The sequence below is a fragment of the Sapajus apella genome, unplaced genomic scaffold (genome assembly GCF_009761245.1).
Source record: "Sapajus apella isolate SASKATOON/1434 unplaced genomic scaffold, GSC_monkey_1.0 scaffold15, whole genome shotgun sequence".
Lineage (NCBI taxonomy): Eukaryota > Metazoa > Chordata > Mammalia > Primates > Cebidae > Sapajus > Sapajus apella.
In genome coordinates, this window is record NW_022436955.1 from 1489996 (window position 1) to 1596306 (window position 106311).

The following is a 106311-nucleotide window of genomic DNA, read 5'->3' on the forward strand; positions in this document are numbered from 1 at the left end:
AACAGAGCAAGACTCCATCTCCAAAAGGAAAAAAAGAAAAAAAAAAATTAAGTGCTTGGCAGGGTGCTGACAGTAGGAGCTACAGAGATGACCACCTCCATTTGGCAGAAGAGGAACTGGGGCCACTGTGAGACTGTGAGACTCTGGGGAGGGAGGGAGCCATTCTCTCCCTAGCTGTTGACGACCCTGGCCATCTTGGTCACTTGCTCCTCCTGGGGGTTCTCTTGGTATCTGCCCAACCAGACTACCCTGAGGCCTTTCCCCAGGACTGACTTTTGGGCCCTGAAGCAGCCTCAGCCAGACCTAAGGACCTGGCACCAGGAAATGCCAATGGCTTTTTGCTTTCTAGGCTCAGCTAAAGGAAGTCTGGCACTTCCTCTCCTCAATTATGCAGTTTCTAAGGTGGGTAGGGTGCTGAGCGTGCTCCTGCCTGACCTCTTTGCTGCCCAGTCAAGGATTACTTCCCCAAGACACCCCCAAATATATTTTGTTTTCTAGATGAAGGGGAAGAAGGAAGTGGGGGAGAGGTCACTGTGCCCAGGGGGCCTGCAGGCCTGCTTCCTGGACTTGTCTGGCTTCCTGGAGCCAGGTGCTTTTAATACACCTCTCCGAGCCTGTTTCCTCATCTGTAAAATAGGAATGAGCCTGGTAGCCGCCTTGTGGGATGGGCGTGAGGTTTAAACGTGGGCAAAATGCCAAGCACAGCCATGGCGCGTAGCCAGGGCCTCTGTCAGCTCTGAGCTGTGGGCTTGGTGGTGACCCAGTCACACACGGCTTCAGGAATTCAAGATTTGGAGGGCACTCGGGCTCCCAATGAGGCTGCCATATATTTGGCTCTACCCCTACTGTCCATGAACACACATCAGGAGGGGAGGAGGGTCCGGAGCACAGCCTGTAGCCATGAAACCGAAGGAGAGGAGCAACAGCACTCACGAGTCTCATAAGGCCTGTTCCAGAGCAAGGAGGCCCCATATAGAGCTCACCTGCACACACCTGACATCAGCTAACACCTGCGAAGTCCCTTCCCCAGCAGGAGACCCAAAGCCCAGAGCCCCCTGCCTCCATGGTAACAAAACCGGCCACCTTGTTATTGTTTTCAGCTGTTACCGATCTACTCTGAGCCAGGTGCGTCACATAATTTACCTTTTTTTACAGTAACACAGAAGTAGGGTAATCAACTCGTCCCTGTTTGCCTGGGACTTTCCAAGTTTTAAAATGGAAAGTCCCTCATCCTGAGCACCCCCTCCATCCCAATTTTTCTGGGATAGCTGGTCACCCTACAGAGGGGAGGCTTTCCTATCTCCATTTCTTAGGTGACAACTGGGGAGCTCAGGAGGGTGGGCTGCCCCAGGTGGTCAGTTGCCTCACAGCCGCTAAGTGGGAGAGCGGGGTTTCCAGCTGGGTCTGTTCGTCCGCAGAGCATTGGTGCTGTGCCCCCACACCATGCTGGCCCGGTTTCTGGTATCTGGGCATCACTGGATTCCTGTCTTCCTCCCTTGTAGCTTGGAGACGAGAAAGAACAAGCTGTTCTGTGCCGACCCAAAGGAGAAATGGGTCCAGGAAGCCAAGCAGCATCTAGACCGCCAAGCTGCTGCTCGGACTCCAAACCACAGCACCTTCGAGAAGCTGATCGGCGAGACGACGCCCTGGACCACCCCTGCCGCCAGGGTAATGGACGAGTCTGTGGTCCCAGAGCCAGAAGCCACCGGCGAAAGCAGTAGCCTGGAGCCGACCCCTTCTTCCCAGGAGGAACAGAGTGCCCTGGGGACCTCCCCAGAGCTGCCGACGGGAGCGGCTGGTTCCTCAGGGACCAGGTTTCCCCCGACACCAAAGGCTCAGGATGGAGGGCCTGCGGGCACGGAGCTTTTCCGCCTGACTCCTGTCTCTACTGCTGCCTCATGGCAGAGTTCTGCTCCCCACCAACCTGGGCCCACCTCTGATGACCCGTCCACCCAGGCCCCCTCCACCCAGGCCCCCTCCACCCAGGCCCCCTCCACCCAAGCCCCCACTACTTCCTCCCCAGCCCCAGAGGAGAACACTGGGTCTGAAGGCCAGCCAGTGTGGAGTCAGGGACAGAGCCCCAGGCCAGAGCCCTCTCTGGAGCCGGAGATGGGTTCTGTGCTAAAGCACACGGATGCCCTCCAGGACTGGAGGCCTGACAGCATGGCCCACATCTCTGTGGTCCCTGTCTTCTCGGAAGGGACGCCCAGCAGGGAGCCAGTGACTTCAGGCAGCAGGACCCCTAAGTCTGAGGAAACCATCCATCCCACCATGGATTCCCAGAGGCTGAGCGTCCTTATCACTCCTACCCCTGACACCCAGGAAGCCACCAGGAGGCAGGCGGTGGGGCTGCTGGCCTTCCTTGGCCTCCTCTTCTGCCTGGGGGTGGCCATGTTCACCTACCAGAACCTCCAGGGCTGCCCTCGGAAGATGGCGGGAGAGATGGTGGAAGGCCTTCGCTACGTCCCCCGGAGCTGTGGCAGTAACTCATATGTCCTGGTGCCTGTGTGAACTCCCCCGGCCTGGGTCTAGTTGTTTGATTCAGACAGCTGCCTGGGGTCCCTCATCCTCATACCCACCCCCACCTAAGGGCCTGGCCTGAGCTGGGATGATTGGAGCAGGGAGGTGGGACCCTCCAGGTGCACAGGCTCCAAGCTCCCAGGCACACCCCAGGAGGCCAGCCTTGACCACTCTCCACCTACCAGGGACAGACAGGGTGGCCTCCCAACTCACCCCAGCCCCAAAACTCTCCTCTGCTGCTGGCTGGTTAGAGGTTCCCTTTGACGCCATCCCAGCCCCAATGAACAATTATTTATTAAATGCCCAGCCCCGCTGACCCACGCAGCCCTGTGAGTACCGCAGGCCTCCCAGCTCACACATGAGCCTCAGGCCAGGCCCCTCTGCCCACTCCCCCAGGCCTCATCGTGTCTCCTGGTCCTGCTGCGGTTGCCAGTCACCCCGGCCACCTGCGGTGCTATCTCCCCCAGCCCCGTCCCTCTGTACAGAGCCCACACCCCCACTGGTGACGTGTCTTTTCTTGCATGAGGCTAGTGTGGTGTTTCCTGACACTGCTCCCAGTGAGGCTCTGCCTTCGGTAAGGCATTGTGGGAAGGGGAGATGAGGCCATCTGGTGGCTTTGACAACTGGTGGCTTTCCTCCTTGGCTTACCCTGTGCTGAGTCTGAAGGCTGGGTTCTGATCCTAGTTCCACTGTCAGCCCACAGAGTTACTCCCACCTGTGAAAGGAAAGAGGGGGGCAAGGAATACCCGTCCCCCTGACATCGCTCATTGACCTGAAGCCCTTCTCTCCAATCCCGGATGCAGCCTCCCAGTCCTTATCAGCAGAGCACTTGAGTTCCTCCCGATGGACTAATTTGTCTTTGGACCCTGAGACCCGGAGGGCCTTTAAGGGAGTGAGTTGATAGCACAGATCCTGCTCTGTGGGTCCCCAGATGGAGGTGGGCAGAGCAGAGACCATCCCTGAAGGCCCCGCCCAGGTTCAGCTACTGAGACAGACCGAGCTCTGCCTCCCCTCACCCCCTAAGAGGGAGAAGGGAGGGCTCCAGGCACGTATCTAAGAAGCCCAGGAAAGGCTCCGGGAACAGCCACACTCCTGACGCTCCTTCAGGGACTCCCACAGGCAGCCAGGCCTTGAGACCCTTGTGGTCCCACCCCACACATGTCAGATTCCTTCCTGAAGCCTGGGTTCCCCTCCCACCTCTCTCACTCCTTGAAAACACTGTTCTCTGCCCTCCAAGACCTTCTCCTTCATCTTTGTCCCCACCGCAGACAGGACCAGGGATTTCCATGATGTTTCCACAAGTCCTCTGTTTCTGAAAGGGACTCTACCCGGGAAGGACGGTGGGACACGGGAAAGGGGAAGTTGTAGGCATAAAGTCAGGGCTTCCCTTTTTGGGCTACTGAAGGCTCAAGCATGCCTGGATGGGGTCGCACCTGCCAGCCTGGCCCCTCAGGGTCCCTCGTGGCAGCTCACCTCTCCCTTGGATTGTCCCCAAATGTGACCCTTGCCCTCTACCTAAGGGGCCTCTCGTGGGCTGGATTCTACCCAGGTGCCAGGAACACTCCTTCACAGAAGATGGGTGGTTGGAGGAAGGAAACGCAGCTCTGGTCCACAGAGAGCAGGCAGCTGTGCGGCCCTGCCCACCGGCCTCTGCACTCCCTTGCTGGGCATGGCGCAATATATTCAGGAAGCTCAGGGAATGGCTCAAGTGGGCTCACTCTGGCAGCTCAGAGAGGGTGACAGTGGATCCGATGCACTTTGTTCTAGCTCTTCCAGGCTGGGAGAGCCTTCCAGGGGTGGGGCACCTGCTGATGGGGCCCCGCCTCCTTTGTGAGGAAGCTGCTGGGGACAGCTGGTCCCCCTTCCATGGACATTGTTAGTTTCTCCAAGCGGAACATGGATGAGGATGATGTAGGAAGACTTTGGAAAGGATGGATTGATCCTTTGACTTTTCCAACCCTCATCACCAATGTCTGTGCCGTTTTGTATTTTACTAATAAAATTTAAAAGTCTTGTGAATCAATGCAGATTATTTCTCTGGGGACAAGTCCAGCAACCAGGGCCTCAGGGGGTAAGGAGCTGGGGAGGGCCAAGACCACTTTCAGCCCTGGAGACCCCTGCCTCCAGTTCACGTGGGGAAGAAGGACAGAGATTTTTTTTTCTTTTTTGAGATGGAGTCTCGCACTGTCACCCAGGCTGGAGTCCAATGGCGCCATCTCGGCTCACTGCAACCTCTGCCTCCTGGGTTCCAGCGATTCTCCAGGCAGAGATTTTTACAGTCATCAAGAGGAGAAGCACCAGGATTGGAGTGAGGAGGGCCAGGCCCTTGGCTCGGCTCTGTTCCACTCAGCTGTCTGATGTTGGGCCAGGGCCCTCACCTCTCTGGGCCTGTGTACATGTGAGTGTGAGGCCTCTCTTATCTGACAGGATCAGAATCCCTCTGAAGCCCTACCCCACGCCTGCTGAACCACCGTGCCCGGGGCCCTGGGACCACCACCGTCAGTGAACTAGGCCCCACTGGAGGAAGGAAACTGGCCCATACTTTCCTCTTTGCAGCCTTCCTGGTTCAGATGAAGACCAAAGACGGATTACTTCTTAAGGGACTTGGGAGTTCACAGATGTGACCCAAGTGTGAGCCTCCTGGTGGCCCCTAAGCCCTTCAGAGTCCTGGGGGGCTTCATAAGAGCTGCTGTGTACAGTTGTGCAGGTTGGAGACTGCAGAAGGCTGCCACAGACCAAGTCCAGCCTATTAATATCCAACATTTCATGGATGTTAAGGTGCAACCTTTTCACACTGTGACATGTTTGCAATTGAGATTCATTTTGTAATCCATAGCTTGTTGTTGCTAAATTGGCAGGCTTTTTTTTTTATTAGTAGTTTATTAAATATCAGAACATCTTACCATCAATAGATTGGTATGTCTACATGACCAATGGTATGTCTTAGACTCAATATCTACGTGAATCTAAGATGCTATTTTTTTTTAAGATGGAGTGTTTAGTCACTCTGTCACCCAGGTTGGAGTGTAGTGGCACCATGTCGTCTCACTGCAACCTCCATCTCCCGGGTTCAAGCGATTCTCCTGCCTCAGCCTCCAGAGTAGCTGGGATTATAGGCGTGCGCCACCATGCCTGGCTAATTTTTGTATTTTTTAGTAGAAATGGGGTTTCACCACATTGGACAGGCTGGTCTCGAACTCCTGACCACCTTGTAATCTGCCTGCCTCAGACTCCCAAAGTGCTAGGATTACAAGTGTGAGCCACTATGACAGGTTAAGATGCTAATTTTTTAAAAATTAGAGGCAACATTGAAAAATCAGGAAATTGCACACATAAACTCACTTTCCTATGCTCCGTCAGGTGATTCAGAAGATTCAGATTCACCACTGGCCCATGCACCTCCAGGGTGACAGTGGGCTGGTCCAGGCAGCAGCTGCCATTTGAGATAGAGCAGGCTTGGGTCAGCCCTCCCGTTTCCTACCATCCTCTCCACCTCCTGGATCCCCTAGACCTTATGTCCACATCAGTTACCATTTCTTGTTTTTCTTATAGTGAGGATATTTTTATCTGAGCCCAAGTTTCCATCAAAAGTAGGTCAAGGGCTGGGTGTGGTGGCTCACGCCTATAATCCCAGCGCTTTGGGAGGCTGAGGTGGTCGGAGCACTTGAAGTCAGCGTTCGAGGCCAGTCTGACCAACATGGTGAAACCACATCTCTATTAAAAATACAAAAATCAGCCACATGTCGTGGCAGACCCCCGTAATCCCACCTCCTTGGGAGACTGAGGCAGGAGAATGACTTGAACCTGTGAGGCAGAAGCTGCAGCGAGCCAAGATCGTGCCACTGCACTCCAGCCCAGGCGACAGTGAGACTCCGTCTCAAAAAAAAAGTAGGTCAAGGAAAGCCACACCATGATGGGCACATGCTTTCTCTCCTACCCTGCTGGCCCTCGCTTCACTACCTGCTAAACCTCACAGAGATTCGGGCCTGCAGAAATCAATCTGCCTCTGTGCAATTGAGAGCCAGTGCCTACTGGCTGTCCTCTCTGCAGTGAGCTTCCCCTGCTCTGCCCCAAACTCAGGCGTGTGTAGTTTTCGCCCCTTCCCACCCCCAGGAAGGAGCTCCACCTACCGCAGGCCTGGTTCCGGCTCCCAAACTCTCCCTGCATACCACCCACCAGCAACACAAGACACCAGCAGAAGCTTTAAAATGAAAAAATGTGTCTCTTATCTTTTCATCACATTCTTAGGTACGATTGCAACCTTCTCAGCAGGCTGAGGATGAGAAGTGGGAGTGGGAGAGGCTTGCATTCCGGCTCAGTCCAGAGTGGTTCCCCAGGGACCCCGGAGTGTTTGTGTAGTTTTATTTCCTCTTTCAGTTTCAGAGCTAAATGTTAGTTGAAGCCTTCTCACAATTAATGCAGAGTTTGGAGGGGGCCATTTTGATATAACATTAGCTATATAATAACAGTAGACATTGTTCATGTAATGTTTACCATGTACCAGGCCATGTGTGAAATTATGTACAGGGATTCCCATCTTACTGACAATGAAAGCAAGGGCCTCACATTGGGCGTGGTGGCTCACGCCTGTAATCCCAGCACTTTGGGAGACTGAGACAGGCAGATCACTTGCACCCAGGAATTAGAGACCAGCTTGGGCAACATGGTGAAACCCCATCTCTATAAAAATACAAAATTAGCCGGGTGTGGTGTCGTGCACCTGTAGTCCCTGTTACTTGGGAGGCTGAGGTGGGAGGATCACCTGAGCCCAGGGAGGTTGAGGCTGCAGTGAGCCATGATCATGCCTGTGCATTCCAGCCTGGACAAGAGAGCAAGACCCTGCCTCAAAAAAAAGCAAATGGAAAAGAAAAGAAACAGAAGAGAGAGAGAAAGAGAGAGAGAGGGAGAGAGAGAAAGGCTGTGGGGACATGTGACTTGCTCAGGGTGACACAGCTTGTAAGCAGCAGAGCAGGGATAGAACTCAAGGTCTTTCCCCAGAACTCAGCCTTAGCATTACAGAGAAAAGTGTGAGATACAGTCTCAAAAGTACAGGCTCCTGAGCCCCACTTCTGACCTGCTGAGCTCAGGCTCCAGGTGTGGGAGTCGCCCCTTCCAGCTGCACCACCCTCCCACCCCCACCCCAGCCTCCTTCCCTCTCCTCTTCCTCAGTCCACCCTGCACTGCCTCCAAATTAGGGGATTTGATGCCTGGCCAAAGTTTTGGAGCCCACTATACCGGATCACAGGCCCCCACCCCGCAACGTTCTCAGGCCCTCTCGGGAGTTAGCTTCCCTGAACTTCTCACCCTCTGATCTTTGCCATTGAGTCCCCTCTCCCTCCCTAGTGTCCTCTGTACATTCCCCAAAAGGGTGAGGCCAGACAGAAAAACACAGAAATGAATGGCTGGGAATTTCCAGCTTGAGGCTGAATAACAGGCTCCAGGAAGGCATGGTGTATGTGTGTGTATTGTGTGTATGTATTCATGTAGTGTGTATGTGCATTTTGTGTATGGGTGTAGTGTGTGTGGTGTATGTATGCGTGTGTAATATTTGTATGTGTGTAATATGTGTATGTGTGTGCTGTGCATATGTGCATTGTACGTATGTGTAGTATGTATATGTGTGTCATGTGTGTATGTGTGTGTTTATGTGTATGTGTGTATGCATGTGTATGTGTGTACTGTGCATGTGTGTGTATTGTATGTGTAGTGTGTAGTGTATGTATGTGTGTATATGTGTATGTGTGTGTACTGTACATGTGTATGCATTATATGTGTAGTGTATATGTGTGTATGGTGTAGTGTATGTATGCATGTGTTGTGTATTCATGTGTATGTGTGTACTGTGCATGTGTGTGCATTGTGTGTATGTGTAGTGTATATATGTGTGTATGCATGTAGTGTATGTATGCATGCATTATGTGTGTATGCATGTGTATGTGTGTATGCATGTGTATGTGTGTACTGCACATGTGTGTGCATTGTGTAGTGTATATGTATGTATGTGTGTAGTGTATGTATGCATGTGTTATGTGTGTGTACTGTGCATGTGTGTGCACTGTGTATATGTAGTGTATATGTGAGTATGTGTGCAGTGCATGTGTGCATGTGTTATGTGTATGTGTATATGTGTGTATTGTGTTCTGTGCATGTGTGTGCATTGTGTGTGTGTAGTGTGTGCATGTGTTTGTATGAGTGTGTATAGTTTATTTATCTGTGTATTTTGCATACGTGTGTATATGTGTATATGTGCATTCTGTGTGTGTGTGTGTATGTGCTCTGCATGTGTGTATCTGTGTATGTGTCTGCATGCCCAGCTCCTCCCAGATGTACGTAAGTGCTCAGGAGACCACCCATGCCCTGTTCACTTCTGGTCAGTCATGTGCTTTCCTGGATAATGATTAAGCTGCAAAGACTTAAGATCCAGTGCCAAGCTGGCTTTCCTGAACTGGCCGGCAGCAAAGTTCAGCGGCTGGAACCCATGCAGGATTGAATTGTGCCAAGTTGGGGTGGGGATTGTGCCTCTGAACCCAGGAGAATTCCAGAGCAGCACATGTTTGGAGGAGATGCCCCTCTCTTAACTTCAGGGGATCCCGTTGTCCCCAGAGGACAGAATAGGATTATTTGCAATGAGTGGTTTCTAGCAATGCAGGAGCAAAGCGTAACATGGGACTCTCAGACTGTGTGACTTTGGGCAGGTTACTTAATGTCTCCGGGTCTTGGTTTTCCCTGTTGTAAAATGGGAATAATAACAATTCATCTCAGGGGTGAATATATCATGAAATAATCCTTAAAGATGTAGAAAAATGACATTCTCATAGTGAGCTCTTAGTAAACTGAACCTATGATCGTGCAATAGATATTTCCAAAGGGTTTGAAGTAACCTATTTCTATTTGATTTTGTTATTGGGTACCCAAACAAGACTATAGAATTATATGATATCTATAAAGAAATGCCGTCTTCTTGGTTTTCAGTAAAGTAGGGTGAAGAAATATAATGGCATCATTAAGCAGATTAGAATAATTTGTGGCTGAGTACAGTGGCTCACACCTGTAATCCTAGCACTTTGGGAGGCCCAGGCAGGAGGATTGCTTCAGGCTGGAAGTTTAGGATTGGCCTTGGCAGCATAGCAAGACCTTATATATACAAAAAATAAAAAATAAGCAAGGCATGGTAGCACACATCTGTATTCCCAACTATTCAGGGTGCTGAGGCAGGAGGATTGCTTGAGCCAGGAGTTGGAGGTTACAGTGAGCTGTGATTGCACCACTGCACTTCAGCCTGGGTGGCAGAGCGAGACCCCATTTCTAAAAATAAATAAATAAATAAATAATCATCCGTAATTTGCATAATATTTCCCTAAGCCCATAGATGATGTTCAAGTTGATGTAACTCTTCTAAATTACTTTTGAACTTGGTGCTATGGTTTAAATATGACTCTTGAAAGTTTGTGTGTTGGAAACTTATTCTCCAATGGCAGCAGTGTTCAGAGGTGGGATCTTCTGAGTGTGATTGGGTCATGAGGACTCTGCCCTCATGAATGAATTAATCCATTCATGGATTAATGGGTTATAGAGGGAGTGGGTTAGTTATCACAAGAGTGTGTCTCTTACAAAAACCAGTTTGGCTGTCTCTTGTGAGGAGCCTCACCATGTGATACCCAGCCCCACCTTGGGACTCTCTGCAAGATAGTTCTCACAGATGCAGCCCCTCAACCTTGTGCCCCCTAGCCTCCAGAACTGAAAGAAACAAATTTCCTTTCTCCATACATTGCCCAGTCTGTGGTATTCAGTTAAGCAACAGAAAATAGGCTGAGATACTTGGCAAGGTCAAAATGGACAAATCTCAACTAATTAATTATCAACTAGCAAGCTGACTTGGAACAGAAAGGAAAGTCTTTGCTTTCAAGACCTTGGCGACTGGAGTACTCAGTTTCCTACATATTTCTGGCTTGCTGCCTCCTGAGCACTCGACGGGGCTGCTCTTCCTGAGCCCTTTGGGGTTTTGGTGGAGGTCAAATGACCAGTTCTGGCCAGTGAGTTGGGAGTAAGTGGTGTGTGTCACGCAAGCTTCAAGCATTTAATTGCTGGTGGAAGACCCGCCAGAGCTTTCAGTGCCTCCAGCATAGCATCTGGCAACACTCCAGAAAATGGCTGGGTCCCAGACTGAGGGTGACTCAGAGCCTCCAGCCATGGAAAGAGCCCCAGATAAGCTATGTCACACAGTGTGAGGAAGAAATAAACGTTTATGGTCTAAGCCACAGAGAGTTTGAGGATATTTGTTACTGCAGCATATCCTAGCCCATCCTGATGGATATAGCAACCAGGAAGAAAAAAAAAATGTGATGGGTTGGCCTAAATCGGCATGGCTTGTTAGTAGTATGCATGATGCTATTAAAAAGCTTGGAACTGCCAGGTGCGGTAGCTCACACATGTAATCCCAGCGCTTCGAGAGGCTGAGATGGGTGGATTGCTGGATCCCAAGAATTCAAAACCAGCCTGGGTAACATGGGAGACCCCATCTCTACTACAAACACAAAAATTAGCTGGGTGTGGTGGTGTGCACCTATATCCTGTCCCAGCTACAGGGATCCCCCTCAAAAAGAAGGAGGAAACAGAAAAGCTGGAAAACAAGCTGGGAGCAGCGGCTCACACCCAGTGCTTTGGGAGGCTGAGCGGGGAGGATCACTTGATTCCAGGAGTTGGACAGCAGCCTGGGCAGCATAGGGAGAGCCGTCTCTACAAAACAGAACAAAACCAACAAAAGCCGAGTGTGGGGGCATGCACCTGTAGTTCTAGCTACTGAGGTGGGAGGATCAGTTGAGCTTGGGAGGTTGAGGCTGCGATGAGCCAGGATTGTGCCTCTGCACTCCAACCTGGGCAACAGAGCAATTCCTTGTCTCAACAAAAAGCTGGAAAACATGCTCTTAGCTGGCTCTCAATTCATCTCTCCATTCATCCTTTTTGCAGATGGGGGGAGGTCACTCTCACTGTGGCCTGCTGTCTGTGGTGTTTGTGGATTTATTTGGAATTCTCACTGAGTGGAGTTGGAAAGAGGAAAGGCTTTACAGTTTCTCTGAAGTACGTTGGTGCTTGAGAGCGTTTCAATGGCTCAGATGTTGTGATGGTTAATGTTGAGTGTCAACTTGATTGGACTGAAGGATGCAAAGTACTGATCCTGGGTGTGTCTGAGAGGGTGTCGCCAAAAGAGATTAACATTTGAGTCAGTGGATTGGGAAAGGCAGACTCACCCTCAATCTGGGTGGGCACCATCTAATCAGCTGCCAGCACAGCTAGAATGAAAGCAGGCAGAAGAACATGGAAAGACTAGACTGGCTTAGCCTCCCAGCCTACATCCTTCTCCCGTGCTGGAAACTTCCTGCCCTTGAACATCATACTCCAAGTTCTTCAGCTTTGGGACTCAGGCTGGCTTCCTTGTTCCTCAGCTTGCAGATGGCCGATTGTGGGATATCACCTTAGTGATCGTTGTGAGTCAATACTCCTTAATAACCCCCCCTTTATATATACCGCTACCTTATTAGTTCTGTCCCTCTAGAGAACCCTAACACAGATACGCTTCAGCAGACAAGGAAGTAAACAGGGAAAAGAATAGTAACATTACGTAGCCCCAGCGCGTTGCCAGGTGATCTGGGTTTGCCAGTTTTGCAAGCGCCTCCTAAGACCAGAAGACAAACCAGGGTAACCTGGGCCTGTGGGCATAGGAATCAGGTGTTTGGGCACAGCTCTAGGAACTAGCAAGGACACTTCCTCTGTCTTGGTTTTTCTGGAGGGTTTTCACCGGTCAGCTGGCTCCAACCTCATCCTCCTGCTGCCAGTTCCCATCTGCACCCTCTCTCAGCACCTTTGTCCACAGATTTTTTTTTTTTTTTGAGACTCAGTCTTGCTCAGATTCAGAGGTGGAAGTTTTCTCCAATTTCACCCGGCCGAGCTACGTAACATGCAGTTTTGGCTCTGCGCCATCCATAACAAGTTAAGCGATGGTTAATTGGTTTGAGATGGTCCCGTGGTTACACAATCACCAGCACGTCCTAGCCAAGACATTGTTCCCAGGCCTGGCCAGAATCCCCAGAAAGCCTGGATTGGGTCATGGACATGCTTGTTGCCCAATCTCCCCAGAGAAGTGAGGAGGCGAGGGGAATCAAGAAGCTCCGGAGTCTCAGGACTCTCCGAGCGCCAGAGCTTCTGCCATCTGGATGTTTTCCTGGTTCTCCCCACCCCTGGTTCTCACCTGGACCTGTGTGACCTGTTTCTAGGTGCTTACACATTACCACGACCACCATCAGATCGACGAAGTAAGAATCCCATCCACATGGCCAGAGCCTTCTTTCCAGGGTGTCAGGCACAGGTACCCACCAGGGTGACAGCAGAGGTGGCTGGGGGGTAGGCTGAGGAAAGGAGTTAATTCATTTATTGCCAGAGACACTGATCAATAAGACATCAACTTTTTTTTTTCTTTTTTTTTTTAGAAGGAGTCTCACTCTGTCCCCCAGGCTGGAGTGCAAAGGTGTGATCTTGGCTCACTGCAACCTCTACCTCCCTGGTTCAGGCGATTTTTCTGCTTCAGCCTCCCAAGTAGCTGGGTGGGACTACAGATGTGCACCACCACACCCAGATAATTTTTGTATTTTTAGTAGGGACAAGGTTTCTCCATGTTGGCCAGGCTGGTCTCGAACTCCTGACCTCAGGTGATCCTCCCACCTCGGCCTCCCAAAATGTTGGGATTACAGGCATGAACCACTGCACCTGGCCCAACATGGGCCTTCTTCTCATGAGGTTAACTGTCCCCATGACATCCCTGTGATCCTTTGGATGCATTTTCTCATTGTCATCCCTGTCACAGCACAAAGATGAGCTCATGCTCATAGTGTTACCGAAACACCAGGGGTGCAGTCTAGGGCCTGCTGCCCCCCGCACAGAAAGCCAATCACTGAGACACAAGTATTGCCAGGGAAGAAAACTTTAATCGAGTGCTGAAACCGAGCAGATGGGAGCTCAGTCTCAAATCTATCTCCCAGATGGACTAAAACCAGGGGTTTATATAGCAGAGAAGAAATGTAACCATGTGTAAGAAAACAGGAACTACACAGGGGCAAGGAAGCGATCCTGGTAAATGAGGGGTCTGGTATCTGGAAGGGTGTTCTTGGGTTTCAGTTCTTTGATACTTTTTTTTTTTTTTGAGATGACCAAAGATCATTTCTTGAGGAAGGAACTCAGATGAAATGAATAACTTTCAAGTTTTAAGACCAGAAGTGTCGCCCGGGAAAGGTAGCTCACACTTATAATCCCAGCATTTTGGGAGGCCAAGGCAGGCAGGTCACCTGAGGTCAAGAGTTTGAGACCATCCTGGCCAAGATGGTGAAACCCCATCTTTACTAAAAATACAAAAATTAGCCAGGCATGGTGGTAGGCGCCTTTAATCCCAGCTACTTGGGAAGCTGAGGAAGGAGGATCACTTGAACCTGGGAGGCGGAAGTTGCTGTGAGTCGAGACAGCACCATTGCACTCCAGCCTGGGCGACAAGAGTGAGACTCAGTCTCAAAAAAAAAAAAAAAATGAAACTTACCCAAAGTCCCAGACTTAATAACTAAGCCAGCAGGCAGCCTGACTCCAGACACCCTTCTTGTGTTTGTGTGTGTAAATTGTGGCACAGTTGGTATATAGAATGGCATACAGTGATGAAAAGAAAGAAATACACATTTGGCATATATCAACACAAATGACACTTCAGGTGTAATGCCGCAACATGTGGAAGTATAGATACAAGATGACGGTGTTGATATAAAGCTTAGAAATGAGCATGAACTGGCCCGGCATGGTGGATCACGCCTGTAATCCCAGCACTTTGGGAAGCCAAGGTGGGCAGGTCACCTGAGTTCAGAAGTTTGAGATCAGCCTGGCCAACCTGGTGAAACCCTATCTGTACTAAAAATACAAAAATTAGACGGGCGTGGCAGTGCGCACCGGTAATCCCAGCTACTCAGGAGGCTGAGGTAGGACAGTTGCTTGAACCCTGGAGGCAGAGGTTGCAGTGAGCCAAGATCATGCCACTGCAGTCCAGCCTAGACAGAGCAAGACTCGGAAAAAAAAAAAAAAAAAAAAGAAAGAAACGTGCATGAACAGTGCTATGTATTGCTTAAGGACACTCACATGCGTTAGTGAGATGTGAAGAAATGTGTGGGACTAATGGCTGCCAATTCTGTTCCTCTAGTGCATAGAGGCTGTGATTAGGAAGGAAAGCTGGGCTCGGTGACGTGGTGATACATCTGCTCACCTGGTGGTGGGTACAGGGGTGTGGTTAGCAACGCTGGTGCCCTACCCAGACCCCACTCCTTTTGGTTGATTTTACTTCTAATCACTCTCCAGGGCCCCTCCAAGGAATCTGGCTGAAGCTGCCCGCCAAGGACGTCACCTGAGGTCACACCCTTGCTGAGCTTCTGCCCTTCTCTGTCTTCACTCCCCCACTCCTTCGCCACCTCCCCAGGGAGCACATTCTTAGTGAACCCAACCTGAGACAGTGGAGACAGCCCAGTCACCCATAAGCAGAGAGAGCAGAGCCCAGGCAAGGCAGAAAGGAAGGGGGACCCTATCGCTAGTGAAGTGTGGTTGAGGGGAAAGCCCCACTGTGCGGAGGGACAGCCACAGCCCAGAGGGGAGCTGAGGTGCCAGTTGCTCTCTGCAAAGGGCTCTCTAGAGAATCCTGCTTCCCAGGTCTGGGGCCTGCTCACAAGTGGCCACATCCCTTCCCGATACCCTCTGCCCCCTCTGGGGAGAGCCAGGACCCACGTGGCACAGTGCCACGTGTCAAATCCCCAAATGCTGTTAAGACGTGACTCTGTTCCCTGCTGGCTTTTGCAGTGGCTGAGATTCCCAAGGCCTTTCAGAGGCCAGATCCAACAGGCTCCTTGGAAAGGGTGCAAGGCTTCTTCCCAAGATGCTGGGTGCTTGTCGCTGACCCTGGTGCTAAACAGATCTTCCTGGGGTGCCCAGAGGGTCCAGTTTGGCAGGACCATATACCCCCAACCCCACTACAGGCAAGCTGCCAGGCTAGGAGCAGAGGACTTCTGAGTTCTGTGATTCCTGTCATCTCAGCCTCAGGAGTGAACCTCTGATTTTCCCAAGGTCCTCAGGAAACCAAAGACCTGACTTTGAAGTAGCTTGGAAATACGGACAGATGCTCCTTGGGAAGAGAGTCAGACTCTAGCAATGAATAAAAGGCATTCATTTACGAGGCTTGAGTGGAATTCCGGAAGCCCCGAGGCTCAGGCATCAGACAGACATTGAGACGAGTCCATTGGTGAGAGTGAGAGGAATAAGAAGGGATTCTGCATTCTGCTTCAGGAACAACACCAGTGACTTATCCCTTCACTCACTTAATCCAACAACTGTATATCAAGGGCCTAGCACGTGCTGAGGTACATTCCATTGAAGAAAAGAAACAGAGACCTCTGTCCCGTGCAACTTACATCTCAGTAGGGTGGGGGTTGCGGGTACAGGACCGACAGCAAACAGCGACATAAGTAAGTGAACGGCATAGCATGTCAGAAGATACAAGCATTACAGCAAAAAAGAAGAAAAAAGAGTAGAGGAAGAGATGGAGGTGGCGTGCAATTTGAAATAGGGTAGACTTCACTGAAAGATGTCATTTAAACAAATTTATATATATTTTTTGAGACGGAGTCTCTCTCTGTTGCCCAGGCTGGAGTGCAGTGGCTCACTTTTGGCTCACTGCAGCCTCTGCCTCCTGGGCTCAAGCGACTCTCCTGCCCCAGCCTCCCAAGTAGTTGGAACTACAGGCACCTGCCACCATGGCTGGCTAATTTTTGTATTTTTAGTAGAGACAGCGTTCCACCATGTAGGCCACGCTGGTTTTGAACTTCAAGTGATCTGCCTGTTTTGGCATCCCAAAGTGCTGGGATTATAGGTGTGAGCCACCATGCCCAGCCTAAATAAAGATTTGAAAGAGGTGAAGGAGTGAGTCCTGCAGGTATCTGGGGACAGAACATTCCAGGCTGAAAGAATAGTCCATGCAAACCTGCTCAGGAGGGAGCATGTCTGCCTGGCTAGACTGAGGCATAGCAAGGAGGCCAGTGTGGCTACAGCAGAGTGAACCAGGGAGGCAGGAGACACAGGTGGGCAGAGGGCAGGGCACAGAGCTCATGGGGCCTCATGGCTGCCGGAGGAGCTTCTTGGACTTGTCCTCTGGGTGAGGTGGAGAGCCACAGGGACGTTCTGAACACAAGAGATTCATGGTCCCTCTGCTGCTGTGCTGAGAATACACTGAAGGGACAATGACGGAGACAGAGAGAGCACTCAGAAGGCAGTTGTAGGAAGCTGGGGAGAGATGCTGGTTTCTGGGTGCACTTGGAAAGCAGAGACATGAGCTCACCCAACAGATGGGAAGTTGGGGGCGAGAGGAAGAGGCGTCAGGGATAGCGCCCAGGGTTCTGGACCTAGTAACCGGAAGGAAGGGGCTGGCAGAGAAAGAGGAGAGAGCAGGTGTAGGGGTGGGTGGGAATCAGGAATTCAGTTTCGGACTTGGGGGGTTGGAGCTGCCTATTTGGCATGGCAAGTAGGCAGCTGGACGTAGAAGGCTGGGGTTTGCGAGAGAAACTTGGGAGTGGTTGGCATATAGATGATATTTAAAGTCAGAAACGTGTACTATTTGCCAGATACATGCAGTAAGGCAGTTGATGCAAACCGAAGTGTTCTAATGCAGTTACTGTTATTATTTTCATTGTGCAGCTGTAGAAACTGACAGAGAGAAGTGACTTGGAGCTCACAGTGTCACCACCCACTGATGGGGGAGCTGAATTCAACCTTACCTACAGTCTTTTCTCCTAAGCCCTCCACTGCAAGGTGACCCCCTCGCTGGATCTTTCAGGGCATGTCTTAGATGAGAGATGGATGGACTTTGGATCAAGGGAAGATAATCCATGCAAGAAGGGGACAGGAGTTTGGAAGCAGCAAACCAAGTCCCATAGTGAGGGGATGCACTGGCTTTCGAGGAAGCTGAATGCTGGGGAGCAGTGAGATGAGGCTGAACAGGAAGGAGGGGCTAGACGGAGGGTGCAGCTTCAAGACTGGCCTGAAAAGCTTTGACTGGATGGGGAAGGAAGCAGGGAGCCACTGATGGTTTTGGAGGAGGGGGCATTACATGATCAGTGCAGCCCTTGTGAGAGACCCATCAGATGTGGGCATTCAGGCTGATGAGGGAGGTGTCAGGAGAGACCAGAGAGGAGAAAACAGGCCCAGAAGTTGTTGAGACTGTCTGGGTGTGAAGGATGAGGGCTGAGCCAGTGGAGATGAGGAGGAAGCGAGGAAGCCAAGCTCCCACTGAAGACAGCACTGAGCAGAGTCTCTGCCTGATGCAATGTTGGGGATAGAGGTGAGGAATCTGTCAAGGGCAAAGTTTCAGACTGGTGGGGGCAGATGGGGAGGTGGGAAACAATGCCGGCTTGAACAGTAAAAAGGGAACTGGTGTGAGAGGGAACTCAGTTTTGCATGTTGTACTTGGGGCTAAGTGAACCATGGCGGGAGGCTGGTGTGGTGGACAGAACTGCACAGGGCTGGCCAGGCTGCAAGGCAGAGACAGCTGAGCGGTGCCACAGAAAGATGGGCAGGAAGGGGCAGCGTCTGGTGAGTGTGTCTGATTGGTTACTGGTCAGGGCTAGGGACAGAGAAGTGTTTATCCAGAGGCGACAGATCTGGGGTAGACGACGCCAGGGAGGAAGAGAAGGTTGCTTGAGGGAAAAAAACAAAGTCTAGGACAGGCGCAGGCTTGCTCCTGCCACCAGCTAGCTCTGTGCCCATGAAGTAGATTTTTTTTTAGTTTTTTTTTTTAGTTTTTTTGAAATGGAGTCTTGCTCTTTTGCCCGGGCTGGAGTGCAGTGGCACAGTCATGGCTCAGGTGTGCACCACCATGATGGGCTAATTTTCATTTTATTTATTTTTGTAAAGACAGAGTGTCACTATGTTGCCCAGGCTGGTCTCAAACTCCTGGGCTCAAGCGGTCCTCCCGCCTCAGCCTCCGAAGTGCTGGGAGTACAGTGAACCCGTTGTTTCAACTTCTCTGGTTAGTTCCTAATTTTCTCATCTGTAGAAAATAATAGTTCTTACCCCCCTGAAGCTGCTGTGAAGACAAAGTAAACTAATAGACTTAACTGCTGAGACCCCCAACCCCCACCCCAGCCTATAGTGAGGGCTCAGGGACATTTCTGAGAAGAGGAGCTCACAAAAAGCCCAGGGATGAACCAGGTCCCAGATCCCAGTGGGAGGAGCATCAAGAAGGGAGGTAGGTTCCCAGGGTTGATAAGGAGATTCCCTGAGCCAGCTGAAGACCAGGAACTTTACAGACTTTATCTCAGTCAGTTCTCCAGGTCATACCATGAGGGAGGGTTTATCATCACACCCATTTCACAGATGGGAAAAATGAGGTTCATAAAATTGCTCTTGGTCAAACAACCAGGAACAAGTAGAATAGGGACTGGGACCCAGGGCTATAAGTAATGATTCCAGAAACTCTGTTGGTAACCACTACCCCACACTACCCAATGTAAGGCAATGGGAGGTTCAGGGAGTGGATGGAGGGGATTGAGAGGCTCAGAGAGAGGACCTTTCCTAGAGCGTCAGAGCTGGAAGCCACATTGCTGAGGATTAATTGAATCACAAGTGGACAGAGAGGAAATGGTAGAGGGAAGTACAGACCACACATCGGAGCAGTTTGGTCATGAATGAAAGGCGAAATAAGAGGGTAGCATTTGAGGGTGTTGAGGTCAAGGAGAGGTCTTTATGGAAGTGGAGAAACAGCATCATGTTGTCAGCAGAGGGAAAGGGCTCACGGGATGGGAGACAGTGAAGAGCTAGAAGATGGGGGTGCAACTGAGTGAAGGAGGCCCCTCCGGGCTGAATAAAGGTTGATATCCAAGCCACAGTTGAAGCAATTTAGGTTTGGCAGAAAATGGCCATAACCACAAGTAAGTTGTAAACTGGACAGAGGAGGAGTCAGGGTGCCCTCGGATAGGTTCCTCTGCTTCATCCATGGCAGAAGGATTCAGTGTGTCTCATAAACTGATGGGACACACTGGTTTAAAAACAATTTGCTCTGGGGTGAAGGAGGCCCTGAGATAGAATGTCAGCTGGACCCATGTTGTGGTTCAGAAATCTGTAAGTGATCATCCATCTATCCATGCATCCATGCATGTATATATGCATTCATCATCTATCAAGCCATGCGCCCATCCTTCTATTCATCCATCCCACCACACATCCATCTATCTATCCATACATCTACAACATACACCCACCCATCCATCAGTCCATCTGTTCCCCCATCGACAGTTTCATCCATCCATCCATCATCCATTAACCCATTCATCCATCCTTCCATCTGTCCATCCATCCATCCACCCATCCGCCCATCCATCCATCCATCTATCCATCCACCCACCCATTCATTCATCCACCCATCTATCCATCCATTCATCTACCTATCCATCCATCTACCCATCCATCCATCTATTCTTTTGCCATCCATCCACACATCCATCTACCATCCATCCATCTACTCATCCATCCATCTACCCATCCATCTATCTATTTATTCTTTTACAATTCAACCACACATCCATCTACCATACATATGTCTACCATCCATCCATCTACCCATCCATCCATATACCCATCCATCTATCTATTTATTCTTTTACAATTCATCCACACATCCATCTACCATCCGTCTACCATCCATCCATCTACCCATCCATCCATATACCTATCCATTCATCTACCCATCCATCCATATACCCATCCATCTATTTATTCTTTTACAATTCATCCACACATCCATCTACCATCCATCCGTCTACCATCCATCCATCTACCCATCCATCCATCTACCCATCCATCTATCTATTTATTCTTTTACAATTCATCCACACATCCATTTACCATCCATCTGTCTACCATCTATCCATCTACCCATCCATCCATATACCCATCCATTCGTCTACCCATCCATCCATCTACTCAACCATCTATCTATTTTTTTTACAATTCATCCACACATCCATCTACCATCCATCCGTCTACCATCCATCCATCTACCCATCCATCCATATACCCTTCCATTCATCTACCCATCCATCTATTTATTCTTTTGCCATTCATCCACACATCCATCTACCATCCATTCATCTATCCATCCATCTATCCATCATCCATCCACACATCCACCCATCCATTTTTCTACCATCCATCTATCTATTCTTTCATCCACCTTCCAGCCACTCATCCATCCATCACCCATCCACACATCCATCCATCATCCATCCACCATTTATCCATTCACTCATTTACTCATCCATATCCATTCACCCATTCATTCATTCACCCATCCATACAACCACTCACCTAGTTATACATTCAGTAAACATACATATATATTGAGACGGGGTTTCACTCTGTTGTCCAAGCTGGAGTGCAGTGGTGCAATCACAGCTCACTGCAGCCTCAACCTTCCTGGTGTAGGTGATCCTCCCCACTCAGCCTCCAGAGCAGCTGGGACTACAGATGCACACTCTAACACCTGGCTATTTTTTTTTTTTTTGCAATTTTTGTAGAGGCAGGGTTTCACCGTGTTGCCCAGGCTTGTTTTGAACTCCTGGGCTCAAGTGATCCATCTGCCTCTGCCTCTGCCTCCCACAGTATTGAGATTGCAGGTATGAGCCACCACACTGGCCCAATAAACATATTTTATTGAGCACCCACTAAGGTTCTAAGCCCTGAAGGGATAAGTTGGAACACAAAAGAGATCCTTCAAGGATTGTACAGTCTTGTGTGTGAGTCCCAACAAATAAACTAGCAATCACAACACTGTATGAAGACAGCCATGAAGAGGGAAGTCAATGAACTCTGGGGACACAGAGGAAGGTAGGAGTTGAAGGAAGGAAGTGAGGGCTCAAGCTGTGCTCTGAGAAGAGGGTAGGAGAGAAAGGAAGTGAGACAGGGGAGCAGGAGAGAGTGTTTAAGACAGGAGGAACAGGCTGTACAAAGGCTTGGGAGTCAGTCAGAGTCCAGCATTTTCAAGGAACTGAAAGAAGGTCCATGTGGCTGGGACAAAGTGATGTGGTGGGTGGTGGAGCTGGAGGAAAAAGTTGAGGCTGGAGAAGTAAGCAGAAATTTGGGCTTCATCCTGCAAGGGTAATGGGGAGGCATTGGAGGATTTTGAGATTACAGGTGTGAGCCATCCATCCATCATCCAACCATCCATCCATCCATCCATCCATCCATTCATCATCCATCCATCCATCCATCCATCATCCATCCATCCATCCATCCATCCACCCACCTATCCACCCATTCATCTATCCACCTATCCACCCATTCATCCATCCATGAATGGGTGCACTCCAGCCTGGGCGACACAGTGAGACCCTGTCTCAGAAGTAAAATTGAGAGGGGAGAATCTTGCTCAGGCTTGTGTTTTGGAGATCACTGGCATTTTGAGAGGAAGATGGACTGGACCAGGAAGGCCAGGAGGCTGGGGCATGAATTCAGGGCTGTGGTCCAGCAGAGAGATGGAGGAGGAGAAGGAGATGGATTCAGGATACATCCAGCTAGCCATTTTGCTGATGGACTGGATGTGGGCAGTGAGGGGGAGCCCAGGGACAGAGATGACCCTTGGGTTTCTGACCTGAGGAACCAAGAGGACACCCTGTCAGGAACAACAGACACATCAATGGTCATGTCAACTCTTTGTAACAGGGGAGTGGGGCCTATTTTGGGGTCAGGAGTGGAAATACCATTTGGGACCCTCACGTCTCAGCTGGGCTGGCCCTGATCCCAGATCCCTGGCCCCCTGGGCAGGGCAGGACAAATCCGGCTTCAGCTGTTGGCGATGGAGATGAGTGAACAAATGAGCCTCAGGTGACACTGGTATGACCGGGATGACCCTTCTGCCTAGCCGCTCCCTCCTGCATCCACAGCTGTCAAATGCAATTGAAGATGATGAAGAGCTGCCGCCCTGCCGCCTGGCCCCTGCTCTGTGACTGAGAGCATCCTGGTTCCACCCATGCTAGGGGCCAGGCTTCTCCAGGAGCCTGGGCAGAGCCTGGGGTCGGGACAGGAAACCTCCTTCCTGTCTTTCAGCTAGAAGGACCCCGAGTCAGCCTGGCCCGGTGCCCTCTGGCCAAAGTGGAGTGGGAGGGTTGCAGCAAGTGCTGGGGCAAGGGCGGCAGGTGCCTGGGTGGTGTGCCTGGCCCGCTTTCGTCAGCGGCATTGAGACAGGGAGTTACCTCGGCTGCTCCTCCCACTCAGATCCAATCCCCCTTTCACACTCTCCTAACAGGCCTAATGGTGTCTGGCCTGCTTCCCTGCTGTGGCCCTTTCCCTTCCTCTGGCCACAGCACCCTCTCCCCTGCTGCCCCTCCACAAAGCTCTGCCTCACTGCCACCTCCTCCGGGGAGCATTCCTGATTGCCCTGACAGGCCTCGAGGTCTTAGAGTCCTCACAGCATCAAAAAGATCTCTCGATACTTCTCGCAGGCCCAGACTTCAGCACATTGTGTCTGGAACGTCCCTTGGCATCCATCTCACTGCCTGGGAGAACTGAGGAGGAATAAGCCCAGTTAATCCCTGGTGAGAAAACCACCTCAAAAATGTCCCTGGTCCCCACCGCCGCCTCCCAAAGAAGGCTGAGGCACACTGGGCCCTTCGCGCCCGTCTCGCCTGCCCTTCCAGTCCTCGGTGGACTCGGTCGGGTGACACTGAAAGTTCACTGCATGCCAGACACAGTGCTTGGCGCTGGGGATGCCCACGGCACGGGGCAAGGCAGACACAGCCTGTCCTTGTGTGACTGGTTCTCAGCCTGGCATTAAGGCTGTGCCCCATGCTGGGGTTTCATGCTATTGTCCTAATTTACCTCTGCACCTTCCCCTCTCTGCACCTTTGCCTAAACAGTGCCCCCTGTGACATGTCCTTTCTTCCAATCTCAGGATGAATTTTATTGACAAGACCCAGCCCCACAGCCACCTCCTCCAGGCACCCTTCCATGAATTCTGGCCAGAAGCAACCTCTCCCCACGCTGTGCCCCAAGGCCCTTTAATCTCATCTCCATGTCACCATGAGGAGTCAGGCCCTGTTCCCCCACCCCTACCCACTGTGAACTCCCGAAACAGCAGGCTGTGCCCTCTGCCCACCCTGCAGCGCTGGGCATAGCCCCTAGAGGCTCAACTGCCTCTGCCAGCCAGGCAGTCTGCACCAGCCTTGAGCTGAACCAGAACCTTCTGCTGCTGCTTTCATGATCTGTTCCCCAGAACAAACAGGGGAATTTGGGTCCTTCTAGAGAAAGCTCTGAGTCTGCGAGAAAGCAAGGAAGGAGGATTCAGAATTCACCCGGGGAGTTTCCCCAGTGGCAGGACTGCAGCCGCTTCATCATTATCAGGCTGCCCACTGAATCACAGCTGTCCTTTGCAGGCAGGTGGAGCCCCCACAAGAGGGTGGGCAGAAGCCACCAGGCTGAGTGCGTGAGGGTGGGGCAGGCGGGAGGGGTGGTCGCAGAGGTGCTCCCTCCTGCCTCCTCCTGGGCCCCAGGCCCGGCCTGGCACCTCTGGTCCCAGGCTTTGTCTCCAGGTCAGGGCCACCGGTGCCTGCACCCTTCCCTCGCCCAGCCGGCCTCCTTTGCAGGGAGACTCTGCAGGGAGCCATCCTGAGGCTGCCCCTCCCTTTTTCTGGGATGTTGGCACCCAGGAGGGGCCCAGGCAGGAAGAGCAGACTCCCCTTGCCCTCCTCTGCACGTGCAAATGGAAGCCAGCCCTGGGCACAGGACGGGTGGCTGGGGGCAAAGAACCCATCTGGGCTGTGGCTTGAGGAGGGGGCAGGGTCAGGGTCTCTGGCAGCTGATGTGACCCCAAGAGAAGCAGAGAAATGCTGGTGCGAGGCCCACCAAGGCAGACCCCATTTTCCCGAGATCAACGTCCTCGCAGGTCTCTGTGGGACAGACCAAACTTCCCTCTACAGGTGATGAGATTGAGGTCCAGAGGGGGTCTGTGAGCTGCCCGAGATCACACAGAGGATCCTGCCCACAGGAGGATTCCACATGGGCAGGGGAAGCCCTGCTCCCAGGCATGGAAGCAGCCCCAGCCTCCCAGGCTGCCCTTGTGAGGGGTGGGGAGAAGCGCCTGGGGCTCCTCCTGAGGACGAGGGTCCTTGTCTGGTTTTCTTTCATCGGAACCCCCCCACCCCACCTGAAGACTAATGAGGTTAGCTCTGAGCGATGCTCTGGGAGAGTGGGGTTTTCACAGGTATCCCCAGAATGTAAAAACAAGAAACGAAAATCTCATGACACAGAGCGGCTGTTGCTGTTATCAGAACTGGTAATGAAAACGTAGTAATGATTTGGCGATCAACACAGGGCGGGCTGTGAGACGGCAGAAGGCACCTGTGCCGTGTTGTCAAGGGGGCGCTGCTGTCATTTTGGGCTGGCCCTGGTCATGCAGGGACAGGGTAAAGCCAGGCCTAGGTCCCCCATGTCACAATCAGAGTCCAGGTGCTGCCCTGCCTAGAGCCGCCCTGCTATGGCGCTGCCCACCTGGAGGGCATGGGACCCTCATTCTACTGAAGGGATGCCCATGCTCTGGCTCCCGGGAGCCCTGACAGGGTGACTGGCAATTTCCTCCGGTGGCCAGGGGCCTGACCTGCATGCAGTGATGCTGTGGCCTGGGGCTAAGACCCTAGAGTCACAGAGAAGCCAGTTCACCAACTTTATCCACCGCCTTATTCTTGTAGTTCTCGTTTCAGTCCTGCCCCTACTGGAAAGCGGACTTGCGTTCTGTCATCTGCCCTGCAATGAGCTGGGGTGCTGGGAAAGTCAGCTCAGGGCCTGGCTCGGGCTGGATCCTGACCAGGCGTCCAGTACAGACTCCGGGACACAGCTCTGGTAGAAACGAGAAGCGGCATCTCCCACAGGCCCCTTTGTTCTGTTCTGCATTTCTTTTTTTTTTTTTTTTAAGACTCAGTCTTGCTCTTGTCCACCAGGCTGGAGTGCAATGGCGCGATCTCAGCTCACTGCAACCTCTGCCTCCCGGGTTCAAGCAATCCTCCTGCCTCAGCCTCCCAAGTAGCTGGGACTACATGTGCCCACCACCACGCCCTGCTATTTTTTGTATTTTTAGTGGAGACGGGGTTTCACCATGTTGGCCAGGATGGTCTCGAACTCCCGACTTCAGGTGATCCACCTGCCTAGGCCTCCCAAAGTGCTGGGATTACAGGCGTGAGCCACTGCACCCAGCCCTGTTCTGCATCTTAGTGTAAGGCAACCCATTTAGGGGAACGTGGTTTCCCAAGCTATCTGGATTGAATGGTGATCGAAGCACCACTGGGCTCTGGCCTCCTGCGGTCAGGGCCTAGCCTGGGATGGGACAGGCAACCAAATCTGCTCTGTGCCCTGGCTGAGCCTCAGCCTCTCTCAGAGGCAGATAAAGCATGGACCTCCCTGCAGAGCGATGCCCCTGTGCCCATGGCCCACAGCCAGGGTGGCCCCCAGCACCCTGAAGCTTGCCCATGGTCCAGGAGAAGAGCCCTGCTTGGTTTCTGCTGGTTGACTCCCAAAACCCCCATCTCCTCCCACTCCGGCCGCCATGCATGAAGGACACTCTCTAGCCACAGAGAGATGAACTCAGTTGCGGATGGAGGCTTTTCAATTCTAATAGAGGAACTAAGAAATGTCCCCTTTGAAAGGAGAAGTGTGTCACTGCATGGGCTCCAGACACATGTACCCCACCTCTGTCTCCAGTTGAGTGCCCATTCTCTGGAAATCCACAAACATTCCAAGAGCTGGACTTCTGAATCATCTCAAATTCTTCAAGCTTCACTGGTCTAGCAAAGGATGTGGGGAGGTGACAGAAGGCGGGGCAAGACCCCCAAGGAGTTCAAATAGGTCACCGCCACCCTCGACTCCAGCAGGGTGTCTCCCTGAGCAGAGGGACCTGCACGCACAGACTCCCTCCTGGACTTCTGGCACCATGGCCCCACTGAAGATGCTGGCCCTGGTCACCCTCCTCCTGGGGGCTTCTCTGCAGCACATCCATGCAGGTGAGAGCAGGGAAAGGTGGCCAGGGGCAGGCACTGGGAGGATAGGAGTTGGGGGCATGAAAACCACCGAAGCAACATACACACACACATTTGTGTATTATTGACACCCCACCTACTCCCATCCCACAAAAGACATGAGAGGCCCACAGCACTAGGATTTTGAGGGAAATGAGCAGAGAAAAATGTTGATGATGATGATGTCACAGCTCTCGCAGGTGGGCTTGGTAAGGACCAACATGAGCACATCTCGAGCTGCAATAGCTGTGAGGTTGGGATTCACAACTGTAGTTGTGCAATGGAAAATGAACAATTCTCAAAATTATTTATTAGCATTTATTTTGTTAACAAGTTTTATGCACAATGAGATAATCAGCATAAAGATTTCAAGAGCATGTAAAAAAGAGTTTTGGTTTTTTTTTTTTTGAGATGGAGTCTCACTCTGTCACCCAGGCTAGTGTGCAATGTGGGATCTTGGTTCACTGCCACCTCTGCCTCCCAGGTACAAGTGATTCTCCTATCTTGGCCTCCCGAGTAGCTGGGATTGCAGGCACCTGCCACAACACTGGGCTAATTTTTGTATTTTTTGTAGAGATGGGGTTTTAACATGTTGGTCAGGCTGGTCTCGAACTCCTGTCCTCAAGCAACCCACCCACCTGGGCCTCCCAACGTGCTGGGATTACAGGCATGAGCCACTGCACCTGGCCTACAAAACAGATTCTTATATTAGGTTAGGAAAGGAAAGATGAAATAAGGTTGCCAGGCATAGACACACAGGACTGCACACATACACACACACACGTGGGCACTCACAGGACACACAGGATCCCCCACAGACACATGCAGACATGCATAGCCACAAACACACAGGACCCCCACAACATACACAGAGGCCTCACACACATACCTGTGCACATTCACACACACACATACACATAGGCAGTGACACATGCAGTCACCACACACAGATGCACACATGTGGATACGCACATGCCAACCTTCCACAGACACCCCCAGGGCTCCCGCAACACACACGCAGACACTCACAGACACCCCACCCCGCTTCCTCTCCCTGCAGCTCGAGGGACCAATGTTGGCCGGGAATGCTGCCTGGAGTACTTCAAAGGAGCAATTCCCCTTAGAAAGCTGTCTGGTTGGTACAGGACCTCCCAGGACTGTAACCGGAAAGCCGTCGTGTAAGTCCCCCTGGCCCCACCCCTGATTCTCTGGGCCAAACATGGCGACAAGTGGACCCTGGAGCTCCCAGAACAGCCACTGGGAAACAGGGATGAGACAGTGGGGACCTTCCTCCCCGACCCCTGCAGGCTCCTTGGGGCAGTTCATGTACCCATGCTGTGGGACCCAAAAGGCCTACAGAGCATCAAGTCCAACCTGTTCCTTGACTGCAGTGAAATCGAGGCCCTGGGAGGGATGAACACTCAAGGTCACACAGCTGGTCAGGGGCAATGCGGTCACCTCCCCTGGCCTGGGCCTGACCCCTCCCCACAGTCTCCACATGGTAGGCTCTAGGCCATCTTGGGGCAGTGTGAGGGGTGGCACAAGGTCCTGCAGCCCTGGCTCCCTGTGAGGGTCCAGATCACTCAGGACAGAGCCTGATGTCCCAGACCCGCCACCAACGCCCTGGGTGACTACAGCAACCTCCTGTCCCTCTTGGAGTCTTGGAATCCTGCTCAGCACAAGGCGGGGTCATCCTGGGGACTCTGGGGCCCTTCTTGCTCTGACATCCCTGGGAACGTCCTCCCTCTGTGTAGGCTTGTGACCGTCCAGGGCAGGGCCATCTGTTCGGACCCCGAGGACCAGAGTGTGAAGAAGGCGCTTAAATACCTGCGAAGCCTGAAGAGGTCTCGCAGCCTCCTCACCCAGGACTCCTGACTGTCTCTGGGGACCACCCGGTACCTCCAGCATCTGTGTTTGCCACCCCAGCCCCGAGCACCTGGGTCCAAGGGAGGCCTTCCAAGGACAAAGAAGAGCCACAGGGAGGAAGATCCCAACCCCTTGTCTGAACTGGAGCCTTGGGCACAGAAGGGCCCAGATTAAAGTCTTTCTGCTCAGTCTGTGTCAGTGTGTCTGTCCCCACAGCGCAAGACGCGGTTCCACTCCTACCTGTCACACTGGGAGGGTCCTCAGAGAACATCTGGTCCTGCCCTGTGCAGGTCGGAAAGGGAAACTGAGGCTGAGAGGGGCACGTGGCTTCCGCAGACCACGCACCAGTAAGGGGAGGCCCTGGTGAGAGGCCCGGGCAGGGGCGGGGCTGGCGGGGTCCTGGGAGGCGGCAGCTGGATTCTCGCCGCCTGAGGTCTCCCGGTTTCTCCCCAGCCCAGTTCCTGCTCTTGCCCCACGTGGAGCTGGGGACAAGCTTCCTTGAGGTGCTGGAATCAATTCCATAGACTGACCAGGACCCTCCCGCAGGCCGCAGCTCCGCCCAGTGCTGGGGAGCCCCCTGGCGGAGGGTGGGGGATCCTGCAGCCCTGTCCCTGCCTCCCCTGCACTCACTGCAGGCCCGCTGGCCCGGCTCCTCCTGGCCCCGGCTCCCTCTCCCCGCTCAAACTGCAGACCAGCTCCAGGGCGCGCCGGCTTTGTGGGTCCTGGGTCCTTACGAGGGCCCTGGGTCCTCAGCCTGCAGCTACCTTCCCAGCCCCCTCCAACCGCAGGTAGGAGGGTGCCACGCGGCCGCCGTTCCTCCTGACTGAAGTGTGATCCCCGCCTCCCGGGCTGACCCGCCACCCAGTTCAGCCGCACCCAGCCTGCAGGAAGCCGGCCCAGCACAGCCGCCCACCGACTCGCTCCTCCAGCTTGTGGGGACTGCCCTGCAGCCGACCCCTGCTCCGCCTGGTTCTCCCATTGGTTCGTGTGTGTGTGTGTGTGTGTGTGCGCGCGCGCGTGTGTGTGGCAGTCGCAGCTCCTCCATTAGGTTGGGAGCTCCGTGAGCCACTCCGGGCACCTCGCACCCCTGTGCTCAAAAATACGGGGATTGCAGGCTCAGGACACCCCACCGCCAGGCCCCTCTGCCCAGGCCCAGCTGAGGGCTGAGCACAGTGTGCGGCGGCGGAGGAATCGGGCCTTCGTGTCCTAGTTCTCTCACTCTCCCAGCTAGCGATGCGGCCGTGGCTTCTCTCTGAACACAGTTGGGCGGCAGGGGCATGGGTCCTTCTCTTCCGAGGACCCTGTGGCCGGCGTTGCTTAGCGGGGCTGCGGTTAGAAGGGCAATTTCCCGGCCTGGCTGGTGCCTCCTTCTGCCCCCTTGTGGCCAGTCAGCTCATTGCAGGGAAGATGACAACGCAAGTTCACTTTCCAACACGGGCAGGAATAAAACAAGAACAGCAGCAAAATGAGGTTGATAAAGCCAGTAAACTGGCTTCTCTGTGACTCTAGGGTCTCTTCGGCTGCAAATGGGCTCTTCTCCTGTCCTAATGCCGAGGAATATCCCTTGAACAACTGCCTCAGACTCAGAGCGCTAGGGGTGGCCCAGTCTGAGTTCTTCATAGAAAATCGTTCTCTGAATCCACCGGGTGGAGGAAGGATGATCTAAAAAGGCCTTAAGACAGCAAAGGCCAGCGACGGCCGGGGCCTGGACCCCTGCATCGTGCAGGCCAGAGCTGGAAGGACGCTCCGGGTGCAATGGTGCAATCTCTGCTCCCTGCAACCTCCCCCTCCCAGGTTCAAGCAATTCCCCTGCCTCACCCTCCCAAGTAGCTGGGATTACAGGCGCCTGCCACCACATCTGGCTATTTTTTTTGTATTTTTAGTAGAGACAGGATTTGACCATGTTGGTCAGGCTGGTCTTGAACCCTTGACCTCATGTGATCCACCTGCCTCAGCCTCCCAAAGTTCTGGGATTACAGGCATGAGCCACCGTGCCTGGCCTCCAGCAAACTTTGTTTAAAAAAGCAAGACCCTTGTTTTCCCCTGCTGAAATCCTACTCAGAAGCCCATATTGTAAGCTTAGATAAATAGAGGGGCTGTGGAGGCCTGTGAGGAGGTGGGGAGTTGCCAGAGGGTCCCTAAAGGTGAGCTAGGTGGGGGCATGGCATAAAGGCAGGAAGAGGTGGATCCAGGACTGGCAACAAAATGAGGGATTCGGAATCCAAGTATTCACGAGCAGCATCCGGTGCAAGGTGGGAGATGGTGAGATGCAAGAGGCAGGACAGCTGCCATGTTCCCCTGGGGTATTTTAAGGAAGTGTGACTTAGAGACTATGGTGATTGGCGAGCAGGGAGGGAGGGAAAAGAGGAATGGGCAGGTTGGGGTGAAAAGTCAGGAGGGGCGCCAGTCTTACCTTGCTTCTTCCACCTGGTAGGTGCCTCCCCTCTTCCCTCACCTCCCCCACCCCCTTTTTTTTTTTTTTTCAGATGGAGTCTGGCTCTGTCGCCCAGGCTGGAATGCAGTGGGGCGATCTTGGCTCCCTGCAACCTCTGTCTCCTGGGTTCAAGATATTCTCATGCTTCAGCCTCCTGAGTAGCTGGGATTATAGGTGCACACCACCACACCTGGCTACTTTTTGTACTTTTAGAAGAGACGGGGTTTTACCATATTGGCCAGGCTGGTCTAGAACTCCTGAGCTCAAGTGATCTGCCCGCCTGGGTCTCCCAAAGTGCCGGGATTACAGGCGTGAGCCACCTTTCTGAAATCCAGTTTGTCTTCAACGCTCAAGTCAGTGCTGCCTCTGCCGCAGCCAGCAGACTGGCCCTGGTCTCTCTGGTTGCATCTGATCCTCGGCTATGTGTCCTCAACCTGCTCCCAGCGCTCACCTCCATCTAATGCTGACCACACGCTGCCCCTTGTAATTGGAGCTGCTTGCGTGATTTACCCAATAAACTCATGGGGCAGGTATTTGGGTCAGGACAGTACTGGACTCATTTATGAGGAGGGGAAAAAAGCTTTATGCATAGTGTATATTTGATTTATACATTTTCATCAATGCTGCTTGGGTGAATTCCACAAGGGGCACTTGTGGGGAGAGAGAAATTTCCCGGGGAGCTCTAACACCTGGGCTTGAAACATCACATCTTGAAGCGTGGAAATTAGAATTGGATTTTTCTGCAAGGGCACACTAGAGGGCACTCTGCTCTTAGGAGGAGGTTCCAAGACTGATGGGCCAGAGGCCCTGATGCTGCTAGCAGGACTCTGGCCCCATCGCTGTACCCAGGGGCTGGGATCAGCCACATCGGTGGTAGCTGCACTAGGCCTTGGGGCAGGGGTGTCTGTAGCTGGCCAGCACTCCTTTTGGGGGTACAGAAGCATAGAAACCACCCATTACACTGCCTGGGGTTTGCTGGATGAAGAGGAAGAAGGAAGAAACGCTGTGGGAACTAGCAGGACCACTAACTCCAGACACAGCCTGGGCGCATCAAGAGCCCTGGACCAGGGTGTTATTGTGTTTTCTTGGAGACTGTATTTGGGATCCATTTATCACAGGACCAAATCACAGAGCCAAAGGCATTTATACCTCCCCTGCAAGCCAGTTTTTGCAAGTGTTTGAAAGTAATGACAGTTACAAACCCTCCAACCAATCCCGCTCACAGTTCAACCAACCATCTCTATGTAACTCTCACACCAAGCCAGTATTTCCCCTGCCCTAAATCACCCAGATCCGGGTAGGGACAGCCAGGGACAGCCCCTATGCCCAAGGCCCTCTGGAATTATTTCAACTAGCCAGACCTGGGCTGCATCCCTGCCCTGCCTTGCTCTTCAGGTGGAAACCCCGCAAAAGGCTATGGTCTGTGCTGTTCTGATCCTTCCTTTCAGCCTCCTGACCAAACTTGGTGCTTCCCCTGTGGCCCCAGTGTGTGGTCCTGTATGTATAGCCCTGCGTGTGTGGTCCTGTGTGTGTGGTCCTGTGTGTGTGGCCCTGCATGTGTGGTCCTGTATGTGTGGCCCTGTGTGTGTGGTCCTGTGTGTGTGGCCTGCGTGTGTGGTCCTGTGTGTGTGGCCCGCGTGTGTGGTCCTGTGTGTGTGGCCCTGTATGTGTGGTCCTGTATGTGTGGCCCTGTGTGTGTGGTCCTGTGTGTGCGGCCTGCGTGTGTGGTCCTGTGTGTGTGGCCCGCGTGTGTGGTCCTGTGTGTGTGGCCCTGTGTGTGTGGTCCTGTGTGTGTGGCCTGTGTGTGTGGTCCTGTGTGTGTGGCATGCCCTGTTCTCTTGGGAGCTGCAAGTAATAAAATCTTCTTTCAGTGACCTCAGTTGCTCTGTGTTGTCACTCAGTCACCTCCATCAATTCAAATCCTGTAGGTATGTTAAAAATTTTTTAAACTGATACATAATAATTGTACATGTTTCTGGGGCAAATGTGATACTTGACATAGGCATACAATACGTACTGATAAGATCGAGGTAATCAGGATATCCATCACCTCGAATATTTACCATTTCACTATGTTGGGAACATTTCAAATCTTCTCTTCTAGCTATTTTGAAATATACAATAGGCCAGGCATAGTGGCTGACACCTGTCATCCCAGCACTCTGGAAGGCTGAGGTGGGAGGTCCCTTGAGCCCAGGAGTTTGAGACCAGCCTGGGCAACATAGTGAGACTCAGTCTTCACGAAATACAAAGAACAGCCAGCTGTGGTAATGCGTGCCTGGGCTCCCAGCCACCCAGGAGCTGAGGTGGGAGGATCACTTGAGCACAGCAGGCCGCGGCTGCAGTGAGCCATTATGGTGCCACTGCACTCCAGCGAGGGTGACAGAGGGAGACCCTGTCTCAAAAAGAAGAAAAAAAGCCTGGGTGCGGTGGCTCACACCTGTCATCCCAGCACTTTGGGAGGCCAAGGCGAGTGGATCAACTGAGGTCAGGAGTTTGAGACCAGCCTGGCCAACATGGTGAAACTCTGTCAGTAGTAAAAATACAAAAATTAGCTGGACAGAGTGGCACACGCCTATAATCCCAGCTACCTGGGAGACCGAGGCAGGAGGATTGCTTGAACCTGGGAGGCAGTGGTTGCAGTGAGCCGAGATCAGTCCACTGCACTCCAGGCTGGGCAACAGAGTGAGACTCTGTCTCAAAAACGAACAAAAAAATCTGACCAGTACTCCTCTAAATGATCAAGCTCATCCCAAACAAGGAATGTCTGAGAAACTGTCACAGCCAACAAGTCAGCCTTCAAAGGACTTGTTTAGCCTTTGCTCATATATGTTCACGGTGGAGTATTTACTATGGCACAAAGCTGGAAACAGCCCAGCTGTTCATCAGCAGAGGAACAGATAAACCAAAGTGGTCTAACCATACAAGGAAGATTATTCTGCCATAAACAGGAGGGAGCATGGATACACCCTATGAGATGGGTGAACCTCAGAAACACTGTGCTAAGCTAAAGAATCCCCGCAGAAGGTCACACGGTGTCTAATTTCATTCATTCATATGAAATGTCAGAAGTAACTCCATGGAGTCAGAACTCCCACTGGTGGTGCCCGGAGATGGTGAGAGAGGAAGCCGGGGACCGACTGCTTTCTGGGGATGGGGTTTCCTTTTAGGGTAATGAAAACGTTTTGGAGCCAGCTAGAGACAGTGGTTGCACCACACTGTGAATGTGCCAAATGCTGCTGCATTGTTTATTTTAAACGGTTAGTTTTATGTTACGTGAATTTCATTTAAAAAGACATATTCAATATTCACTTTTCTGTAGAGTAGCAGGCTTGGATGGGACATACATCAGCTCAGGACAAAGGAGTCCTCTGGGAGGGCAGCGAAGTGCTGGAACACCTGTGTGTGTAAACGTGAGTGATAGGAACAAACACAGCAAAGCTGATTGTCCACTGGCAATTCTCTGTGTTTGAAATGTTTCATGATTTAAGAGAAAAACTGTTTAAGTAATTATAGAAAATCTAAAAGGAAGGAAGGGAGTGAGGGAGGGAAGGGAGGAAGGGAGGGAATACAGAGAATTGTCTACTGGCTATTCCTTGTATTTGAAATCTTTCAAGATTTAAGAGAAAAAATGTTTAATTATAGAAAATCAAAAAGGAAAGAAGGAAGGAGGGAAGGGAGGGAGGGAGGGAGGGAAGAGAGAGAGAGGAGAAGAAAGGAAAGAAGGAAAGAAGAAAGGAAGGGAGGGAGGGAGGGAGGGAGGGAGGAAGGGAGGAAAGGAGGGAGCATTTCAACCTAGCTGAGTCTAAATGCAGTTTCCAGATCATCACAGAACTTTGCAGAGGTGAAAGTCTCATGCTGGAGAGTGGGCCATGGGTAATCTATGACCAGACTACCAGCTTGACCACCAGCAGTGATCACTGAAGTCGAGACCTGAAGTCACTAAGGGCTGAGTGGGGGCTTCCGTCCCCGCTTTCCCTGAGAGGGGTGAAGTAAGAGCCACCCGAGAGCTGCCCTGTCCTCACCTCCACTTAGCCCCCCACCAGGTCCCACCTGTTGCTGTGACCAGATAGCAATGAACGCAGAGAAAGACCGAGGGGTCACAGAGGAGAAGACAAACAAGCAGAAGCCAGACTTTTCTAGACTCACACAACTTTCGTTTCACTCATTATTTTTTTTCTTTTTCTTTTTTTTAGACTGAGTCTCACTCTGTCACCCAGGCTGGAGTACAATGGTGCAATCTTGGCTCAGTGTAAACTCTGTCCCTGGGTTCAAGCGATTCTCCTGCCTCAGCCTCCCAAGTAGCTGGGATTACAGGCGCCCACCATGGCACCAGGCTAATTTTTGTATTTTTAGTAGGGACAGGGTTTCGCCATGTTGGTCAGGCTGGTTTTGAACTCCTGGTCTTAGGTGATCCGCCTGCCTCGGCCTCCCAAAGTGCTGGGATTACAGGCATGCGCCACTGCACCTGGCCTCATTTCACTCATTTATGGTTGGCATCCCATTGTTTTAGGGTAAAGGAACTTTAGGATTAGCAATGCCTCCTTGATAATGCACAGCCTTCTGCAGTTGTATGGTTCTCAGGAGCTAGAAATGATTCAGAAGAAAATCTTTATTTATGAGACAGAAGCTCATTCTGTTGCCCAGGCTGGAATGTAGTGGTCTGATCTTGGCTCATTGCAACCTTTGCCTCCCTGGTTCAAGCAGTTCTCCTGCCTCAGCCTCTAGAGTAGCTGGGACTGCAGTGGCACACTACCACACCTGGCTACTTTTTGTATTTTTAGTAGAGATGAGGTTTTGCCATGTTGGCCAGGTTGGTCTCGAACTCCTGAGCTCAAGTGGTCTGCCCGCCTCAGCCTCCCATAGTGCTGGGATTACAGGCGTTGAGTCACTGTGCCTGGCCTCACTTTTGACTTCTTGACTCAGCTCTGCCATTTCATGTGTTCATCACAGATCTCTCTCTCTCTCAACCCGTTGCTGGGGTGGGTGGATCATGAGGTCAGGAGATCAAAACCATCCTGGTTAATATGGTGAAATCCCGTCTCTAATAAATAAATAAATAAAATAAAAAATTAGCCAGGCGCGGTTGTGGGCACCTGTAGTTCCAGCCATTTAGGAGGCTGAAGTAGGAGAATTGCTTCCAGGAGGCAGAGGTTGCAGCGAGCCGAGACTGCGCCATTGCACTCCAGCCTGGGCAACAGAGTGAGACTCCATCTCAAATAATAATTGATTGAGCTCTTTTTGTCTCTTCATTATATTTTATACATTTGTGTAATTTGTAGCAGAAATTTTGGTCATAGACAGTATTCCTCTGCTCTATAGCAACCTTCTTCCTCTGTTATTATTCCGAGGCAGCTTTATATAGATGCTGTGCTACTATGATTCATGGAGGTCCACGTTGTGGAGATGCAGAATTTTGTCTTGTGCTAGCAGTATTTTCCTTAAGACCCAGGTTTTTATGTGAGGAGTTTTTAGATTTTTTCAATGAAGTTTCTTAGAAATACAAATCCATCGGCTGGGTGCGGTGGCTCATGCCTGTTAATCATAGCACTTTGGGAGGCCGAGGTGGGTGGATGAATTGAGTCCAGGAGTTTGAGACCAGCCTGGACAACATGGTGAAACCCTGTCGCTATAAAAAATACAAAAATTAGCTGGGCATGGTGGCGCATGCCTGTAATCCCAGCTACTTGGGAGGTTAGGCAGGAAAATCACTTGAACCTGGGAGGCAGAGGTTGCAGTGAGCCGAGATCACACCACTGCACTCCATCCTGTGTGACAGAGCAAGAATCCAACTCAACAAAAAGAAAAAAGAAATACAAATCTATCATGTATATGGCAGGTATGCAAACCAATAATAAAGTAAACACTTGTGTACCCACCTTCCAGCCTAAGAAATAGAACATTCCTGCTACTGTGAAGTCCTGCCTCTTCCTCCCATCTCCCTTAGGAGCCAACTGTGGTCCTGAATTTTATCATTTCCCTTGAGCTTCTTTTTTAGTTTTGTCACACACACACACGTGTGTATACATCATATATATGCACGTATGTGTATATCCCTAATGACAGGCTGATGCATCTTGCATGTTTATGTAAATGAAATCATTTCTCACACACACACACACACACACACACACACTTCTGTGACTTGCTTTTGTGGCTTTTGTTGCTTCGTGATTCTTCCAGGTTGGCGTGCACAGCTGTAGCTCATCACTTTTGTGCAGTGTTCCCTGCTTGGACGCGAACTCATTCATTCATTCACATCTTGTCAGTGGCCACTTGGATTGTCTTAGAAGTATTGCTGCTTTGAATTCTTTTTTAAATTGTCTTCTGGTGGATGGGCCAAAGAATTTCTCTAGGGCAGTGGTTCTCAATCCTGGCTGCACTCTACAATGACCTGGGAGAGATTTGCAAAAATGCTGATGCCCTGGGCCCTACTCCAAGAGATTCTGACTGAACTGGGTTTTGGAAAGAAAACTCAGGAATAGTTTTATTTTTATTTTTTGGTTTATTTTTGGAAGCTATCCAGGTGATTCTAATATGCAGCCAGTGTTCAAAGTGACATGAAGGTGACATTGCTCAAAGTATCCCCACCAAAAGTGAGTTCCCACCTGGCCACATTTTCACCAATATTTGGTAAGGTTTCTGTTTAGCCTTCTCCCTGCCACGAGGACAGCCCACTGGGCTATTCAGTCTCTCTTCTCCAGCGTAGAGACCAGGGTGCTTCCTGCATGCTAGGCTCCGCTGTGGGGTTCTCCCTTCCGCCCCACTGCCTGCCCTGCACTCGGAACCCACTGTTACAAACGGGCCCATTCTGCAGCTCAGGGGCATCTTCACCTGGAGCAGGTTTGCAGCCTCACCTGCTCTCCCTTCTCTCCTGTCCACACTCTGGCTCCAAAGCCTCTGCTCTCACCTCCTTCCAGGTATTTTGTGGTTCTCTTTTGGCTGCCTCCTAACCCCAAGGAAGTTGTGGTTTGTCTCTGCTGTCCTCTTCACTTTCTGCTTTTGAATGATTTCAGAAGGGGGAAGTCTCAAGTGTACACTGCCAAGTTCTGAGCTAAAGACCTTAGAAATCTAAAAGAGAAGAAAGATGATGCCCCAAGTCCCAGCTTGGTCCACCTTGGGCTGACTCAGAACGTCCAAGGACATCAGGCCTGAGTACTTGCTTTTTCTTTGTTTTTTTGAGACAGTTTCACTCTTGTCAACCAGGCTGGAGTGCAATGGCACGACCTCGGCTCACTGCAACCTCTGCCTCTTGGGTTCAAGCGATTATCCTGCCTCAGCCTCCTGAGTAGCTGGGATTACAGGCGCATGCCACCATGTCTCACTAATTTTTGTAGAGACAGGGTTTCACCATGTTGGCCAGACTGGTCTCAAACTCCTGACCTCAGGTGATCCATCTGCCTCAGCCTTTCAAAAAGTGCTGGGATTACAGGCGTGAGCCACCATGCCCAGCCAGGCCTCAGTACTTTTAAGAGGTGCTCAGGTGAATGATGGCAGGTCACCCTCCTGGTCTATTTCCTGAGATGTAAGATGAGGTTGCATTCAGTGATTATCAGAGCCCGTGTTGGCTCCAACACTTGAGCCTGCTGAAGGCTAAAACCTCTACCTGTCTGGCTGTTGCCTCACTGGGTGCAGGTGCAAGTGCCGCCGAGCCCCCGGTCCAGGTGTGCACTGCTGCTTGGCAAGGACTTTTCCCTCACTCTGGGCCCCAGACTCTGAGCTGGCTGGCTTGCCTCGGACCCTGTGGAATGCCAGCATAAAATCAACTATGCCAAGTGCAGCTGACAAGAGGTGGCAGCGTCCATTTTGCCAGCAGCAGCTGGGACTCAGAACAAGAATCGGCAAGGGCTTGAGGCATTTGCTAGACCAATGCAGGTTCTGGCTCAGCATCTCTTGCCCTCAACTTGGAAGTTGAGAGTTTTGTCCTTCATCTGGGCAAGTGCAGCGGAAGCAACTAACAGTGGCCCTGCAGCTTAATAATTGTTACTGTCAAACCATTCTGGGGCTGAATTAGTTTCCTATTGCTGTGTAACCAATGACCTCACATTTAGCTGCTTAAAACACCCATTTCCTACCAGAGGTTCTCTGGGCCAGGAGTCCTGGCACAGCAGACTGGAGCCTCTACTCAGGACCTTACAAGATGCCGGCTAGGCTGCATTCTCATCTGGAACTTAGCGTCCTCTTCCAAGCTAGTCTGGTTGCTGGCAGAATTCGGTTCCTTGCAGTTCCTTGCCCATGGCCCTCTCACAGCTTGGCAACTGATACAGTTAGGCTTTGTGTCCCCACCCAAATCTCATCTCGAATTGTAATCCCCACAATCCCCATGTGTCAAAGGAGACAGCAGGTGGAGGTAACTGAATCATGGGGGCAGTTTCCCCATGCTGGTCTCGTGATGGTGAGTGAGTTCTCAGGAGATCTGACAGTTTCATAAGGGGCTCTTCCCCCTTTGCTTGGCATGTCTCCTTCCTGCTGCCTTGTGAAGAAGGTGTCAAACTTCCCCTTCACATTCTACCATGATTTTAAGTTTCCTGAGGCCTCTCCAGCCTGGCTGAACTGTGAGTCAATTAAACCCCTTTCCTTTGTAAATTACCCAGCCTCAGGCAGTTCTTTATAGCAGTACGAAAACAGACTAATAAACCAACTTCCTTCTTGAAGGCTAGCAAGAGACTCTTCTCTAGTTCTTTTAAAGTATCAACTGATTGGGTCAGGCCCACTCAGGATAATCTCCCTTTTAATTAACTTAAAGTCCATTAAGGATTTTAATTACATCTGCAAAATCCCTTCACTTTTGCCACAGAATGTAACCTAATCGCAGTAGGGATGATCCCATCACATTGACAGGTCCTGCTGAAACTCCAGGGGAGGCTATCATACAAGGGCATGAGTCACTAGGGGTCATCTTAGACCTGCATATAAAAGGGGCTTTGGAGCCAAACTTCAATTAGCCACAGCGACTAAAATCCACCAGCAGGGACTAGGATAAGCAAAAGCAAACTTGGAGAATCAAATCAAGTTTCAAGGACAGATACCAATTGAACACTTTTATTTACTAGTAAAATATAAAAATTTAGGTCTCTTAAATCCACATAATTTCTCCAAATATTTGGCAAGATTGATCCCAAGTCCATACGGGTGGGTACCAAGAACAAAGGGGTCTCTGCTCAGAGAGACTTACTGTTGGTTCAGAGTTCTGCCCTGCTTCCCTCTAAATGCTCACCAATCTGGGCTCTTCTAAAGTGGGCAGACAGGCCCTATTCTAAGCACAGGACTAGCCCCATTTGTGTGTGACACTAAGTTCTTCCAATGGTCCAAACTGAGTGTGGATGACTATCCAACATCACACACAATGCACGTCCCCTCTCTTTATAAGACATGCAGAATCTCAAGATATCTCAAGATATGCAGCAAGTTTAATACCTGAAGGTTAACAGAAATGACAATAAAACACAGATGCAACGCTATAGTAAAATGGGGTTGGGGGTGGAAGGGGGCAGAGGGACACTGAATATCATCACAGCAACCAGTGAGTGACTCCTCTGGTGCCCTGAGGAGGTTGTGAGACGCTTGACTTGTGTCACAAAGAATGGAATAAACAACTCTGAAAGACAGGCAGGTGGCGGCATTGCTGAGATGAGACTCCAGGCAGGGGCCTGGAGTTCTGTCACAGAGTGTTAATGCTCAAGGATATCTGGGCTCAAGAGTGTTCTGGTCAGCATTTTAACAGAAGGACTTCTTCAGGACACACTCCCTTCTCTTAACATGAGGTGAAGAAACCCATCCCATTCTGGGTAACCAGGCCCCATAATACCTTGGTGTTTTGATACACAGCAGCACTACACCCCACTGTGCCCACAAGCCAGCTTCACTCTGTATGCTAAGCACCCACTCTGCAAATGGATCTCAGAGTGAACAAATCCAGAGGAGGCGGGAGGAGCCACAGTGGTGGGATGTGAGAGACAGGAGTTGGCTGGAGGAGTAGATGTGTCCCATGTTCGGTCCCTCCTAGGCATCATGAAGATTGCTATCGCTCAGAAGCACCTTTTCCCCAGGTTTGAAGGCTGGCATCCCAAGGTAGGGGCAGCTGGCACAGCGGAAGGCATCACCCAGGTAGCACTGGAGAGAAAGAATGGGGAAGCCAAGGGTCAGCTTATCCCAGGCTGAAGAACGAAATTCCTAATTTCATAATGAAGCCACAGTGGCCTGAAGGAAATAACTGAGTATGTTTGCAGGTCCAACTGAGACTCAAATACTAACAGTCTTCAAGATTTCTGGTTTTGTGAAAAACTATAGTCAAGAATAAGTCCCTTAGGAGGCCATAGTTCTATATATACATACATACATACATATACATATACATATACATATACATATACATATACATATATATATATATATATATTTGTGTGTGTGTGTGTGAGAGAGAGAGAGAGACAGAGTCTCCCTCTGTCATCCAGGCTGGAGTGCAGTGATGTGATCTCAGCTCACAAGACCTCCACCTCCCAGGTTCAAGTGATTCTCCTGCCTCAGATTCCCAAGTAGCTGGGATTACAGGCATGCGCCACCATGCCCAGCTAATATTTTTGTATTTTCACTAGAGACGGATTTTCACCATGTTGGCCAGGCTGGTGTGGAACTCCTGACCTCAAGTGATCTGCCTGCCTTGGCCTCCCAAAGTGCTGGAATTACAGGCATGTGTCACTGTGCCCAGCCATAGTTCTATATTTCATGCAGTTCCAAACACAACGAACCTCGGTTAAATGCCTAACTCTGAAGTAGAAAGAAATGGGCCACAAATAAAAAACAAGACCCTCCCCAATGGGCACATGCACGCTAACCCACTCTCACCCTCAGGAGACGGCCTTTCTCCCCCTTACTGCCTATGTTCATGTGCTCATGCATTTGTCCGTTCCTAAAATATTTGAGGTGGGGCTTGTCTGTGTTTAGTCGAGAAGGATGCCTAATCCCCCTGGGGTTTTTGTGAATGCTGAGGAATGATCCTGCTATTTACGTTTCCACAAGCCGACTTGGATTGGGAGCTCATCTGTTCCCTTGACTTCTCTCTTTCCAGTTCTTCAGCAAGGCCACAGGTGCTGTGGGAAAATCAGTAACTAATGAATGAGAATTACCACCACCCAGAAATCCCAAATCCTAACAGTGCCAAAATGTGCTGTAAGCCTTCTCTTCACACCGGGTGTCATAACTCCGAAGCCTATGGGCCAGGCAGATAGCAGCTATGTGAGAGGCTGCTGAGGGAGACAGGAGGGAGAGGAAGATGGGGAGAAGTAGAGGGTGTATGCTCTGTCTACAGAGGGTGGCCACTACTCAGCTTCTGCTGGTTATCATGTTGGGTAAGGTGGACCCAGTTTGCCGTATTTTCCAAATTCAAGGACAGAAGGGAAAAAAATCTGTGTTTTGACTTAAAATCTCCTGATTTGTAAATGCTGGCAGCTTTTACATTTTAAAAACACTGATGATTAAACAAACCTGAACACCACTGATTAACTTTCTACCATCCTTCCCAACCATTTATAAAAACAAATGTGGAAACACCAAGGTCTCGCTCTGATGCCCAGGCTGGACCAGGGCAGTGGCACAATCATGGCTCATTGGCAGGCTTTTGAGGGAGAATGAGATTAGGCACAATTATGGCTCACTGTAGCCTCGACCTCCTGGGCTCATGATCCTCCTGCCTTTGCCTCCCAAGTAGCTGGGACCACAGGCACATATCACCATGCCTGGCTAATTTTAAAAGAAATTATTTGTAGAGATGGCCTCCCTATGTTGCCCAGATTGGAAAATGTATGTTTTAAAAATAGTAAAGCATTGCGATTACTTGAGCATGAGGCCACTGGAGGCAGCATCACAGGCTCCAGTTACCCGGGACTTACCAGTTCTTGCAGGCCTTCCTCTTTTTGCCTTCCCCACAAGCAGCAGCCCGCAGGGAAGCTGGATCTGGCTTCTTCAAATCTTCTGGATCCAGCAGCTCATCTGAGTCAATGAGATCCTGGAGAGTGTTAAAGCAATGAGTGACACAGTTGTGGTTTCTGGTAATGAAAAGCTAAAGTGACCACAGGCTTCGAGAGGAAACTTGGAGTCCAGGGTTCAGGTGTCCGCCCTGTCCTTCTTTTGGTCGATCATCATGTTCAACCTGACCACACGCTCAAGAGGCCAACAGTGAGTTAAACTACATCTACGGAAGGCCGGGCGCGGTGGCTCAAGCCTGTAATCCCAGCACTTTGGGAGGCCGAGGCGGGTGGATCACAAGGTCAAGAGATCGAGACCATCCTGGTCAACATAGTGAAACCCCGTCTCTACTAAAACTACAAAAAATTAGCTGGGCATGGTGGCGCGTGTCTGTAGTCCCAGCTACTCAGGAGGCTGAGGCAGGAGAATTGCCTGAACCCAGGAGGCAGAGGTTGCGGTGAGCTGAGATTGTGCCATTGCACTCCAGCCTGGGCAACAAGAGCGAAACTCCGCCTCAAAAAATAAAAAAATTAAAAAAAATCAATAAACTACATCCACGGACTATGCACTAGGATGTGAAGGAATTAGGAACCAATTTACATGAGAAAACTCTGTTAAGACTGGCCAGCAAATTGTAGAGAATGTTGGGGGTGGGGGGCAGGAGTAGGGAGAAGGGAGAGAGCAGGCAGAACAAAGAGAGAAGTGTCTATGAAGAGTCATGTGAAAAATGGAATATCTTCCATATAATCTCAGAGAAAAATCAAATAATTATATATACTTTTATGTAATTCTTTGTAAATGTGTAGACACTTAAGTGTGTAAACTCTATGAGAGCATGAACCTGACTTATTTTGCTCACTACTCTAACTTCAATAGTGGAGGTGTAGAAATGAAGAACTTTATTATAGACATGGCCAAGCAAAGATGGAAAATACTGCTTTTTAAAGCATGGAACATTCAGCAATTTGCCCAAACCAAGAGGCCAATAAAACTATTTAAGCTGACAAAATCTTTTCAGGTTTATACATGCCCACAAGAGTTTTTAACATATCACTTGAAGTGAGAACAAGAAATTATGTGGGGAAAAAGAGATGCTAAAAAATTTAAAATGCCACCAACATGGCCAGGCACAGTGGCTCACACATGTAATCCCAGTACTTTGGGAGGCTGAGGCGGGCAGATCACTTGAGGTCAGGGGTTGAGGCCAGCCTGGCCAACATGGCGAAACCCTGTCTCTACTAAAAATACAACAGTTAGCTAGGTGTGGTGGCACGTGCCTGTAATCACAGCTATTTGGGAGGCTGAAGCAAAAGAATCGCTTAAACTCGGGAGGCAGAGATTGTAGTGGGCCAAGATCACGCCACTGTACTCCAGCCAGGGTGGAGGAGCAAGACTCCATCTCAAAACAAAAAAAGAAAAAGCTACCAACATGGAGTTTCCTTCTAAACCAAAGATGTAAGTGACAGGCATAGACACAAATCTGGGCTTTAAATACGTTCACACCTACAAGTCCAGAAAGGTCACTAGAGCTGTTCACACCCAAACTGAGGCTTGACAGAAAGCAATCAAGTGATCATGGTGCCAGCTCACCATGCTGTCGTCCTCCATATCATTGGCTGAGAGCGTCCACAGCTTGGCAGCAGCAGGGTCCACGGCAGGCTTCACTGAGTCCAAGCAATAAAAGAAAAACAGCTCCATAAAAACAGAAACTATTAACTACAACATAGCTAAGTGCTTTCTACTGTGTAGAAGAGAACACACCAGACTGGGAGGCAGAAGAGGTGGGTTCAAATTCCAGCTCTACCCCTCAGAGATGTCTGACCTTGGGCCAACCACTTTCTGATAGTTATAGAAGTCACCATTTGCTAAACACTTGCTTTGTACCAGACACCATATTAAGCACTTTATATACATTATCTAACTTAGTTCTGCTGACAACCTTATGAGGTAAGTGTTTGTCATCCTAATTTTGCCGCTGAGGAAACAGGTTTAGACACTTAGGCTGGTTCTACAGGCTGCAAAGTCTGTCCGACGCTTTTTCTTTCTTTTTTTTTGAGACGGAGTCTTGCTCTGCTGCCCAGGCTGGAGTGCAATGGCATGATCTCTGCTCACTGCAACCTCCGCCTCCCAGGTTTAAGCGATTCTCCTGCCTCAGCTTACAGGCACCTGCTACCATGCCCAGCTAATTTTTGTATTTTTAGTAGAGACGGAGTTTCACCATGCTGGCCAGGCTGGTCTTGAATTCCTGACCTTAGCGATCCGCCCACCTTGGCTTCCCAAAGTGCTGGGATTACAGGCGTGAGCCACCACGCCTGGCCTTGTCTGATGCTTTTAACCTCCATTCCATATTGCTTCCTCCTCAATACCTTACTTTCCATCCTATAACATAAAGCTAAATTGTACTCCCTATGTTACTGCAGGTGTTTTGAGGATTATATGAGAAATGTGTCAAAAACTTCAAAAATAGCAGAGCTTTAGCCTCATGTAAACCTGCTACATACAAGAAAATAGGCTCTAGAGCTGCTGGTAGGAACGTAACACGATCAGTGGCAGACAAACTCACACTTCCTGATTCTCTGTCTAGTCAGAAGAATGCAAGAGAGCCTGAGAGCTAAGACTCGGATGCAGTGTGGGCAAATTCTCATGGGCCCTTGGGGTAAGAGTAGACCTCTAGTGATCATTGTCACTGTTCTTCTAAGCTGTCCCTACCCATTCTGGAACCATGAATTGAAAGGTTAGATGCCAAAGGATTTCTTGAAAATTTAGGTTAGACAGTCAAAACCGTACAAGTGGGGATGTACCAGTAAATATCTGTAAATGTGTGCATACCTCACAGCTGGGACAATTAGGCATTAAAAAACAGTGATAGAAAGGATGAGAGTGGGGCAGCGTGTGTGTGTGCGTGCATGCATGTGTTTGTATGCAATTTTCTAGGCAGAAGAAATACAGTTTTTTAAGTGTCTTAGGATCCTCAAAGCAAGAACAGCTGATTTTCCTGGCATAGGGGAAAAAAGGACATGAGAACAGGAACAGGGCACTCTCATCTACCATTACCACTATACTGTAAAGTCTTCTGAGGATAAATGTTAATTCTGGGACCTGGAAGAACTTCATTAATTAAACTGTGTGACTCAGTCCTGTAGAATTAGGAGGCCTCAGTATTTTCTGGTGCAGAAGGAAGAGCTGAACTAGATAATACCTATGTATTATTTCAGTTTTGGATCCTAATACACCCATGATAATAGTAAATTAAGTATTCTTCTATGTGGAAATGGCAGAAATCAAAGAATTAATTCTCTAAAAATATCACCATCTCATTTATTGCTGGCTCAGTTCCTAATTCTGTCCCTCTAAGCCCATGCAAATGGAATGTCCCTGTGCCAGCTTTACCTGAAGGAGATGACTTCTTGGCGATGGAAAGCTTAAGCTGACTAGAAGAGCCCACTTCAAAGTTCGGTTTTTTGCCCGTGATCTGAACAAACAGTAGGCTGTCACTTTCATGACCCAGGTGTTCTCGAACAGACTGTACTTCCTCGGGGCTTAAGGGCTCCTGCTGCAGCTAGAATTCAAGACATCAAAAGGATTAGTCCACCCTCCTCTATAAAATGGTTTACTATGTCCACCTACACATAGTTAAAGACTCATTTCTGTGCATTAAGTATATAACAGTGGAAGGTAACAGATATCACTTTATGTCTCACATTCAGTTTCTCACTGATCAGAACACTAGAGTATAACTTTTGTCTACATGTCTACTTGGAGCCTACCCCTTGGAAAATTTAAAAGTACTTATGAAATATTAGGGATGAGGTATACGCTAGTTATTGTAGGGGCTATAATTATGGAAGTAAACCAGATGTGGTCCTATTGTGTAACAGGAAAGAATGCCCACAATGAAGGCAGCAGAAATTTATATCTCAAAAGAGAAAGGAGGAAAATCCATCCTATGTTTCTGGGGATGAAGTAGCAGAGTAAAGTAGAAAAAAAGGATCAGAAAAAAAGGACACCTCTATGTCCGATAATTATAGAATGGTTACCTAAATCATAGTCCATCTATTGCGTGGAATACTGTTACATCATTAATATGAATGAAGGGAAACACACTGAAGTGGCTATGTGTCGATGATATCTAAGGGTGGGAAAAAAGCCGGTGATTGAACAATGTATACATATGATCTTATTTACATTAAAAAAGAAGTATATGCATGCAGATGCTTGTAAATACATGGGAAAAGGTCTGAATGGACATACAAAAATACATTGGTGGCTTCCTCTGGGGAGGGAAGTGTGAGCAAGGAGTGGGACGTCACTTTATATTCTGTATGCTTCAGTATAAAGTGAATTTTTATGAGGAGTCTGATATAGTTTGGATATGTGTCCCCTCTAAAGCTCATGTGGAATTGTAATCCTCAGTGTTGGAGGTGGAGCCTGGTGGGAGGTGACTGGATAATGGGGGCAGATTTCTCATGAATGGTTTAGCACCACCCGAATTCTCATGAGATGTGGTTGTTGTAAAGTGTGGCACCTTCCCTACTCCTGACTCTTCTTCTCTTTCTTGATCCTGCCTTTGCCATGTGATGTGCTGCTCTTGCTTCACCTTCTGCCATGAGTAAAAGTTCCTTGAGGCCTCCCCAGAAGCCAAGCAGATGCAGGCCCATGCTTCCCGTACAGTCTGCAGAACTGTGAGCCAGTTAAACCCCATGTCTTCATAAATTATTCAGTCTTAGGTATTTCTTCATAGGAACACAAGAATGGCCTAATACACATTCCTTATTCTAGAATCAAGCACAGAAAACCTTAAGCTAAAAGGAAAAATAAGAAAGGGTTGGCATAAAGAATCTAAGGCCTGGCACGGTGCAGTGGCTCATGCCTGTAATCCGAGCACTTTGAAAGGCCGAGGCAGATGCATGACCTGAGGTCAGGAGTTTGAGACCAGCCTGGCCAACGTAGTGAAACCCCATCTCTCCTAAAAATCCAAAAAATTAGCTGGGTGTGGTGGTACATGCCTGTAATCCCAGCTACTCAGGAGGCTAAGGCAGGAGAATTGCTTGAACTCAGGAGGAAGATGTTGCAGTGAGCCGAGATCATGCCAGTGCACTCCAGCCTGGGCAACAGAGCGAGACTCTGTCTCCAAAAAGAATTTAAAAAATAAAAATAATTAAAAAATAAAGAATCTACGGCCCTACATCATGTAACAAATAAAAGGCACAACAGCTATATGCTGTAACATTTACCTCTCCCACATCCAAGAAAATTTTAACATCAAAGAATATAGAAATAAAAACACTTCTGCTTAAATATCTCCACTGAATTGTCAGAAAAGGAACTTTCCCCCTAACCTATTCCAGCCTCCTACCAAAAATGTGAGGCTGAACTAGGTGACAGTGTTCACCCAGGCCTAGGATTCAGGTCTACTGAGAGGTAGGTGTTGGAAGCAGCATAGCTGCTGCTCACGCCCCTCAGCTGTCACCACCACTAAACTAGTACCAAGGAGACCAGAACAAGCCCCAGCCCACATTGGCCAAGCTGAGTCTCTTCAAAGTTGGTTATTCTCACAAGTTTTGTCCTTTGAAGCATCATGTATCTTACATGCATAGCATTTCTTGTTTCTTAGTTCTAAGCCATACTGATTATCTTACCTGCAGGGCAGCAAAGAAAGTTGTCTACAAACATACCTCTTTGACTTCCACAAGACCAGAAAGAGTCAGGGCTGAACACAGCTTAGATGCTGTCTTCACTTTGCTATTGTTATCTGCCAAAAGGAAAATCCAAATTAATAGCATTATAGGTAAAAGTAGAAAAAATAATAAATGCTCAATCCTATGTGGGTTAGCAGGTATTCAAACAATAATAACCAGGCGGGTGTGGTGGCGCACGCCTGTAATCTCAGCACTTTGGGAGGCTGAGGTGGGCAGATCACTTGAGGCCAGGAGTTCAAGACCAATTTGGCCAACATAGCAAAATCCCATCTCTACTAAAAATATACACAAAAAAAACAGCCAGGTGTGGTGGTACATGCCTGTAATCCCACCTACTCGGGAAGCTGAAGCATGAGAATCACTTGAACCTGGGAGGCAGAGTTTGCAGTGAGCCGAGATTCCACCACTGCACTCCGGCCTGCATGACAGAGTAAGACTCAATCTCAAACAAAAAACAAAACAAAAATAATAACCTATTCTGCTTAATGTACAGATGGTCCCTGACTTAATGATGGTTCTTACAATTTTTCAACTTTATAATGGTGTAAAAATGATACACATTCAGTAGAAACTGTATACTTCAGTTCAGTATTCAGTAAATTACATGAGATACTCAGCCCTTTATTATAAATAGGCTTTGCATTAGATGATTTTGCCCAACTGTAGGCTAATGTAAGTGTCCTAAGCATGTTTAAGGTAGGCTAGGCTAAGCAATGATGTTTAGTAGGTTTGGTGTATTACATGCGTTTTCATCTTACAGTATTTATCAGGACATAACTCTATTGTAAGATGAAGGAGGACAACTGTATATTTTAGTGATACTATTTTACTATTATTATTACTAATTTTTTGAAACAGGGTCTCACTTTGTCACCCAGGCTGGAGTGCAGTGGCACGATCTCAACTCACTGCCGCCTTAATCTCCCAGATTCAAGCAATCCTCCTGCCTCAGCCTCCACCAAGTAGGTGGGATTGGTGTGCACCACCATGCCCAGCTAATTTTTGTATTTTTTGTAAAGATGGGGTTTTGCCATGTTGCCCAGGCTGGTCTTGAACTCCTGGACTCGCAACCCACCTGCCCCAGCCTTTCGAAGTGCTGGGATTACAGGTGTAAGCCACTGTGCCTGGTCTTAGTGATACTATTTCAATTTGAAAAACCCTTTTGGTTGTTCGAAGTGTTCTTATCTAAACTCTTAAATGTTATAATTCCATTATTATTGTTCCTATCACTCTCTGCTTCTTGAAACCCGTTCTAGAGGTTGTGAGATAATGACTGTGTAAAGATGCTTATGAACTGCAAAGCACACAGAAATACAAGTATTCTTTCTGTGTAGTTCTTTTCTCTTTTTTTCTCTCTGTATAGTCCTGACAGAGACACTGCATTTAGTCATGTAAGGTTTAAATTCCCAGCAAAGAATGCTGATGTATACTACACATAACACAAAGTTATATTTCCACATAAACAATGAACACCTTCATATATTTCAAAACACTTTCACTCATTCTATTTGATGAAATTGTTACGTTGTGAAAGTCTAGTGAAAAATATTTAAAAATCCAGAATGAGTCACTCTGACAGCTATACCACTGATCAAAAAAGTTTTTATTTCATCAACACTGCCATTAGTTTCACATGAATCAATAATTACCACATCACTCCCAGAGTTTCAGACATTATTTTTAAACTTTTTATTTTGAAATAACTATAGATTCACAGGAAGTTGGAAAAAACCAAAAAAGTTCTATATAGTAAGGAGGTCTTCACCTCATCTCTCCCACAGTAATATCTTACCCAAATATAGCATGGTATGAAGATCAGGAAATTGATATTGACGGCACACATAGCTTTTCATGTTTTATTAGTTTTATATGAACTCATTTGGCAGAGAGGGACTGTATAGTTCTATGTGATTTTGTTACACGTGTAGATTTGTGTAACCACCATCACATTCAGATCACAGAATTGTTCTATCACCACAGGGAACCCTCATTCTACCCCTTTATAGCTCTACACACCCCTTTCCTCCCACTTTTAACCTCTGGCAAACTCTAATCTGATCTCCATCCCTATAATTTTGTTATTTCAAGCACTCTGGGAGGCCGAGGCGGGTGGATCACGAGGTCAAGAGATTGAGACCATCCTGGTCAACATGGTGAAACCCCGTCTCTACTAAAAATACAAAAAACATTAGCTGGGCATGGTGGCGCGTGCCTGTAATCCCAGCTACTCAGGAGGTTGAGGCAGGAGAATTGTCTGAACCCAGGAGGCAGTGGTTGTGATGAGCTGAGATCGCGCCATTGCACTCCAGCCTGGGTAGCAAGAGTGAAACTCCGTCTCAAAAAAAAAAAAAAAAAAAAATGAAAAATTGTACAGTACAGAACCTTGACTCAGCTACTTCCCTTGATATCCACCCAAGCGGATGCACATAGAGCTAGCTTGTTCCTTTTTACTGCCGCATCACTTTCCATATTATGAACATATCAAAGTTTAACCATTCACCTGCAAAAGGACCCATTTTTAGATGGCAGTTTCCTTCTGTTTTATTACATAATGAGTCAGCCAAAGGTCACAATTTCTCCAGACATGTTGCTTCAGATTTTAACAATAATTTATCCCCAAGGAGAAGGTTTTGCTACAGTAATGCTGATCTCCAAATGATAGCTTCTGCTCAGGGAGATGTAGCACACATACTCAAAGACTCAACCCTGTCAAATTGGTTTTTCAAGTGAAGATTTCCTTACCTACAGCTGTCTCTACTGGCTCTTTCAGAAAAAGACATCCACCAGGCCGAAGGATCCGGGCAATTTCAGCCAAAATCTCAGCACTGTGCAGAGTGGTGCTTCCCGGGACTAAACCCGACAAAATAATGTCAAAGCTGGATTCCTTGTGGGCAGCTAAAAAGGAGGACTCTAATTAGCAATCACCTGAGCCCAGAACAATCTCCTGGTCCCTTCTAACCCTCTACAAAGGCTGCAGGCCTCACTCTGAGAATGTACACCACTCAGTATCCATCCAAGAAGCTGGATGAATAGTGTTTTAAAAAACATGGAATAGCTATTAAGAAAGAATAACATACTTATAGAAATCATTAACTATACTCCCAAGCTCACTGTATCTCAACTGAAAAACAACAGGGTGACCAGCCACTACTATCACATGCCACCCGAAACGAAAATTCAGATATCAAGGAACCACAGAAATGCAACACTCCCATGGGAACCCCTCCAGCCTCATGAAGACAACATGGCGGGGTACTTACACTGTAATAGCTGGTTGATGTTTTCCACAGACACGCGGCCTTCATTGCCAGTTAACACTTGAAGCTTATCCACCAGATATTTCAGAGCTTCTATTGGGGATGACTTATCCCAGATCACTGCCACAAACTGGCCAGCAGAAATCCCAAAATCTGCCATTCCTGCAGTGCAGTACTGATGGACCTAAAAACTGCTGGCCAAAAGAGAATCACAACTGAGCAGAGACAAAGTGAAGTTTAATCCATGAAGTATCATAAAATATTATTAGAATCCCAACCTAATATCTAACCACCCACTAGGAAATGCTGACAATATTAGAAACCCTACTGTATATGCTAAAGAGTCTGAATAATTGAACCCCATTATCTCATCTTCATAATCCCAACATTCCAAAAGAAGGTAGATAGCTTCCTTGGTGAGAATCCTGACTTGGCAGAGTCAAGAAAGGGGATTAGAGGCAAGTAAGGAGGTTGGAGGCAGAAAGATGATTTCCTCTTTGACCTAAGATAATTCAGCCTGAACAAAATGCAAAACACACAGGACATCAAGTAGGCAGAGTGTGACTCAGCAAGGAAGGCGAATAAACCGACAAACATAACCCAACCACAGGTTCAATGTTTTTAAAAAGAAATAACACATTTAAAATTTGCAAATTGAATACTGATATTTTCCCTTTCATCAAAATATGAAAATTCCATCAAATCTGCAGTAATCAAGAATACTTACTATGTCTTTTACATTTAATATTAGCCAGACTGTTCAAAGTATCTTCTAAACATTATCTCAACTGAACCTCAGAACAGCCTTAAACTAGATATTATTACCATTTTACAGTCTGGAAACTCAGGTAATTTACTTTGCCCAAGTCATACAACTAATGAATGTTACATGGGTAAAGTAAGATCTGGGATTTTAATCCCAATTCATCTGACTGTAAAGCCCATGCTTTTAACCCATGGAAATTTCCCGCCATGGGTCAACTTTCTCTTCCACTTGATACTCAGCTGAGTATATAATATGCTAACAAAGAAATTAGGTCAAGAGATAGTACTCTACTCAGTTTCTTCTTTCTTAAACATTAATGACACCAGTTTCCAACAATAGCTCAAATAAATGAAACAAACAATTTGTGGTAGAGAGGTCAAGCATGAATTCGTTTTATGTTGAACAGACTTCTGCAGCGGTGGCCAACTCAGTGGCAATCATGTCACCACGGATACAGACTGAATTTAAGCCAAGTCACTACACTCTTGTTTCTTTTAAAATGTTGACATCAGCTGGGTGTAGTGGCTCACACCTGTAATTTCAGCACTTTGCAAAGCTGGGCCAGGCAAACTGCTTGAGCCCAGGAGTTTGAGACCAGCCTGGGTGACACAGCAAAACCCCATTTCTACTAAAAACAAAACAAAACAAAAATTAGCTGGGCAAGGTGGTTGCACACCTGTAGTCCCAGCTACATGGGAGACTGAGAGGGAGGATCACTTGAGCCCAGGAGGTGGAGGTTGTGGTGAGCTGAGATTGATCCACTGCACTCCAGCCTGGGAGACAGAGCGAGACTGTCTCAAAAAATAAAAAATTATAGCTGGGTGTGGTGGCTCATGCCTATTATCCCAGCACTTTGGGAAGTTGAGGCAGGTAGATCCCTTGAGTCCAAGAGTTAAAGACCAGCCTGGGTGACATGGTAAAACCCCATCTCTACTAAAAATATAAAAATTAGCTGAGTGTGGTAGTCTTATGTGGTAACTTTATGTAGCCCCAGCTACTGGGGTGGAGAGAAAGGCCTGAGGTGAGAGGACTGCATGAGCCCAGGAGGTTGAGCCTGCAGTGAGTCAAGACCGTACTACTACACTCCAGCCTGGGTAACAGAGCAAGACCCTGTCTCAAAAACAAAACAAAACAAAAAAACAAAGTTCACTTCAAGTAACTCTCCTCTTTGCCTATAAAACATACCCAGGACGTTAACTTAATACATAAGCATTAAATACTATAGCACTTTGATTTGTCACTCTTTTCACTAAAGGTTTTATTTGCTAGAGTGAAGTCAATTAGCATTCTGGATCCACGGCCTCCATAATCCGGCTCCACTTGTATCTCCCACCACTCCAAAGGGATCACTCCTTATTCTATGAAAACCCTTTGCATTTTCCCTTCATGCCTTTTATCTAGCTGTTTCCATATGACCCAACTGCAAGTGCCACTAAAAGAATGCTAAGTGTTATTGGACAAGTAGGATTCTTTAGTAATTTAACTCTGGTTTTTTTAAATGACAGAGGGCAAGTAAAAATGGAGGGAAAAAAAAAAGAAAAAAATTACAAAAAAGAGACTAATTCAATTGTTTTTTTTTTTTTTTTTTGGAGACAGAGTTTTGCTCTTGTTGCCCAGGCTAGAGTGCAATGGTGCAATCTCGGCTCACTGCAACCTCCGCCTCCCAGGTTCAAGCGAGTCTCCTGCCTCTGCCTCCTGAGTAGCTGGGATTACAGGTATGCGCCACCATGCCCAGCTTATTTTGTATTTTTTTTAGTAGAGATGGGGTTTCTCCAGTTGGTCAGGCTGGTCTTGAACTCAGGTGATCCTCCCACCTCAGCCTCCCAAAGCGCTGGAATTACAGGCATGAGCCACTGCAACCGGCTAATTCTGTTTGTTTGTTTTGAGACAGAGTCTCACTCTATCACCCAGGCTGGAATGCAGTGGCATGATTTCAGGTCACTGTAACCTCTGCCTCCAGAGTTCAAGCAATTCTCATGCTTCAGCCTCCCAAGTAGCTGGAATTACAGGTGCATGCCACACGCCTGGCTAATTTTTGTATTTTTAGTAGCAACAGTGTTTCACCATGTTGGCCAGGCTGGTCTTGAACTCCTGACCTCAAGTGATCTGCCTGCCTCGGGCTCCCAAAGTGCTGGGATTACAGGTGTTAGCCACCGTGCCTGGCCAATTCTGGTTTTTAAATCCCTAAAAAGCACACAATTAAGAACTGAGACTTTTAACTGGCACATGATGCTGAGGAAGAACGCTTGCAAACTTTAAGATGTGCAATGTGGAATCAATCTCACATTTAAGAACCAGCCAGGCAAGATGGGAGTGTGCATTGCTGGGCATTAAGTGACCTGTTTCTAGAATGATGTTGGGATAGGTTCTCCCTTGGGACAATAGAAAGGGATGATAAAGACTCTACCTACCAGACTACCACCAACTTTGCACTGTGCTTACAGAAAAAGCCAGGAAGGAAACAAGGGGCAAAAGGTTACTCATTAGCTAGAGAAAAACAAAAAGCCAAACGTCTAGACCTTTTCAGCAACATTTATAGAGGCAGTTTTATAGGATAAAGGTTTTGAGTACAGATGACCTAGTGTTCTATCTACCACTGGATCTAATGGGCACATGACCATGGGTAAGCCATTAGACTCTTTGAATCCATTTTCTCATCGGTAAAGTAGGGATAGTAACCTTGTATTTTGGGAGGCTGCTATAAGAAGCAAATGAGAAGATAAAAATATGTAAGGCACTTGGCAGGCTCTGGCACACAGAGCTCCATAAAGTAATGTTCTAGGAGAACTCTGGGCTTCCACGTCTCTGTTGCTACTTTACCTGCCTTTGCTTCAAACAGTCCTATAAAAACCTGTTTCTGCTTAGCCATGCCTTCTAGAAGGACACCCAAGGGAGTGACGGGAAGCTGCTTTTTCATTGTTATAATTATAGTGTAAGAGCTGCACTTTATGATCTTTGGACAGAACTGCAGTGGGACTGTGTCAATAAATTAGAAGAAGGTAGAATGCTTTGCGTTCCGTATCTCCCAAAACCAATCTTATGGCAAGAGGAGCTTATGAACTACATTTATTAAACATCAACCCTCAAAAAACAGGCATAGCCACTACTTTCAGTCAGCAGTTTTCAAATAAGATAATATTCTTTTAAATATCTAAAGCCAAAGTGTGATACTTTTCATCGTCAGAGTTTTATGTTGCTGTTGTGAATTTGTCTTTTAAAACAAAAAAACTCATAAGGAAAATGTGTCCAGCATCTAAGATAACATGGTTAGAAGCTATGACTCAGGGCCTAGTTTCATAAGAGGTGGCATCACTGTCACGTCACTGAGCTTGTTAGGTACCTCTTCAACTCTGACTGAGGTGCACACATGTCCATGGCCCTTCTAAAATGTTATTGGCCAGCAGTAAAAGTGGGTGTCTGAGAATAACGTCTGTTTTTAAGGTGCCCAGTAAGCATCAGATCTTGTTGCACTTGGTCTCTCTTCTGGTGAAAGAGGACAAAAGAAAAAAATAAGACTGAAGTTTGGGCTTCAGTTCAAAAAAATCCTTTAACTCAGATGCATAAAAGAATTCTAAGAATACTGACAGTTATCAAAAAGAAAATCCTAATTAAAATTAACTAACTGGGCTGGGTGCGATGACTCACGCCTGCAATCCCAGCACTTTGGGAGGCCAAGGCGGGCGGATCACCTGAGGTCACGAATTCAAGACCAGCCTGGCCAACATGGAAAACTGCTGCCTCTACTAAAAATACAAAGATTGGTCGGGCATGGTGGCATGCACCTGTAATCCCAGCTACTTGGGAGGCTGAGGTAGGGAGAATTGCTTGAAGCCAGGAGGTCAAAGTTGCAGTAGGCCAAGATCTCACCACTGCACTCCAGCCTAGGTGATCTCAAAAATAAATAAATAAAATTTAAAAATAAAATTAACTGAAGCTGTTGTGCACATGCATGGTAGTGCCTGTCCTCTTGGTGACCAGCACCAAGTGGGCCTAACCAGCCTACTGTGTAATCCAAGCCAGCCATTGCCCCTCTCTGGGCCTCAGTTTCCCTGTCAGCTTTAGCAGAATGGTAAGAAGGCACAATTACAATCTGCAAATGAGACCAAAGGAACCTACTATGTGTCTGCCCCTCCAAGGGAGACAGACAAAGCGGCACTTGTTCCCTGCCATCTTGACACTTAGACTAAGACCTTAGGGATTTTTTTTTTTTTTTTTTTTGGAGACAGAGTCTTGCTCTGCTGCCCAGGCTGGAGTGCAGTGGCGCAATCTTGGCTCACTGCAACCTCCACCTCTTGGGTTCAAGCAATTCTCTGCCTCGGCCTCCTGAGGAGATGGGATTACAGGTGCCTGCCACCATGCCCGGCTGATTTTTGTATTTTTAGCAGGCATGGGGTTTAACCATCTTGGCCAGGCTGGTCTTGAACTCCTGACCTTGTGATCCACCCACTTCAGCCTCCCAAAGTGCTGGGATTACAGCCATGAGCCTGGCGCAGAATTTTTTTAAAAAGTGAGAATCAACAATGCAACAGGAATGTCTCCAGGCATTTGGTGTGTGTCAGGAATAAGGGTTTCAGAAAGGATACCCAAATGCTAGTTTCCACAGGAAAGACTCATTCAAAGATGGTTGGACAGAACTCAGAAACAAATCCTCACGGCGGAGTGTTTTACCTAAAACCAGAAATACGGATCTAAAATGTTAACTTTTGGGGTAAGTTTTGGCTTAGGAGGTCTTCCCCACACTCGTGCAGTGAGGAGGAGGATGTTCTGAAAAGACTAGAGTTGATAAGGTGTGTACAAAACACAACTTTAACAAAGATGGGATCTGACTGCAAACACAAAATCGACAGAATCACATCCTTTTGTCGTCAGTTACTCTTAGTCCAAAACCCATTTACTTCTTCCTATTAAGCCTTCCCTGAGGACACCCCAGTGAGGCGCTCTGTTAGGGGCTGGACCGTGACCTCCTTGAGCCATCCGGAGCTTAGCACTCAGTAATGCCAGAATGAAGGGCACCAGCCTTTCCCGAACGTGCAGATCCCACAGATCACCCAGAGGTAGTGGTTAAAATGAGATTCCTGGACCACACGCACTCCCACTCAATCCATCCATCCTCCAGGACAAAGACCTGGCTGTCCTAGTAATAAGCATCCTTCCGATCTAGATACTTAATTATACCAACTCAACACGCTGGGGGTTCGGACAAGTCGCAGGCTCGAAATTACAATCACCAGCTCAGGTACCCCCAGGCTTTCGGGCTTTGCTGCCAGGAACCCCCAGGAACCGAAACTTCACGGGGACTGAGGCCCAAGGTCATAACGATTGGCGACTGACTGGTAGGATCGGGTCTCAGAACCAGTTCTCCCGGACCCCAGAGCTCGGGGCCCCTTCTTCTCAGCGTGGTGGCCCCGGGGCCTCAGAGTAAGGCGGGCAGCGCAAGGGACGAGGCAGCCCGGAAACGGCGTGAATTCTCAGTCAGGACCCCGGGGTGGGCAGGGCCGGCCCTGGCCCCTCACACTGACTTCTCAGGAATAAGCCCGCCGGGGCTCTCAGCGGGGCAGCAGTGGCTGCGTTCCCATTGAGGGACAGGGGTGGGAAGATGAAATGAGGGGATGTGAGACGAGAGTGGGCCGGAGGGGGCAGTTGACGGAACTCTAGCTTTCAGCTGGCCCCCACCACTCTCACCTGCCGCCTGGGCTCGCTCCCGGTTTCTCCTCTGCAGTCGACCCCACGCCTCGCGCTTCTCGCGAGAGGAGGAGGCTCCGCGGCGCCGTTACTTCCGCCCTTCAAGCGCCGTGGTCCCGAGGCTGCCTGTCGCGTCGCCGTGGGCTACGTGCCCGCCTTCAAGATGGCGGTGGCGGCGGTCTCCGGTGCGCTTGGCCGGGCGGGCTGGAGGTTCCTGCAGCTGCGATGCCTGCCCGGTGAGGGGGCGGCCAAGCCGGCGAGAGGCGGGGAGCGCGGAGGGGGTGCAAGGCCGGCTTGAGCTGGGTGCGGCGGTGGGGGGAAGAGGCCGTTAGGGCGGCCCGCTAGCAAGGTGAGGTGAAGGGCATCGGCGCGGGCTCCGGCGAGCCGCCTGGCCAGCTTCGGCCCTGCCCGGCTGCCTGTGAGGGGCAGGTGCAGCGGTCCAGGGCCTGTCACCCCCGTTTCTGAAGTTAGCGGAGCCTCAGAGAGGTCTGGAGGCACCAAGGTCACGCAGACTGTTGATTACAGAACTGGCAGTCCTAGACCCATTCTCAACTTCATTGCCAAGTCCACTGGAAGGACAGGTGGACACGGCCACAGAGAGCCTAGTCCATTGCTTCCCGAAAGCCAGTCGTTTCCCCACCACTTCACGAATTCTGTGATACTCTCTTACCACCTTTGCCACTATGTACTCAGTATTTTTATTTTTACGTAGGAGTTCCTTTTAAAGAGGAAACTTTAAGGCTGGGCGCGGTGGCTCATGACTGTAATCCCAACACTTTGGGAGGCCGAGGCGGGCGGATCATGAGCTCAGGAGTTCAAGACCAGCCTGGCAAACATGGTGAAACCTCGTCTCTAATAAAAATAGAAAAATTAGCCGAGTGTGGTGGCGCGCGTCTGTAATCCCAGCTACTGGGGAAGCTGAGGCAGAAGAATCGCTTAAACCCAGGAGGCGGGGGTTGCAGTGAGCCGAGATCGCGCCACTGCACTGCAGCCTGAGCGACAGAAAGACTCTGTCTCAAAAAAAGAAACTTTATATTACTGCCGCAAATGGAAAACGAATATTGCTTTCCTTAAATAGAATGTATGCGTAAACACTTTAGCATACATAAATAACTGATGAAGTGTTCATCTGTATTTCACCTAAAATCTCTTGAACCTCGGTGGTACTACAGTTATACTTTGCATCCGCTTCATCCTTTTCAGAGTTTTATGGATACGTGTGCCATATCTTTCCGTACATATATTAAAATATTTATATTTTTATGAATACTTTTTTTTTTCTTTTTCTTTTTTTCCCTGTGATAAAGTCTGGCTCCTCAGCCTCCTGAAAAGCTGGGACTACAGGTGCATGCTATCCTACTTGACTGATGTTGTTGTTGTTGTTGTTGAGACAGGGTCTCACTTTGTAGCCCAGGCTGGAGTGCAGTGGCACAGTCTCCGCTTGCTGCAACCTCTGCTTCCTGGGTTCAAGCGATTCCCCTGCCTCACCCTCCCGAGTAGCTGGGATTACAGGCTTGTGCCACCACACCCAGCTCATTTTTTATTTTCAGTAGACGGGGTTTCACCATGTTGGCCAGGCTGATCTCAAACTCCTCACCTCAAGTGATCCGCCCGCCTCAGCCTCCCAAAGTGTTGGGATTACAGGGGTGAGCCACCACCGCCCAGCACCCTTTTGTTGTATTTATACAAAATTCTGAACTAAAGATGTGTAGTAAAAGTAATGCCTATGACCCCGCAAATCCAGAAGTGAAGGTATGTGTCTACAAAAAAGTTTGTACAAGTATATTCATAGTAGCCAAACACAAAAACAGCACAGTTGTCTATCAACAGAATAGTCTTTTTTATGGAATACTACTCTGCAATAAAAACTAAAAATCAGTCAAAGCTGGACACTAAAGTAGTAAGAACTGTTTTTAATCGGTAATAACTATTGCAGTAGTGAAAAGAGTCTAGCATGAACTGAACTCAACCTTGAATTTGGTGCATGCAGAAGTAACTAAGTGTTTTAAAGAAAAAATGAGGGAAGAGGGAGGAAGGCAGGTGGGGACTCAGTAGAGTCAGGAAAGTGAAAAATTACACAGGGTTAGTATAAATGAGATTGGTCTGGTAGCTGGCAGTCAACAAACTTAGGATTCTGTTTTCCCACAGAGAGACAAAAGCCCTATCCTTAAGTTTAGCCAGAATAAACAGTAAATTTTTTTTGGCAGCCTTGAGTTTTCTCAGGCAGGCACTTTAATGGGGGCTAGGGTCGTCTTAAGGGATGGGGCCCTGAGTGAAGCTTGTGTTAGTGTGTGTCCAAGTCTTTATAGGCCAAGATTGAAGCCTAGATAAGAAGAGGGCTCAGAGCCTGGTTAGAGTCTGGTCAAGGACAGAATCTTTGCCACATCTACTGGTTTGCATAAAAATACAGATCAATCTGAAAAAAAAACTAAGTGGGCCAGGTGTGGTGGCCCATTGCCTGTAATCCCAGCACTTTGGGAGGCCGAGGTGGAAGGGTTGCTTGCGCTGAGGAGTTTGAGACCATTTTGGGCAACATAGTGAGACTCTGTGTTTAAACTTTTATATATATATATATATATATATATATATATATTATACATGTATATATATGTGTATATATATATTATATACACACACACACACAGCGAGACTCTGTGTTTAAACTTACATGTATACACATACACACACACACACATTTATATAATCCTAAGTGAAAGAGGCTTTACTGAAACACATACATGTAGATGAAATCCTAGGAGAGGCAAAACTAACCTAGAGTGAAAAATTCAGAACAGTATGAACGGAGAATTACTGAAAAGGCATAAGGGAACTTTCTGGGGTGGCAGTAATGTTCTCTGTTTAGATTGGGTTCAGGTTGTGCAAGTATATACATTTGTCAAAACTCATTGAATGGTACTCTTAAGATTTATGCATTTAATTGTGTGTAAATGGCATCTTAATTTTAAAAAGTGAACGTAGAACTCTTCCAAGATAAAATGTTTAGAGATGAATAATACTGATATCTGTAACAAATGCACAGAAAATCAAGATAGATGAATGAAGAGCATGACAGATGTGTAGAACCTAATGGTGGATATACAGGTGTTCATTCCGTAATTCTTTCAATTTGCATGTTTGAAGATTTTTATAATAGGCCAGATGCGGTGGCTTATGCCTATAATCCTAGCACTTTGGGAGGCCAAGACAGACAATTACTTGAGGTCAGGAGTTTGAGACCAGCCTGGCCAACATGGTAAAACCCCATCTCTACTAAAAATACAAGAATGAGCCAGGAGTGGTGGCGGGTGCTTATAATCCCAGCTACTTGGGAGGCTGAGGCACAAGAACCACTTGAGCCTGAGAGGCAGAGATTGCAGTGAGCTAAGATAGTGCCACTACACTCCAGTCTGGGTGACAGAGTGAGACTGACCAAAAAAAAAAAAAATTTTTTTTAGAATAAAAAATGTTGGGAAATTAAAAAGTAGTGTGAATTTATGCTTAGGAAACATACTTCTCATCTTTCTTAAAGTAAATGAGGATGTTGCAGATATTGCAGATGAGAAAGTAGAGATTAGTGACTCGTCTAGAGATAGCATATAGACACTGAGGACTGAGACATTCAAATTACTACTCCAGAGCTCTTGCCATAATATATATAAATATGTAACATTTGCAAGCCACTTTTACTTTTTGTTTGGGCCGCACAGTACTCTCATCTAGCAAGTAGAGATTGCTCTAAATATGCAGATTTTAAAATCTGCATGTTGGGGTGAAATTGTTTGCCAGTTACCACACAGGTAACTAGTGGAAGAAACAGGTCAAGTCACTAGGTAGATCTTGTTTCCTGGCTTTCCACTTTTGCTACCACTTCATGTCCCAAGGTTCCCAGTTTACTTAATATTTTTATGTGGGACCCAACACTTGGATAAGTGCTTGTGGAGGAGTCTGTAGCCTGCTTTTCCTCCTCCTTGTCTGTATTACCACTCTGGGTCTGAAGAGTCTTCTCTGTTGAATGTCCCTGACTGACCAGCCCAGTTTCTGTTTCAGTGGCCCGTTGCCGACCAGCCCTGATGCCACGTGCCTTCCATGCTTCAGCTGTGGAGCTAAGGTCTTCAGATGAGCAGAAGCAGCAGCCTCCCTTGTCATTTTCTCAGCAGCATTCTGAGACACAGGGGGCAGAAAAACCTGATGCAGAGGCTTCTCATTCACCTCCCAGGTAGGCACCAATCTACCTATTTCTGGCCACTTCACATGCTTCAATATGTTCCTCCTTCACTTCCTCTCTCCTCTCCATCCCCTTTTGTACCTTCCTTCATTTCCAAGGCTATCTTTGTTTTTTAGAATTTTTTATTTTTTGTAGTGATGGTTTCTTGCTATGTTGCCCAGACTGGACTCACACTCCTAGGTTTCACGCTGTCCTCTCCCTAAACCTCCCAAAGTGTTGGGATTACAGGTGTGAGCCATTGCACCTGGCCCCAAGGCTGTCTTTGAAAAGAACCTATTATTTTTATAAAATTGGTGCCTGTTTGTTCTAAAACATCTAAACAGTATAGAGAAGTTCACAAAAATAAATCCGTTTTATCCAAAATTATAGAGACAATCCTGCTAACATTTTTGTGAATATCCTTTTAGATGTTTCTCTAAGCTTATTTCATATAAATTTTTATATAGAATAGATATGTGTATAAACTCTACATGTTGTTCTAGAACCTGTTTTTTCACTCAACAGTACATTTGTAATGTCTTTTCATAGTTTAATAGTTGTATAACATTCCAGCAAATAGCTGTACTGAAATTTGTTTAACCTTTTTTGATGGCTATTTAGATTTCCTTCACTAGTATAAGAAATAATGTGATAAAGTGTTTGAATCTCTCAATAGAAGTGGGAGCGCTGAGTCAAAGGATATGTACATTTAAAGATTCATTACATATGTGGGGCCAGTTGCCCTCCAGAAAGGTAATACTGATTAATATTTCCATTAGAGTTTTTTTTTTTCCTAATCCTGCCATTGAAAAGTTTCTCTAGATCTGAAATTAGAGTGTTGCTTTTCATTTTTCTGGTTTCCTATCTAAAGTACTTTTCATTTCAATTTGAGAAATATTTTTTGAGGCCCTACTGTCATGCCAGGCCCTGTGAGTAACGTAGCATTCCCCCTGCCCTCATGGAGGTACAGTCTGGTGTGAGTTAGATAAAGAAACCCTCTGAGCACAGTGTGCTAAGGGCTGAAGACAGGGAACTCCAGGGTGCAGCAGGAGCACTGCCTTCATACCACATGACCTCGGGGGCTATGGGGAGGTGAGGGATGATCTAGTTTTTACTCTGTTGGTGTTAAAACGTTGATACTGGCCGGGCGCGGTGGCTCATGCCTGTAAACCCAGCACTTGGGAAGGCTGAGGCAGGAAGATCACTTGAGGTCAGGAGTTCAAGACCAGCCTGGGCAACATGGTAAAACCCTGTCTCTACTAAAAATCCAAAATTTGCTGGATGTGGTGGCACACACCTATAGTCCCAGCTACTCAGGAGGTTGAAACAGGAGAATCACTTGAAACCAGGAGGTGGAGATTGTAGTGAGCGGAGATCATACCACTGCACTCCAGCCTCGGCAACAGAGGGAGACCCTCGCAAAAAAAAAAAAGTGATACTGACGCAAGAGTAAATGTCTTACCAGCATGTGCTTAGAGGAGATCCAGAGCCTCTGGTTTGTGGTCAGGCCTGTGGTGCATGCCAGGAGATGAAGTATGCTGGGCTGTGTCTTTTGTCTCAGGTATACAGACCAGGGCGGTGAGGAGGAGGAGGACTATGAGAGTGAGGAGCAGCTGCAGCACCGCATCCTGACGGCAGCCCTAGAGTTTGTGCCCGCCCATGGGTGGACAGCAGAGGCGATTGCAGAAGGAGCCCAGGTGTGTATAGGTGAGGCCGGCCGCCTGACCAAGATGAGCCAGGAGGGAGTTACACCAGGCAGAGCAGAGGGCCTCATGCCTTTTTCCAGACCAGCTCAGAGCCCCTCACAGCTGAAAGATTTACTGGCTTTTTTCTAATAGGGTGGAAATGGCTTTATTTTGTAGTTATAAAGAACGTACCACGGAGCTGTTTTTTTTTTTTTTTTTTTTTGTAGTTATAAAGAACGTACCATGGTTTTCTTGGGAGTTGTTTTCTCTAAAGGCAACCCATTAGGTAAGAATTGTCTGTGATCAAAACTACCATGTTTCATTGACTCTAAGATGCCATTGGTTGTAGGAAGCACCATTTTAAAATGCATTAATAAAAAAACATGTTGCCTATTGAACTATGACAGAGCACTTCTATAGTTCATACTAATTTTTTAAACTGAAAAATATATCTGCATCTTAGAATTAATGACATACGGTGTTTGGAAACCCCCAAGAAGGCACCACTTTGGAGACGAATACATCTTATTTTCTCGGTAAATCTAAGGCATTTCCTGTATTAGTACAGACTGCTGCTTTAGATTAGGCAGTAGGCTCGTGTTCAGGCCATGTTGTAGAGAGTCTTCCAGCATAGCAAGACACCATCCTCTAGGAGCCTGAGGGGATGACAGAGTTGCATCTTCCATCCCAGGCTTGCTGCAGAGCATCTCCCCATGGACCATGGGCAAGGTTGCTGCTTTACTGAAGCGTAACTGTTACTTCCTTGTCTTCTCTCACTCCCAAGTGCGCATTTGGTAACAGAAGTCTCATTAGTGAAATGTGAATGCTCTGACTCTGCTGTAGGCTCATTGTGAAAACTTTGAACAATACAAAAAATATAAAAAGAATTTAAAGAACATCTATGATCACACTAAAGATCCCACTATCAACATTTATGGCTAGTTCTTTCAAATAAAAAAAAAAACCTTTATATCACTCATTCTGTAAATTTGTTTTTTTTGAGATGGAGTTTCGCTCTTGTTGCCCAGGCTGGAGTGCAGTGGTGCGATCTCGGCTCACTGCAGTCTCTGCCTCCCGGGCTCAAGCAGTTCTCCTGCCTTAGCCTCCTGAGTAGCTGAGATTACAGGCATGTGCCACCAAGCCCAGCTAATTTTGTATTTTTAGTAGAGATGGGGTTTCTCCATGTTGGCCAGGCTGGTCTCAAACCTCCTACCTCAGGTGATCTGCCTGCCTCAGCCTCCCAAAGTGCTGGGATTACAGGTATGAGCCACCGCGCCCGGCCTCTTTAAATGTTTATTGAGCAAATAATGTGCCCTAGACACTGTGCTAGTCCAAGGGACGTGACGGGTAAAGGTGGTCAAGATGGACCTGCTTCCTGCCCTTGTCGACCTTCCAGTCTAGCAACATAAATAAAATATAAACAAATATTTACTTAGAAGATGTGGTAAGTGCCATCAAGGAAAGGTGCTGTTGGGCTGTATAATTAAGGGATCTGATTATTAGATCAGGTCACAGCTGCAAGATTGACTGTTTTTTCCCCCCCTCAACAGGGTGGAAATGGCTTTATTTTGTGGAGTTGGTTCTTGGGAGTTGTGCTGTAAAGGCAACCTATTAGGCCAGAATTGTCTGCAATCAAAACTACCATCTTTCATTGACTTTAAGATGCCATTGGTTTTAAGAAGCACCATTTTTAAATGCATCAGTAAAAAAGAAAACATGTTGCCTATTAAACTATGACAAATAGTTTAATTTGTCCTATTAAATGGGTGGAGGGCTGGGCACAGTGGCTCACCCCTGTAATCCCAGCACTTTGGGAGGCCAAGGCATAAGGATTGCTTGAGCCCAGGAGTTTGGGACCAGCCTGGACAAACTAGGGAGAGACCCCATCTCTACAAAAAATATAAAAATTAGCCAGGTGTGGAGGTGCTTGCCTGTGATCCTTGCTACTTGAGAGTATGAGGTAGGAGGATCTCTTGAGCTTGGTAGGTTGAGACTGCAGTGAGCCGTAATGATGCCACTGCACTCCAGCCTGGGCAACAGAGTGAGACCTTGTCTCAAAAAAAAAAAAACCATATATGGGGTAGGTGACAGGGTGGTCAGGAAAGGCTTTGAGCTGAGAATTAAGGCATGAATAGGCTTTACTTGACTTTGTGGGTGGGGGATGGACAAGTCCAAATAGAGAAACTGCACTGGCAAGGTAGAAAGAAAAAGGAGAATGCTCCGTTAGAAGCACCACAGAGAACCACCATGCAGAGAGTGAAGGAAGAGAGACTTGTGGTGAGTACGACTGGGAAGGGTCAGTTGAGGTCAAATCAGGCAAGGCCCTAAAGGTCATTGATAAGGAGTCAGGCTTTTTTTCTAAGAACAGTTGAAGATATTGGATTAAATTTGGCATTTCAAAATGCTCATTTTGGCTGCTGAATGAAAAGTGGATTGGATCCCAGAGAGACTCACTGGGGGCTGCTGCCAGACATCCAGGGGAGATGAGGTGGTCTGGCCTAGAGCAATGGCAGTGGGTAGGTCTGGGGATAGCTTGGACATGGGAGGGAGTGACAAGATGGCATCAAAGTTGCCAGTTTGCATGTGTGGGTACACAGTGGTGGTGTTTTCTAAGATTAGAGCCATTGGGAGGATCAGCTTTGGGGAAGGGTACCGTCTCGATCTTTGTTGAGTATGAGGAGTTTTTGAGTCAGCCAGTGGAGGCATCAGGCATACAGATCAGGAGCTGGAGGAGACAGCTGTACTACAGATACACATTTGGGCATTATCAGCCTGCATGTATATATACTATATATATGTAGTAATTATGGAAGTTAGATTTTCCAGGGTAATAATATAATGCCATACGAGAGGAGAGTCCATACTCTCAAGGAACTTGGACATTTAAGGGGAGAGTAGAATAGGATGAGCCATCCAAGTCTGAGTCAGAGCATCTGCACGTTGGAGGCAAAGCAAGAGAGTGTGGATTAAGCAGCTGGACATTGGTTACTGGAGCAACAACTGTTTGGGTGGAGAACTGGGTCAGAAATCAACTGGAGTAGATCAAGGTGTGCATAGAAAGTGAGGAAGTGGAGAGGCATTTGGCTGCAAAGGGTAGAAGAGAGCTAGGGTATACCAAGCAGCGGAAGTGGATGGAAGTTTGCATGTGATTTAACACAAATGGGAAGAGTGCAGAAACAAGAGTGGACCAGGCTCACATGTGTAATCCCAGCACTTGGGGAGGCTAAGGCAGGAAGATTGCTTGACGCTAGGAATTTGAGGCCAACCTGGGCAATATGGTGAGACCCCATCTCTACAAAAAAATTAAAAAATTAGCCAGATGTGGTGGTGCATGCCTGTGGTCCCAGGCTGAGGTGGGACAATTGCTTGAGTCCAAGAGATCAAGGCTGCAGTCATATCAGTGCACTTCAGCCTGAGTGACAGAGCGAGACACTGTCTCCAAAAAAAAAAAAAAAAAAAAGAAAAGGAAAAGGAAAGAAACAAGAATGAGGGTGAATTTACAAGAGAAAACAGGCAAAATCAAGAGGATGCAGTTCTTTGAAGTAGAATTGTGGGATCTGGACAACAGATGAAAGGACTGGCCTTAGATGTGTTAGGCGCAAAGTTTGAGAAAGCAGCTGCAGGCTTAGTTTGTAGAGGACTATTAAGGGAGTTCCCGGGGATGGCTTTGTTTTCCTTATGAAGTAGGTGTGGTTTGGTGAACCTGAGGTTAAAAAAGGGTAGAAAGAAACAAAGGTTTGAGGGAAGTGGAGAATGGTGGAAAGAATCATTATAGAAAGTGGTAGAATAAATAGAGGACAGGATTGTTTGGAAAAATCAGAAGACACACAAAGTGAAAAAGTCAGTTAACTATAGAATATAAAGTGTAATCTGATTTTTCCGAACAATCTAACAGGATTATACTTTATATTCTATAGTTAACTGACTTTTTAAATTTTGTATATCTTCATTCATAGTGATTATATAATTCCTGTTGTATTTAACCACAGTTGATAAACATTTGGGTTGTTCCCAGTTTTTTAGTATCATAAACCTATTTTGTTTTTGTTTTTTTTTGAGACAGGGTCTCACGCTGTTGCCCAGGCTGGAGTACAGTGGTGCAGTAATGGCACACTGCAGCCTCAACTTCCTGGGCTCAAGCAATCCTCCTACCCCAGCCTACGAAGTAGCTGGGACTATGTCTGGCTAATTTTTTTTCTATTTTTTGTAGAGATGGGGTCTCACTATATTGTTTAGGCTGGTCTCAAATTTGTGGGCTCAAGTGCCCTGCCTAGCCTCCCACGGTGTTGGGATTAGAGGCACTAGCCACCACGCCTGGCTGTGTAAACTTATTCGTACAACATATTTGAGTACATTTCTGATTAATTTCTTTATGACCAATTTCAAGAAGTGGACTTGCTCTTTCAGGGGTGTATTGGTGAGGATTCAGTCCAGATAGAAACCATACTGGGTATTTGAATAGAGAGAATTTAATACAAAAGATTGTTAACTAGGTGTAAAGATAAAAAGAACACTCTGAGGTATTACAGAGGTAGCAGCTGAAGGAAGTACCTCTACCCCCAGGACTAAGCAAACAAAGGGAAGAGTTAAAATATTAAAAGTGGAAACTTGAGCCACAGTGGCTCACACCTGTAATCCCAGCACTTTGTGAGGCCGAGGTGGGTGGATCACTTGAGATCAGGAGTTCAAGACCAGCCTGGCCAACATGGTGAAATCCTGTCTCTACTAAAAATATAAAAATTAGGTGGGCATGGTGGCATAGTGGCCTGTGATTTTAGCTACTCAGAAGCTGAGGTGGGAGAATCACTTGAACCTGGGAGGCAGACGTTGCAGTGAGCTGAAATCTTGCTACTGGACTCCAGCCTGGGTGACAGAGTGACACTCTGTCTCAAAAATAAATAAATAAAAAAATAGAAGCTTGAAGGAGAGTCCCTGTGGAAGGGAAACTCAAACCTCTGAGGATGAGGTACTACTTGGCTGGTGCTAGTGTCTAGAGAGAAAGGGTCAGTTGGGGCTGGCACCCAACCTGGGGCTGTGATGGGGGTTTGGGAAGGTGTGGAGGATGTGGTGGGGCATTGGGGATTTGTGGCTCTGGAAAACTGTAAACTGGGCTCAGCTGCTACTTTAGGAAGGAACTACAACTGCCAGGGTGAAGGAGCACAGCTGGGATGATGCTCACATCAGACAGCCAGGAAGTAAACACATCACAAGCAGACAGGAAGCAAAGAGGAAGGAGCAAGTCCCTTCTTCGTCCTCCAGCTTTGCAGACCCCCTCTAGTAACCCTATTGGCAGAGCCTAGCAGGGAGTAGAAATGTGGTTTGCAGAGTCCCAGTCCTGACATCACAAACCGAGTATAGACAGGCAGGATTGCAGCCAAGAGACCGTAACTTAATAACTGGCTCAGTGAGTATGTATATTTTTGAGTTTCTTGTTACATACATATGGAGACAGTATGGCCTTGTGGTTAAGAGTGTTAAGTCTCAGTTTCCTCATTTGTAAAACCTGGTTGATAATACCACCCACCAAACAGAAGTGTTGTGAAGATGCAATGAGATGGTGTATGCGGTGTGCTTAGCAAGCTGCCTTGCACTTGGGAAAGCATGAGGTCACTGTTAATATGATGCTGTTGCAACTCTGCTGTGTCAGATTGTCCTCTGGAAAGGCTATTAACTTCCACCCAAAGAGAGGCAGTTTCCCAACTCCCAAAAGTAGGAATTTATATTGAATTTGTGTGTGTATGTGTGTGCTTCTTTCTTGCCCTTAGTCCCTGCTGCTGTAAGGGTTCTGCCTTCAGTAGATGCTTAAGGACTGCTGTATATCAGGAATAGCAAAGGGTTTTCATGGCTTTGTTAAAACTCCTTGGCAACTCATTAAGAAAGTTATGTTGCTGTTTTAAACAACTGAGAGACCCAGTTTCTAAGAGATTTAGGTTATATGAATTTGTCAGGAAGGGAGTTATGTGTGCTCTTCCCAAGCCCCCTTCTATATTAGTTAGGACTCCAAGTGAGAAGTGCCAAAGCTCATCTCCAACTGGCTAAAGCTAGAAGATCCAGAAGTAGCTCTGGCACAGTGTTCTTCAACTGTGCTGCCAGGAGCTCTCTCCATCCTCTCAGCTTTGCTTTCCTCCTATGAGCTGCCTTCTCAGCAGGGTCTTTCCATGCAGGACTGAAAATGGCTTAGCAGTCCCAGTGGAAAGCACCTCTTTTCTATGAGTACTAGCAAAAGTCCTAAGGTGGACTCTTAAGACCTGGATTTGGAGTCCCGGCATGGCAGCTCACACCTATAATCCCAGCACTTTGGCAGGCTGAGGTACGAGGATTGCTTGAGGCAAAAAATTTAAGACCAGCCTCAGAAACATAGTGAGACCTTGTCTCTGCCAAAAAAAAAAAAAAAAAAAAAACATACACCCACACACAAAAACAAAGGCCTGTTGATGTGTTCATCTCTGAGCAGTCCCTGTGGACTCCAGTTATCCAATACTGGATCCCACTCTTGCACACACACCAAGGGGCTTTGTAGGGTGGAGGGACCAGTGGTGGTTAGCTTCACCAAAATCACATGGGCCCAGAGTAAAGAATAGGGGTGTCCCACTGAAAACCAAGCTGGCGTCCCTAGAAGAGGCTCTAGCGATGAACAGGCAACAAATGTACCCTACACTTGGGCACCGCTTTTCTGTTTTCTGTCTCCCCTTCTGTAGTCTCTGGGTCTCTCCAGTGCAGCCGCCAGCATGTTTGGGAAGGACGGCAGTGAGCTAATACTGCATTTTGTGACCGAGTGCAACGCCCGGCTGACACGCGTGCTGGAAGAGGAGCAGAAGCTGGTACAGTTGGGCCAGTCAGAGTAAGTCCCTTGGCAACTCAGGGTGGCGGCTAATGATCAGGAAACTTGGGCCCCACCAGCTGTCCCCAGGAGGCCAATCTAAGCAGAACCCAAAGAGAGTAGCATTGGGCAGCCCTGCTGCTGTGATGGGACTGAAACCCAAAGCTGTCTCTGACAGCTTTAGTCAAGCCAGTGTCAGGAGCTGGTGGGACCCTCTTCCCTAGGACTAAGTAAACTGTGGAGCATTGAGCCCCTGCCTTTCCCCCAGAGACACACTGTTTTCTTTTTCCTCGTCCAGGAAGAAGAAGACAGACCAGTTCCTGAGGGATGCAGTGGAAACCAGACTGAGAATGCTGATCCCGTACATTGAGCACTGGCCCCGGGTACCGAGTCCATATCCAGGCCCCAGAGCAACAATAATCCTAATATTTATCATTCTCAGCACCTTTCACTCAGAAGACTTTGTACACTGTTCAGAACTAGCTCATCAGTCTCCATAAACCCAAGAATACTTAGTATGCTTGGTAGAGCTGGGTTTCAAACTTGGGTGTACCAAAGAGAGTGACTGAGGCATCTGTGTCTCGGTCCCTGGAAATGTGAGTGATCCGGGTGTTGGATCCCATCCTGGGTGGGGTCCTAGTGGCCTGAGTGTGCCACCAGGTCTGCAGGGAGGAGGAATCCATGCAGGTTAGAAGAGTCAGAAGATTTTATTGGCTGTCTTCACTTAAATAAGCATACCCGAAGTGAGAGGGACTCAGACATCTTGTGTCCTTTGCTCACCTGGAAGACTATTGAGCATGTAGTTTCAGTCATTCAGTTGATAGACAGTTGAACACTTACGGTGGTGCCTAACCCCAGGCTGACTGCGACTCATTCCACCTGGCAGTTAAATCAGTGGAAGTGCATGTATGAGGCCCTCAGCTGCCCTTCTGATTCGGCATAGTGTTTCTTTCTGGGCTACCTCACTAAGAGAAACCTTACAGCCAATCTAGGACCTCTCTGACCACCTCCCCCATGGATGCAGCATTGGTAAAGTGGCAGGGCCTTGTTCTGTTTGACAGTAGGAGCTGATGTGTGTGAATGGACTCCTATCTCTGCCCCTTCCTCTGTGTAACAGACTGGGATGTTCTCACCCATCCTTGCTTAGACCAGTCTAGACCCTCTGGCGCTCTGCATTCCCAGTTCCAAATGCGAGGGATGGAGAATGTGCCTGGGCTTGCATAAGACAGGGCCATGCCCCTGGCTCTCCTCAGCTGTAGCCAGCATTGATAGCTGACCAGAACTCACACTGGTGGTGAAGATGGTGGTCTCAGAGAACTATAGCTTGGCAGGCCCCCTCATACAGCTCTTGGAGAGGTAGATGCTGGTCACCTATGCACCATTACCTGCGAACAGGGCTTACGCCTCTGCCCTTCTCTCCCCAGGCCCTCAGCATCCTCATGCTCCCTCACAACATCCCGTCCAGCCTGAGCCTGCTCACCAGCATGGTGGATGACATGTGGCATTACGCTGGGGACCAGTCCACTGATGTGAGTGCTTTCTGCAGGCCCACAGGAGGCTGGGAAAGGCTTGTGTTAAGAATTTCTTCAAGAAGCTTGTGAAATTTCTTTGATCACAAGCCCCTGCCGGGGGCAGTGGGGGGGTGGCTGCAGTGTCATTCCCATCTAAGGTATGAGGAAGATCCCTCAAGAAGCCAAAGTGGGATCTAGGTCATCTTCATTCAGGGACCAGCATTCTAGCCACAAACCAGTTATTATTTCTTCCAGCTTGTGGCGGTGACAACCAGATATCAGGGGGCCTTTAGCCTTGCCAAAAGCTAATTGGGCTGCCTTTTTTATTATCATTTCCCTCTCTCCTAAAATGTAGATTCTGCAGCAAAATTCCCCTTTTGAAAAAAGAAATGCCATGGAGACACCCAGTGCTTTAAAAAGAAATTCCCTTCCCCAGCCCACCTTGGCCTCCTTTGCTAACAGATCAATAAGGCTCTTTAAACAGCACCAGGAAAGAATCTGACTTGTTAATGCTATCATATTTCTGGTAGGAAATTTTAAAAAATACACCTTCATAAAAGACATTAAAATGTGATGGTACTTTGTGGAATCATGGATGAGGAGGCACAGAGATACTCCCAACATAGTTACAACAAAGTGTTTTAATAAAGTTCCCCCATGTGGGAATATACCACCAACAGAGATGGTAGGAAAATGAAATTAGAAAGCAAAGAAATTAAAGGAATAAAACACCAAGTGGCTGAGCTGGTCCTCTGAAGAGTAGTTTGCCAGAACAATCAGAAGTTGCGGAGGGGCTTGAACTCTCAGCTTTGCCCAGGTATTGTAATCTGTCCATGAGCCTGTCTCAGCCCTCACTTTATTCATGAACACACCAAGGTTTGGCCATAACTGGCTGATTACAGAGTCTTCTGGGACTCAGATGTCCTAAGATTTAGGCTTTCTACTAGCAATTTCAGAATGGATTGGATTTAGCCAAATCACCTAGGATGCTTATTAAACATCCTGATTCCTGGCACTTAATTTAGATACATTGGCTCTGCTCTTAAGAGGTTGGGCCCAGGAGCTTGCATTTTTAATCAACCAGGTAATTGTGATACTCAGTCAAGTTTGAAATGATAGTGTTGTTCAGAGGGCTGGATATATCTCTGAGGGAAAGAAGTAGTTGAGGGAACCCAGGAGTTCCCATGGCCTTGGGTAGGATCTACCTCAGACTTGTACCAGCCCACAGCAGTAGCGTGGTTTTCTTTGCAGTTTAACTGGTACACCCGCCGAGCCATGCTGGCTGGCATCTACAACACAACAGAGCTGGTGATGATGCAGGACTCCTCTCCAGACTTCGAGGATACTTGGCGCTTCCTGGAAAACCGGATTAATGATGCAATGAACATGGGCCACACTGCCAAGCAGGTAGCTGGGGACAAGCCACTGAGAAACTCTCTTTAGAAGGCATGCTTGTTCTCTTCAGGCCACAGCTGGTTCTCTTGCTCCCCTTTGGCCTCAGCTGACAGTCCTGAGGGCCTTCCCAGGGAGCCTGGCTGGTTCTTCCTCATGCCAGTCCTTCCCTAAGAGCCGTATTTGCCCATTTGTGATTGTGTTGTCCAAAGCTCTCCTTCCAGTAACGTGGTCGACTTGTCTCCACCTTTTGGGGCTCATAGGCCTCCTGATTTGTCCTGCCTGTCTCAACTTTAAGTTTGTGTTGTGGCCTAAGGGAACCTGACACTGACTTCTTCTAGGTAAAATCCACCGGAGAGGCACTGGTGCAAGGACTAATGGGTGCAGCAGTGACAGTAAGTACTGCCCAGCACATCGCTGTCCCTCTCTATCCCACTCTTGTGATACCTGTGTTATTGACCACACATTTTGTAGCTCTAAACTGGAAACCTAATAATAAGGCTGACAGTGGTTCAGTCCTAGTGTTTTGATTCCAAAAACCTCACTTCTTTATTCTTTCCTGGTATCAGGAGGTATCACAGACTCCTGGGATCCTGTTATATCAGGTCTCTGTATCATAGAGATCAGTGTGCCACCTTGCACACCTGGATCTTGGCCAGGTGTGGTGGCTCACACATAACATCTCAGCACTTTGGGAAGATCGCTTGAGCCCAGGAGTTTGAGGCCAGCCTGGGCAACATAGCAAAACCCTGTCTCCATGCAAAAAAAAAAGAGAGAGAGAAAAGCTAGATCTTTTCTGTTAAAGTCTAGAGGCAGGGTAAGCCCTCACTCTTCTCTTTATTTCCATTCCCGTGTCAGCTCAAGAACTTGACAGGTTTAAACCAGCGCCAGTGAGAGGAAGGGGTGTAAGCTACAGTACCTAGAAGAGAACAAGCAGACAGATTGAAAGGGCTTTGAAAAGTATGAGTTGCCCTCCACATACGCTGGTTTTCATGAGAACACACTAAAGGACTCCTGAGGCATTGCCACACCACCTGAAAACCACAGGGCATTGGATGCTACCATTCTGGTCAGGGATTGGGCCACTTCTTCAGTTCCTATTACAAGGCCAAGCCTCCGGATGCCTTTCTGCACTGCAGCTGACTGATTGAAAAATGAGATGTTCGTCCAAGCATTCAAGCCATGTCCCTGTCACGATCTCATGGGCACCTTCATCATGTCTTAACCTTCCCTTAACCTTGGGGCTCCCAAGCCAGAGTCAAGGTCTGAAGCCACCTCAAGGTGGCTGCTCATCCCCAGCACAGTACACTTGCAGCCCTCTGCCTCCCAGGGGTCCTGAGATGCTGCTCCTGGGAACCCCTCAGAAAACTGCCTCACCTGAGACAAGTGCCTGCTGGACAGAGGTGTGATCCCGGGCCTGGTGTCACATGACACTGGCATGCATTGCAAGATTGTTAGTGAATTTCAAGTCTGTAAAAATAATAAATATGTTTGAAGCAGTTTCCTGTTGTATAGTTTCCTCATCAACCATGATAGGTATCCAAGACCCCAGAGGGAGACAGAGGTTTTGGAAGAGGCTTGAAGCTGGCAGCCAGGAGACCTATGTTCTGGCACTGCCACTGCCTAATACATAGTGGTAATTATTGTACCTCTGCGTCTCTGGGCTCAGGTCTTCCCATCAGTAAAACAGGGGTAACAGAAGCCTTCCCAGAGACCATTAGCTCCCTTGGCTGCTCTTGTCTGACTATATACCATTTCAGTGGTATATTCTTTAACCCCAGTAATTTTCTCAGCCTCTGCACTGGCTAGGTTCCCTTTGCATGTCTGGTTAACTCTGTTTTCTGCTTTGCTCTCTTCTGCCTAAGTCAGCTGAATATTAATGGGGGAAGTCAGCAACTAATTGAATTTCAGATCTCCTGTGGGCCTTCCACTGGATCTTTTTTGCACCTCTCTTAATTCCTTGTATCTCTTGACACACTGTGAAGTTTTTGCAGTAGCTGTTCCACTTTTCATTGCATTCTCGTTTTTCCTTCATAGCATCCATCTCACACTCAGCAGACAACCATAATTCTTAATTTACCAAGATGACACAGGATATGGAACAAGGTTCCCTCAGTGCCCACCCTCTGTCTCAGGAAGAGGTGTCAAAGGCAAACTCCACTTTATCTGGTTACTCTCCCTCCCCTAAAATGTAGCTCCTGCCAGGTTCTATTTTAGAGCTGCTTTTCTCTGTGGGAGCAGCTGCCGCTTTTTTGAGGCTCAGTTAAACCTCTCTCCAGTCTGTTTAGGGGACTTCAGTAGTACTTTGTTGAACGTGCACCCCACATGGTGCCCACTGCCAAGCACTGAGGATGCAGAGACAAAGAGCTCCCACTCACCACAGCTACACAGACTATAGAGGATGCATTAGGTTAAAGTAAAGAACATTGTATCTTTTCCTGCAGTTTTCAGCAAGTGCATGGTCCATCCTTGAGAGTGCAAGGGAAAGGGCATCCAGGTATACTTTGCTAAAATATACATTCATATTAAAATATACTTTTGTTTTTTCTATAGATGTACAAGTTCTTTTTAAGGGCTTCATAGTATTCTGTGTGTGTATACTTCACCAGGTCTCTTATCAATGGACAGTTTTGCTGCTTCTGCCATTACAAACTACTACCACGAACGTCCCTGAACTCGCATCTTTGTTTACAACTGCAAGTGTTTCTGCAGTATGAACTCTCAGAAGTGTTACTGTTGAGTCAAGGACATGCATATTTTGCCAAACTGCCCTCCGAGACAGCTGAACCTGGTACTTTTTAAAGCAGGAGTGGGCAGAAGTCGCCTGGCGGTCCCGGCCTCCGAGCAGCAGGCGGCGCTGTGAGCCGTCTTTGCGGAAGCCTCGGGGGCCGCGCTGACTGATTTCCGGTGTCGGCGGTGATGCAGGCGCAGTCACCGCGGACCTGACGAGTAGGCTGGCGGGAGCTAGGAGCGATGCCGTACGCTAACCAGCCCACCGTGCGGATCACGGAGCTCACCGACGAGAATGTCAAGTTCATCATCGAGAACACCGACCTGGCGTAAGGCTGTCTAGGGAAGAGGCTAGCAGCTCTCGGGCGCCGGGAGGCCCAAGCGGGAGCCCTGGGGGTTGGGGGCGGGGGTATAGTGGGGTGGGGGCGATGTCCTTCCAGAGCTGCCCCCGGCGCGAGGGCTTTAGCTTTGGGAACCTGCGGCCCGGGACCAGCCTGTCGAAGCTGCGCCACCTTCACGCCCCTTGGCTTTTCATCCTTCAGCGTGGCCAATTCGATTCGGAGGGTCTTCATCGCTGAGGTGCCCATAATAGGTAAGCGCCCCCGCCTTCCTCGTTCCCGGGGCCACGGGTCCCTTCCCCCCTCCACCCACACTCTTTGGGGCTCCTTCCAGTTCGGGCTGAGGATGGGAGTGTTGAGAAAAGTGCATTGCTGGAGACTTGACCATACTCTGTGCCCTTGGCCCAGTGACCGCCTCCCTGGCGCCCACGGGCCATTTAGGTCCACCGTTGTTCTGTGTGTGCATTGCTGAGAAGCATGAATTTAGCAGTCTGCAGACTTCAAATACTGTTTTCACTACTATTGTTAAAAGAAACTTTTATTTTGGATTCAGGGGGTACATTGGTGCAGGTTTGTTGCCTGGGTGTATTGCGTGATGCTGAGGTTTGGGTTGTGAATGATCCTTTCCTCCAGGTAGTGAGCATAGTACCCAATAGGTAGTTTTTCACCCGTAGCCCCAGTGCCTCTCTCCCCGCTCTAGTAGTCACCAGTGTGTCTGTTGTCATATTTATGTCCCTGTGTGCCCAGTTTTAGCTCCCATGCGGTATTTGGTTTTCTGTTCCTGTGTTAATTCTCTTAGGATAATGGCTTCCAGGCGGGGCTCACACCTGTAATCCCAGCACTTTGGGAGGCTGAAGCTGAGGATCGCCCGAGGCTAGGAGTTTGAGACCAGTCTGACTAATTTGGCGAAACCATCTCTCTACTAAAAACATAAAAATTAGCCTGGCATGGTGGTGCATGCCTGCAATTCCAGCTACTGGGGAGGCTGAGGCAGAATTGATTGAACCCAGGAGGTGGAGGTTGCAGTGAGCCGAGATTGTGCCACTGTACTCCAGCCTGGGCAATGCAGCAAGACTCTGTCTCAAGAAAAAAGGATAGTGGCTTTCAGCCATATCCATGTTGCTGCAGATGACATGATTTTGTTCTTTCTATGGCTGCATCACTTAGTATTTTGGTGAAACTTGGGCAAGTTACTAAACTTCTGTATGCTGCAGTTTCCTCATCTGTAACATTCGCACTCTAGTGCTGTGGAGTCAGCCCCAGCCATCTGCAGTTTAGTGTCAGTTGATTCCTAAATCTTGAGAGCAACTGCTTTAAGTTTGTAGGTAAATTAGATGGTTAAACTCCAGGTCTCCTTCCTTCATTTTTTAGCCATTGACTGGGTTCAAATTGATGCCAATTCCTCAGTCCTTCATGATGAGTTCATCGCTCACAGGCTTGGTGAGTACTCCTCGTATTAGAAGATTAAAGGGAGGGTACTGTGCCTAGTGTCAGGAGGGGGCGTCCTTCCAGCCTCACCCCTAGGGGGCTTCTGGGTTCTCATTTTGGCTTGACTGTTTGGTGGTCTTTAAAGTGCTTTTCTGTTTTTTACAGGATTAATTCCCCTCATTAGTGATGACATTGTGGACAAGCTGCAGTACTCTCGGGTATGCTGCGTGATTCGGTGGGATGTGAGGTTCGGTGGGGAGGGTTCAGTTCTCAGAGGGATTTTTCCTGACATTTGGCATCCAGTTTGAATTGTATTTTAGTTCTGGAACAACCATGTGGAGATGTCATCTAGAGCCTGGGCAGGCCCTGGTCCTTGGTTCTGATGGGGCTTCAGATTGATTACTGCACAGAATATCAGGGAGTGTTGTTAGCTAGCTCCACCGGAGTGCCCATTTATACTCACGGTGGCAGCTGTTCCTTCTGAAGCGTCTCTTCCCAGTAGCAGGGGCCTGAGGATGCTAAAGGAGTGAACAAAAGTTTGGGGTGGGCAAGGAGCAGAGGGGATGGGAGCTGTCTCACGAGAGCAGCTCCTGAGGGACTTGGCACTGGTGTCTGCCAGACTCATGCCTTTCCCTTGCAGGTGATGCTACTTAAACATGGCCGTACTCTTAGGGTCTCACCCTCTTCCTCCTGGTTGTGTTTGCTCCCTGACGGCACGTTAACAGGTCTTCCAAGTCGGGAGAGAGAGGGATAGGAGTAGATTACCTTCATCCTTTTCACTAGGCTGCATCACGCAGCAGCTTGAGACTATTTCCTCTTGATGGTTTGGGTGATGCTGAATCAGCCCATTTTCTAATATTCTCAAGGGCCATGTGATCTTTGTGATGGCTGATTTGATATATCTTATAAGTATGTATGTAATTTTTTTTTTTTTTTTGAGACGGAGTTTCGCTCTTGTTACCCAGGCTGGAGTGCAATGGTGCGATCTCGGCTCACCACAACCTCCGCCTCCTGGGTTCTGGCAATTCTCCTGCCTCAGCCTCCTGAGTAGCTGGGATTACAGGCACGCGCCACCATGCCCAGCTAATGTTTTGTATTTTTAGTAGAGACGGGGTTTCACCATGTTGACCAGGATGGTCTCGATCTCTTGACCTCGTGATCCACCCGACTCGGCCTCCCAAAGGGCTGGGATTACAGGCTTGAGCCACCGCGCCCGGCCCTGAGTATGTATGTATTTTTAAAAAAGAAATATTCAAGCACAGAAAAGCATGGAGCTAACGTAATAAATACCCGTGCTGCCACCTAACACTGTGTTGTCACATTTCAACATTTTGCCCTATTTGTTTCACATCTCCAGATTTTTGATTTTAGTAAATAAAACATAGATATTGGTGGGGACAGTGGTACAACCAATTAAGAGCAGTTTACTAATATTTTATGTAAGGATATGTATAAGGCCAGTTACGGTGGCTCACACCTGTAATCCCAGTACTTTGGGAGGCCAAGGTGGGCAGATCACTTGAGGTCAGGAGTTTGAGGCCAACATGGCGAAACCCCATCTCTACTAAAAATGCAAAAATTAGCCAGGTATAGTGGCAGGCACCTATAATCCCAGCTCCTCGGGAGGCTGAGGCAGAAGAATGGCTTGAACCCAGGAGGAAGAAGTTGCAGTGAGCCAAGATCACGCCATTGCACTCCAGCCTGGGGGAAAAGAGCGAGACTTGTCTTTATATATATATGTTTATATACATATGCATGCTCTATCACCTAGCAGTTCCTTTGATTAAATTTTTTTCTAGTATTTATTGAACAAAGATGGCTTGGTGTCTCTCTCTCTCTCTCTCTCTCTCTCTCTCTCTCTTTTTATCTCTCTGGCTTTTTCTGAAAATCTGTAGAAACATTTTAAAACAGGAATAATAAATACCCTTTTACTTTTCACCTATAGTTACCAGTTACTAATATTTTACATTTGCTTTTTCATATGCTTGTTATTTTTGCTGAACTGTATGAAAGTTGCAGAGACATCCTAACACTTCAGCATGCATTTCCTAATAAGAACGGTTTCCTATATAACCACACTTTTATTATGCCTAAGAAAGTAAGCGTTAATTTGTAATATCAATATTCAGATTTTCCTAGTTCCCCAAGTATTCTTTATTGTTTTTCTGTTTGTTTGTGGGTCAGTCTTGATCAAGACTCATTTGGTCCTTATAGCTCTTTAGTCGCTCTTCATCTCAAACAGACTCTTCTCCTTTTAGTGCTTTTTTTTTAGGTTGAGTACCTTTTCATATTTTATATCTTCCATTACATTTTGATTCTCATGTTTCTTTATTTTTCGAGATAAGTCTTGCTCTTGTCACCCAGGCTGGAGTGCAGTGGCATGATCTCGGCTCACCGCAGCCCCATCTTCTGGGTTCAAGTGATTCTCCTGCCTCAGCCTCCCGAGTAGCTGGGACTACAGGTGCTGTGCACCACCATGCCTGGCTAATTTTCTTGTACTTTTTTGTAGAGACAGGGTCTCGCCATATTTCTCAGGCTGGTCTTGAATTCTTGATCTCAAGTGATTCTCCCATCTCAGCCTCCCAAAGTGCTGGGATTACAAGTGTGAGCCACTGTGCCCAGCTCCGTTTCGTATTTTTAAGAGTAATTCTGTCTCAGGGGTCTGGGTTGCCTTCCTTCCTTACCTGTGTGTGACTGTAGACATCTCAGGTGGGACCTCTAGTTGCTTCTTCCTTATCAGGCAAACATCAAAAAGAATGTCAGGTTTTCCTCACTGATGTGAGGGAGAGAACAGCTTGCTTGATTGCATCCTAGTAACTCTCTTCTTGCCTGAAGTTAAACTGCAGTTGGTAGTCCCTAACATGGGTATGAGCCAGTTGTTTTAAGAATGGCAAACTTAATAATTATGGAAGGTGGTTGATGGTTATGGGATGGCAGTTTCTTACATGCTTCTCTATTTTTGTATATGTATGAAGTTTTCCATAAAGAAAGGATTTTTTTTAGAAAAGGTGAGTACTCTAGAACATGAAAGGTACTTTTTTCTGTTCCCTGGTGGTTTTATTTTAAATGGTGGTTACATTCCCAAGCTGGTCCACTTAGTTCTTGGGAAGCTGAACTGTAGAGTGTAGAAGCATCCTCCTCTCCCTCATAGCCGTGCTTCTCTGAGGAAGAGTACTCCAAGGGCCAGAGTGAGATGTTAGCAGTGTCTCCAGAGGTGGCCTGGCAGCTGGCGGGAGTGGGAAGGAAATGTGGGTGCCAGTGTAGGTGTAAGTTGTCTCTAAACTTGGGCAGTCCATGAGAATGGTATACCAGATTGTCATAGCCCACAAGAACCTGGAGACTGATGAATCCCTTTTTACAGGTAAAGAAACTTAAGGAACTGGGTATGAGATGCAGGGAGCCAGGACAGGAGTCGCCATCTCCCCATGGACTCATTTCTGCTTCTCTTCCTGCCTCAGGACTGCACATGTGAGGAGTTCTGCCCTGAGTGCTCAGTGGAGTTCACCCTCGACGTGCGGTGCAATGAAGACCAGACTCGACATGTCACGTCTCGAGACCTCATCTCCAACAGCCCCCGGGTCATTCCGGTCAGTGCAGGACGGCATCCTCTTTTCCCTGGGATCTTTTTTTTTTTTTTTTTTTTTTGAGATGGAGTTTCACTCCTGTTGCCCCGGCTGGAGTACAATGGTGCGATCTTGGCTAACCACAACCTCCCCCTCCGGGGTTCAAGCCATTCTCCTGCCTTAGCCTCCCAAATAGCTGGGATTACAGGCATGTGCCATTATACCCGGCTAATTTTGTATTTTTAGTAGAGATGGGGTTTCTCCATGTTGGTCAGGCTGGTCTTGAACTCCTGACCTCAGGGGATCCACCTGTTTCGGCCTCCCAAAGTGCTGGGATTACAGGCGTGAGCCACTGTGCCTGGCTTCCCTGGGATCTTTTCTCTTTCTGGCTCCGAGTGGGCTAGACTGGGATTGATCCTTATAAAATGTTGACTTTCCCTGTTACCCTCTGCCTTAATCTGATCCCTAGAAGTTCTAATTCTGGATTCTTCTTGGACATCGTTGCATCATTAGCAGTGTTAGTGCTGTGCACCCACTATCGCCCAGGGACTCTTTTAAAGGCCATGGAATTGTTTTGCTTGAGGCTATCACCACGCCATGAAGTGGGGGTTGGAGTCCTCGGGGACATCTGTGCCACTGCCTTGTCAGGTGCCCCTTCCCTGATTGACAGATTGCAGTCTAGAGGTTTTGGGTGATGGATGCCAGAGGAAGTGACTGGAGAGGTGAGCAGCTAATGAATGGCTGTTGGACTCCCTGCAGGTGACATCCCGGAACCGAGATAATGACCCCAATGACTACGTGGAGCAGGATGGTAAGCCATGGAGTGAACGTGCAGACATCTCCCTGACCTGTCACTGTGTGGGCCAGTGGGATGCAGACACCAGACGCAGCCTCTCGTACTGTCTAGTCTCATCATAAATTGGCTTTAGATCCATTTTTCCAGATGTGTGTGGTCTTGCAGTAGCACTCCAAGTCAGAATTTGGAGAACCGTCTCTCTCCAGGGCCTTGACTGACTTGTACCTTCCACTGCAGACATTCTCATCGTCAAGCTGAGAAAGGGCCAGGAGCTGAGACTTCGGGCCTATGCCAAAAAGGGCTTTGGCAAGGAGCATGCCAAATGGAACCCTACTGCAGGGGTGGCTTTTGAATACGATCCAGACAATGCCCTGAGGCACACAGTGTACCCCAAGCCCGAGGAATGGTATGTTCCCTTTAGGAGTGGTGGCAGGCATTGGGGGGTTGGTGTGGCATGGAAATGGCTGCTGGTGACTGAGATGTGGCAGGCTCTCTAGGAACTTGAGTGCCCCAAAATAGCAGTGGCAACCTTGTGCTGACCTGTGTTTGACCTCAGGCCAAAGAGTGAGTACTCGGAGCTGGATGAGGACGAGTCGCAGGCTCCCTATGACCCCAATGGCAAGCCAGAGAGGTAAGACCCTGGTTGGACATGAGAAGGTGAAGGGGGTCAGAAGGGATGGTTTTGGTGCAAGCTCTGGGCTCAGCAGTCCTCCCCCACCTTGCAGTTCTCGTACGCTGAGGAGGGGCTGCTGACTGCTGAACTAGACTTGTGCTATGTGTATGTCCTGGGGGCAGGTCGCCAGGCCCCTTTTGGTCACTGTGACAGAGAGGACTCTCCAATTATCCAGGTTGTTGCTATTCTGATTTTCAGTCCCCAAAGAAAAGATTCTTGAGGTCAAAGCTAGGGGCAGAGATTTTGACTCAAGTTCCACAGGGGTGACTGAAGGGGCTGTGACACTGGTCACTGCTCACATGGTTTTCTGCTTTCTCCTGTGTGAGGCGTGTGTGCATACAGAATTTGAGGATTTTCACAGGTATCTTACGAGGTAGTTGGAGCCTCCTTGAGATCATGCAGTGTGTTGAAACTACTCTGTGTAAGAGGTTTTAGATGAAGGGAAGTCAGCCCTGGCCCACGGTCAAGTTCCATGTGGGAACAGAGCCACGACCCAGAACGAAGAAGGGTTGTCCACGGCCAGAGCTCAGGTCGGCCAGCCTGCCTTGCAGGGTGCTCACTGGACTCTTACCTCCTAGGTTTTACTACAATGTGGAGTCCTGTGGCTCTCTGCGTCCTGAAACCATTGTTCTGTCAGCCCTCTCTGGATTGAAGAAGAAACTCAGTGATTTACAAACTCAATTAAGCCACGAGATCCAGAGTGACGTGCTAACCATAAATTAGCTGCAGCTTGCCTGCTTCAGCAGAAACGGAGATTCAGGCCAGCAGCTGGATTTGGGGGTCTCTCTTGAGGCTCTTCTAGTTTCTGGGAATTTAGTCTACTGTTTCTTAAGCTTCTTGGCAGGTCACCAGTACCAACTAGAAGCGGGTCATAGATAGATTACCAGGGATGCGGTGGTGTTTAGGCAGGACAGGTTTTTACTGGCCCTGACTGCTGTTAGGGCTTCCAGATCCCAGAATGTCCCTTCCAGTCTGTTTGCAGTGCACCTGTGCGGAACCCACTGAACTCTCCTGGTTAGTCCGGGTCTTTACTCTAAATCCTTTCTGTCCAAAAGCAGTAATTTTCAGTTGTACCTTAGATTTCTGGTGTTAGGATCCAGTGCCACAGTCTTGATTTAAGGAGCCTATAAACCCTTCCAGTCCTTGCCCCAGGGCCGGCCTGCTAGCACTTCAAATTCCCAGGTGTCCCTCATTTGAGAAATAATCTTTTGGGAATAGCATTACACCCTGGCTGTCCTCCCCCGACCAAATAAACACGGTATTTCATTCTCTACCCAGCAGTTATGAACCCCTTCGCCACCAGTGGCCTGAACATTGAGTTTGGTGGTGGGGGTGGGGGTGGAAGCAGCCGCAGGAGCAAGAGCCCCTCCCACATACACAGGAGAAGTATTTGATTTCTCCTTAATGAAGGCTCTGGCCCTAACCCCTTAGCACTGTCTCCAGGTAGGAACACACACAAAGCAGTTAATTAGGCAGCCTGGAGAAAAGCAGAGATCCACTACAGAAAGGAAAGGATATTTATTGATTAACAGAAGTTGTCTTTTTAAAAGTTTATTTTTGGCAATAAAGAGCACAACATAATCTCCTTCATGCGTCATCGTGCCACTTAGCTGAGCCAGCCAGCTCTGCCTCCCTCCCCAAAGACCTTTGGACCCCAGTTCCCCTCTTCAAGCTAGCTCATCCCTCTGGGTGGTCATTCCTCGGGTCACGTTGAGAGCTGAGCTGACTGCGCCACCTCCCTGGCTCAAGGGCTCCTTTGGGGGAGGGGTCACATGCTTTATCATCCTCCTGCCACAACTCAAATAGTGGTTATTTACAAGAAGGTCTGTTCCCACAAATCAGGACCCTAAAGTTTTAAAAAACAAAACGCAAAAAACAACAAAAAACCCCACACAACCAAAGGTTTGATGTGAATAGAAAGATAGATAGCCCTTCTGCATGGTAGTCAACAAATACCAGCACTAGAAAATCAATTGCTTTAATTGCATTTCAGCAGGGAGCCTCAGCACCATGTGGGGAGGAGGAAATGGGAAGGTCTTGGTTTCAGAATGCTTTTGGCTGGCTAGACAGGGCCAAGGGGCTCCTTTTGCTTGGGCATTGTCCACCCCTGGTCAGTGAGGCGGGCAGCAGGGGTGCTCCCCACGGCAGTCCTGCTGTGGCCTTCCCTCCTGGCCTGGCCCTGGGGAAGGAACAAGTTCCAGCCTTCCTCCACATGGCTGAGGTAATCAGCCCCCTACCCTGAGGGCATCTTCCCAGCCTACAAAGCAGGAAGGAGCCTGTGCAGAAGTTACATTTTAAAACCAGATTTTCACCTGAGGTATCAGCCAGATGTCACCTCTGCTTCAAACTCCAATTGCAAGGCTGGCAAGCAGCACAGTGGGAGCGCAGATCCTTCCTGTGCCACTCCAGGCCCAGAGGAACTGAGAAGCCACCTGCTGTTCTAGCCCTTGGGCTGTTTGGGAAAAGCCTGCAGCCAGAGTGCCAGCCTCAAGCCCTGATTGTCCCCCTCTTCTGGCCCTGGCAGTTCAAGCAGGTCCTGGCAGCAAGAAGGCTGTGCCATGGAGGATGGACACAATTGCCCTCATTCTCAAAAGCAGCCTTGACCGTGGCCTGGTCATGGAATTCAGAAATGTGTGTGTATTGGTGGGGCAGGACAGGATGAGGGTGGGGGATGTCGTTAATACAGAGTATGTCGTAAGCCATATATATTAAAATCATTAACAGTATATAGTCCCACGGTAGCTCCAGCCCCTCACACATGCTCAGGTGGTGTGGCCAGCCCTTTGCCTCAGTCCAGCATCATCCTTGGGGGTGAGGAGGGGGCAGTTTGCTCTCTTTCTCCAGGCTCCTGACCGACAGCCCCTTGAGGCTGTCCACGGTACACTGCAGCTAGCCCTGCAGCAGGCAGCCCCCAGCAGTCATTGGTGCTCGCCAGCACTATGGTCACTGGGATGGGGTCTTGGCCTCGCTGCTGTCCCCCTGGCTGGGCTTTGGCTTGAGCAGGATAAATCTGTTGAGGAGGTCCGTTTCTGAGCTGGCCTGGGCTGCCCCATACCCCTCACCCGTGGGCACAGAAGCAGGCTCGGAACTCAGAGCTAGGTCAAAAGACCCCTGCCCAATAGGCCTCATCCTCCATGGAGCCTCCTGGCAGGCAGGTGTGGGGCATGGAAGCGACTCACCAGCATAGCTGGAGGCTTCAGCGATGTTCTGGGAACCTGTGATGTGGTGCCAGTAGGCACTGCGGGGCAGCATAGTCGTGGGAGTGCAGGGATATGAGTAATGTTCTGTGCCCTTGTTCAGCAGCTGTGGGGCAGAGGAGGGGGCGCTCCCATTAGTGGCCCAGTATCCCTGAGCAGCCCGCCCAAAACCCTACCTGCCTCCACTGTGTACCCGGCCCTGCCTGTCCACCTGCCACCCATACCCTGGACTGCTGCCTGCTGCCTCACCCTCACGTTCTTCTCCATTTCCAGCAGGACCCGCTTGTGCTGCTCTGCGATGGCCAGGGTGGCACTGTGGACCCGCTGGTAAATCTGCTCTCCCTCTTGTGTCTGGAAGGTGTAGAGTCCTTCCCCAGCATCACACATCCTGGGGACACAGATGGCACAGAGGGCAAGGTGGTGGGGACCCCCCACAAACATGCATGTGCTCAGTCAGGCTCTCCTGCAACTGCAAGCTGTGGTTGCATTCCAGGCAGGAGGACGGGCCACGCTGTGGTCTGGGGCTCCGACCACATGGTGCAAATATGCTGAGCATTTTCTCTACCAGCTGGTGCTCAAAATGCTTTAGAAGAATTAACCCATTCAGTTTTCTCTACCACCTCCCTTTGGCCTTTGTACCATTAATAGTTTCCTCATTATTATGCATTTTCCCAAGCCATTCTATAGATGAGGAAACAGACATGCAAAGCTAAGTAACTCAGCCAGGGTTCTACAGAGGGTTCTACAGAACTTCAGTTTAGGTAGGCTGACTCCAGAGTTCAGGCGAGGGATACCCAGTCTTCACTATAATTCTGGGCGGCTAGGTACTTTATTATCCCCGAAACGCAGACGCAGGTCCACAGTCACAGAACTAGTGCCTGTACCCACATCTGACTTAAGCCAAAGTATGACTTTTGGTAAACAGCTTCACTTGATCTGCACGCTGTGGGCAAGTGACTCCTCTGAGCCTCCATTTCTTCTATAAAATGGGAACATTATATTCCCCCTTGGGATTGCTATGTCAATAAATAAACCAAGCTCCTAGCACAGTGAGTGCCCAACACAGTGAATGGCAGCCACCCTCACACCGTGGTAGGACAGGGCTGGGAGGCGAGAGGGTCCTACCGGCCGGCCTCGAAGGTAAAGCGTGTGGCATCCCGGCCATAGCGGCGCAGTGAGCAGAGGGGCCACGAGACGAGCTTCACACGGGGGTTGTGGATGTCCCAGAGGTAGATGTTCTCGTGGGTGATCTGCAGCTTGCACTCGCCATACACGTCCAGGTTGGGGCAGGGCAGCAGGAAGACATTGAAGCGATCTGGAGTCGGAGGGAGGGCAAGTGGGCCCAGAGATGTCCCAGATGGGGGCTTCCTCCCTCCTTCCTTCTCCCCTCCCCCACCACCAGGGCCAGGGCCCAGCCTCACCTGTCTGCTCACACTGCACGCCTGGAGCCAGGAGGTCAGGCTCTCCTAGACTGATGTCATTGAGCCGGGACCCCAGGCACTCCACAGATAGTGTCTTGTACCACTCCTCCGCCTCCAGCTCTGAAGAAAATGCTACTTCATCATGTGGCTCTTGGTGCCCATCTGCCCAGCCTGACTTATGCCACCATGCACAGCAGGGAGGGCAAGGACAATGGGTTCCATCTGTCTATCCCGCCTCACCCCTGGGGGCCTGCTCCCTCAAAGCACCCCCAACCCCACACACACCACACCACCATCTCCACCCAGGTTAGCCCTGCCCTGCCCGCTCCTGGCTAGACCTCTGACCACAGCCATGCCAGGGGAGGCAGATGGAGGCCTGCACTCAGTGCCTCACCTGAGTCGCAGGTGAAGGTGCGCGCCGAGTCGTCAGTGAATATGATGGCCACTGCCTGCCGCTTGGTCTCCTTGGGGAGCCGCGTGACACACTTGACGTTGCTGATCTCAGTCACCTGGGACAGCATCCACAAGGGACTTAGCCAGGCCGGGGCGCCTCTCTCTGCATCCCCCACAGGCCTGCCACCCCCAGGAGGGTGTGCAGACCTCAGGCCTCAGCAGACCGCCTTTGCTTACAGGTTGGGGGAGCTAGGGCCCAGGCCTCCTAACCTTGGGGCAGCCCCGGAGGCACACCGACTTCTCATCCGGATACTTCTCCAGCCGCTGGGGCCCCTTGCTGGAGGATTTCCGGAACACCAGCCAGCACCTCCGGTAGATCTGTGGGGCAAGATGACAGTGACCCCTGAGCCGACCTCCCTGGACCACTCCCACCCTGCCAGCACGGCCCTGCAGCCACCCCTGCCTGCCACAGGGGGCAGTGCTGCGCAGTGTTTCCTGAAGCCCCAGTCTGAGTGTGTGCACTGCTGAGTTTAGTGAGAGTTGCCAACGTTCATTGAGTGCTTCCTGCTCACACACTGTTAATTAACACTGCACAGTCTCAGGGCCACTCCTGGGATTGGTTCTGTTATCCCCATTTTATAGATGGGGAAAGTGAGGCATCAAAACGCTAAGGAATGGTGATGCTGGTATTTGCAGCAGGCTGTCTAGATCAAGAGCCAACCCTCACAGCCCACTGTAGGATCTGGCCAGAGCTCGGGCAGTGCCAGCCACCACAGAGGGGCCTCCTGGGAACAGGGATTGGACCCTTGCCCCCTGCCAGCCTGCACATCCCCGTGCCCCTAGTTCTCTGAGTCAGGTGAGAGCTCTTTACATAGGTAACACTCACTTTTGTCTCTGGGAGCTTTCACTCGCCCTCTCTTCATTCATTTACCAACCCTGGAGTGTAAGGGGCCCTGTTCCATCTGGGAACCCACGGCTGTCCGAGGTTAAGGGGCGGAGCTGGGAATCTGGGGCTCCTCCCACAGCATGGTGCCTTCCCTCCTTGTCCGGGCCACTGCCAAGACCCCTGTATCTTAAACCACCTATGTTCTCTGTAGCTTCATGGACTCCTCCTGAGGGGTGAGGAGTAGTGGGGAGGGGAGGGGAGTGACCACCCTAGGCCTGTCATTCACGGTGCAGGGTGTTTGACCCTAGCCACCCACCTCAGCTGCCCTTGCACAGCCCCTCCCTCCCGCCTAGGCTCTTTTCTGCCCAAAGTCTGTGATTGGGGTTTACCTACTCCTTCCAGCGGGCACTCCAGAAGCCTGGCAGAGCCCATTCTCCGGGCATCTCTGGTGTTCCTCTTACTGGAAACAGTAGGGAGGCTGAGTGGCGGCCGAGAGCACAGCAAAGGAGGCCAGGAGACCTCTGGGCCCCATCCCTTCCTCAGGCCTACTGTGCCATGGGTGCACTAGGTCCTTGGCAGGCAAGGTCCCAGGGTGCAGTAGTCCTAGGCAGCCCTCATTTCAAGATGCCACTCAGAGCCAGGCCATTTCTGGCTCCTAGCTGGTACCCTAGGAGGCATGTCTACTCCTGCACCCCTGACCTGGCTCGGCCTCTGTTCTATCCACCTAAACCTCAGCAGCCCTCAGCTCTCAGCTGCAGTGCTCCTTTAAGACAGACGCTGAATTGTATCCTCAGAATCCTCACTCATATCCTGGTAGCCTCATTAACAGCTGTGGTAAACAAGTGAATGACCACATGAAGGAACCGTGAATGAATGGATGGATGAATGGACGAATGCTGCCGACCCAGATACACCCTGCCAGGGTGGGCGCCAGGCAGCCCGCAGCGTCAGGGGCAGAAGGTCTGGGGGCCTAGCATGCTGGTTGCCTGGTTACAGGATACACATTCACAGCCCCAGGGAGCCACGTGCTCAAGAGCCCTCCTTCCCACTTCGCACAGGGCTTTGATCAGTGCTTCAGAAACACTCTGCCACAGCTCTGCCACAGGAGAAAGGCCCTGGCAGGTAGGAGAGCCGGCTCCTGATCTCTTTCAGCCCCTCCCCCTCCCCTCTGTAGGCTGAGATGAGAATGGCTGCTGCAGCCTCTCACACCAGGGGAAGTGAGGCTCCTGTCTTCAGAAGGAAGAGAATTCCCTGCATGGAGAGGTCCTGGCCACACCCCACCTCCCCATCCGGGCCGTGCCCACCTGTCAGCCGCTCAGTCTCCCTCGGGAACAGGTTTGATACTGAGCTCGACTGGTTGCCCTGTAGCTGGTGCCTTCTTGGCACCCTCTGCCCTGGGCAAGGCCTCAGCCCACCTGGGGACCTGCTAAGTCTGGGGCCAGAGGAATGAGGAGTGATGTTAGAAGCTAGGCCTCCGCTTCCTTGGGCTCCCTGCCTCAGCCGCAGCTTCTCTTTGTTCTGTGCTCCAAGTCGGTGGGCTGATCCCCCTTTCAGGGGAAGAGTAAAGAGCAAAGTAGCCGATAGCTGCCAGGGCCCACTCTCAACTAGGTTGAGCCCCAGGGCAGGGAGGCACAGGAGGGGAGGCGGGGCCAGAGCCACCCTTTCCAAGGCCAGCCCTGCTCTGTCTGGTACCCAGGTAGGGAAGCCGGGCGGCAGATCCCTCTCCCCAACGCTTCCCCTCAACCCCACTCAGGCTGAGCCAGGAAGCCTTGAGCAGCCTGAACCCACCTGCTCCTTCAAGGGAATGGGAGAGAGAAGGGAGAGAGGGACAGGAGTCCTGGGTCAAACACGAGACTTGGGTGACCTCCGTCACCAGGGCTGCCCTTCCTACAGGGGAAAGGGCAGCTGCCAGACCTGTCTTTGGCAGGGGGGCTTGGCAGAGGAATAGAGGCAGCTCTCAGCCTGGCCGAGATCATTAAGTTGATCCCCGGGGCCTCTGCTCCTGCCTTCTGGGGAGATCTTCACCAGTTGGGGGTCTACAGGGGGTAGGACAGGGTGCATGCCCAGTAAGACCTCTTCTCTGTAGCCCCTCCAAGCCCGTAGTTCAGGGACAAGCACCAGGCACGCACAGAGTCACCCGCCAACAACTTGGAGGGAAGCAGCCTGTCCCAGAGCACTGGGCCATTCTACCCAAAGTTCTCATTTAGAAACCACATAATGATCATCTTCAGCGCCTCTCGCACCACCCCATCTCCCCCAACCAGCCACTCCCCTTTTCAAACACTTCTTTGACATTAAAAATGACAATCAAAAATATACTAAAGATCTGCACATGGAAAGCAGTCAGAAGCAAGGGGAGAGGAGGTACCGAAAAGAAAAGAGGCCAGGAGAGGTGAGGGGAGGCTGGGGTGGGGGCACACGGAAGGGAGAGGAGGCCAGGGGAAGCGAGACGCTGTTTCTCAGCTCAGACACAGCCCGGCTTGCCAGCCGCTCCTGCTGCTGCTGCTGTGGTGAGAACTTCAACAATAGCAGGGGAGTTGCCTGCCCATCAGCGGCCACCAATGCCACCACCGCCACCGCTGGCCCAGCTGCTGGGATGCCAGCCAGCCCTCTGGGGCGGGGGCTGCAGCGGGCAGAACCCAGGCCAGGCACATGCCAGGCAGACCGCTGGCAAGGAGCCCTGAGACCACAGATGCACGATGCCCAGTGGCTGGCGGGCAGCCGCGTGCCCCACACGCCATGCCTTCCGTGTCCGGACCGAGTCCTCAGGCCCCCATCCCTCAGCAGGGCCCCTCCGAAGCTCAGGGTCACTCACCCCGAGCTTCCTGCTCTTCATCTTCACGTAGCCTTGCTTGACAATGTCGCTGAAATTGGTCGCCATAGTTCCCCCACCTTTTGGGGGCTCGGGGCCTGGCGGAGGCGAGGGGAAGGATGCCCAGGTGCCTGGGTCTCCGGCTCCTCCAATCACCTGTTCCAGACACTCTGTCGGGGCTGCCGCGAGGGGCTGCTCCTCACCTTGCCTGCCTCAGCATTGTTCTAGCAGCTCCTTCGCCCCTCGCCTGCTGGAAATAAAAATGACAGGGAGATTAGAGACAGTGACATCTTTCTCTTCCTCTCGCTGTCTCGCTCTCTTTTTTCCTTCCTCTTCCCACACTCCTCCCTCCTCCTCCCTCCCTCTCTTCTCCCGCCCTTCTTCCTTCCCTTCCCTCCCCACCCCAGTACGACAGAACCATTCAGGAAAACCGAGGTGGAGGCAGTGTCGAGGAAAATGGTCCAGCCCAGTCCCCTCCCTCATGCCTGGGGCTGGCACTTAACCCCTTCCTGGGAGGACTGGCTCAGTTCCTGCTGTGGAGGTGGGGACTCCAGAAGGGAAGTGGCCAGGAGCTGCTGTCCCTCAGCATTTCAGGCTGGTGGCCCCATCAACTGTGATAACTTTGGGGCAAATTGAGGGCAACTTGCCATTAGCAAAAGCTGCTTTCTGAGTACAAGAGCCCCCAGGGGTCGGGGGGAAGCAGGAGCCTTCCCAGAGATGGGGTAGGGGGTCCCAGGAAAGGACCCCTGGGTGTCTGAGTGAACCCCATGCTCTGCAATGTTAAAGACTATTTGGCTGGCCAGCTCAGCAGCACCCCCCAACCCAAACCCCTCTGCCCTCCTGCCCCACCCAGTCCTCTACCTGTTTCTCTCCAGCCCCAGGCTAAGAATCACTACCTTGAGCCCCTACAGAGCCTGCTCCCAGCCCCTGCAACTCTTCCGCAGCTCTGGGTGCTGCTTCCTGGGTGGGAGGGCAGAGTCCAGTGGGGCGGGCCCCAGATAAGCCTGAGGAATGTGCTGGGCCGGCTGGAGGTGGCCACTGTGGGAGCAGACGCCTTGCCCTGGCCCTGGAGTTGGAAACACTGGCCAGTCCATGAGGGTGGGGCCCAGGGTCTAACAGGCCACTAGGTCTGGCCAAACCAAGCAGGGCCTCCGTGTCCTGAGCAAGCGCAGGAGTTAAATACAGGCGAACCAGCCAGGGCCTGGGGCAATATGACATGCAGGAGACAGTGTGGGACACCAAGGGGAGGTAAACATGGAGCAGGAAATGGGGGTAATAGCAGAGCCACCCCAAATCAGGCAGATCAACAGATAACAAAGACTCAGACTCAGAGGGAGACCTTGGCAATGACCCAGACTAACCTCTTCATTTTATAGATGGGGAAAGTAAGTTGCCCAGAGAGAGTAAGCTATACGACTAAGGTCACACAGCAGGCCTGGGGCAGAGCCAGGGATGAAGGAGAAGGTCCAGGGTGGTGATGGAGGCCAGCCTGGAGGGAGCATCCTGCCACTGTCTCTGGCTGCCTGCCAGCCTCGGGGGCAGGGCTATGCCAGCAATGTGGACCCGGTGTTTACAGGATCACCGGGTGGGATGGGAGCAGCATTTCTGGGGTCAGCTGGGTATCTGTGCTGCCAGAACGGGGGCCTGGGGCAGGCATGCTGCTGCCAGCAGCTTGGCATTAATTAATGTCCTGGAGCCCTGTCTGTTAAGTGCCTAACAAGGAACAGAAGGGACTATCCCAGTGGGCACACGCAAACAAGGGAGGGGCAGAGAGGGTAATGCTCCCCTATCCCACTTGCACCTGGTAGCCCCCTCAATTCCACTCCTGCCCATTCGCTGCCTCTATCCCAGCTTCCTGGGGTCCAAGACCCTCCAACAGCTAGGCAGTCCACTTCTTCCTGTCAGGTCCGGTCTGGGGTCCACTTCTTCCTGTAAGGTCTGGTCTGGGGTCCTTCACTGGCAACTGGTCCCCAACAGCTCTGCCACATCTGGGCTCTGGCAGCCAGAGATGGGTCACTTTTCTCAGCTCTGTCTTCACAGCCTGCCTCTGGAGCTGCCTTCTCCCCAGAGCAACTGCAGTTCCCCTCCAAGATGCTTGGCAGGCTGGCTGCTGGCTGTGGGTCCACAGTGTGGAAGCCCCCTGTCAACACACCTACAGAAGCCACTGGGCCGCTGGGTTCATCCAAGGTAGCCCAGACATAGCATGGCCGGGAGTGCGAATCCAGCCGGCTGTGTAGTCCTGGGCAAGCCACTTAAGACCCTGGGCCTCAATTTCCCCATTAGAAAAAATGTGAATAAATCCACCTACTTCAAAAGAGGAAATCAATCCATGAGGCACCTGCCTGCCCACTTGGGACGCTTTTCCTTTTCTTCTTTTGAGACAGGGTCCTGCTCTGTCACCTAGGCTGGAGTGCAGGGTGCGATCATGGCTTACTGCAGCCTCAACCACCCAGGCTCAAGTGATCCACCTGCCTCAGCCTCCTGAATAGCTGGGACCACAGGTACACACCACCATGCCTGGCTAATTTTTAAAAACTTGTTTGTAGAGACAGGTTTTCATCATGTTGCCCAGGGTAGTCTCAAACTCCTGGGGCCAAGTGATTTGCACGGCTCGGCCTCCCCAAGTGCTAAGATTACAGGTGTGGGCAACTGTGCCTGGCCAGAGCTTCCACCTTGAAAACTCCAAGGGCTGTGTGTGTGTGTATTTTCCTTCAAGAGTTGCTGCCCAGACAGGGCAATGAAACCACCCGAAGCCAGCGTGCTCTTTCCCAGTGTCACCCCACCAGGGACTGTGGCCCCAAGCTCTCAGGAGTGCTCCTGCTGTATCTGTCATAGGCCTCACCCTGTCCCATACCCCAGGTCCCCAGCAGGAAGAATGACCTTCATGGGGAAGCCTGGGTGGCAAAGTCCTGGCAGCTTTTTCCAGCCCTTAGTCATAGGGACCCTGGGCACACTTTGTCCCCAGTGAGGTTTGCAAGAGCAAGACTAAACCTAGAACCCAAAATGGTGTGGCAAACGGGGGTTGGGAAGAAGAGGAGGGAAGGGTCAGGGCCAAAAGGTGGACCCACAAATTTGACAGGCAACGGGGTCAAGCGGTCGGGGGGCCCAGAACCAACCCATCCTCCAGAGGGACTGCACTGTATTAAGTAAGGCGGTCCCCAAGCCGAGCCTGTGAAGACCCAATAGAACAGCAGGAAGTGGAGGGCAGGCTGGGCACGTGGCTCACACCTGTAATCCCAACACTTTGGGAAGCCAATGTGGGAGGATCACTTGGGGCCAGGAGTTCAAGACCAGCCTGGGCAACATAGGGAGACCCTGTCTCTACAAAAAAATGAAAAAATTAGCTGGGCACGTGGCACGTGCCTGTAGTCATAGCTATTGGGGAGCGTGAGGTGGGAGGATCCTTGAGCTTAGGAATTCCAGGCAGCAGTGAGCTATGATCAAGCGACTGCACTCCAGCCTGGGTGATAGGGAAAAACTCTGTCTCTAAAAAATTTCAAAAAATTAATGAAAAAAATTAAAAACAAGTGGAGGGCAGCTGAGGATGGGCAGGCCAGGAATTGGGATGAAGCAGCCCCTGCCCTGTTTGTCCCTGCGGCCACGGTCCCCATCACTCCTGAACCATCGCCAGCCTCACAGGCCTGCAGCAGGAAGAATGCTTGCTACTTTGAGAGGACCTGAGGTCTTGGGTCCTTCCCCAGCACTGGGCAAGGGGCCTGTGAGCTCCGAGCTCCCAGCTAAGCAAGTTGTCCAGCAGCCCCTCTCAGGGTTCCAGTGGGGGAGGAGAGGAGCAGCTGCCCCCCATCCTGCCTCCCAGCTTGGTACCAACACTGCTGCTCACCCAGGGACAGTACCTGCCCAGTGCCTGGCCACCACAGGCTCCTGCGCAGGGAGAGCCAGCTCCAAAACGCTCCTTCGGGGTAGGGGGACAGGGAGGTGTCCTTTGGGGTAGTGGGGCAGGGAGACTCCCAGGGCCCTCCGTACCTACCCCATGGGGCAGTCACTCTGAGCACTCCCTCCCACACCTGGATTCTGCCTGGAGGCTTTGGCTCCAGAACAGACACTACTCGCTGAGGCTAGCAACCAATGACTGAGCGGGCGGCTGCCTGCCTGGCTGGGCCTCCCCACCCCTGACAGATCGGATCTTATCGGGGCTGCAGGAACAGCCCTACCTGGACACCATCTCACTGTTGTCTGATGTCTCCACCCCACGCGAAGATCGGATCTGTGGGATTCTTTCCAGCACCAGGGCCATTTCCCATCACCTGCCACTCTGCCCCTACCCTATCCCCCAGATTGTTATCAGGGCCGGCTGGGAGGTCTCCCAACAGATCCCCATAGGGGCCACCACCTGAAACATGGCAAATCTCATCAAGGTGGATGGCAAAGACAGACCAAATACCCACCTAGGCAGAGAAGGACAGCAGAAGGAGGGGGCATCTGACCCTTAAGCCAGGAGAGTAAGGCTGCGGCCTGGTAACACTCTGCTCTCCTGGGTCCCCTGCCCACCACTCAACATGCCAACCCCACTCCCCTTGAGGGATCACTGCGCTGGCTGTTTCCCACCTAGAACACTGTTCCTTCACACGCTCAAGGTTGATTCCACTGCTTCATTCACCTCCTCCAGGAGGCCTTCACTGACTACCGTCACCAGAGGAACCCCGCTGGTCGGCCTCTCTCACAACATTAGGTGCGGCTGTCTTCATCGCACACCACCATGGGATTTTCTTGTTCCTACATCTGTCCATTTGTTTCTGGCCACAGAGAGACATCTGGAATGTCAGCTCCCTGGTGGCTCATCCTCATCTGTCTAGTCAACAGCTCTGTCTAGCTCCCAGAATGGTGCCCGGTGGGGATGAGGTGCCCAATATTTGAGGGCTGAACTCATAATTCTCTCTAGGACTTATCCTCCTCCCCATCCTTTCTTCCACCACCACCAGCCTTCATCTGGCTGGACCTGGCTCAGCTTCCAGAGGTGGCATGGCCAGCAGGCAGGCTGTTACTGGAGAACCAGCTGCGCCCAAGACCCGCAGTTTGGTTCAGAGCTGCCTCAGGGAAGAGCATGCTGCTGACACCTAGGTCAGGCCTGGTCAGGCGGCCCCACCTTGGCCAGGGTTGTGGGGTGAGGTCATGCCCAGCTCTGCTGCCCTGTCCAGGAGGGCAGTGCTGGGAGTACCCAGTACTAGCACAGCAAGGCAAGCAACCTGGAAGAGGAGGCACAGCTCCTGGGACTCATAGTGGGGGGCGGGGGCAGGAAGAACCTGTACTGGTGCCACATCCCTCAAAGGGTCCAGGAAAGAAACTGCCCTAAGTAAGCCCACCCCACACTGCCCAAGTGGGGTCTCCTAGAGCGGCTGCCAGGACCCTCGCTGCCCCAGCCATCAGACCCCTCCGACCCACACCCTCCATCGAAGTGGAAGTGCCCTAGCAAATGACGTGTCCCCTTGGCCTGGGGCAGGCAGGCTGCACAGAGTCTCAGCTCTGCCACATCGCCCAGGTGCCCAGCCTCCGCTCATGCCCCTTTTCAGCAACAGAAAGCATGTAACTGGATCCAGGGCCTTACGGGCCATGGGGGAGAAGGTGGACAGGACCTTGGGGGGGCCAGTGGAGAAAGGTTCAAGGACAGGAGGCAGCTGGCCATGAGTTTGGGCTGTGGGTAGAAACTCCATAGGCAGGAGAGGGTCGGCAGTGGGGGTCAGCTGGGGTACAGAAAATCATCTCCTGGAATTTGGAGCAGTTGAGAGAACAGGAGGCCCGGGGAGGAGCAGGAAGGCAGAGAGGTTGGGAGCTGCCAGGGGCTGGGTAATGCCCCTTCCGGCTGGCAGGCCCAGGAGCGCAGGGCTTGGATTGCTCCGATAGGGTTTGTGTGGGTGCGGGTGAGGTCAGCTCGCGACAGGGGCTCCCACGGAGAGGAGAGCTGGGGGTGGGGTGAGCTCAGGGAGTTTCAGGGCCCAGGCACCGGCTTTTGGGTGGCGGATCTCTGAGCCCCCCACCCCAGAGGAGGAAGGTCCTATGGGATGGAGCGTCCTCAGGTTCGGGAAGCCACTGAGGGTCCCCAGGGGTGGGAGTCGCCAAGGCTCTCGCGGGCTCTGCTCGGCCTATGTCCCCCTCCCTGCCTCGCGCCCCCCAATTTACCTGGGCGCCGAGGCCCGGGCCAGGGGCGCCTGCTCGACGGGGCCGCGGGGCAGGCTCATGCCCGCGTCACGGCGCGGCCGGCGGGGGCGGCAGGGCGGCGGCGGCGCCGGGCTCCAGGAGGGGACGGTGAGGGAGGCGCGGCCACCGGGCTCGGGATCCGGATCGGGCTGGGACTCCGCTCCGCTCCCTCCTCCGCTGGGTCCCGCAGCCGCGCCCCGCCCCCTGCCCCGCCCTGGCGACCGGCCCCCGCCGTATTCCTCCGAGCCGCAGGACATGCACTTCTGCCCAGGCACCCCCACTTCTGCCCTGGCATCCCCACTTCTGCCCTGGCACCCCTGCACCCGCTTCAGGTCGTCCCCGTTACCTCTGGCTCATTCCCACTGCCCCTCCCTGGGTCCTAAAACCCACATCGCCTCTCAGCCCCCTGAAAGCTGAACTCCACATCAGCTCCCAGCCCCCAAATCTCAAACCGTTCACTTCGTCAGGAATCACATACACACCCATTGCTCCCCTAACTCCTTCATGACTCTCTGGGCCCTCACTGCCCAGCTCCTCCAGCCCCACAGTGACCTCCTACGCTACCCCTCCTCAAGTAGCCGCACCATCGCTTCTGTCTCCCCTGATCGCCTCTCCACTCTCAAAACATCCAGTTCTCTCATTCTAGGCTCCCCCCCCCCCAGACTTTGCCCTCAAGCCCAAACTTCATTCCCCTCCATTGCTGCCCCAACCCCCTCACCTCTGCCCCTCGGGCCTGTTGAGTCACTGATCTGTGGGAATCTCCACATCACAGGCCTCAGCTGTGCCAGGCAGGGACAGGAGAAGTTACCCAGTGCCTCCTCTGGGGAGAAACTGTCCCCCCACTGGTTTTCATGTCTGCACCTTTTTACACCAGGGCTTATCAAAGTGTGGTCCCTGGACCAGAAGCCTCCCATCACCTTGAAACTTGTTTGAAATGCAAATTCCCTGCCCCACCCCAGACCATCAGAATTTCTGGGAGTTTCTAGCAGAAACCTGTGTTTTAACAGGTTTCTAAGTGATTCTGATGCACACTAATGTGTAAGAACCACTGCTTTACACCGTATATACAAAACAAAACAATAGGCCACCTGAACAGCCAAGATCCTGAGAAATGAACATGCCTCCATGTCCAGCTACTGTCCAGGTGTCTCAGAGGAATAGGCCTAAAGCAGTGAGGGACCAAGGATCCCAACACTCACCCATAGAATACTTGCCCAGGAAGACACCTGGGCCTCAGCCTTGCCCAGAAACTGAAAAGGAGGCTGCCTCTGGATGTCTGAAAATTGCCCTGATGGTCATTGTGGCGTCTGTGATCAACTGAGCTGACCAACCACAGGCCCCATGGCCAAGCTAGCCTGGGCCTTGACCTCCTGACCTCTCTACGCATCTTTCAAACTTGACCTCACCTGCTTTGCTTCAGACCACAGCTCATAAAGCTCCCAGCACTTGATTCATCACAGCGAACTGTTTTTCAATACCGGAAACCTCTAGGGAATCTTTGGCCAACAACAAGAACACAAATGAGTTTTCACAATAAAAAGGCATCTTTTTTGGTCACTGAGGCTAGAATGCAGTGGCGTGATCTCGGCTTAGGGCAGCCTCTGCCTCGGGGCTTAAGCAATCCTCCTCCCTTAGCCTCCTGAGTAGCTGGAACTGCAGGGGTACACCACCACGCCTAGCTAATTTTTTTGGATTTTTTATAGAGACGGGGTTTCACCATGCTGCCCAGGCTGGTCTCAAACTCCTGAGTTCAAGCAATCCACCTGCCTCGGCCTCCCAAAGTGCTGGAATTACAGGCATAAGCCGCTGTACCCAGTGTGATGATTTGCTTTTTCACTGTGGAATTTCAAGAGTTATATATTCTACCTGCTTGTCCTTTCTTGACTATGTCCTTTGCAAACATTCTCTCCCAGTCTGTAGCTTGTCTTCTCATCCACTTATGTCTTTCATAAAACAAAAGTTTCAAATTTTGGCAAAGTCTGAATTATCCATGTTTCCTCTTATGGATCATGCTTCTGTTGTCCAATTTAAAAATTCTTTGAATTTTCTTCAATGTTTTATTCTGAAAATTCCATAATATTATTTTACATTCAAGTCTGTAATTCATTTTCAGTTGGATTTTATAGGAGGGGTGAGATTTGATAGAGGTTTTGTTGGTTTTTTTTGTTTGATTTCTTTTTTTTTGCCTGTGGATGTCTGATTGTTCTGGCTTTATTTGCTGAAAAGACTCTCATTGAATTGCTTTTGCGACTTTGTAAAAAATCAGGTGGACATATTTCTGGATTCTCTGTTGTTTTTCATTCGTCTGCATGTCTATCTGTCTGTTAATGACAGAACAGTCTTCATTACTATACCTATATAAGAAGTCTTAAGGCCGGGAAAGGTTGCTCATGCCTAATAATCCCAGCACTTTGGGAGGCCAGGTGGGTGGATTACTAGAGGTCAGGAGTTTAAGACCAGCCTGGCCAGTATGGTGAAACCCCTTCTCCACTAAAAATACAAAATTAGTTGGGCATGGTGGTGTGTGCCTGTAATCTCAGCTACTCAGGCGACTGAGGCAGGAGCATTGCTTGAACCCAGGAGGCTGAGGTTGCAGCGAGCTAAGATAGCACCATTGCACTCCAGCCTGGGCAAAAAGAGTGAAACTCCGTCTCAAAAAAACAAAAATATTTTTGGCACCACAGACAGTTTCATGGAAGACAATTTTTCCACGGATGTTGAGGGGGTGTTTTCAGGATGACTCAAGCACAATATGTTTATTGTGCACTTTATTTCTATTACGATTACATTGTGATATATAATGAAATAATTTTATACAACTCACCATAATGTAGAATCAGCGGGAGCCCTGAGCTTGTTTTCCTGCAACTAGACAGTCCTATCTGGGGGTGATGGGAGACAGTGACAGATCATCAGGCATTAGATTCTCATAAGGAGCACACAACTAGATCCCTCACATGTGCAGTTCACAGTAGGGTTTGCGCTCCTGTGAGAATCTAATGTCACTGCTGGTCTGACAGGAGGCGGAGCTCAGGTGGTAATGTGAGCGATGGGGAGCAGCTGTAAATCCAGATGAAGCTCATTCGTAGCTGCTCACCTCTTGCTATGCGGCCTGATTCCTAACAGACCACAAACTGGTACTGATCTGTAGCCCAGGGTTGGGGACCCCTGAAGTAGACTGTTATTAATTCCTCCCAAGTTATTAGTTTGTTTGTTAGCGACAGGGTTTTACTCTGTCACCCAAGCTGGAGTGCAGTGGTGCGATCTTAGCTCACTGCAGCCTTGAGCTTCTGGGGTCAGGGAATCCTCCACCCTCAGTCTCCTGAGTAGCTAAGACCACCAAGCCCAACTAATTTTTAAAATTATTTTGTAGAGACAGAGTTCTTGCTTTGTTGCCCAGGCTGGTCTTAATTTCTTGGCCTTAAGTGATCCTCCTATCTTGGCCTCCCAAGTGTGGGGATTACAGGCATGAGCCACTGTGCCCAACCCCAACTTATTCTTTTTTCAAAATTGTTTCAGCTGTCTTAGTAATATTCTCTATCTTTCTATGTAAATTTTAGAATAATGCTATCTATAGCTACAGAATATCTTGCTGGGATTCTGATAGAAATTACATTAAACCTGTATATCAATTCGGGAGCATCGACATTTTTACTATGCTGAGTCTTCCAATTCAAGAACACAGTATGTCTCTCCATGTATTTATTTATTTGTAATGTCTTTCATCAGCATTAGGGCATTTTCAGCATACAAGTTCTATACACATTTTGTTAGCTTTCCACCTAATTATTTTATTTAATTATTTTTGGTGATTTAAAAAGGTATTGCATTTTTAATTTTGCTGCCCATGAATGAGTTCATTGCTAGTATATGGAAGTAGTTTTGTATAATTATATTTTGCAACATTGCTGAACATATTGGTTCTAGGAGTTTTTTTCTTTTTTTCTTTTTCTTTTTTGGTAGATTCTTTCAGATTTTCTACATAGATAATCATGTCATCTCCATGTAGAAAAGTTTTTTTCCCTCTTTTTCTACCTATTTGTTAGTGCTTTATTGCATTGGCTAGAATTTTCAGCACTATGGGCCAGGCATGGTGGCTCGCCTGGAATCCCAGCACTTTGGGAGGCTGAGGCGGGCAGATCATGAGGTCAGGAGTTCAAGACCAGCCTGGCCAACATGATGGAACCCTGTCTCTGCTAAAAAAAAAATAAGATGGTTGCTCTTCCAAAAATAACCCACAAAAATTAGCTGGGCATGGTGGCGTGTGCCTATAATCTTACTACTTGGGAGGCTGAGGCAGGAGAATTGCTTGAACTGGGACCCAGGAGGCAGAGGTTGTAGTGAGCCGAGATCACACCACTGCACTCCAGCCCGGGCTACAGAGCAAGAATCCATCTGGAAAAAAAAATTCAGTACTATGTTGTAGTATGAGCTGACATCCTTGCTCTGTTGTGATCCTAGGGGGGATCATTCAATTTTTCATCATTAAGGACCAACGTTATTGGAAGGTTTTTTGGAGATGCTCTTTATCTAATTGTGGAAGTTCTCTGCTCTTTTATTTTTTGAGGGCTTTTATCATAAATGAATGTTTAATTTAGTCAAATGCTTTCCTATATTGACTGATACATGATTTTTCATCTTTAGCCTGTTTTTTTCCCTTGAGACAGAATCTTGCTCTCTTGCCCAGGCTGGAGTGCAATGGCACCATCTTGGCACACTGCAACCTCTGCCTCCCAGGTTCAAGCAATTCTCCTGCCTCAGTCTCACAAGTAGCTGGGATTACAGATGCATGCCATCACACCCATCTTATTTTTGTATTATTAGTAGAGACAGGGTTTCACCGTGTTGGCCAGGCTGGTCTTGATCTCCTGACCTCAGGTGATCCACCGGCCATGGCCTTCCAAAGTCCTGGGATTACAGGAGTGAGCCACTGCACCCGGCCACTTTCCTTTTCTTTCTTTTTTTGTACTGCTTCTATCTGATTTTAATATCAGGGTAATACTGACTTTATAAAATGAATTGAACAGAATTCACTTGTATTTTCTGAAAGCAGTTTTGTAGAATTGGTGTCAATTTTTTAAATGTTTGGTAGAATTATTCAACAAAAACATCTGAGTCTGGAGATTTAAAATAATAATTATATATATATATATATATATATATATTTTTTTTTTTTACATAAAATTAGATGGGGGTCTCACTATGTTGCCCAGGCTAGTCTCGAACTCCTGGGCTCAAGTGATCCTCCTGCCTTGGCTTCCCAAAGAGATTTCTTTTTTGGGAGTTTTAAAATTATAAATCTAATTTCCTTAATTGTTATAGGACTACTCAAATGAACTATTTGATGTTAAATGAATTGTAACAGTTTGTGTCTTTGGGGGAAGTAATTATTTCATCTAAGTTGTCAACTTCATAATAACAAGCATTACCTTATTATTATTATTATTATTATTGATGTCTTCAGGGCTTATAGCAATATTTGTTATTTCACTCCTGATGTAAGTATTTGTGTCTTCTCTGACTCTTTTTTTACTCTGTCAGTCTTGCTAGAGGTTTGTCAATTTTATTGATCTTTTCAAAACAACAGATCTTTGTTCCACTAGGTCTCTCTCTCTCTCTCCCTCTCTTTCTGTCTCTCTCTTTTTAGATTTCATTGATTTCTGCTCTTATCTTTATTATTCCCTTACTTCTGCTGGTTTTGAATTTATTTTGCTGGTTTTTTCTAGGTCTTTAAGCTGTCAATCTATCAAGTTTAGACGATATAGAGTTTAGATGACAGATTTAAGACTTTTCCTCTTTTCTAATGTGAAATAAACTTCCATTTTAGTGCTGCCTGAGGTGTATTCCACAAATTTTGATGTGTTTTACTTTCATTGTCATTCAGTTCAATGTATCTTTTAAAAAATTCCCTTGAAACTTTCTCTTTAGTCCATGGATCACTCAGAAGTGTGCTGTTTACTTTCTAAGTATTTGGAGAATTTCCTGTTATCTTTGCGTTACTGATTTCTCTGGTTCCATTGGAGCCAGAGAAAACACTCTGTAAGATGTCAATTCTTTTAAACTTGTGAAGGTTTGTTTTACAGCCCAAGACATGGTCTATCTTGGTATATGTTCAAGGGCACTTGAAAACAAGGTGTAGACCAGGCGCAGTGGCTCATGCCTGTAATCCCAGCACTTTGGGAGGCCGAGGTGGGCGGATCACTGGAGGCCAGGAGTTTGAGACCAGCCTGGACAACATGGTGAAACCCCATCTCTGCTAAAAATACAAAAATTAGCCAGACGTGCTTGCTTGAGCCCAGGAGGCGGAGAGTGCAGTGAGCCACCGAGATTGTGCCACTGTAGCCTGGGCGACAGAGCAAGACTCTGTCTCAAAAAAAAAAAAAAAAAGGTATGTATGTTCTCCTGTTCTGAGGTAGAGCATTTTAGAAATATCAGTTAGATCCTGTTGGCCGATGCTGTGGTTAAGTTCTGCATCTTTTCTGATTTTACATCGTTTTACTATAAATAGCAGGAGAGAGGTGTTGATATCTCCAACTATACATATGGATTTGTCAGTTTCTTCTTACAGTTCTGTAAGTTTTTGTTTCGCATATTTTGTAGTTCTCTTGTTGGTACATGCGTATTAAGGATTTCGATATCTTCTTGATTGACACTTTTGCTGTTATATACTGTCCCTTTCTGTCTTTCTGTCTCTGGTAGTTTTCTTTGCTCTATTGCGAATGCAAATTTTAGGAGTCAGCTTGGTTGGGTTAAGGGATACCAAGATAGCTGGAAAAGCATTATTTCTTTTTTCTTTTCTTCTCTCTCTCTTTTTTTTTTTTTTTTTTTTTTTTTTTTTGTTTGTTTGAGACAAAGTCTTGCTCTGTCTCCCAGGCTGGAGTACAATGGCATGATCTCCACTTACTGCAACCTCTGCTTCCTGGGTTCAAGCGATTCCCCTGCCTTAGCCTCCTGCGTAGCTGGGACTACAGGTACGAGCCACCACGCCCAGCTAATTTTTGTGTTTTTAGTAGAGATCGCGTTTCACCATGTTGGCCAGGCTGGTGTTAAACTCCTGGTGTCAGGGTATCTGCCCACTTCGGCCTCCCAAAGTGCTGGGATTACAGGTGTGAGCCACCAGTCTGAAAAGCATTATTTCTGGGTGTGTCTTTGAGGGTGTTTCCAGAGAATGTGATGTGAATCGTTGAACTGAATGGGGAAGATCTGCCAGTGGTGTGGGCAGACGTCTTCCAATTGGCTGGGGCCCCCAAGAGAACAAAGGGGTAGAGGAAAGGCAAATTCACAATCTCTTCTGGAGCTGGAACAGCCTTCTACTGGCTTTGAACATTAGAGCTCCAGGCTCTCTGGCCTTTGGACACTGGGACTCGCATCAGTGGCCCCTGAGTTCTCCAGCCCTCAGCCTCAGACTGAGAGTTATATGATTGGCTTCCCCAATCTGTGGCTTTTGGATTTGAACTGAGTCACACCACCAGCATCCCTGAGTCTCCAGCTTGCAAATGGCTTGTGGTAGGACTTCTCAGCCTCTGTAATGGAGGGAGCCAATTCCCCTAATAAACCCCCTCTCCTCTATCTATTTATCTCTTTCTCTCTCGTATTCTGTCTCTCTGAAGAACCCTAACTAATATATCTACTTTAGCAGCTGTTAATATAGTCCCATCTGCTTTTCTTTGACTAGTGTTTGCATGATATATCTTTTTTTCATTCTTTAATTTTCAATCTGCTTGTATCATTGTATTTGAAATGAGCCTCTTGGATACAGCATTTAGTTGCCTCATGTTTTTAAATCCAATCCAGTCTGCCAACCTCATCTTTTGATTGGTGTATTGAGGCCATTTGTGTTTAATGTAATTATTGATACGCTAGGCTTTCAGTTTGCCTTTTTTTTTTTTTTTTTTTTTTTTTTACCGTTTGTTCCGTTTTTTATTTCTATGGTTTCTTTTTCCTGCCTTCCTATGTGTGACTTAAACAGTTTCCTTTTTTTTTTTTTTTTTTTTTTTTTTGA

General features: G+C 49.2%; 6 protein-coding genes across 14 annotated transcripts in view; 4 read left to right on the forward strand and 2 right to left on the reverse strand.

Annotated features, from left to right (window-relative positions):
* The window catches only part of CX3CL1 (C-X3-C motif chemokine ligand 1), a 12959-nt gene extending 8420 nt beyond the window's left edge, over positions 1-4539 (forward strand). Inside the window, exons 3-4 of one of the 2 annotated variants that reach the window (XM_032283975.1) lie at positions 1503-1668; positions 1747-4539. In XM_032283975.1, coding sequence (XP_032139866.1) covers positions 1503-1668; positions 1747-2511 — 931 coding nt within the window. In that variant the 3' untranslated portion in view covers positions 2512-4539. Of the gene's footprint in view, positions 1-1502 lie in introns of both variants that reach the window. The other variant, XM_032283974.1, reaches the window with a different exon arrangement.
* Positions 4540-25837: 21298 nt separating this feature from the next.
* CCL17 (C-C motif chemokine ligand 17) lies at positions 25838-28693 on the forward strand. The gene is made up of 3 exons (XM_032283976.1): positions 25838-26624; positions 27700-27817; positions 28394-28693. The coding sequence occupies exons 1-3, from the start codon at positions 26555-26557 to the stop codon at positions 28512-28514; spliced, it is 309 nt and encodes a 102-aa protein (XP_032139867.1). The 5' UTR covers positions 25838-26554; the 3' UTR covers positions 28515-28693.
* Positions 28694-39972: 11279 nt separating this feature from the next.
* On the reverse strand, positions 39973-58427 carry CIAPIN1 (cytokine induced apoptosis inhibitor 1). 2 transcript variants are annotated; one of them, XM_032283985.1, is made up of 9 exons: positions 58308-58427; positions 51863-52050; positions 51345-51497; positions 48579-48655; positions 46294-46462; positions 44494-44567; positions 42828-42943; positions 41948-42029; positions 39973-41052 (listed from the first exon to the last, which is right to left on the reverse strand). In XM_032283985.1, exons 2-9 carry the CDS (start codon positions 52017-52019, stop codon positions 40942-40944), a joined length of 939 nt encoding a protein of 312 aa, XP_032139876.1. In that variant the 5' UTR covers positions 52020-52050; positions 58308-58427; the 3' UTR covers positions 39973-40941. The 2 variants fall into 2 exon arrangements, with proteins under 2 accessions (XP_032139876.1, XP_032139877.1); XM_032283986.1 differs by having other exon boundaries at positions 51863-52053; positions 58308-58393.
* COQ9 (coenzyme Q9) lies at positions 58397-75421 on the forward strand. The gene is made up of 9 exons (XM_032283984.1): positions 58397-58543; positions 62355-62523; positions 64073-64208; positions 70895-71037; positions 71315-71399; positions 72441-72545; positions 73779-73934; positions 74261-74314; positions 74778-75421. Exons 1-9 carry the CDS (start codon positions 58471-58473, stop codon positions 74811-74813), a joined length of 957 nt encoding a protein of 318 aa, XP_032139875.1. The 5' UTR covers positions 58397-58470; the 3' UTR covers positions 74814-75421.
* Positions 75422-76570: 1149 nt separating this feature from the next.
* On the forward strand, positions 76571-85032 carry POLR2C (RNA polymerase II subunit C). Of its 2 annotated transcripts, XM_032283987.1 has the most exons (9): positions 76571-76978; positions 77192-77241; positions 78359-78427; positions 78581-78633; positions 81874-82002; positions 82738-82789; positions 83012-83180; positions 83331-83405; positions 84026-85032. In XM_032283987.1, exons 1-9 carry the CDS (start codon positions 76893-76895, stop codon positions 84168-84170), a joined length of 828 nt encoding a protein of 275 aa, XP_032139878.1. In that variant the 5' UTR covers positions 76571-76892; the 3' UTR covers positions 84171-85032. The 2 variants fall into 2 exon arrangements, with proteins under 2 accessions (XP_032139878.1, XP_032139879.1); XM_032283988.1 differs by lacking the exon at positions 77192-77241 and having other exon boundaries at positions 76822-76978.
* Positions 84983-98467, reverse strand: DOK4 (docking protein 4). Of its 6 annotated transcripts, none has more exons than XM_032283978.1 (8): positions 98292-98467; positions 92160-92406; positions 88729-88836; positions 88460-88574; positions 88066-88185; positions 87770-87959; positions 86894-87032; positions 84983-86750 (listed from the first exon to the last, which is right to left on the reverse strand). In XM_032283978.1, exons 2-8 carry the CDS (start codon positions 92223-92225, stop codon positions 86391-86393), a joined length of 1098 nt encoding a protein of 365 aa, XP_032139869.1. In that variant the 5' UTR covers positions 92226-92406; positions 98292-98467; the 3' UTR covers positions 84983-86390. The 6 variants fall into 6 exon arrangements, with proteins under 6 accessions (XP_032139869.1, XP_032139872.1, XP_032139870.1 ...); XM_032283981.1 differs by having other exon boundaries at positions 92160-92403; positions 98292-98310; XM_032283979.1 differs by lacking the exon at positions 98292-98467 and adding an exon at positions 93053-93144.
* Between the last annotated feature and the right edge of the window lie 7844 nt (positions 98468-106311).

Coding starts and splice junctions, on each gene's coding strand:
- CCL17 (XM_032283976.1), top strand. CDS start 26,555: ATGGCCCCACTGAAGATGCTGGCCCTGGTCACCCTCCTCCTGGGGGCT. Junction 26,625..27,699: donor TCTGCAGCACATCCATGCAG/GTGAGAGCAGGG, acceptor CTCTCCCTGCAG/CTCGAGGGACCAATGTTGGC. Junction 27,818..28,393: donor TGTAACCGGAAAGCCGTCGT/GTAAGTCCCCCT, acceptor CCCTCTGTGTAG/GCTTGTGACCGTCCAGGGCA.
- CIAPIN1 (XM_032283985.1), bottom strand. CDS start 52,019: ATGGCAGATTTTGGGATTTCTGCTGGCCAGTTTGTGGCAGTGATCTGG. Junction 51,498..51,862: donor CATCAACCAGCTATTACAGT/GTAAGTACCCCG, acceptor CCTCCTTTTTAG/CTGCCCACAAGGAATCCAGC. Junction 42,030..42,827: donor AGGAAGGCCTGCAAGAACTG/GTAAGTCCCGGG, acceptor ATTTTCCCACAG/CACCTGTGGCCTTGCTGAAG.
- COQ9 (XM_032283984.1), top strand. CDS start 58,471: ATGGCGGTGGCGGCGGTCTCCGGTGCGCTTGGCCGGGCGGGCTGGAGG. Junction 64,209..70,894: donor CGATTGCAGAAGGAGCCCAG/GTGTGTATAGGT, acceptor CCCCTTCTGTAG/TCTCTGGGTCTCTCCAGTGC. Junction 71,400..72,440: donor ACATTGAGCACTGGCCCCGG/GTACCGAGTCCA, acceptor TTCTCTCCCCAG/GCCCTCAGCATCCTCATGCT.
- POLR2C (XM_032283987.1), top strand. CDS start 76,893: ATGCCGTACGCTAACCAGCCCACCGTGCGGATCACGGAGCTCACCGAC. Junction 77,242..78,358: donor CGCTGAGGTGCCCATAATAG/GTAAGCGCCCCC, acceptor TTCATTTTTTAG/CCATTGACTGGGTTCAAATT. Junction 78,634..81,873: donor ACAAGCTGCAGTACTCTCGG/GTATGCTGCGTG, acceptor TTCCTGCCTCAG/GACTGCACATGTGAGGAGTT.
- DOK4 (XM_032283978.1), bottom strand. CDS start 92,225: ATGGCGACCAATTTCAGCGACATTGTCAAGCAAGGCTACGTGAAGATG. Junction 88,575..88,728: donor GCCTCCGGGGCTGCCCCAAG/GTTAGGAGGCCT, acceptor ATGCTGTCCCAG/GTGACTGAGATCAGCAACGT. Junction 86,751..86,893: donor AAATGGAGAAGAACGTGAGG/GTGAGGCAGCAG, acceptor TCTGCCCCACAG/CTGCTGAACAAGGGCACAGA.